This window comes from Myodes glareolus, chromosome 7 (assembly GCF_982192425.1).
Source record: "Myodes glareolus chromosome 7, mMyoGla1.1, whole genome shotgun sequence".
Lineage (NCBI taxonomy): Eukaryota > Metazoa > Chordata > Mammalia > Rodentia > Cricetidae > Myodes > Myodes glareolus.
Window position 1 is genome coordinate 2,996,296 of NC_142032.1, and position 144,179 is coordinate 3,140,474.

General features: G+C 39.7%; 1 protein-coding gene and 1 non-coding gene across 2 annotated transcripts; one reads left to right on the forward strand and one right to left on the reverse strand.

The window, feature by feature from the left end:
* Positions 1-41,834: 41,834 nt before the first annotated feature.
* Ccdc172 (coiled-coil domain containing 172) lies at positions 41,835-113,648 on the reverse strand. Its single transcript, XM_048423855.3, has 9 exons — positions 113,401-113,648; positions 113,128-113,271; positions 112,848-112,933; positions 95,905-96,021; positions 94,426-94,591; positions 63,066-63,167; positions 62,468-62,570; positions 44,100-44,187; positions 41,835-43,341 (listed from the first exon to the last, which is right to left on the reverse strand). Exons 2-9 carry the CDS (start codon positions 113,204-113,206, stop codon positions 43,309-43,311), a joined length of 774 nt encoding a protein of 257 aa, XP_048279812.1. The 5' UTR covers positions 113,207-113,271; positions 113,401-113,648; the 3' UTR covers positions 41,835-43,308.
* An 18,493-nt stretch (positions 113,649-132,141) lies between these two features.
* Positions 132,142-132,249, forward strand: LOC125393806 (U6 spliceosomal RNA). Its single transcript, XR_015003381.2, has one exon. It is a non-coding gene; the product is annotated as a U6 spliceosomal RNA (small nuclear RNA).
* The last annotated feature ends 11,930 nt before the right edge of the window (positions 132,250-144,179 follow it).

Consider the following 144,179-nt stretch of genomic DNA (forward strand, 5'->3'; position numbering starts at 1 on the left):
AGTGGTGAGGCCTAGCAAGCTGATTTAGCTGCCCAAAGTGACAAGAGGCTGCTATGGGGACGAGTATGTAAATATAACAATGTGTAAAGAAAATAAATCACCGCTGAAGAAACAAGACAGTCTGCAGACTGCTAGTGGTGGACGGTCCCTTAGTCAGATCAGCAGCATGTCTGCTCCCTGGTGACCACTGTCCCACTGAAGACAGCTGGCTGAATGGAAGTCATAATCTGCTAACAACAGGAAACGTGATGCAGCGGTGCCCACGGTGACGATATCACTAGCACTGCCTGGGCACATTTTCACCGCTCTGGCAGATTTCTGCTCTTTGGACTCGCTGTTTACAAACATGACAACACAGATTATTCTCTTAAGGATATTCTTTCATACCATACGAGAGAGAGAGAGCATCATACAGACACTGAGGTCATGATCAAGGTTATTCATCCAAATGGCTACAAATTTGGACAAAGTTATAAAGCCTATGTGATATAATATATAATTAAAATTCTTCATTCATAACTTACATTCATCTCTGCATGCCAGAGGATGCCTCGTCACCTCTAAGCAGAGTATAAACCCACATAATTAATTTCCTGTGGGTCAGCCTATCATTAGCTTCTTTATCTTTGCCTCACACAGCCAATGCCAGCACTCTCAGAAGTGATCTACTCTAATAAATAGAATAGATTAGATGTTAGTCTAGTCAAGAAGAGAAAAACAGCCTAACTTATGTCCTGAAGGATAATAAAACATGTAACAAGATGCCAGGTAGGAATATATAGCATTAGGAATATTTGAAATTTCAAAGTAAAGAAACAAAATTAAGAAAAAAGAAATATTTTGTGTATTTCTTATATTTTGATGTTGTGATAATATTCTCCCTTAGACACACAGAGACAGGAGGGAAGGAGTGAGGGAGGGAAAGAGGGGGAAGGACAGAGAAAGAAAGAGAGCCTCCAGTGGTGTACTTCCTCCAGCGAGGCTCCACCTCTGAAATGCTCCATTGCCTCCCCAAACAGTGCCTCCAACCAGGACCAAGTATTCAAATACCTGAGCCTTTGGAGACATTTTTCTTTCCAACCACACTTCATTATTGAAGTTTTCTTTCATAATTTGTTGCTACGTGGCTTGTCACTGTGAGTTACTGTAAGATACTAAGATATTATTATCAAGTCATAAAAACGAGACTCTAAGTTCGTCAGCTAGGAGCAGTAACCCATTTCACTCAGCTTCCTATTCCGAGCTCAATGTCCAAGCACTGGTGCGCTTTGGTTTGAGCTGACTCCGCATACAACAGCGACCACCTAGGGTGATGTGATGAGTCAGCATTCCAACACCACTGGCGATGATTTGCTTGTAGTTACTGACAACTTGCAGTGTAAAAACTCCAATTTGTAACTCTTCCTATTATCAGTATTAAACTAGAAAGGCAAGTATGGGCAATATTGGTTTATTTTCATGAAGTTTAAAAGTTTTATATATATATATGACTCTACTAGGGGGCAGTTCACGCTGTGACTAAAATTTTGGGAGAATGGTTATAGTATACTCCAATGGGCCAGGTTATTCCTTGCCAAATTAGTTTCTCAAAGACAATGTCACTAAGTCTGAGCAAATCAAGTCAGACATATGTTGCTGTTTAAGAATGTTTTCAAAGCCACCAGCTCTGATATCACCATGTGGCCTTTTCTCCTGAATGACAGGTCCAGAACTAGCTCTGAGTGCTTCTATATGAGTCCCCAGTACTACACACAGGCTACCACCCATTTAGGTCATTAAAAGAAGCTCTGGAGTGTTTGGATTTCAGCCACAGGGTTTTATCTGGTTTGTGGTAGCAATTGTTAAACAACTGTGGCAAATATTTAAATATTTAAAAATTCTTTGACACAAATTCTTAGAAAATCACATAATTAGAAAATATAAATTCTTTTCCCTCGAAAGCTGTTCCTCCCTTGCAGGAGGTCAGTCAGCCTGACTTATGCTGACCAATCATGCCACATTTTACAAACGTTCTTTACTAAGTTTCAATCTGGTGTCTCATCTCCAGACTTGAAGTTCTTGTCAGTATTACCAATTAAGTCTCCATAATCAGGTGGCTTACTTACATCCCTGTTGTCATATCTGCAACAGTCACTCTATGACCAATGTATCTGTGTTTACACTCTGTTGGAGCACTCAGGCAGAGCCTGGTCAGCAGGATTCCCAGAAAAGGCTGCCTTTGCAAACGCTGTCTCAGTGTGAGACAGTTCCGCTGCTCTCTATCAGCTCTTTGACAAATCTCACTTCTGAAAAAGCTTTTGGTGTCTGGGCAACTTTTTTACTGAACATGTAACCTCCTTTATAACAGCATTGGATATCTTATTCATACTCAAAAATAACTGCTCGTCGGAAGTTCATACTTTCTCCGAGTTTAAATTCTCCATCCTCATCTTCTCCATACACAGAGCTCTGACCTCCTAAATTGGAGCCTTTCAATAGTCCTCTTTTATTTACGTATTATTTGTGGGGAGATGTTCTTCATTTTATAAAGATGATCTCTTTCATTGTGTGCAAATCAAACTTAATTTCCCTATATTCAGTAGCTCAGTGGGCATTCAGAGGCAGTCATCTACTCTCCCTGGCAGAAACAAAGACTCTGATGGCTGAAATCAGCCCTAGTGCTGGACAACAAGGAGTAATGGTGCTTATGACTAACAAGCAAAGGCTCCCAGCTATAGCAGTGGTTCTCAACCTGTGGGTCGTGACCCTTGGGGTAGGACCCTTTCTTTTTGAAATTTTATTTAATTAACATTTTTATTTATTTTACATACTGACTTTTTAAAATTTATTTTACATACTGACCACAGTTTCCCCTCCCTTCTCTCTTCCTGTTCCCTCCCCTGCCTCCCACCTCCCATCTTTCCCCCTCCCCCTCCACTCCTCCAAAGCCAGGCCTCCCATAGGCTTGAACAAAGCATGGCACATCAAGTTGAGGCAGGACCGAGCTCCTGCCTCCGCATCAAGACTCGGGAGACAATCCAGCATGTCCAACAGGTTCCAAAAAGCCAGTAAAGTGCCAGGGACAGGTTGTGTGTGATCTCACTGCTAGGAGCCTTACAAACAGACCAAGTTACACAACTGTCACGCACATGCAGAGGGCCTAGGTTGGTCCCATGCAGGCTGTCTAACTGTTGGTCCGAGTCCATGAGCTCCCAGGAGCTCAGGTCAGCTGTCTCTGTGGGTTCCCCCATCATGACCTTGATCCCCCGACACTTTCACAGGGGTCACCTAAGACCATCAGAAAATGCAGACGATTTGCGTTATGATTCTAGCAAAACTACAGTTATGAAGCAGCAGGAAAAATGACTTTATGGTTGCAGGGTCACCACAGCAGGGAAAACTGTAGTAAAGCGGAGGAGCGTGAGGAAGGTTGGGAACCACTGATCTACAGGAAACGCTACTGCCTCTGAGATATCACGGTACGGATGTAGGTCCAATACCGTCAGAAGAGCTGGGCTCTCGGGCTTCTGTGAAGCAGTGCTGGACACTACCTGTGGTGGTTGGAATCACCTGGAGGAGAGGCTTCTGACCATGTCCTGGGGGTGGATCGTCTAGACCAGGTTAACTGGGATAGAAATACCTGCTCACTGTGGGTAGAACCATTCCCTGGGCTGGAGTCTAGAGTGTCTAAAAAGTAGACAGCGAGCTGAGCACAAACATTCGCCACTCTCTGTTTCATGACTATGGATGCACTGTGACCTACAGTCCTGCAGCCATGGCGTCTCTATGCTATGGACTCTACCTGGAACTGTGACCCAAAAGACCCTGCTCCACTTGCTTTTGTCAGAGCACTTGATCAGCAGCAGAAAGGTAACACACCACCTTAAAGGATGACGAGATCGAGAACTGCTTCTGATCAATATTGCTTCCATGCAGGGAAAGTCTGCTTCCAAATGACACAGAGGAAAGACAGAAGAGCCCAAACCAAAGAAAAACACTGACTGGTTATGAGACCAAGAGGGACTCCAGCCACCGATGAAGCCAGGATTGTCTCCAATTTTAATTCTGTAAACCAGTATGTATTCCTTTGGTTGAAAACAAATCATTCAGTATATATGTAGACACTAATGCTCCCACCATGTCTATCATGTTCAGTATATACACAGACACTACCCACCATGTCTATCATGTTTGACAGATTACGTGTTTCCATACAATACTGAATTTTGCCCTTTGCAATTTATGTAATCTTGGTCTCTTCTTTTATCTGGATTTCACCCGCCAGATTTGAACATCTTCTTGGCAAATGACCATATAGTAAATGTTTTAGACTTCATGGGCCAGACAGATTCTCATGCCACTAACCCAGCTCTGCCACTCTAGCATGGACTCAGACAGACACACAAAATGTAAGCAGAGAGACATGGCCACTAATATAACATGCTATATTAGTGTTCCTGAAATTTGAATTTCATACGGTTTTCACATCATGAAGTATTTATTTTTTTTAATTAAAGAGAATTCTTAGCTGGTGAGTCATATTTGAAGGGTGAGCTGTAGTTTAATGACACCACTGTGAACTATCATAAAAGAAAAACTGTGGAAGGCTATATTTAATCACAAATGCTGTGTGAAGGATGTGCCGTGCAAAACTGAGAACCTGAGTTAGGTTCAGTGAGAGACCCTGCCTCCAGAAGTGAGGTGGGGAGTGACTGAAAAGATCGTCAGTGATCTCTAGCTTGTGAGCACACACACACACACACACACACACACACATAGACCCTTGACTTGAAACACCTGCTATCAGACCATCAGGTGGCTATTTATGATTTCCTGGAAATTTTACCCCAGGAAATCCAGAAAGAGCAAATTCTCTTTGTGGATGCCCCTCCTAGCCCAAAGCTGGCTAGGAGTGGATGCCCCAACTTTATGTGATCCTACTCCTAATATCTGTAGTTAGTGTAGGATCAATGTAATCAATGTATGTTTCCCTTTGTGAATTTGTACTCTACAAGTGGTCTTGACTCCTAGGACCTCAGGCATATTCCCATGGGTATTGAGTCTACTGCTGGTAGCTGTAAAACTTCCCACTTTGTCCTTTTCTTATTTGTATCTGTAATGACTCAACAACACTCTTACCCCAGAAAGCACTTGCTTGCAGAAGAGTTCATATAAGAATTATAACTCCCATAAGGAAAAGGAGGAGTCTCATTTGCAGTAAGAAGGAACAATAGATTATTTGCGGCAATTTGTAACTAACTGCATGATCAGTTATTGGAGGGACAGAAAAGTACTCAAGGAAAATCAAGACTGTGGAAAAATGCAAGTTTCACAAAATATATCCATCATTTACCAATCATGGTGGAAGTCTGATGGAATGCATCAAAGTTTTAAAGCCTGAGACAGGGCGGCCGATCTTCCTGATGCTTGCTGTCCTTGTTGCCCCCTTTCTCACTCCAGCTTTCTCCCAGAATTGTCCCAGGGATTCCTGCTAGCCTTAGTTTGCAGATCATCTTCTCTGTAACTTCTGTCCTCAGACTCCTCCCAGAACCCACCCAAGAGTAGGGCTGCACATCCCCGCAGGGCAGGCAGGCAGCTCCCAAGGCTGTTACTGACATTCTCTAGGCCACTCACACTGCTTGTTTTGCTTTATCCATACATAAAATGGAGAAAATAGCCACTGAAACAACATCACATTTTTAAAAGCAGTATCCTGTGTAACACTGGCTATAAAGAGGACACAGCTCTTAAAATTATTTTTGAAATTAAATATTATGAATGAAGACTTCAGTTGTTAAAATGATCAGAATGTATATCAAATTTGATGCAGTCTGTTTTACGAAAAAAGACAAGTGTGGTCAATATAATGGAATTTTTCATTTTAAAATAAAAATTAATCAGCTCAAAAGATTCTAGAATAATTTTCACATTGTTTTTCATAAGTGATAATTTCATATTGAACTAATAAAACTATACATCATTTTAATTGTGTGAAACAAAAGAATTCAGCCTATTTAAACTGAGAAATGTGAAAACTTACACTTTTAGGATATTTTACTTTAGAGAAACACAGATTTTTTAAACATCCTTTTAAATTATATTTTATTCCAACAGAATCCCTTTGTTTCTCACAGACCTAGAGGATAAATAGGGCCTTTAGTAAAAGCCAGTACCGAAAGAATAAAACAGCACGTTTTATTGAGACCTAACACAGCAATCTTAAAAACAGCACTCCTTAGAAAGTCTCTTGTCCAACAATGAACTTGTCTCTTTCCACAAAATCAATATGCTTGCTAATGTGTTGCCTAGCGACTGTTGCTAAGCTATTTTAAATTTTATTTTTCTTGAAAAAGAATATCATGTCATATAATCTGTGGGCTCACCTTTTCTTGCTTTAACTTCGATATAAAACTAAAAATCTACAAGACATGGCTTTGTTTTAAATTATTATGCATAGACTTGGTTAGAATTTAAATTGTTTTAAATGCTTGCATTATGCTTCAAACTGTAAAGTCTCTCAAATGTGAAGTTTGGGGTTTCTGGCAGCCAGCCAGCTACTCCATCCATTTTCACATGAATGTCTATATAGGAACTATTTCTGTAAGAAATGAATTGTGAAATTATAAGCAAAGGTCACTATTTCTTGGGAAACAGGAGGAAAATATTCCACTGTTTAAGACATATGAAGAGATAATAATTCCCAGTCATTTCTTTCTGGTTATATAAAATCAAGGATGGTCTTAAAATTGAACATTCTTTTCTATTTTTGTTGGAGTTTGGAGAATAGCAGCCAGAGGTGTGGTGCTAAGATAGTAAGAACCAGAGGGTCTGTCTGTCCTCTGTCCTCCCTCTTCCATTTCTTCTCACCCTTGATTCGTTTCCTCTTCTCCCTAGCTCTTTCTCCCTTTCCCCTCTTCCCATCTCCTCCCTTTTCTCCTCCCCCCACCACCCAAAGACCAGAGAGAGGAGCCTCTCCCCCAGGATTCCTTCCTAGGACTCCAGGTATGAAATCTCATGGAGCTAGAGGGACTAATGAGCAATAAGTAGTCTAACGGTTAGATGCCACGTGGCATGCCTAGAGTCATACAGCACGCTCTTCTCAGTACTCTTAAAGAGCCTTCACTGCCCACAGAAGTACTCACAGCTCTTGACTCTTCCTTACGAAGAGGATGTTTAACCTTGGGCACTGGTCCAGCTTTGGCATTACTGTTTATATATAGCTGCTGTACACATATACATGTTGGTAAACTGGTACCTTGATCTGCTGTGCATCCGTCCATTCCTAGACTTCACCAGCCTTGGAGGGAGGGGGAAGACTTTCTCCATGGCCTCTACACTCTAGAACTCAGGGTTTTCTGCAACTGATTTCATAAATCCCTAGGGTGTCTTTGTGACCTCCCTTCAGACATGAAACAACATCTCATTAGCCAGATGGGAGGGTAACCGTGAGGAAAAGATAAGACGAATGACCACTTTAACTATGACAAATCAATGAAGCCGCCCTCTAGTTGTTATCCATCTACCAACACCTGAAATACTAGATTAAATGTGAGATTAGGAATCAATAAAAACACTTTCATGTCAAGGACTATTTAGGTCACTTGACTGTGCAGCAAAGCAAAACTACTCCATGACTGAGAAGTCAGACCAAGACCGAAGGAGGTCCCACAATTTCCCAGGGACCCCGACTTGCCACTGGACTTCACAATAGCCCCATCTCCTCTCATTAATGCCTCCCTGATGAGCACACCTTTCCCACAAAGATCTCTGAAACCACTTAGAAGTCAAGGTGCAGAACCAATAAAACTTCCCAACTTGAATTCAGTCAACATAATATCAACAGCCGGTGGAATCACAACCAAGCCTCACAATCATGAAACATTATATGGATACATGCATATGCTACTGTCACTCAATATTATAGTACTGGAAACTTGTTGCCCACCATTAGCAGGATACCAGAAATGCTTGCCTCAGAAACACGGGAAGCAAACCTGGCTCCAACTGCTGTCATGTAAAGCTGTATCTACACTTCAAAGACAGTGACTACATTGCCATGGGAAACGCTACCTTGAAAGGACCCTGCCTTTAGAATGAAGACTTAGTAAGACTTTAACATACACAACTGGATATGAATATCCATTGGGCCTTGGTTATGAGAGTGTCTTCCTTAGACATGGGCCTCAGGCCAGAGGAACATGGTGGTAGCTTTCCAAGACCAAGCAGTAGCTGTGTTAGTCCATGGGCACAAGTCAACATTAGATTCTTTCTCTTCACACCCAAGACAGCTAGGGATTGTTCAGAGAAGTATAACAGCAAACCAGGAAGAAGTGGAGGGGGCAGCTTGGTAACTTACCTTATTAAATAAATCATTTTAATCATTAATAATCTAGGTTGCAGTTGGAGAGATGGCTCAGTGATTAAAAGCATTTACTGCTCTTGCAGAGGACCTAGGTTTGGTTCACAACCATCTGTAACTCTAGCTTCAGGGGATCTTGGAGATCCAATGGACTCTGCAAACACCTGAACTTATGTGGTACACATAAACTCACAGGTATACACACACACACACACACACACACACACACACAATAAACTCATAAATAGTATCCAACTTAAATAAACTGATAAGATGACCTTAGAAAGTTGTTAATGATTTCCTAAAGTGTAATATGAGAAACACATTAGCATATATTAAGGGGTTAGTACATAGAAAACACTCTAACTCTACCTGGACATAGATAACAAGCCATTGTTTTCAAAGTAAAAGTGTGTCCTTTGTTATAAAGTGGAGAAGCCAACGATGAATAGACAAAGCAGGCACCTAAGAGACGGCTCCAATGGGCTGTGCTTCTGAAAGGTCTCATTCTGTGAGGTCAACAATGGCCATGAATGAGAACACGAGCACACACATTTAGTACTTACAAGCTTCTTGGGTTCAAAATATTGTTTCCAGTAAATGTGGACTACTGCTGAATTATTTCATGGTCCACTAGAATGATGTGCTTGCTCCATGATACTAAATTCATCAGCACAGAGTGCTGCTTAGAATTTCAAGCAGACGCTGAATTCCGAATCTGCGGCAGCACATTATAAGGACACATTCTCCTGCTTCACCGTCAGCTGCAGCTGGTGCAGAGGCAGTAAATAAACACCATCCCTAAAGGACAGTGTTTGTCCACAGAAAGAGCCAGAGTCAAGCAGCTCTAGAAGTAGATCTACATTACAACGATGGCGCATGTGCATTTTAAGCTGCATTTTGGCCAACTGGAAGGTTATGTACACTTTTGACTTCTGTGCAGGAAGAGGGAATAGTGAGCTTTAGTGAGAACAGATGTGGTTGGATAAACAGGACTAGGCAAAGGAACTCAGCCTTAATTCACACAGAGTCAGATGTCAGGGTCTTAGAAATCAAGGTTACAGAGGGTAATGATCAGTATAGGACAATGTTCAGGGCTCCCCCCAATTGAAAAGGGAGAACCAAGCACTTGAGAGTTAAAAAAAGATAAGCTGATAAAGCCCCCAGCATCCATGCACACATACCTGATTTTCACAATGACAATCCAAAGATGTAGAAAATAAAACAACTGCCTTTGGCCCTGAGCTACCAAGATAAGACTTTTATGGAACAATCACACTTGTAGTTACTTACAACTGGCAGATTGCTGGGTAAACTAACTTCGGAACTGAGCCCAAGAGAACAAATAGCTTGTGTTGGTTCATACTGGGCAGTCTATGATGTCAGAGGCCATGTGAGCCACCCCCTCAATAGTCCCCAGCATATAGTCAGCCAAGGTCATCACACTGAAGGTCACTGCCAATGTCCTCAGCATCCCTGTCAAACCTATCGTAAGAGTTTGTCCAGTGAAGACAAGTGACTCTGCTCTGCACTGTAGTGACATTCCATTGTATTTTAATAAACAAAGCTTGCCTGAAGATCAGAGAGTAAAACAGGCCCCCTGATCAGCCTCACAGACCAGGCAGTAGTGGTGCACACCTTTAATCCCAGCCCTAGAGAGGAATATAAGACGGGAGAAGACAGCTCTCAGTCACAGTCTCATTCTGAGATTCCTGGAGGCAGGATCGCCATTTTTGGACTGAGATTGAGGTGAGAACCAGTAACTGGCTGTTTTGCTTTCTGGATCTTCAGGTTGAACCTCAAAACCTTTCTGAGTTTTTATGAATCATGCTTCACTGGACTGATCAACTGAAAATGTTTGCCCCAGCAAACTCAGTGGTACTAAAGCCACTAAGTGTTTACCTAAATATTAGAATTACTGGAGAGTGTGAAGGCTTTGGCACCTGGTTTTTCTATTGTCATATTGCTGGTTTATAGTGTGGGTTTGTTGTGTTAAAAACTAACATGAATGTCTGGTCTACTACATTCATTCCACCCTCAATGTCCCCTGGGCCTTAGAAGGTAAGCAGGGTAGATTCTGGTTTCTATTTGGGAGAACCTAGAGTCTTGCTGGCCACCTTCTAGGTGTTTGCTCTCACATTTACTCATTATTTGCATTAGACAGTGTACAATAAGACTAGAAGAAAAAAGCCATCTAAATTGAGAAAAATATTTATGGATGCTAGGAGGTGAAAAATTCTACAGACTCTAAATTTAGTAGAACTAAGATGTAAACTCAGCAAGATACACAAACAATATTACAAATTAATTACATTTATACTAGCAATAAATAATTACATAATTAAGTTTGAAGTAATACCAAGTTAAAAGGCATAAGAACATAAAGTACTTTAAAGATATCCTACATGTATACAAGAAAAGTCTGCGCAGAAGGGCCTGAATGCTATTCAGTCCTAAAGGACATAAGTAAACAGGAAGCCATTGTATCCATGGGTCAAAGAGACACCACTGTTTAGGGATCAGTAGTCTCCAGCTCACAGTGAAATCCTTATTAAGATGCTATCAGGTTTTATGAACAAATGCATGAATGATTTTAGATTTTAAATGGAACTGCAAAGATCAAGAAAAGCTAAAACAATCCTAACAAACAGGTCGAATTGGTAGAATCCCACTGCCTAATTTCAAGACTTACTACCTACCTTTTCCATAGTCAGGATACTGGAGAGATGCACAGCAGATAAGATCATGTACTGCTCTGACAGAGGACCTGAGTTCAATTCCAAGCACCGACACTATACATCCAGACCCAAGGGGACAGTGAGGCCACCAGCCTCCATAGACACCTATACTCATGTGCATGTGCACACACTATACATCCAGACCCTAGGGGATGATGATGTCACCAGCCTCCATGGACACCTGCACTCATATGCGTGAACACACATAATTAAAAATAAACCTTAAAAGAATAAAGATTCTGTGATATACCACAAAGATGATATGGAACAAAACAGCAGTTGAGAAAGAGACCCAAGCCTTGGTGCTGGAAGATCAGAAACTGCCTGGCCGGGCAGAAGGGGGAATGCAGACACCAGGGAACTTTCCTATTGTGCAGGTTGTTTATGCACATTGTGAGCAGATGATTATATTTGTCACAACTTACTGAGCACAACTGGGACGTCTGTTTACAGACACAGAAATGGCAAGTGCTGGAGAAGTATAAAATGTTGGTAAGAACGAAGCTGGTGCTCTTGCTGTGGATATCAGTGTAATCTTCATAAAAATAACTAAACACAGAATTGCCATCTAATTTGGTATTCACTTACCAAATTGCTCCTTACCAAATACAGCTACATGACAATGAAAATATACTGTACTTAAAAATGGTTAAAAATGTTCAATTTAAAATCATTTAACTTGTTTTATTTTTGTTGGAATGACCTGTCAATCAGTGGAAGTGAGATATTACAAGTACTGTGCTAGACCTAACTGTGAGTTCATCTTCAGGAGTACTTTCCAACAAATTGGATATACTTGTGTTGGAGGCATCTGTTTGGAACATTAGTGTCCACTTGATGGTTGTTCCTTGAGTCAGTGTGAAGCGACATCTTCATCTTTTCTCAGCAGTCCCTTTGTATAATCTTTTTGTCTGATAGAACTTGTGTGCTCCTGATCCATTAGCTTAGAAAACCCTTTTCCGTCTTTCACCATAGTAGCTGTCTTTCTTGGTGGGGTTCATTTCTTTTTTGTTTGTTTTTGTTTTTTGAGACAGGGTTTCTCTTTAGCTTTTGGAGCCTGTCTTGGAACTAGCTAGCTCTTGTAGAACAGGCTGACCTCAAACTCAGAGATCTGCCTGCTGTTGCCTCCTGAGTGATGGGATTAAAGGCGTGCACCACCACCACCCAGCTGGGGTTCATTTCTTAAAAGGCTCCTGTCTTATGAGTCAATCTATTAGTCTGTGTATTTTGATGGAAAAATTGATACCATTAATAGTCAAGAGTTATTATTGAAAGGTGTGAAATGACTCCTGCCATGGCTTTGACTTTCTAGTGTTGGGTTGGTTTTCTTCTTCCTCTTATTTAGTGTTATTCTGTCATGGTTGACACTTTTGTTTGCCCTGCCTCATGGATAGATTTGTTTTTCTCTCTAGTCTGTAAGGAATCAATCCTTCAAATACCTTCCATAGAACTGGCTTAGTGGTTATAAATTCCCTTAACCTAATTTAATTCAATGAAAACAAAACTACATTATTCTCCTCTCCTTCTCTGCCCTCCAGTCCCTCTTATGCACCACTACTCCAAACTCCTCAGATTCATGGCCTCCTTTTTCTTTATTATTACATATGTATGTGAATGAATATATACATACAACCTGCTAAGTCTAGCGTTGCTTATATGTATATGACTTCAGGGTTGATCACTTGCTATTTAGGGGCTCATCCCTGCAGAAGATCAGTTCTCTATCAATATTGTTAATTTCCTGAAGTCTTCATCTAGGGGTGAGGTCCTCTGAGATTTACCCCATCCAAGTATGTCAACAGGTATTGTCAGGTGTAGTCCAAGCCTTATTTAGACAGCCATATTTCTGAGATTTCATGGTTGCCGTTTCCTTATCATAGACAGACAACATAACCTTTGCTAGATACCACTGCTGTACTTTCAAATTTTTGAAGCAGTTACATTGTCTTGGATTTTCATTTTTTCTCATACTAATCTTGTGTTATTTCTTTGCTTGGCTTAATTTTGATTTTTGTTTATTTGTTTTTCTTTGCAGGGTTTCTCTGTATAATAGTTCTAGCTGTCCTGGAAATAGCTCTTGTAGACGGGGCTGACCTCGGACTCACAGAGATCCACCTGCTTCTGCCTCCTGAGTGCTGGGATTAAAGGTGTGCTTCACCACCGCCTGGCTGCTTGGCTTAATTTTAATAAGCTGTATTTTTTTTTCAGTTCAAGTATTTCCAATGTTCAGGCAGGACTTGTAAATAGTAGTGTTGAATCTGTAGAAAATAACTCCTCACACCAAGAGCTCTGGGTGTGTGGTATAAGCTCCAAATTATCTTCTCTGTAGGACACTAAGTAGGAGAATGAACACATCGTCTAGTGTTACCACTGTGCAGCTGCCATGTTAGCTCATCAACAGCCACAGCTCCTTAGACTTCAAAAGCTGTTGGAGAGTCAAAAGCAAGGACAGCATGGAGTGGACTTGGATTTCAATTGGGGAAAAGATAAAGGTAAGTAGTAGTTTGGTTTCGAAGGGAGGCTATGAAGCCAAAATTGGGAGACTGTGGAGGCCTACAGATTTTAGAGTTCATTAAGGTGTGGAATGTTATAATTACAAGGTAAAAGGAGGAAGAGAGAGGTAAGGATGAGAGAAGTGAGAAAAGACGTAGGGAAAAGAGGAGGAGTATATGAGATGTGTCGGGGTGAACAGTAAAGAATGCCTTTGGATAAACGGGGTGAATAGTAAATAACGCCTCTGGATAAACAGGGTGGGGAAAAAGGCAACAGTCATGGCCTAAGTGAACAACACTTACAACAACAAAGAAAAGAAAAACTACTGTGAGACATGTAAGTAGAAGGTAAGTAATGAAAAGTAACCAGCAAAAGAGATACTTAGTAATGAGTGGCCAGAAAGCTGTGCTGGATTTTCAGGTGCCTCCAGTTGTACCAGACTCCATGTGGCAGCATTTTGCAGAGGGAACATGGGAGCCATGGATCTCTGCAGCCTCTGGTATTCTCTGCTCCCAAAGCATTCTCTAGACTTGTAGCATTCTCTAGTCCCAAACGTTCAATTTTAAATAAGCAAACCAAAAATGATGCCCAAATCATTAAAACTCCATGACTAATTCTAATGTTTGGCTAATTCTAGGAAGTCCTTGCTGTTCTCATTGACTTCTAACATGGGATAGAAGATGATGATGTGATGCAAGCATACAGCAGATAATGCTCACACAGTGGGAACTGACATTTTCCCTCCATCGTTTGCCTTTTGGTGTGTTGGGAACCTTCGGACTCCTCTCTTTTCACTCTTTATATGTAAGTTGTGAACTAAAGCCACCTACTTAGGACCATAGAATGGTATCATCTATGTAACTGCCTTGGCACCTCTTAATTCTTTCCCCCTCCACATTATAATACTTCTGTATTTATGTTTTTTTTCATTTTTACTTATGAAGTATGTGAGTTAGTTTGTGTGTATGTAAGCACATATGTGTGCAGGTGCTCATGGAAGCCAGAAGAGAGCACCAGGTGCTCCAGAGTTTGTGTTAAGAGGTAATTGTCAGCCACCTGACATAGGTGCAAAGAGCCAAACTCCAGTCCTCTGGACCCAAGCACTCTAAGCTGTGGAGCCATCTGTCTGGCTGCTGTGCTTCCTAACTTTCACTGAGCAGCTAGACTCCTCTTTGAAATCAACTTTTCTAGTTTCTAGATAGGAGCAGGAATGTGTAGGGTTTATACTTCTGAGTGTGGCTGATTTCACATGATTTAACTGTTTCCATCCATTCTGCCATTGCAGACTATTTCAGTAAACCAAGGAGTACCGGTGATCCTTGGTTGCACTTATTTTATTTCCTGTGGATATCTACCTATTTGGTAGAATTGCTGACTCTTGTGGCAGCTTTAACTTTGCCTTTGTGCTAAAAAGTGGTATGTGAATGTTTCTGGGTTTATGAGTTTCCCATTCTCTGCACATTCACCCCACCCCAGAAACCGGGAAGTTTCTGCTTGCTTTCTACAGCCACTGTAATGGGTAAGGCAGCACCTTCATTTCTTGGGTTACTACTCTTATTGATCACTTTTTCTCGTAGACTTCTTGATCCCTTGTACATTTTCCTTTGATAAATGTCTACCTAGATCATTAGCCTGGCTTCAGATGGATTACTGTTATTATTTTTGCTGTTGAGTATTATATATTCTGGATATGAGCGCCTTGTTGAATGAGTTTTCTCCCACTATTCTAGTTGCTCAGTCTTTATTGTAATGATCCCATTGTCTTCTGTGTTTGTCTGTGATTTGGGGGTATTAAAAGAAATAACTGTCTACAGTGACATCTTTCTGCTGCATTTTTTCTATTAGTTTAATGATTGTAGGTCTCACAGCTAGGTTTTTTATAATCCATTTTGAGTCTATTTTTGTATATGATGAGAGCTAGGGATGTGTTTTCCTTCTGCTGTGGATATCCAGTCTTGCTGAGGCTGCTGGTCCTTGCTGAGGACAATAGACTATTGTCCCTATTCGTTCTGATAGGAAAAGCATCCTCCTCAGGAAAAGGATGTCTCAGTTGACCCGTCTGGCGCTGTTTCTTATATCTACCTTGTACTGTGAATTTCAGAGTTATCCTCTATATCTGTTCCAGCATAAAAAATTGTAAAAATATTATTTTCTTCAAAGACCAACTTGTTAAACTGAGTGAAATGCAGGCAGGTTCTGCCTGATACTGTTAGTTCTGAGGATGGAGAAATAGGGTCACAAGTTAATAAATGAAAAGAGCATCTAGAGACAGGAAAGGTGAGAAAATGGACTCTCACCCAGAAGGAACACAGACTTGTTACACTAAATGTGAATCAAGCAAGATCCATTTCTTTCTTTTCTTCTTTGGAGACGGTTGTGTCTCACTATGTATCTCTTTCTGGCCTTGAACTCTCTGAGATCCACTTGTATCCTGAGCACTGAAATTAAAGATGTGTGCCACCATGTCCAGCTTGAGATCCAAATCTTCCCCTTTTGAAGATGGAGTCTCTCTTACAGAGCCCAGGTCTACACAGATGCCTCATGAGTGCTTGGATTACAGGTGAAAGCCACCACACCTGGCTTCATTTCTTCTGACTTCTAGGATTGTAGTATGTCTATCTAACCTTCAAGTCATTGAATCTGCGACAATCTGTCACAATAGTAACAGCAAACTAGCAAAATATATCATCATGTATGCATGTACATAACACACATGTCTACATGTAAGCTACACATCCAGATTTTAAGATGTCACTGTTATCTACAATGTTAATATAGTTTCTAAGTTGTTTTCTCAGAATATATCATGAACACGTCATTAAGCTGAAAAGAGTCATTCCTCAACTGTAAAAGGCTATACAAGGAGACACTGGCTCTACAATACGGCCAGCTCGTTCTGTGACGTTCTGTGCACAAACATTCAAATGCCATGCTGGCACCTAACAGTACCTGCTAGGGTATAGATTATAAATTTTAAATGTTGGCTGATATGGCATGCACTTTTTTGGCATAATGTTCTTACTTAATTTTTTGCCAACTTTTTGGAAAATATTCAGTTGATTTTACTTGCATTTTTAAATTATAAATGAGTTTGAGCATCTTTTCATATGAATATTAGCGTCTATGTCTTTTCTCTTAATTATTAATATCCCATGACCATTTTGTATATCTCCTTTTTATTAATATTTTATATCCTCTATATTAATATTGTACTTAATTTATCACTTATTACAAATATATTTTCCCAACTTTGTACGTACCTGTTGGATTTCTTTTTTGTATTAAATTCAGATAATGGCTATAGTGTCTGACAGATGGCACCCAGGGTAGTATTCAACACAGCGATCTGCTCTGTTCATTCTGTCCTCAGATGATGGTGATGCATCTGATCATGGAGGATGCTGAGAGTGCTCTTCTGTCAACACACCTGGAGTTCTTTAGGAAAGAGAATGCTCCCCTTTTCAGGAGACCCCACAACCACCCACCCCCCTACCCTGGAAAACCATTTCTTTCTTCTGTGTGCTGTTAACAAGACACTTAGATCAAACCTTTTTAATGAAGCTGACTTTTAATAAATCTGAAGTAATTCATAGTAAAACATGATGCTGTTTTCCAATAGACAACTCATCCTTGGGAGCACAACACCCTTCCTGGAACTCAGATGTAGCAGATTCTGGTCAAGAGGCAGTGAGCTCTGTGGCATCTGCCCTGTGAACTTCTGCCACAATGAAAAGCATTGGCTTCACAGCAACAGACTTCATCTGAGGTGTTACCTACCATTTGGCAATCATTTCCTACTTCTCTTTACCTCAAGCATTGTCACCTCAAGTTTTAACAAAAGCAATTTACTCAATTGTTCAGCAACTACCAAGCACTTACTACTAGGTTGTTTTCTTCCCTCAGAGATACTTGTTCATCTAACACACTTATTCACAATAGCTGAGACACAGAGAGAATGCCCATCACCAGAGGATTGAATAAGGACAACCAGTATAAACACACAATGGAGTTGTACTGAGTCTTAATGAGGTGTAGGATGAAGAGTTAGAGATCACCCTCAGCTACATATAGCTTTGTGGCCAGCCTGGGTTATGTCTGTCTGTCCATCTCCCCCACCCCTTCTCTGAGTTTAACTAATTATTCTTTATCAATAAAAAAAATCATGAGTCAGATATTGGGGTAAAAACCTGAATCATCCAAGATGTTGTGGAGAAGCTACCAGTGACCTTCTACCTCTTCCATTCCCTCCTCCAAAAAGGACTGAGACCCTCTCTTGTCGGAGCTGCTCCGAGTAACCCTGAGTACCTGGAGGGGGGGGGGTGCAAGGCTAAGGAAATGTCAGATAAAAGAAACTTGAGACAGAAACACAGGAGAGATTCAGGACTGCCAGTCAATACCACACAGCAACAAATTTATTTCTCAGCCAGTTATATACTAATTACAGGAATAAAGCAGATCATAGAATAGCATAATCAACCACCTCCCTGCACTATCCTTGAGAGAAAAAAGGAAGTAGTCTCAGTACCTATCCCACGAGTACTGCTAGTAACAAACAGTTTTAATATTTTAACTGGATGTGCCTTTGGCTAGCATTCAACAGTCTTTGTCTTAATAGATAATGCGTTCTTTCTCGTGGGCAAAATGTTCTTTTTCCATGGGCTTAATCAAAACATTTTCACAGTTTCTCAAAAATACTAAAGCAGGCAGAGCAGGCAAATGACTTTTAAGTCAGAATGGACTCCAGATGGAAACCGAGTCACTTATGGGCTACCACACTCTTTAAGGCCCACCTTACTACTTCCTCAGTCCTCCAAAACCTCTATGGTTAATTTTGGTCAGTTACTAGATAGTTCTTCTCTCTTATTCAAAACAAACTTTACTGTCAGAATTCTATCAAAATATCATACAACATTTACCCCTTTCTGTCTAAATAAAAGAAAGGTTATAACTGTAACATAGTAAAACTATATACAATAAATACAATATCTGTATACAAATATGTACAGGTAAGAATTACAATAACAATGGTAGCCCATTTGCATTTGGCAAATTCAGAGAAAATACTCCATTATCTGTCCTATCTTGATGAGTCCTAAGTGTTGTATCTAATTCACTTTCCATCCTAATTTGTATCACCAAACCAAAACAATCTTTTAATGACTCTGTTCCTTATACACTTTACACCTCTTTTGCTATTTTTTTTCTGAATTTGTAACAAGGAAACCTATAACTATGTAGTCTTCAACTTCACCAGAGACCTGAGAGAGATAAAGCACTACTTGAGTAAAGGGGAAGTGCAGAGCAAACAACTTCCAAAACAGAAATGACAAAACACCTGGCTGCCTAAACAGTTAACCAAGGTTCCTCCGTAATGCTGGGACATTAATCTTTGGCCAAAGGCCTAGAACATATGATAGACCTTTCCATGAAGAAGAAATTTTGAAGGACTACCTTGCCATGTCTTGGCAAATTCTAGCAGTTGCTTTCTTTTGTGTCATACTTGTCCAACCTGGATCACACAGTGTCAGCCGTCAGGGCAAGGGCGGCTTCTTGCCCAGTGACTAACTTCTGTCACAAAGAAAGAAAACTTTCTTGTCTTGTGTATGGTGTTTCTTTAATACCCATCATCTTCTCTGAAGTCGATGGGTACTGCCAACAGACATGTCTCATTGCCACAAAAATATATCATTAAAACATGTTAAATGTCATATTCTATAGATCTCTGAAGCATTTGAAGACCACCTATCTATATATATCTCTCTGACCTTGAAAACATACCAAGTGTGACTACAAGTTTGATTGTAATAGGTGACCAACTACTAGCCTGAATTTCTTTATTATCCTAAATAGTTTGTAACAATAACTTTCAAGGGCTAGAAATTTATATTGCATTGTTAAATGAGTTGCATAGGGTATAATACCTTAAACAAGAGTAGAAATGTATATATGGTATGTTCCAACAAAAATGATCTTAAATTTCTATCAATATACAAAAAAACTTTAAAAAGAAACATACATAAAGTATAACAAAAATAACCTCAAATTTGTATCAATATACAAAAAGCTGTACCAATGTAAAATACTTAAGGCTAGTAGTTACTTTTTTGGCTTAAAAGTAGATTCAATAATCTACCCTTTTATCCTATCATTTCTATATCCCCCTTTTTTTCTTTTCAGAATGAGATCCCTGAATCTAATCTCCTGTCTTTAGCTTTCCCTCTGTTTCCATAACAATTTGTAACCAATCTCCCTAAATGACAAATACCCATAACCCATGGAACAACCAAACACCATCCATCCTACCTCGTAAGAATGTGGAGGTAGAGTTCTTAAAATACCTTTGGTTGTCTGCAGGTAATGGCATCTTTAGGGGATCCCGAGAAAACTGAAATAATGGTGAAGTCCTGGGGGAAGTAGCTGTAGCACTTGTTGCCAGTCTCTGTGTAATGGGTAAGTATAGGGCTTATCTGAGGTCCTGGCAGAAGTAGTCAGGAAGACTGAACCACCTCATCTAGTCACCGTGAAATTGTCCTGAGGAGTTTGTAGTCCAAAGCTGATCTTTGGATAGCGTTTGTAAGCTTAGTGGCATTACTATAGTACAGGTGAAATTGTTGTCGTGGGGCCTTTGAAAGATCAGCAGCTTTTGTGCCTTGTTTATGTATAAGCTGAGTGGCTGGTTACTTTTTTTAAAAATAATACCTTAATATTTTCCCCCAAACCAACATTAGTTTATGTTTTGTTTCTGAGATTAGAGAGATGTCAATCTAGGTATTCTATTGCTGGACAAATCATGTCCCCATAAATTCACTACTATGTTAGTCACATATGGCTTTAATTTTCCTTTCTGTTCTATAAGCCCTATACATTTGACCCATCTCAAATTTTGTTTTATTTGAGATAAAGTTCCAATACCTAAAACTTGAACATTTACCTCCTGAAGAGGACATTTTTTTGGTGCAATTATTGCTACATCTGCACCTTTTCTTCCCAACCCTCAATTACAATGTATTTATTCATATTTTTAACTTTGGAATTTGGTCATTTATAGAAGTTTGTCAAAATACTTGTTTCATAGTTTCTTCTGAAATTTTTACTTTGGGTTTTAAATCTGCTCTGTCATCCAGAGCATTATTGTTTTCCATAATATGCATTAAGTCTTTTAATTGCTCTATGGGGCTTTTTCCAATGTTGACAAGAAGTAATTGAACCAAATTTGATATGGGGGACTGGGAAAGGCCCCCATGATCTGCATTCATGAGTCCAATGTGTGCCTTTGTCACACCTCTGTATATTTCAGAAGGCTGGGGCCTTCTATTTGAATTCTCTCTAGCAAAAACATTGTTCCTAGGAACACATCCCTTTTTAGATGACCTAGTTTACCACAACTAAAATATATGACCTTTTGATATTTTCTAAAATTTTTAGAAGTCACTTCTATCTGACTATCATAAACATGAGACTCAATATCAGCTGTATTTTTAATCCATTCATCTATGGGTGCTGATCTTGCCTTTAAAGGCCTGATCACCCCTTTGCATTGTGAATTAGCATTTTCAAAAGCCAAAGATTCAATTAATATTTGTCTAACTTTTGCATCTGTTATCATTCTATTTACAGCTGAAGTCAATCTTTGCAAGAAATCAGTGAAAGCTTCTTTTGTGCCTTGTATAATTTTTAGTAATGGCTCAGTCCTCTTTCCTGACTCTTCAATCTTTTCCCAAGCATTAAAAGTTGCAATATGACATAGTGCCAAGGTGTAATCATCAAATGTAATCTGTCTTTCCATATCATTATAATGGCCCTCACTGAGCATCTGATCTTAGTAACTCTCATGCCCTCTGACCCTGCCTTAAAGTTAATGACCCTAGCTGTGTCTCTCTAATCAGGTTCTCTATTATAACTGAGGAACAACCTCCTGTACCACTGTAACTAAATCTTCCCAGTCTTGTGGAATAATTTTGCTCTGAGTGCCTCACGAGTTTATCGTCTCTCTCACAAAAGATGAATGTACAACATATCAATATCTTCAAATCTAACATTTCTGTAGGATCCCAGTTCACTTATGGATAGCCTTGGGGTGCCTGTCATCTGGTGGTCATTCTTGAATGGTAACTAGATAAATTAAGGCTGGTTTTCGAATAATCTTGAGGCATTTCTCTTCAGTTTCATAGTGCAGTGTTGTTGGAGTTGATGCTCTAAACTCCTCTGCCAGTGTGTGAATGCTTTTCTTAGTTGCATTAGTAGATCTTTTTAAGGACTGCTTCTTACCAGTCAATTTTTATATCTGGCTCCAATAGCAAACAACTTTTTTAGTTATAAAACATGAATTAGCAAACTGATAGTGGTTATAATTAGCATTATGTAAATTCCCTCTAGGATAATTATCCCTTCACTTAGTTGTTGTATTTTCACAGTATCTATTGTGGAATCATACAGAACCCTAACTTCTTCCATTGTAATATGGTTTCCCATTTTTAAAGTGGGGGAAAACCTTTTTGAAAATACTAATTCCACCCTTTAAGAATGCTGAGTTGTCTTGCCAAACCTTCTGTCAATGACAGGGAAGTGTGAGCTTAGCTATCACTGTGTAGCACAGCTGGGTAGAGAACACAGGGGATGCACAGACAGGCTGAGGACAGCTATGCATGTCACTGTGAGTTGGGAGTATGTGCTGGTTGCAACAACAGTATGTAACATGAACGGGCCTACTTGTTTGGGTTTTCTGTCCTGCCCTGTAACCCCACGGCTGTTTAGCCACAAAGAAAATCACAGAGATCTCTATAAGTTATAAAGCTGATTGGCCCATTAGTTAAGGCTTCTTATTAGTTCTTGTAACTTATATTAACCCATTATTCTGATCTATTTTAGCCACCTGGCTCAGTACCTTTTCCAGCAGGCAGATCGCATCCTGCTTCTTCAGTGATCTGGGAAGGAGTGGGAGAAATCAACTTCCTCCTTCCCAGAATTCTCCTGTTCTCATTGCATCATCTCTACTTCCTGTCTGGTTTTCCCACCTATACTTCCTGCCTGGTCAATCAGTGTTTATTTAAAACATGATTGACAGAATACAGACAATTCTCCCGTACCACTTACCCCTCTTTTTTTCTTTTTTTTTTTAAAAGAAAAAAACAAAGGAAAATATCCATAGTCCATTTTTGGGGAATGTGGCCGTAGTATTCCAGGCTACTTCCAGCTGGTTGGGGGCACTGATAATCTTATGGGGTCCTAAAGAAAATTTAGAGTTATGATAAAGTCCTGACTGAAGTATCCTGTGAGTCTTGATCATCTCAGGTAGCAGTCTTGAACCTGTTCTGGATGAAGAACTCAGACATCTGGGCCACCTATTCCTACCGGAAATTTCTCAGGTGGTCTTCCTTAATCAAACTGGATTTTTCTTAACTCTGAATAAATCCAGAGCCTCTCGTTTTCTGTGGAAACAAAAGCAAAATCTCTTCTCCAAAGTAACATACCATTTGACTTCAATTTTGAAGCCAAGATATTTTCAAAATACCTATCTTAGATTAATTCAGCAGCATTTATAAGCAAATATCTTTTAGCAGCTGTTGCTCCTTCCTCATCATTCACACAATTTAAAGAGAGCATAATAATATACAATATCAAGATTCTCTGTGTATTTTCCATCTTTATGTGACTTTATTTTAACCTCATTGATTTTATTTTTACTTTTACTTTTTGAGACAGGTTCTCTGTATATCTTTGTCCTGGAATAACTCTGTAGATCAGGCTGTCCTTGAACTCACAGAGATCCATCTGTCTCTGCCTCCCAGGCAAATCCTACCTGCCTGCACCACCACAACCGGCTACTCTCTTTCTTTCTTTTTCTTTTTCTTTTTTTTTACTTTGAGAACGTTAACCTTTAGCCTGTATATACTTTTAACACAATGTAAACCATTTAGAAGTTTTCTTACTTTTTGAATCTCTCTTTACTGTATATCTCTCTTTTCTGACCAAATGGGTCTTTAATTTGCTAAGGAATATGGAGAAGACAACACTCAAAAGCTCCTATGGCGTTTCAAGGTCCTTGCCAGGAAGCAAGCTGCAACAGTGTGTCCATGACCACCTGCTTGAAAGAGTCAGAGTTTTCCCTGGCAGGATGGCCCAGAAAGCTGGCATTTTAAAACAGCCCAGCTTTTTTCCTGCTACGGCTGAAAACTGAAATGCTTTACTCGAGTCTTTCCCAAGCTGTCTCAGGCTTTCTGTGGATGCAGTTATCCATGTGGGTGCCATTTGTAACATGAAGGGGGGCCTGTTTGTTGGATTTCTGTACCACCCAGTACCCCACAACCGGCAAGCCCCAAATAAAATCACACAGAGGTCTCTATTAGTTATAAAGCTGATTGGACCATTAGGTCAGGCTACTTATTAGCTCTTGTAGCTTATATTAACCCATTATTCTGATCTATGTTAGCCATGTGGCTCAGTACCTTTTTCAGTGGGGCAGATCACATCCTGCTGCTTTGGTGATCTGGGAGGGAGTGGGAGGAATCAGTTTCCTCCTTCCCAGAATTCTCTTGTTCTCATTGCATCATCTCTACTTCCTGTCTGGTTTTCCCACCTATACTTCCTGCCTGGTCAATCAGTGTTTATTTAAAACATGATTGACAGAATACAGACAATTCTCCCATAACAGTAGAATACTGAGCAGGTATAGAGGCAGTTATCCTAGTGTGGCAGCAGTCAAGGAGGGGGTTCCAGAGGGAGCCTGCAACCAATGGGGAAAAAGAGTCAAGTGTCTGAGAAACAGACACAGAGGATCATGTAGAAGCATATGTGGTAGGAGCTTCCTAAAGGCAGAGGGTAACTCCAGTGTTTGGAGCCCAGGTACCTGTGGAGTTTGGATCCTGTGGTATTTGGGCAGCAGTCAGAGACGATTAGGCTGTGGAGAGGATAATCACAGACTCACTCAGAGGGCTTGGGGCAGGCAAGGAAAAGCCAGCTGGCAGCACAGTAGTTCAAGTGGTCATGGCTCTAGCCAGTGTAGCTCCAGTGGCTGCAAAGTCAAGGGTGACCTGCTATCTTGCACTTTTGTGCCCCACATTGGGTACAGGAGAAGGGTTTAACTAATTATTCTTTATCAGTAAAAAATAAGAAGTCAGATATTGGGGTAAGATCCTGAATAATCCAAGAAGCCCCCATTGACCTCCTACCTCTTTATTTCCTTCCTCCAAAAAGGGCTGAGATCCTCTCTAAGCCCCACCTTATTACTTTTTCAGTTCTCCAAAATTCTATGGTTAATTCTGATCAGCTACTGGCTAGCTCTGCCTCTAATTCAAAACAAATTTTATTGTCAGAATGCAATCAAACTATTACACAACTCTCTCTCTCTCTCAAAAAAAAGCAAAATAAAATTATGTTATTTGCAAGAAAATTGATAAAAACTCAAAAATAAAAAGCAAAATAAAATTATGTTATTTGCAAGAAAATGGATAAAACCAGAGATCATGTTAAGTGAAAAAGTAGGACTCAGAAAGACGAATACCACATTTTTGTCTCATGGATAATCTGGATTTAAAATGTTTAAAGTATGTGTATAATATGTGTGTGATATGAAAGCAGAAAGGGAACTATTTAGGGGAGGAGGGCAGTGACAGAACATGTACAGTGAATGATGTGTGTGCATGAAAATGTCACACAAAGGAAATGCAGAACCTTGTATGCTAACTACTGGAGTGATATTCTTCTTAGTCTTTTTTACACTTAATTTTTATTAGTTCTTTTTGAATTTTATACAATGGATTTTGTTCTAGATAATCCCTCCCACAGCTCCTCTGAGATCCAAACCTTTCCTGATTACTCAACTTTGTGTCTTTTTTTTAAATCTCCCATAAAGTCCAAAGTGTGCGGCCCAATGTTCTTGAATATGTGACCTTCCACTGGAGTATGGTCAACCTACCACAGGCTACATTCTTAACCTGGAGAGAGGTGGGGCTTTCTCTCTACCTCTCCTCTCCATGTCTGGATTTGATCTGGCTTGAACTTGCATGAGGTTTGTGCATGATTTCATAACTACCATGAAGCTGCCCTAATGTGGCCTATGAACACTATTTCCTGTATTCATTCTTCTCCTCTGGGAGAGTTAGAGTGAGAGAAGGAGGTCTGTGTAGCTTTCTACCTCTGGTTTTTCTCCGATTTTCTCCTTCTCTTTTTGCCTATAACTTCCTTGCCTCAACTCCTTCAGATGTTGAGGTTACCAGAATGAGTCCTTCAAGTGTTGGGTTTCTCTCTACTTTTTCTAAAGTCATTATTTTCAATTTGTTTACAAAAAACCAGGTTTTCCCTAAGGTCTGAGGCAAACTGGCCATTTCCCACAGGAAGTGGCATACTGGTAAAACCTAAAAACATTTCTCTTAATAACTAGCCATATATTGTTTGGCACATTCTTAGTTTTTAGAGAAATACAAAATTCCATGCAATTTTGAAACATTACATTTAGTTAAATTTATGTACTTCTAGATAACAGAAGGACACAATACAAAAACTATGATAGTTAAAAAAGATATGAGGAAATGCAAGATAAAATATGACCGCATACTGTTTGCATCCCTACTTCTGGTAGTAATCCAAAATATTAAGTGTGTTCTCTATACTTACAACAAAAAACAACATTAATTTCTAGAAGTAAATAGTAGCATACAACTCAGTGTTCATAGAAATTAGAAGATCATGTCAGGATCCAAAGTTTTTAATGTTAAATTAATCAGAGTCTCAGTCAAGTACAGCTGTTATAAAATGATGTAGGAGGGTCATCTGTCTATGTGTTACTTTCATTGGTTAATAAAGAAACTGCCTTGGTTTTTGATAGGACAGCAGCTTAGATAGGTGGAGTAGACAGAACAGAATGCTGGGAAGAAGGCAATGAGGCAGATGCCATGATTCCCCTTTCCAAGATGGACGTTGGCTAGACTCATGCCAGTAAGCCAGGACCTCGTGGTGACATACAGATTATTAGAAATGGGTTAGTCAAGATGTGAGAGTTAGCCAATAAGAGGCCGGAGATAATGGGCCAGGCAGTGTTTAAATGAATACAGTTTCCATGTAATTATTTTGGGAAAAGCTAGCCGTGAGCCGGGCACCAAGAACGCGGCCCGGTGCACCTATCATTACAATAAAAAAGAAACTTATCATTGACCTGTTGGCTTAAATAACATACTTTATTCCTAACAGTTCTGGAAAGACAGGTTTGAGATCAATATGCTGGCAATAGTCTATTGAGGACTCGTGTACTGATTGCAGATGGTTTCTTTCCAATGCAGTCTCACAAGGCAAAGAGCACAGGGAGGGCAATTTAACATTTATTTGCCTCTAATGCCATTCATTGAAGCTTCAAGTTCATGAGGTACTTATCACCTTAATCCCCACATCCTAATGTCCTTGAGGATAGAGGATTTCAACTGTGAACCATGGGATGACACTCCAGTATCACAGAGAATGTTGTCTCCTTTTTTGTCCCAACTGGAAGGAGTTTCCCAATAATATCTGTATTTGGTCAGAGGACAGAAATATTGCTGTGTAGCTATGTACAGGGCCATGTTTTATACTCCTGGCCTTGAATTTTGAGAGATATAAAAATATTGCTATTCAGACACTATAATATTTCTATACTAACTAGTCAGTAGGGGAAACCTGGCCATCAGCCTACTGCTAGAGCAGCAGGGGGTCTGGGGTGCCAGAAGAGCTGAGAACAACTGACACTGGAATATTAAGTTCAGAGCTGGATAATGCACACACTATTTTGAAGTATTTAAGTTTCCTCTGTGCATATACAGATATGGCTGGTGAATGTGAAGACTACTAATTAGAAAGTGGTATAAAATGGTGGGTGAAGACAGGATAAAGAAACAATTCTGTCAGTGTTTTCTTCTTCTGTCAAATTAAGATAAGGTTGCTTCTCCACAATGAAACTTGAAGGTGATGGTTCTGAAATGTTCCTGTGAAAAATATCACTAGAGTAATACTGTAACCCTATGATGTTTATTAAAACCATGCTAAGAGTTTTATAAATTTTATCTAAGTTATTATGAAAATATGAATGATTGAGATGCTATAGTCAAGCTATATAGGGTCAAAACAAATCCTAAAAGCAATCTTGTAAATGAATGTGGTTGTTTGAATGTAATGGCCCCATAAGCTCATAGTGAGTGGCATTATTAATAGGTGTAACCTTGTGGAGGAAGTGTATCATTCTTATCTTTTTCTAATCCTTAAAAGAGATACCATGAGTACAGCAACTCTTATAAAGGAAAAGCATTTAATTGGGGTGGCTTACGTTTTCATAGATTTAGTCCATTATCATCCTGGTGAAACATGATGGCATGAAGACAGAAATGGTGTTGTAAAATATTCTTTTTGTAAACTGTGAAGATGTGTCTTTGCTAAGGGGCCTTCTGATTAGTTTAATAAAGAGTTGAACGGCCAATAGCTATGCATGAAGTAGTTAGGCAGGACTTCCAGGCAGAGAGCGAGGAAGAGGAGATGAATCTAGCTTTGGAAGAGTTGTGAGGGAACATAAGGGGAAACAGTAAGTACAACATGGAAGAGAGATGAAAAGTCATGAGGCAAAATGTAGATTAATATAAATGAATTAATTTAAGCTATAAGAACTAGTGGGACAAGCCTAAGCTATAGGTTGAGGTTTCATGATAATAAGCCTCCATGTCATTTTTTTGTGAGCTGGTGGTCCAAAGAAAAATTAATCTACAGACATGGTGCTGGAGAAGGAGCTAAGAGTCCAACATTTTGACCCACAGGCAGCAGGAAGTGCTCTGAGACACTGAACATAAAAGACCTCAAAGTCTACCCCCACAGTGACCTACATCATTCCAAAAAAGTAAATCTCTTTATCCTCGGTTTCTTGAATGTCTGTTATAGTGACAGAAGCTGGTAAAGAGCCACAGACAGTATAAGGGATGCTGTGTCTGGCTCAGGGAGACACTGTGTCTTAATCAGAACTGGACTGGACTTGAGCACGATGGAGATCATTGTCACGTCATTTCAATCTATTATAGCCCTTGAACCAACAGTTCTTGATGTCATTCCTAACAAGCACCACAAAGCAATCCTATCCTTAATTTGTACTAAAGGATTTGTATAATATGTATGGTATTTAAACATCACATGTAGTGATACTTCATTTGTATTTTAATAAAACTTGCCTGAAGATCAGAGAGTAAAACAGCCACACTGGTCAGCATTAGAGAGCAGGCAGTAGTGACACACATCTTTAATCCCAGTAGCCACGCTAGTTTACCATAGAAACCAGGCAGTAGTGGTGCACACCTTTAATTCCAGCCCTAGAGAGGAATATAAGACAGGAGGAGACAGTGCTCAGTCAGTCTCATTCTGAGGATTTCTGGAGGTAGGATTGCCATTTTGGACTGAGGTAGAGGTAAGAGTCAGTATCTGTTGTGCTTTTCTGACCTTTAGGTTGAATCCAATATCTGCCTCTGGGTTTTTTATTAATCGTGCTACAATCACATATTATGTCACAGTCCCACCAACTCAACTGACCTCAAAGTATCTGCATCATCAAGTCGCACATACCTGTTGCATCCCGTTTTCTCAGTGGGTCTCATATGTCTGCTGTTGTGCACTGTCTACAGACAAAAGTCCTCTGTCTGCTTCTGAGTTCAACCCACATAAGTTTCTCTGTCAGACAGTCTCATTCTTCCAGCAACCTTTCTCTAATAAGCAGACATTTTGGGTAGCTATAGAGGCTGAGCTCTGAGATGAGAACTGGTTCTTGCTTATCTTCTTATGCATAAGAACTCAAATGTCACAGTCTTCATTCTTGCAGGCAAATGATACCTAAATCAGCCCCTTGTGATATTCCATTTCAAATTTTTATTTAAAACGTTTTGTTGGAGACCAGCTTCAACAAGTGTACTACTCCCCAATGTAGGGGCATGGGAATGAAAGAGAGAGAGAGAGACAGAGACAGAGACACAGAGAGAGAGACAGAGAGGGAGGGAGGAGGAAGAGAGAGAGAGAGAGAGAGAGAGAGAGAGAGAGAGAGAGAGAGAGAGAGAATGAAGAGGCAAATGAAAGTAATAAAGCAGAAACACAGGATAGAACCAGGAGGACATTCCAACAAATACTGAAATCTGCCCGCATTTAATTTTCTATACAGTTTTATACCCCAATATAAAAAGGAGAAGACAAAAGACTGCTTTAACACAATACAAATGACAAATGTAACAGTTACCTGTTTCAATACTTTAGACATTGATTAATTATTGAGAAAAGCATTCTGTTGTTTGGGCAGTGAACTCACTCAAGACCTAGTATCCTGAAGGTAGCCACTCCCTAGGTCAGTAAAACTTCTGAATTTAAAAGAATGAGCAGAAGTATGATTGAATTTTCTGACCTTTGATCAGGGTGGTGAGGAGCTATCTGTATGGGCCATCTTAATGTTCAAAACACCAAATAACTACACACCAGGTCAGGGTGTGTAGCCAAACTTGCTAACAACTTTGAGCAAGCTGAAACTCTCTGACCTTCAGACAAGGTGGAAATAGGCTCGCATCTTTCGGCCGCAACAATTACTTATGTGTGTAAATGCTTTGTCTGCATCTGTAAATGCATATTACATGCATGCTTGGTGCCCTAGATCAGGAGAGAGCACTGGATGCCCTGGATCTGAAGGTGTGGACAGCTGTGAGCCTTTTATCCTTCTAGAAGTGCATACGATCCACTTGGACACTGTGTCTGTGTGCTGCTTCCACTGGGCCCCAAATCTAAAAGCTTATGTTCTTTGTATCTTCAAAAATTTCCCTTCATTGCTCTTAGTCTGCTCTTTTTCTAAATTGCTATTATCTGGATGTTAAATAGAATGGTTAACCCTTTCTCCCATTTTCCCTTTGTCTTTTTACCTCTACTTTCAGGTTGATTTACTGTTTCCTTGTTTAACTCTTTTGTCGATTGAAAACTATATTAAAGTTCATTTATTCATAACACTTTAAAGTGGCAAGTATCTTACCTCACTTAAGGAACTGCTGGTTTTCTTTAGTATGAACCTCATCTGGGCACAGTGGTACATTCCTGTGTAATCCTAACACTTGACAAGCAGAGGTAGGATAGCCATGAGTTCAAGGCTAACCTGAATTACACAGACAGACCATCTCAAGAACAATGAATGTCTTAGTCTCTTGCCCTGTAAGTGTCCACCCTCCTCTTGGGATGTGGATGACTCTAGCCTCAGACTGCACTGTTGCTCTGAAGTCCCCTAGGAGGTCTTTTCTTTGGAGCTCGTAAAATTGACTAGAGAAGAACACTACAGTCCTCTGTTGGAGCTGTGGTTCTCAATCCTGCACATACATCATGGTCACCCAGAGGGCTTACAAAAAGAGACAGCTGAAAGAGTATACAGCTGAGTAAAAGTCTGGAGATTACAGCATCCAGAGAGTACACAGCCAGATGGGGAATCTTTGTCAGCCAATTATCTTTAAGAGGTTGGACTAAGTTAGGGCATGGCTTTCTGGTTACCTGGAGAAAAACACCACACAGCCCAGGTGCGCTCCCTCCCGCCCCCCCCCCCCCCCCCTCGTTGCCGCTCTACACATCTGAGCTTGGACTTCTTGTTCCTGTTTTGTGAGCTTTCCCTTATTATAAAAAAACATAACTGATCTATCTTTTAGCTAACCTGTTTTTTTCTTGACCCAACATAACTCAACAGTTGGTGCCCAATGTAGGACTTGAACCCATAACCCTGAGATTAAGAGTTTCATGTTCTACCGACTGAGTTAGCCAGATAATTTAGTGTAAACTCATTCACACTAATAATAATAGTAGGTAATAAAATAAATACTGGTAAGCTATTGTTTATGAATATTTACATTCATAAATTTTTGTATATTAATACAAGTTCAAATTATATTTGTTATTTCTGTTTACAGTATTTGTACACCTATGCAAAGTTATTTTGTCAAATTGTATATATGCATGTTTCTACCTCTGTTTAAGGTATTTTTATATTGATACAATTTTTAAGATGTATTTTCATATTGCATTATATATTATTCTTACCTCTGATCAGATACTTATACATAGTCTACATATTGAGGTCATTGTCCTCATTTGCTGCATATTTGTTTACAGATTATTTAATATTCTGATATGAAGTCTTAGTATTTAAATTATATAGGTATTAAGAATTATAAGTCAAAGTCATCCATGTTTGTCACACTTATAGTTAGACTAATCAGGTTCTTTAGATACATAGATATTGTATTCTTCCTAGATAGGTAATGTTCAACCACTTCAAAAATCTGTAGAACACAGTACCTAAAAAACCTAATGTTGACATGAGACACAATTGCTCCTGTGTCTCCAATCTATTCCTGCGAAAATATTGAACACCAAAGACACTCCACTTGAAGTTTGTTTTCTTCTTGACACAACTGGCTTTTAAGCATGAAACTGCTCATGCCTTAACAACTAACAAAGTATATGGTATCTGGACTAGATAAGCAGGACACACAGACACACAAAGACTGCCAAAGTTTGCCAAGATGGGGTAAGATGGTTTTAAATTTTTTCCTGCCTCTAAAAATGGTCTGTCAATTATGCTAGGCCTTAGCCAAAGTTGGTTGCTTCAACACTGCAAATGAGACTTTGGGTGATTGCTCAGGTAGCCAATTGTTTCTGTCATATACTACCCACTTTGGAAGCTGCTTGATTACACTTCCTGACTAATCAAGTAATATTATCTCCCTTCTCAGGCCTTTGATGGTGTTGAAGATTAGATAGTAATTTTATACTTGATATCTGCTCCAATTTATATAGTTTTGTATTGGATTTGGATAGCTCTTATTTAAACAAAAGGGGAGGTGGTGGGGAATCTTCATCAGCCAATTATCTTTAAAAGGTGGGATTAAGTTAGGGCATGGCTTTCTGGGTGCCCAGAGGAAAATGCCATGTGGCATAGGTGCTTTCTCTCTGGTTCCTGCTCTACACAGCTGAGCTTGGACTTCTCGTTCCTGTTTTGTGAGTTTGCCCCTTATAATAAAAAACATATGACTGATATTTTCTTGACCCAAGATAATTCAACCACAGCATTCAACCTCTATCTTCCACACATCACTTTATCCTCAGCACTGCCCTCTCTTCTGCATTTCCTGAGAAATAAAGTCAAAGTCAGTGGGACAGCTTTTGGGGAGAGGTGCTTGCCTTACAGTCTGAGAACCTGAGTTCAATCCCCATCACCTATGGTGGAGGTGCAATAAACAATCCTGAAAGGTATCCTCTGACCTCCAAGTGCATACTGTGGAATGCATATTAAATATAATAAACACAATTAAATAAACAGAATCAGAAATGTTTCCCAGGGTTGCAAGAAACCATTTCCAAGTAAGATGGAGGATGGGATCTCAGGATTTGTGCATGGCAGCAGGAGAAGGGTACAAATGAACACACTCATGTTGTGTGGAGGCCACAGGAGGATGTAAGGTATCCTTCTCTATAGTTCTCTGCCTTGTGTCCTTGAGACAGGGTCTCTCATTGAGCCTAGGACTTGATATTTTTCAACAAGGCTGGTTGGTAAGTAAGCCCCAGCTATCTTCCTGTCTGTCTCTGTAGCCTGCACTAGCACTGGGGATGCAGTGCAAGTCCATGCCATGCCTGGCTTTTATGTAAGCACTAGTGATCCAATCTCAGGTCCTCATGTTCACTGGGCATTTGGATTTCAGCATTTCCTAAGTGTGTACTCAGCATACTTCTCTGCTGGTGAGGGTCCCTTTTACAGTTTGATAAGTCAACTACTCCTCAGTCATATACTTGCCAGCTGTCAACTACAAAACATCATCTTCTCTTCTTCGGATAGGTTTTAAAATAATATACAGTCAGGATCTCACTATGTACAGGATGGCCTCAGATACCATCTTATGTCTTACTCTTTAGGTCTTTAAAATACTTTTCTCTCAGGATAGTGGACTTGAGGGAAGGAATAGAGGTAGGGTTTTAATTTGATATACACACTTGCAACTGACATTAGAGTAGTAATTAGTGTTCAAAACCCATTGTCCTTAGATTCCACATCCCAGAGTATAAAATGACTAGGATCCTCTAGAAAGAAAATCAACTCATTAACCAGGTGCCTGTGTTGGTCAATTCTGTTGTTTCAAACTTGGCAAAAGACACCAATTACATCTGCCCAGGGAAATTTCTTCATAGTTTTAATTTACCTCAGCCACGTGAGAAAGAAGTCACACACCTAAAATTCTGGTGGCTTGAAGCAAGAGTCAGCAGTCAATGAGCTTGTTTCATGTGCAAAGAATGTCAGTACCAGTCAGGCAGTGGTGGTGCAGGCCTTTAATCCCAGCACTTGGGAGGCAGAGGCAGGCGAATCTCTGAGTTCAAGGTCAGCCTGGTCCACAAGAGCTAGTTCCAGGACAGGCCGCAATGCTACAGAGAAACCCTGTCTCAAAAAAAACCAAAAAAGAATGTCAGTACCAGGCACAGCTCAGACCTCAGCACTCAAGATGCAGAGGCAGGCAGATCTTTGTGAGTTTGAGTCAGCCTGGGCTGACATAATGAGATCTGTCTTTAAAAAGAAAAAAAAAAAAGAATTCCATTAGCTTATTATCCTATCCACAGTATCCCATGCTGTTTTCTAACAAACAATAGCAAAAATAGGATATATTAAATAACCAAGCATGTACTATCAGGATTGTGTGTCAGGTTTTATGTATACTGTCCCTAGAATTGATATTATCCAAGAAAATGGATATTGTATTGTTCTTTCATTATCATTAGAAAATGAACTCAGGGGCTGGAGAGATGGCTCAGCCATTAAAGGCTAGGCTCACAATCAAAAAATATAAGAAAATAAACTCAGAGGAGTTATAGGCTAAGGCCAGAAGGAAAGGTAGAAGAAGAACAGTACTCAGGGTTGTCTCATTGGACTGCTACCACAAAATCAATTTGAATTAGATAAAGTAAATGTAAATGAATATATTGACCATGAGCTCAAAGTTCAAGTTGATTTTGTAATGTAATGCATCTTGATTTTAACTTTCTTATGAATTGTACAACTTAGTAACTCATACAGCATCTTCCAGAAAGGCTTCAACAAATATTATTATTATTAGAATATATTTAAAGGTTTCATGAATCTGTATAAGAAAAAGCTCATTCAAGATCATTATTGATACAAATAGTGAGTCATCAGATGAATTTATGGTCAAGGGCATTTACAGAAAATCTTTTGGAGACATAGAGACCTTACATACCCTTGCCTATATCTTCTAAAATAAAAGAAATCAACAGGTTGGTTTCCCAAAGATTCCTGGATCTGGGTTCTTGCCTTATGCTCTTGGCTTGGCATTCTTCTCTGATTGGACATAAATCTACTGAACGTTACCCTAAATGGCATTATCTGATAAATCAACAATTCATGAATAAATCCTAAAAGGATGTTGGCTAAAAGTATAGAAAAGTCATTAAGTAAGCTCTTTCTTTTAAGGTTAGTAAAAGTAGAAACAGTATGAAGCAATAAATAGAGTCAGACATATTAAAATTATGAAATCTTGAGAAAGTATAAGTTACATAGAGATATTTATTTTGGGAAAAATAGTAGAGAGAAGGAAAGAAGAAAAAAGAAAGATTTTTATTTCTTTGTTTGAGACAAGGTTTTGACTGTGCAGCCCCGGCTAACCCTGCATTCCCACTCCTCCTGCCACCACCTCCAGAGGGCCAGGTTCACAGGCACAAGCCATCATGTACTCCTGGGCCACTCTTTTACAAGGGTTTGTCTTGACAGAAATTGAGCATCAAAACCAATCCAATATATACATACATACATATATATATATATGCTCAGTGTGGTACGAGATAAAGTCTTGTTGACTCATCTTACTCCATGTGGTACTAGAGAAATCCAGCAGATGGCACTCACATATCTCTCTGAATATGGAGCTAACTTAAAAACAGAATTGCTTAAACTGTACTTCTGATCACAAGGACTGAACCAACCCACAGAAGCAAACACATTTTGAAAGTTCCTATTCACAGAGAAACAATACTCTAATGCACATTTCTAGCTGGTGACCAGCTTACAATGTTCACTTTCCACTCCAGCAGCTGGTAGAGAGCAGGCTTTCATCACCATTCTCTGTCAATCAACAGCTTGATAATGGAAAGCTGTAAGTGACCACTGAGAGACTTACAAACTTTTTCTATGATGGGATGAGGGATCATTAATTTCTTCTAGTTCATTTTATAGACTATTGTACACAGATAGGTTCCAGAATTAGCAACTACGCCCTTTTCAGTGAAGTAAATAGGTCCAGAAATAGCAAGAAATAAGAAGATAGAGCAACCCAACCAAAAAAACCAACAACAAATGAATTCAGCATAATTATAGAATCTATTTATTTCGACTCATTAAAATATATGGATGAAATAAAAAACTAATTCAAATAATATTGTAACACACATTCTGAATGTGTGTTAAACTGAATACTTCCTACATGTCAGACAGACACTGTTCTGTGTCCTGAGGGAAAAATAGTGTGTAGACAATGGCCCTCATAAAACTCAGGGTTTAATGATAATTACAGAAAAGAAAAATGAGAAAGACATTAATATTGGACACAAAGTATAAAAGTTAAATGAGGGTGCTGTGTTAAAACTTCTGACAGACTACTAAAAGCGCCCTTTATTCTAGCACATGGTTTCTGGAGTTCATGCCTGGCTCCATTACTTTAGTCAAATCTGAGGAAAGGTTGAATATCAGGGCATAAGCAGTGAGAAGAGAGATAGCAACAAAATTTGAACTTCAAAATCAATTCCCAAGAACTGATTTTCCCCAGCAAGGCCTCACACCCTACAGTCCGCCATCTTCCAAGCACTAAGCACACGGGTCTGTAGGAGGCATTTTATGATATTAACCATAGCAAATAGATAACAATCTGAGACTGCCTGAACGAAGGCATCTCTGGAGAGTAATAGTTATCTGACATTGACTGACAGAAGCAGATGACAAACAGGAATGAGGTAGGAGAAGTCCTCCATTCACAGAACAGCTCAGGAAGGGCACAAAAGGTTCATTGGAGGAGGGGCCACTTGTTGGTTTTCGGTTACTTAGCCCCAAATCAATCACACAGAAACTGTATTCATGAAATCACTCTTTGGCCCATTAGCTGTAGCTTCTTATTAGCTAGTTCCTACATATTAATTTAACCCATTTCTATTAATCTGTGTATCACCAAGAGACTGTGGCTTACTGGGTAAAATTCCTAGCATCTGTCTCTGGCGGCTCCATTGCTTCTCTCTGACTCAGCCCTTCTTTCTCCCAGTATACAATCTAGCTTTCCCCACCTAGTTCTGTTCTTCCCTGCCATAGGCGCAAAGCAGTTTTTTATCCATTAACTAAGCAACACAAAGACAGAAGGCTCTCCCACACCATTTCCCCTTTTCTGTTTAAACAAAAGGAAGGCTTTAATTTTAACATAGTAAAATTACATATAACAAAATAGTTATCAAGCAAGAATTACAGTTATAATATTTATATCTACATTCTATCTATTCTTCAACTCCATCAAAGATTGCAGAAGGATATAATATTACCTAAGTTAACAGGAAGCATATTGAAAGCAACTTCCAAAACTCTAGAAATGACAGAGACAGCTCGCTACCTGGACAGTCACCAAAAGTTCTGGATGGATGTAATACTGGGACATCCATCTTCAGCCTACTGGCCCATAGTACCCAGCCAACTTTACCACAAAGCAGAAAATTTTAAAGACAGTTCCACCTACACTGACAATTTGTCAGTCACTTTCTTCTGTGTCCTGCAGAATGTCTGGCAGTTTCTTTAATGAAGCAGGAACCCCAAAGGATCATCTCACCTTTAGGCAAGTTCAGCAGTCATTTCAAAGTGGTTCCTGCATGTCCAGTTCATCAAGAAGTCCAGGCAAGAGCAGTTTCTTGCTTAAATGGCTAACAAACTCCATAAGGAGCCTCTTCGATGCCCATCTTCCTCTTGAAATAATTGGTGCTGTCAGGAGCAGATGTGTCTCATGGTCATAAAAAGTCCTAAACTGTTAAAACATTTTAAATTCCATATTCTGAAGATCTCTGAAAGATTTGAAGAATACCTATCCATCTGAAATGCATCTCTGTACATCTAGAAAATCTAACTAACATGACTACAAGCTTGGTTATTATAGATGATTATCTATTAACCTATATTTCTTAATTATACATTGCATTTTTAATGAGCTGTACAAGCACAATACCTTAATCAAGACCAGAAATATGCATACAACAAAATTGATCTTAAATTTGCATCAATAAAGCAAGATCCATACCAATGCAAATCTCTACAGCATATCCCCCATTTAAATGTAAAGAAACATTTATATACAATATTTGGGAATATGGACATAGTTGTCTCCTTACTGCTTCCTGCTATTTATTGGGCAAAGTATTTTCTTTCTGGGTGTGGTCACAAAAACCTTTCTAGGGGTCTTGGTCCATCAAGCCATATTAGTCTTGAAAAAATCCACAGGTTCTCAACCTCTGTGGAAACCAAAGAAGAACTTCTTTTTCAAAGCAACATATCCTTAGATCCATATTTTGAAATCAAGATACCTTTAAGATATATAGATTGGTTAAGCTAAGCAGCCCATACAATGAAATGTCTCTCTGTACTTAGCTCCTTCACAGTCAAAAATATTCTAAGAAAACACAATAATATACATAATCCAGACTTTATGTGAGTTTTCCATCTTTATGTGGATTATTTTTCTTTACTCCTTTAATCTATGACTGGCTGTACTCTATTAAAGACTGGGTTTTTTTTTAAAAAAAACATTTACTTCTTTTTATAACTGTTTATATTTTTTTCTTTTCTCTCTCAAGCCTACGTACATTTATCCAACACTGTGACCCATTTAGAGATCTTTTATGTCTGAATCTGTCTGATTGTGAATCTGTAATTCTTTACTATCAAGGAACACTTCTTAAAATGCTAAGCACTTCTTAGAAACTTAAGCTGCAGCATTACTATAGTATATATAGTACTTCCTGCTTGCCCTGCCCAGTCAATCATGGTGGAGCTGCTCTGCCTCTGAGAGCCATGCACACAGTCCCATTATCAGGCACATAGCCAGTCCATGCTGCCATTAAGCAAACTGCAGCAGTCAGCTCACAATTCCCACAGAAAATGCTCTGTAGTCAGACCTCCTGCCTGAAAGAGTCAGAGTTTGCACTAGTAGCATGGCCCAGAAAGTCAGCATTTCAAAACAGCGTGGCTTTTTTTACTGCTACCACTGAATCAAAATAACCTCTCTTAAAGGAGCTGCAGTAAGCAGCCAGCTGAAAAACATGTGCTAAACTTTGTTTTTGTGTGGGTGTCTAGAATTCCTTTCCAAGCCCTCTCAGGTTTTAAATGGATTGAGCCCATCACGTTGGCCATTAATTTGTTGGAGGAGAGACTGCTTGTTGGTTCCTGCAGCCGAAATAGTCACACAGAAACTGTGTTCATTAAATCACTGCTTGGCCCATTAGCTGTAGCTTCTTATTAGCTAACTCCCACATATTAATTCAACGCATTTCTATTAATCTGTGTATCACCACGAGGCTGTGGCTTACTGGGTAAAATTCCCAGAGTCTGTCTCTGGTGGAGGCTCCATGGCTTCCCTCTCACTCTGCCCTTCTTTCTCCCAGCATTCAGCCTAGCTTTCCCCACCTAGTTCTGTTTTTCCCTACCGTAGCAGTTCTTTATTCATTAACCAATAAAAGCAACACATAGACAGAAGGATCTTCCACACCACAGGTTGGGCCAATTTGGAGAACACAGAGCAAACCCATATAGCTGAAAAGGAGTATGCAAGAAGGGAAGGACAGGAGGAGAGCCAGGAAAGGCAGCAGAAGAAAGAACAGACAGACAGAAGCAGAAATGGGGAGGTTGGAAATGAGGAAGAATGCTTGAGTAAGCAGTTGATTCCAGTTATTACCTTACATATCATCACCACAGGACAATACTAAACTACACATGTCCACAAAAAGTCTAGCAAAGACATATGGACAGGTATTATTTTCCAGAGACTCCTAGAGGGTCAGTTTCCAGGAAGGATTCAAGCCTGTTTTATGTGGAGGAATTGTTCTCATCAAAGACTGTAAGAAGACATTCTCAATTAACTGTATCTCCCATTTACTGATTGTGACTAATTCCATAATTTCTGTTAATCAGATGTTGATTTAAATAATTTTCAAATTTTTTTGATAATAGCTGTTGTGTAGATTTTTAATTCCAAGCAAATTTTCAAAAGCAATATTCTCTAAGATATATTATCACTGACTGGAGTCTGAACAATGAAAGTGTAGATGAAGAGCCACCCACTGCTCTTTGTGACCTCACACAAATCAGGTAACCAACCAAAACCCCAGTTCTGTCTGTAAGCCTGCCATAATGATTGTATCGACATGGCTCCCAACAGTGAGCTCTGACACCACTGGGTAAAGATGTTCTTGTGAATATTATCTCCGTGTTCTACAAGCCTGGTTGTCACTGGATTTAGAACTTCTGTGACACTGACCCTGTGTGAACCCCCCACCTCAGGTCATTCACACTTTAGGGGTTTCTTATCTAACACCCACAAAAACTGTTCCAACAATGACAATATAATGGTGACTTCAGCCACCACAAATCTGGATCCAGAAATAGTCATTAGTACTATATTTGCATATATTAGATGGAGAGTAATAGAGTTTTATTTTAACAAGGTTTTATTTACCAACTAATTAGAATAGTAATTTATTACAAGTATCAAAATAACAAACTAATAATTATTAGAGGTGTGGAGCTCTTCTGGCTATAAAGAGAAAACAAAAGCATTTCCTCTTGCTCCATGTCCTCAGAACAGATCCCTGTGTCAGTCATTGCTATTAATTTCACATTTCACTTGCACTTTGTTTTCCTAGACATATGAACTCTAGTGCTTCTGATTTTATAAAGGCTTTTAAAAGATAAATCTGCTCTGTATCAGAAGCAGTTGTTTAAATAAGCATTCGGTCCCAACAGCTTTGCTCTCGGCACTTTCTATGGCAGCAGCTGGGAGAGCCCTCTACTACCAAGCAGTCATTCTGTGCTGTGATTTCCTTGTTCCTCCTATCAAAGTAAGAGTGCTCTTGTAACACATGCTGCCTGCACAGTTCTTCCTTCTGTTTAATAAATGTGAGCCTCCACCAAGAAACAATAACAAAATCTTGCTTCTCCTGTATTGGGGAGGGGGAGGGGTTCTTAATACAATTTCTGTCACCAATTATTAGTCAGTGTTGTGTCAGTACTATTTATTCAAATCTTAGTGAATAAGAAAATAAAGCTTAATTCTAATATTAGATGAAGACAAAGCAGAACACAACAAAGCCATTTAACTTTAAAATACAATGTTCAGAAAGAACAGTCACCTAACTATGCATTGCCACCTCAAGTATTTTCAAAGAGAACTCTGCTATATTTTTGCATTAAAAAATAAAAAGTAAAATAAAATTTTCTGTCTTGAGATAAAAGGGTCACAAACCTCCAAAACTTAATCCTTGCTTCAGGTCAATGACATAAAAATATTTTTCATTTTTAGTTTGCATCCTAAAAAACAATTCTCTTGACATAAAATATTCTGAACTAGATTTTGAGAGGCAAATTTAAGTTTTCTCAAAAGACAAGGAGTGAAGAGAAGTAAACAAGACAGACGAGTAAAGAGATGCAAACAAAACAAACAAACAAAAACATCAAAGACCACCTAAAATAGATCAACTCCAAATGCCGAAAGCCTTTCTAGAATGTGCAGCAACTTCAAACTTCAAATTGATCCTACAACAGCTGAATAAAGAATACCTTATCCTGGTGACTCACGACTAAAACTGTCTTCTTTATCTCTCGTCATGTCGCTTAACTGCTACTGGCTTCTGGACTGCAAATAAACGATTTATTCATCACAATGTGACAGAGTTATTTGTGATTGATTGGTGCAAAATAGAAAGAGACTTTGTCCTCAGCCAAAGCTGACAACAGAGCTTGTCCAATGTGGGCTGTCTGTCCATCTGCGGCCATCTAGGGTGCCCATGTGCTAAAGGACTCAATAGACTGTTCACAGCAGAGCTCCCACTGCACAGTGAGGAAACAACTCCAGCTTGCTGTGTTTCCTGTGTTCTAATTCATCAGAATACAATGACCTCAACCTTCTTCTATGCTTTTAAAATCTCATCATGGTTTTACAAGTTCAAGAAAAGACAGGCAGGCAGGCAAATGCTAAACGCTCTTTAATCCTTGTTTCTTTTACAGAAGAAGACATGCTGTGGACAAAACAACACTAAGGCAGCCATGTCTGGCTGTACAGCTCTCAACGCTTTCCCTTTTTCTGTACCTCCCTCCCTGTCGACAGTGAGGTCAGAGAAGAGAGAAAGGAATCTTCACTAGGATCATGCCCATAGCCTATGATTTTATTGCTATTTTTCCTCTAGCCAAATGGCCCCATAAATTAACAGGAGGATATGAAGCAACCTATACATTCTAAAACAGTCCCCAGTGGAGAGGCAAGATTTAGAAAAAGTGTGCTGAACTATATACATTCTAACACAGCCCCCAGTGGGGAGGTGAGATTTAAAAATTGCTTCTTGAAGGACATAGGGTAGCATTAAAGAAGCACAGTGGCGTGCCAGGTCGCGAGTGCAGTGTGTGGACTGTTTGGGCTAGTGGTACTTTGCTCATAACTAAATGCACAGCCATGCTAATGAATTGACTTAACAAACACACACTCATGTACAAACTACCTTTCTCTGCAGCCACTGTCTTACTCCAGAGTAATCAAATTCAGTCCTAGACATATTTATATACTGACAATTTCAGCTAATTTTCCTTCCAAGAGTTATACGACTACAAATATGTAAAAGGAGAAGAGATCAACAACTGGAGAACTAAGTTCAGCTTTAACAGAGCAGCTGCCAGCTGCCGTTTCCTCTGCTTCGCAGAACCTGCTCCTAACACACAGCCCCAGGCAGGTCACACGGCCACTTTCAGACACTTCCTTCTCCCACCTAGCCTAGCCCAGGCTCTGACTGCACAGCTTTGACACACATTCTAACACTGGTGAAAATATCCTCTCTAGGAGTCAAGGTCGATAACTGTGGAGAGTACACGATGCTGCCTATCCCGTCCTCCCCAAGTGGAAAACTTGCTCCCAACCAACACTGTCATCAGAAGTGGTAGGTAGGGGTCACTGCCATGTGTCTGCAGATGTCCTGGCTTTAAAGCTCTGGAGACACACGGAGGAATGGAAAGCCCCAGATAATCACTGTCGACACTTTATAATTGAAAAAAAAATGGAAAAAAGATTAAAATCAAAGTAAGAACTTTGGCCTGGCAGAAATGGCATGAACAAAACTGAGTCGATAACCTGAACACTTATCTCCCTGTGTGTTGATAGGACCCAGGGTAAGCTACAAGAAAGAAGAACACATCCTGATCAGAAAAGACAGATTGGTATGAAGAATCCTGGAATATGGTATTTTCTCCTTTCTCTTCCTTTAGAAAGCACACAAGTACCTCTTAAGTAACAAGATAAAACTTATTTTGTAGATATACATAAACCCTCTCTTGACATAAGCACTTGGACTATTCTGAACCTTTTGTTTACATGGAGATCTGCCACACAGGTGTCACTTGGGGTTGACTCTAAGATGCCATGGTCAAGTGCAGGGCGGCTCATCAACTCCGAGAAGTCACTTGTCCTGAAGACCCTTCTGCGCCAATGTCTGGAAGACAATATGCAGTGCATAGTCATAAGGGAAAGTGAATTCTTATGTGTGGTGATCAAGCCCAGAGCCTTGCACACGCTAGGTGAAGGTGCAACAATCCAGCTACACATCCAGTTCAAACTCATTTCTTAAAGGGAACTCATGGAATTTACTTAAATTTAACACAGCAATAATTCTTAGGAGTTCTGACTCAGGTTTTCCAAAGTTCTTATCAGAAATATGAATCAAAATATAATTGTAACAGTTTGCAGAAAATAAACATACTTCAAAGCGCAGTGCATTCAAATTAAAATTGTATTTAGCATTCCCTTTGCATGTCTGTATTTAGATAAATTATAGCAAATACTGTGCTCATTTGTAAGTTAGTTACACAGTGCTTGCACACAACCTGAAAATGTCTAAAAGGTCTGCAATCATGGGAGTCTATGGTATAAAGGGCAGGGTTAGATGTCGTAAGGGCTAGACAGATTTCAGCGCAGCTGTCCTATAGCAGGACTGTCTCTGTCAAAGGATGGAGGTCTGGATGTGTTAGCACTTAGCGAGAAGCTGTCCTGCTCTCTGGTGACAAGCTTACGGAGCTGTCTGTCCAAGAGCTCAGAACACCTCACGGTTTATACCCCAACTTGACTTTCACTTGCTTGTTCTGGGGTTTGTGGAGGTCAAAGCCCTAGTTCCAGGGTACGCATGTAAGTAAATCCTGCTTCACAGCAGGTAGGACAAGGCTGGAGAGGAGGAGAATGAGCAGTGTGGCTTACCGACTCCAGAAACTCTATTTCTGTCTGGAGCGCTTTGCACATGCTTTCCATCTCATCTTCGCTGTAGAGATCCAGCTCCTGTTTCAGTCTGTTTGAAAGGAGAATCGCTCTCTTAGTTGGATACTACGCTTTTACAATAATCCTATTACATACAGAGTGGCAGGTTTGTAGCCTCAGAAATATCAGAGTATCAGAGTCAGGTTAAAACAGGAATATTTAGAAAATTTAACCCTCTCAGATTCTATACAAACTATATAAAAATTTTAGAGGAAACCTCTCATAAAGAAAGGTAGGCAATAAAGCAGAGATAAATCTCAGTAATGTAGAAAGTCAGCATGGGTTAATGACAAGTGCAGAACCAAGACGCTGAATGCACAGTGAGTCATTCGACTTCTCTGATTCTGACTCAAAACTTAAGTTAAAAATAATACTTGTGACAGCTGCTTTTACTTTAAAATTAAAGATAACATACAATACTTATATAATTAAATTTATCAGACTGAGAATTAAATATCAGTGTTTATTTTACCAACCATGTATTTAAATCTTGGAATAATTTATTGAATAAAAAGGTTACTTTTGGTCTGAATTCAGTGTGGAATGTAGGGAAGAAGTTCTCTTTCATCTTGAGTATAATGGCTAATATCATATCCCCCACACACAAGAAAAACATAACCAAACCCCTGAGCTGTGAGAGGTAGGACTCCAGAGCCTGACCATGGCTGGCTCTGTGTGAAGCAGCCCTGAGGGCAAACACTACAAGCAAAGATGTTCTCATAAAGCTAAGCAACTCGGCAGCAAGAGGACACCCTCAAAGAGAAGGGACTTAGATCAGAGCCTCAGAAACTCTCTTTGAGGGGAGCTTAACATATTTAGACCCATTGACCTTTGCTGGTGGAGATTACATAACAAGCTTGCAGAAAAAAAAATCACCAAGCATACTAGTAAGACAATCCAGTACATGACTTATCTTGTTATCTTGACTCTAGAGACAAGAAGCCGATTATACCCACAACCTTGGAAGACCTACACATTTACAAGGAAAACACACGCAAAATGGCACAAAATAAGCATAAAAAAACATTTGACTCTAACAGGCTATTTATAAAAGCTATCCAGTGTGTAATAAGATATGGAATAGGGTCAACCGTGTCAATGAGTAGGGACACCAAGGAAAACACAAGGGGCAGTCAGAAAAGAAGGCTATAGGCCATGGTACACAGGAGGCAGAGGCAGGCAGAGCTCTGTGCCTGGCCACCAGAGCTACACAGTAAGTAAGATCAATAAGGAGAGGGAAGGAGAGGAGGAGAGGAGATGGGGGAAAGAAACTGGAACTTCAGTGCCCTAGTACAAAATAGTTCATTCCTTTTTTGTGTGTGTGCTTTTAACCCACATCTTTATACTTAAGGTTTTTTAGGTTTGGGGTAGGAAACATATATACCCATATTACCCTTAATATGAAAATCTCTTATTTTTTTTAGCTCACATTATAGCTATTTATATTTAATGTAGTAGCTTATATGCAGATTTAAATGCAGATTTTTTCTCGTTTTCTGTTTGTACTGTAGGTTCCTCATTCCCTCCCCTTCCTTTCAGTCTACAACAGAGTTGCTTATTATCTCCTATATAGACATTTTCTTATTAGACCTACTTTAAGAAATTTATACAGCTTACATTTATATTTATAACATATATTCAACACTGTCTTATCAAATAATACAATACAACTGTACTTACAGGAAAGAATGTTACAGCAATATATTTTCAATTTTCCCCTCAAATTTTTTATTCTATTATCATCACAATTTCACATTTATTATAAATCTAAAATATAGTGCTAATATTTTTCTTTGCTATTTATCTTGTAAAGTGACTTACAATCACAAGGGAGATTTGTATTTACCTTTGCCCAACTGTTTCTGCAGTAACTCTATCCTCCCATTTGAAATCACACTCTTCTTCCTGAAATATATGCCATCATCTTGGTTTTCAGTGTGGTTTGTAACAGCAAGGAGCCAATCAGCTCATGTTCACCTAAAACTATACTTATACTTTAAGTGTGAGATGTCATTACTGTCTTCTGGTTACATCATTTCAGATAAGAGGTCTCATTCCTTTCTTCTCTCCTTTCAGCTAATGTGTCTTTTTGTCTTTGCTTCCTCTGCTTTCCTACATGTTTTCTCTTTATGTCTGTGTCTCAGACTTTTAAGTATCTGTACAGAAGTTGAATTTCTTGGTGCTGTCTGAGCTTTTTGTATTATATTTTAAAGTATGTTTGCAAAATGTTCTGCTATGACTCTCAAATATGCAACACTATGGGTGGATCTCAAGTATATAAGGCTTAATTGTTAAAATGGACTCCAGAGGCTGTGTGATGTATCATCCTGTTTACACATGTGTGGGAAACAATAACCGGGGTCATTCAGAGGTTCATCAGTTTGACCAAAGAAATTTTCTTAAACAACAGGAGTCTCTCCCACCTTTTCTTTCCTCAGTAGCTTCCTCAGAGCACAACCCAGATCTAGGACCCACCAGAGTCCAGGCCCTTCGAAGAACTCCTTCTGAGTTTCTTAGCAAATGCCTGATATCTCTCGCTGGGACTCTCCAAACACTCAACTTGGCAATTCAAGTTGTGAAAATCCTTCTGATTTCTCAGCTCTGTTATGCACACTAAGTGTTGAAACCCTGTTGATAGGCATCCAGGTGCTGGGCCTTTCTGAGCTCTTTGGATCCCAGTTTTCACCAGGATGCCCTCAGGATTTCAAGGCAGATCAGAATTCCCCAGTGGCTGTCTGAATTTCCAATTAACCAGAGGGCTGTGCGATGTCGCGTTTTGCCCTGACAGGGGTGCTTAGATTTTGCCAAATCCTTCACATTCCCAGATTGGAATCCCAAATAAATAGACTTTATTATAATCAATAATGATAAAGATGACTTTTTCTCAGATAGGAAGTCATAAAATGTTAATAATTCTGAGTTAAATCCACTAAATGTGATCACAATAAAAACAAACATGTTTTATCCCTCTTGGTATGAGGCAGATTGATCTTTAGGTTCATTTAAAAAACATATAAAAAATTCAAAAACCTCTTAAATTTAGAAAAACAAATGCCAGCTAATAAATCCTACTGTTAACCTTTGATAGCTAAACAGTGCAGTATTGCAAACCAATGGGGTAGGGGAACAACAGACACACAGGTACTAAAAGCAAATGGACAGCTCATGCGTGATGAAGGCAGCACCTCAGTTCCCTGGGGGAAGAAGATAGCTTTTCGATAAATCATGTTGGTACAACAGGACAACAAGCTGCAAATGGATGCAAAGCTAAATGGATCTCAAAGGCAAAACTGGATCTATATTTTACAGCATAGCCACTCTAGATGGATCAAATATTTATATGTTAAAAAGCATACAAGGCAAAGGCACAGGTAAACTGCTGCATCTGATAGGTGTGAGTAGAGCTTTAACTACAGTTCAAATACAAATGTGATTTAATTTAAAAGAAAAAAATTACACTGTGTTAAAATTTTTCTATAGACCACATGTATAAAAATTAACAGGAAATGATAGTCTAGAAGAAGTATCTACTGTAGACCTCACAAATAAAGGCCAAATCTCTCTACAGAAAAAGACATTTTCCAAAGAAGGTAAGATCAGCACTCAACAGAAAGTGGGGGTGGCGCTAAAGAGGCAGTTCATAGAATGACACACAGGTGGTTCTCAGAGGTATAAAGTGTTCTGCTTCACTAGTGATAGAACCTGCAGATGTTTGACCCAAGGACCCTGGCCCTCTTCTATTGGATGGAGCTTCACTACTTGACTGCAAGTACTTTTCATGAGGCAATGAAGAAATAAATGTGCTTAACTGTTAGCTAAGATAGATTCAAAACATTGCAACCTCAATTGGAGAGAATGAAACACAAATAATTTGTCTATTTCCTTGAGCCCTGCCTTTTTACATCTAGTGATATAAAATACAAGACAACATAAACACAAACATGATATGTAAATCAAAGGATTAAAAATAATCTTCCTGTCCATTCATATGGAATTGGTTAAAGAAACTATAACATATTCATTACAATTATTATTCAACCATAAGAATGAAGATGATCTCTTTCAAAAAATGAGTTGATTCTAGCATGTACTATTAAATGATAGGCAGTACAATGCAAAAGATTACATAAATTATGTTATGTTTGTTTATCTATTTAATTCTTCAAAAGAAACACAGAAGGATAAGCTGGAAGTTAACGAAAATGGTTAAGCGCTTCAGTGAGCAAATAACTAAGAAATGGAGGGAAAGATGGGGATGAAGGAGAGAGACCCCTCTATCTGTCTCTCTTCACATTAACTTTCCAATCATCCTGATGGTTTCAATCCATCTGGTAAAGTTCAACCAACATAGCTAAGGGGGTGAGCTGTTAGTGCTTGACATAAAATAACACTTGAATTAGAGGCTGAGGATGTGATTTGGTAGTAGAACACTTGCTTGGTACAAACAGGACCCTGTTTCTACCCTAAGCAATCCTGGGAACATAAACAAGACCCAAAACAGATTAATAAAGATAAAAAACTAATTCAAGACATGAATAGAAGTTCAGTAGAGAGAAAGATTCTGAAGAAAATATATGGAAGAGAAAACCTCAACAAATCAAACAAAATATTCAAAGGTGGTGTATACCTTTAATCCCATCACTTGAGAGCAGAGGCAGGTGGATCTCCAGGCATTTGAGGTCAGTCTACTCTTCATATAAGTTCCTGGCCAGCCAGACCTACATGCTGAGTGCAGTCTGTTCTCAGGGCAGATGGTCCTGGGCTGTACAAGGAGGCTAGCTGAGCATGAGCCCGAGGAAGCCAGCACGCAGTGTTCCTTCACATTTTCTGTTTCAAGTTCCTGCCCTAACTTCTATCAGTGATAAACTGGGACCCAGAAGTGTAAGCCAGATAACTCTGTTCCTCCCTAAGTCACTTTTGGTCAGTGTTTATCACAGCAGTAGAGATGAAAACAGAACAGTGTGTTTCTCTGTTAATTCCCACATTATTTTCTGAAACTGGGCCCCTTCTGGCATTAGTCAGTGCAACGCTAGGATTATAGGTGTCTGTCACCATGACCAGCATCCTATACCCCAGCAATTAATGACTGAGTCATCTTCCAGCTCCCTGGGCTATCTTTTCTACTTTCTATGATTTTTTTTGTAGTTTTATTTTCTAAATATATTTCTCTGTATTAATTTATATGGACACTACCCAAAAACTATTTTACCTTTACTGCTAAAGGAGAAATTCTTCTTTCATACATAATGACGTAGGAACTCCTTTAGCCAGTAGCCTTTAACATATCAGCCCACTTGGGCAAGGCCTCTTATACTATAAATGCCGACATAAGGCATGTGTTTGCTCTCTCTTCTGGCTGCTTGTTTCAGTTCTTGCTCCCCATTCATGCAGAGGACTATGATCTGTGAGTCTACCCCTAAATAAATAACCCTTTATTATACTCAATTCTGAGCTAATGTAGGATCATGTTTTACTGTCCATCTTCATCTGATGCCCAATGTGAATCCCAACTCCATGCCTACCAGGTGGACCAGCCTGAAAGGCCCAAAAGGTCTGCAGACCAGCAAGTTACCCACCCCTGCCTGGCTGGCTTGATTTTACCTACTAAGTGCTTTTATTTATTTATTTATTTATTTAGCAAAAACTCCACCATAGTGGAGCTAAGCACAGCGAATTAGAAATTCCCCAGGCTCATGCATGCTTCCTCCTGTCTCTCACCCCACAACTGTCCCTGCTGTACAGAGACTTGTGTGGTGCTTACACAGCTCCCAGTTTGTATTCCCTGCTTTCAAGCTCTGGGATCCTGGACCCAAAAGAACTCTCCATGTACAGAACTGATTTAATTGCTTGTAAGCAAAAAGCAAAGTGTATTTGTCAGTATTTAGCCAGGCAAAACATGTTGAACCAAAGCAGAGCCAGGCTGTTCATGCTGCTGCTGATTGAGTTTCACTACCATGTGGTTGTGACCACAACACCTGCTAGCCAATAAAGATTATTACACCTACAATAATTTACCAAAATCTCATAAAACGGTAACTATTTGATTAATAAATCAATAAACTTGAAAGTTATATAATTGCAGACATTACCATACAGGAATTTAATAACCTTTTTGCTTTTACTATGAATAATATTCTGCAAGGCTTATATGGTTTTTCTGATACATCAAATTAATTGGCTATTAAGACTTAGCTTTTTTTTCATATCATATGCTTAAAAATAGTTTGCTAACAGAGCCAAAAATCAGGCACTTTAATAAATGATACAGTCTTTAAAGACTAATAATGAACAGCTAGCTGGCAGGATTAATACCACCAAAAATCAAAAATTCAACGAAAAAAATAATACTATTGAAATGGTAATATTAATTTTGTTGTAAGGAGGTAAAGGGCTGCATCCCGCCACCTGGCTGGCTTACATCTGAAATAACCACACAGAAATTGTATTAATTAAATTACTGCCTGGTCCATTATCTCTAGCCTATTATTGGCTAACTCTCACATCTTGACTTAACCCATTACTAATAATCTGTAAAACACCACAAGATCGTGGCTTGCTGGGAAAGATTCTAACCAGTGTGAGTCTCAGGCAGGACCTTCATGGCATCTCAACTCTGCCCTTCTTCCTCCAAGCATTCAGTTCTATCTCCCTGCCTACCTAAGAGCTGTCCTATCAAAAGGCCAAGGCAGTTTCTTTATTCAACCAATGAAAGCAACACACAAACAGAAGGACCTTCTATACCATAACTTCCCAGACAAAATTCAATCTGTGTCAAAGGGTACTGAGAAATTACCTAAATAAACTCAGACTGTTAAATTTGATAATCAAAATCTGTTTAAAAGTTCTGATGGTTGGAGTATCTCTCCAGAAAGGCAATCTGCATGCTGTCCAAATAATGTTCAAGGATGAGATGTTATCTTTAAAGAAAAAGCTTCATACCATGGAGTCACATGTGCAGAATGAGGACCAGAGGCTAAGTGCATCAATGAGATCACTAGTAATATCCACAGGCCCTGAGATTCAGGCTTTAAAAAAGGACAGTAGTAAAAATATTTGGAACAATAGAGGAAATTATAAGATCTGATGAGTAGGGAGAGAAGGTAAAAGGACAGGATTTAGTATCACCAGTACGTGTCAGAGTCAGAGATGGCTTATCCAGGGCTTTAGTTTCCTATCCTATAATTACCTCTGAAAAAGCATTTAGTTCTAAAGGCCCAAAAGGAATCAAAGAATGTAAATGGATACCAATAGGTATGGATGATCTAAAAGAAATTAATTAAGCAGTAGTATATTATGGCTTGCATTAGCCATTTGTTAGGGAGATGGTAAAGACATGGGCTTCCAGCAATAACACCACCCCACACAATTGGCTTGATTTAGTTTCAGCAATCTTGGAAGATGGGCCACAACTACTATGGAAATGTTAGGACAAAAGGCAAAATTTTACAACAGCATGGAAGAGCAAAAGGACTTGAGACTTCCCAAGATTAAATTCTTGGTGAGGGCACTTATGCTGACCCACAGGATCAAGCTCTTTATGATGAACAAATCTTGTCCCTATGCCACAAAGCAGCCTTAAATAATTTGGACAGGATTCAAGAACCAGGAAAACAAATTAAATTATATACCAGGGTTAAACAGGGCCAGAGAGAACCCTTTAGTGACTTTTTACAAAGATTAACTAAGGCTATATAAATAGGAGTAACAGATCCAGACGCTATATGAGTATTTATTGAATCTCTCACTTTAGAAAATGTCAACTTAGAATGCAAAAAGTCACTTGGGCCTTTAAAGGTTAGATCAGCACCAATGGATGAATGGATCCTGCATACAATGAACATTGAGACATTTGACTATAATACTGAATCTTGGGTAGGAGACGCAATTTCCAAAGGAATGAAGAAACATCAAAATACCAAATATCTTAATTGTAGTAGAATAGGACATCTGAGAGGGTATTGCAGACAAGAAATTCTTAGAAATAATGTCTCCTTTGGGAATGGTAAAAATAGAAGATCTCAGCCTTCTGGTTTATATAGATGATGTGGTAAAGGCTGACATTAGACTAATGAATGTAGATCAACAAAAGACAGACAAGGCAACCTGATACCATCAGAAAACTCCTTGGGGGATCTCTTGCAGGCCCCCAAGTCAAACATAGTCCAGTCATTACCAATCACTGTAGAGGACATGTCTCACCAGGAAAATTTTTTAAAAATTCATCACCTGTTGTAAAAAAAAACATACTGTTCCAGATGATAGAATAAACATGAAGGATGAATCAAAATTTCCAATAGGAAATAGGAAGCATATATTTTGGCAGACTTCTATAAATGATCAAAGACTAAACCTAACAGTGCATATAAATAACATTGTAATTGAGGGATTGCTAGACATAGGTGTGGACATAAGAATCATTACTCCAGAATATTAGTATGCAAATCGGCCTTTTTAAGAAGCAGATGTTTAATTCCTAGGAATCAGAACCCTGTCTCAAGATGGGTTGATGCATAGGGCCAGAAGAATAGAGAGGAAGGCTAAAGCCATATCTGACTAATATTGCAGTGAATTTATGGAATCATGACCTGATGTAGCAATAAAATACCCAGATTAACATTCCTACAGTCCTGGAAACTGATGTGTCTGGGAAAGATATTATAAGATATCATAAACAAAGATCACCAGCCATTCAGGATGTACAAAAACACATAGTAACTAGCAATCCTTTAGACTGTGACAGCAATCTGAACCAACAACCCTACCTTTAAAATGGTTAACTGAGAAACCAATATGGGTTAAACAATGGCCTTTAGCAGAAGAGAAATTGTAGGCTTTAGAACAGCTGGTACCGGAGCATGCTCACCATATTAAAGAATCAGTCAGCCTTTGGAATTCTCCTGTATTTGTTGTTAAAAAGAAACCTGGAAAAAGGAGATTGATGACAGATTTAAGAGCTATCAACAAGGTAATTCAACCTATGTGCCCTCTATAATCTGGAATTCCTCTGCCTTCTCTATAACCAAAAGGGTGGCCTCTTATAGTTACTGATTTAAAAGATTGCTGAATAGCCCCACTCTGTGCGAATACTTTGTAAATCAACCATTGGAAATTATATATAAGTAGTTCCCTAAGTCTGTAATTTACCATTACATGGATGACATTTTGCTACATGATTCAAATGCAGATAACTTAGAAAAAAATGTTTGAAGAAGTAAAGAAAGTTTTGCCATATGGGGATTACAAATTGTTCCTGAAAAAATACAGAAAGGAAATTCAGTCAATTACTTAGGTTATAAAATAGGTTTACAAAAGATTAAAACACACAAAAGGCACGAACTAGGAAAGACTGATTGTGGACTCTTAATGACTTTCAAAGATTGTTAGGAGACATTTCCAGTCTATGACTGACTACTGGGATAACACCTGATCTAACAGATCATTTAAACAAAACCTTAGATGATAACAAAGACTTAAATAGACCCAGAGAATTAACAGCTGAAGCAGAAAAGGAATTGGCAGTTGTTGAAGAGAAATTACAGGACGTTCATGTTACTAGGATGGATCTGAATCTTAATTACATTCTAGTCATATTGCCATCCAGAATTTCTCCTACAGGAATTTTAATGCAGAGTGGAGATGTTATCTTAGAATAGATTTTTTTTTACCAAATAAACCAAGTAAAAATTTAAAAATGTGTGTGGAAAAGGTCTCTAAATTATTTATAAAAGGAAAATTGAGACTTCATCAACCAGCAAGTGTAGACTCAGCAGAGATTACTACTGATGAAATTTTATAAATTATGGAAAGACAATGAACCCTGGCAAAGAGCTTGTGCTATTTTTTAGGAGAGATTAACAGCAATTATGACAAAAATGACAGAATTAAACTTATAAAGAGAACTACTTGAATTCTTCCCCGCACTGTACAGGGCACACAATAACTGGAGACTGTACATTTTATACTGATTGAAATAAATTAAGAAAGGCAGGTTACAAATTAGAAGATTTAAGTAAGGTGGAACAAAGCTCTTATAATGATGTCCAAAGGCAGAATTATATGCTATTTTCATGGTCAAAAGGGATTTTAAAGAACCTCTCACTATTGTTACTGATTTGCAATATCCAGAAAGAGTAGTCTTGCATATTGAAACCACTGAATTTATATCATATGAAACAGAATTGACTTCATTACTCATACATGTTGAACATATAATCAGGAATAGGCTTTGTTCCATATACATAACAAATATATTATCCCATACATGTTTGCCAGGTCCTCTAGCACAAAGTAAGGCAGAAATTGATCAATAACTGATTGGAAATGTGCTGAAGACCTTAGAATGTCGTTGAAAAAAATCATGTCAATAGCAAAAGTTCAAAGAAAAAGTTTCCTATTACATGGCAACAAGCTAAGAAGATTATAAAAAGATGTTCTACTTGCTCTTTCTAAAACCAAACACCACTGCCTGCAGGGAATAATCCAAAGGGTACTCAAAGGCATGAAATCTGATAGATGAATGAATGTGTTCTACTTTGAAGATTTTGAAAAATTAATACATGTGCACCACACCATTTACACTTACTCATGTTTTCAATAGGCAAATGCTTTGAGCTCAGAAAATGCTAATTCAGTAATCATGTATTTATTAGAAGTTATAGCCATCATGGGTGTACTTGCACAAATAGACAGTTAATGGTCCAGCATATGTCTCTAGGAAATGAAATAGATTTTTTGCTTATTATAATATAAAGCATATTACAGGTATGCCACATAATCCTACATGTCAGGCAGTTATAGAAAGATCAAATTGAACTATAAAGAATATGTTAAACAAACAAAAAGGGATGGAAAATACCCCCAGAACTACATTGCCTAGTGCTTTATTAACCTTGAATTTTCTTATTGCTAATGAGAAAGGAACAACAGCAGCAGAAAGACATTGGATAATAGAAAAACGTTCTGAATTAAATCAGACAGTTTATTTCAAGAATGTGTTGACCTCACAATGGAAATCAGGAGATGTGCTACATTAAGGAAGGGGTTTATCTCTTGTTTCCACAGGAGAAGAAAAGCTATGGATACCATCAAACTTAATAAAGATTTGGTATGAAAAAGAGAAACATCTTGAGAAAGAGAAATGACAGCTCATCCACAAAACTGACAACTATACAGGTGGTAAGGAAACCTCCTAGGAATTGGAGCAGGGTTCTGTTCTTGTCTTTGCAGGAAAATATTCATCTTCAAATAGTTACGAGACCCTGGACATCTAGATGACTAAAGAGGAAATCACCAAGCAAAAAGAATTATGACTTCTGAGGATAAGAATCACTGTATATATGTATGGGGGGTGTGCACATGTGCGCACATGTATACGCTGCCCAGTAGAATAATAATCTGGTGTAGGAGGTCCTGCTGTGTGTGTGTTTCTTTTATTGGTTCATGAATAAAGAACTGATTTTGAGTCTATGGCAGAAAAGAACAGAACTATGTGGGGAAAGGTAGGCTGTATGCTGGCAGAAAGAAGGGTAGAGTCAGAGAGACACCATGGAGCCACCAGAGTCAGATATGCCTAATCAATCATTGCTGGTAAGGCACTGCCATGTGGCAATATTACAGATTAATAGATATGGGTTAAATTAAGATATAAGAGTTAGCCAATAAAAAGCTAGAGCTAATGGTACAAGCAGTGTTTTAATTAATACAGTTTCTGTGTGGTTATTTTGGTTCTGGGTAGTCAGGACGAACAAGCGGCCCAATCCTCCTATAATAGCCATGACTCACTTAAAAATCAAAACTCACTTTGGAGTTGGACAATTCTTCTCTGAATCCAAGCACGTTGTTATAAGAAAAATTCAGAGTTTCTTTCTCATGTCAGGAGTCATTTGGTATAGGACAGAAAGAAGAATTTAGAAAAAAGTTTACTTTTCTTCATACCTATTTTTGTCTTTGTCATATCTTTCGTTTCATATATGTCTGTAGGCCCGTATTTCTACACGGTGTGACCTAAAAGAGCTGTGGAAGTCATTCTAGATTAAAATAAAGTTAGGCATGGTTTCTTAATAACAACATTTTCCATGTGGGCTCTGCTTGCTAGAGGCAAGCGCTCTCCGTTCCAGAGGGGCTTGGGCTTTGTTTGCTAGAGGCAAGCACTCTCTGTTCCAGAGGGCTTCCTTACTCAGCTTTAGCTGCAAAACCTCACAGCTCTTTTAAGAGGTCCTAACACAAAACACTTAAATGGTGTTAATAAAAAGCTGACCGTATGCTTTTTGGTGGTGGCAGGGACCTTAAAACACCATAGAGTTATGGCAATGAACATGGTCATGGCTGGTACCTCCACTATGAGGCTGAAATTTCCAAAAGCTAAGAAATAGGCTGGATCCAGCTGTCAAAGCCACGGCTTTAATCCTAGCCATATCGCTTAACAAATTAAAAACTCACCTGGAGAAAAAAAAGAGATATATACAATAAAGATAGATTCTGATGAAAAAAAAAACCTCTAAATGGTTTATGGTCTAATTAAAAATATACGCAGGCTTGAGAAAAAATGCATAAAGTCCTTAAAAGAAAGAGAGTAGTTTGGTGTGGTGGCACACACCTTTAATCCCAACATTTGGGAGGCAGAGCCAGACAGACTTCTGTGAGTTCAAGGTGTGGTGGCACACACCTTTAATCCCAACACTTGGAAGGCATAGGCAGGTGGATCTCTGCTGAGTTCAAGGACAGCCTGGTCTACATAGTGAGTTCCAGGACAAAGATACACATAGAAACCCTGTCTCAAAAAGCCAAAAATTAAAAATAAAAAGAAATAGAGTTTAAAATAAAGCCATGTAAAGATGGAAAACACACAGAGAATCTGGGTACTATATGTTATTATATTCTCTTTGAATTGTTTGAATGCTGAGGAAGGAGCAACAGCTGCTAAAATGTATTCGTTTATAAATCTTGCTGAATTAATCCAAGATAGGTATTTTGAAAATACCTTGACTTCAAAACTGAAGTCAAAAGATATGTTACTTTGAAGAAGAGGTTTTGCTTTTGTTTCCACAGGAAATGAGAGGCTGTGGATTCATTCTGGGTTAAGAAAAAAATCAGGTTCAATCAAGGAAGACCCCTTGAGAAATCTCCATTAGGAGCAGATGGCCCAGATGTCTGCGTTCTACATCTAGAACAGATTCAAGACTGCTGCCTGAGATGATCAAGCCTCACAGAATTTTCCAGTCAGGACTTGATCATAATTCTAAATTTTCTTTAGGTCCCCGTAAGATTATCAGCACCCCCAATCAGCAGGAAGTATTCTGAAAAACTACACTCACATTCCCCCCCAAAATGGACTATGGATATTTTCCTGTTTAGAGTGTTGGTTACAAGTTGTTATAGATAATGGTCAGGAGAAAAGCTTAAGTAAAGGATATTAGATTCAGAATCCTTGGCTTTTATTTTTTTTTAAAAAAGGGAGGGGTGCTGTGGGACAATGGTCTTTTATCATGTCACTTGTATTATTTTAATAAAATGCTGATTGGCCAGTAACCAGGCGGGGTGACCAGGCAGAAAGTAGAGGCAGGGCAACCAGAATTCTGTGAAGAGGGAAGTAGCAGTCTGCAGTTGTGACCTAGCCACAGAGGAAGCAAAATGTGACTGCCTCACCAAAAAAGGTACCAAGCCACGTGGCTAACATAGACAAGAATTATGGGCTAATGTAAGTTATAAAAATTAATAAGAAGCCTGAACTAATGGCCCAATCCGTTTATAACTAATGTAGACCTCTGTGTGATTCTTTGGGACTTAACAGCTGCAGAACTGGGCAGGACAGAAAATCTCAGCCAACAGATTTGGGGATGGGTGAAATTTATATAGGCTCAGGAAAATCTTTGAAAAAAAAGGAAAAAAAAGAAATTGGATAGGATAATAGGTAGATTAGTGTGAGCTTATGCATACTATTACTATTATTAGTAGTATGTCTCTGTCATTTGTTATACATTTTGGAAGTTGCCTGATTGCACTTCCTGTTTATTCAATTAATATTATCTCCCTTCTCAGGCCTTCTATGGGGTTGAAGACTAGATAGTTGTAGTTACTTTCCTCTCATGACCTGGACAAGCTATATCTAATACAAGACTTAGACTCCTTAGGATAGGATAATTATTCAAATATTCAGCATGTTTCTTCCTTGATATTGTTTATATTTGATATCTGTTCTTATTTTATATAGTTCTATATAGGGTTTGAAACTCTTTTATTTAAACAGAAGGAGGGTGCTGTAAAAACTCCTTCGGCTAGTAGCCTTTAAGATACCAGTCCACTTGGGCATGGCCTCTTATTCTATAAATGCCAATGTAAAGTGCATACTTGCTCTCTCTTCCGGCTGCTGGATTTGGTTCCTGTTCCCCATTCTTGCAGAGGACTGTGATCTGTGAGTCTACCCCTAAATAAATAACCCTTTATTATACTCAATTCTGAGTTAGTGTGGGATCATTTTTGAGCATCCATCTTCAATATAATTTATTTATGAAAATGAATATGAAAAGTGAATTATGAAAGAGGCACGGTCAGTTGTCCCTGTTTCCCTTAGTCCAGGTTCTGCCATCAACTCAGGCCTATGGAAGCCCTCAGAGAAGGAGTGAGTGAGGATAAGGCAGGCTGGTGTGGCTGGCTTCCACATTGTCTTTCCCATCTTTTATGAAACAGCATCTCACTATATAGCTTTTGCTGGCCTGAAACTCACTAAGTAGACTGAGTAGGCCTTGAACGCAGAGACCCTTTTGCCTCTGCCACCTGAGCACAGGGGTTAAAGTATTTAAACACAAACAGATCATTGCAATGTTACATATTATTTGTAAATACTATTTTTTAATTTCAGAGGTAAATGGGTACATTCATAACAGAATATAACTTTGAAATTAATTGAATCTAACACCAAACTTCCTCTGTATTTATGTACAATCTTTAGTAACTGGAGCATGTGCCAAGACTTGACAAAACAGGATCTCTCCCAGCTTGAAGCTACATACTCAATGCTGGGGAGACACTTCTGTTAGTGAAGAAATAATGAAGTTCTACCAAGAAAGCTGCAGAGTTAACAGAAGTCTTCAACAAAAAGAAAGTCACAAATGATCTTGAAACTAAATGAGAATTTTCATCTACTATAAATGTTTTTAAAAGAGAAAGACAATATGGATTGGCTTCAGATACAATTATTAGACTATAATTTTGCAGAAACTTCTGAGAAAAGACCTCTTTATACCTGTAAACTTTGCACTGATTCTTATAAGAAGGAACAAGTGAATGTGCAATATTCTGTAAATGAAGACTGACCTGTTTGTTAGGGTTACTACTGCTATGATGAAACACCATGACCTAAAAAGCAACTTGGAGAGAAAGGGTTCCATGTACAGTTCAATATGAACAGCAGTGAGGGCAGGAACTCGAGGACAAGAACCTGGAGGCAGATCCAATGCACAGGCCATGGACAGGTGCTGCTTACTGGCTTGTTCTTCATGCCTCGCTCAGCCTGCTTTCTTATGGAACCCAGGACCACCAGCCCAGGAATGACAGCACCCACAATGGGCTGCACCTTCCCACATTAATCATTAATTAAGAAAATGTTCTACAGGCTTGCGTACAGCCTGATCTTATGGAGGCATTTTCTCAGTCAGTGTTTCCTCCTCTCAAATGATTATAGCCTTGTCAAGTTGACATAAAATTAATCAGTACAGCAAGATAACATTTCCCATTACTCTGCTACTTATTCTAAATAATGTCAGGAATATTCCTGCAAGCAGTTAAGGACATGTTTATAAAAATATACATAGTCATGGCTGTTTAAAAACAGACAATATCGTTTAAATCATGAAGCTCACCAATTCAAACTAGTGTGGAGAATGTCTATAACACCTAGTCAAATAATGAAACAAACTATCAAGCAGTACATGTGACACCATGACCTAACTGTTATAAATACATGTGAACACATATGCATCCAAATGCTTACACACATGGACACAGAAAGAAAAATGCATATAATCCAAATAGGATGTTCATAAAACTTTAAAAAATTGTCATGCTTCATGCAACAGAGTGATCTTTTACATTACTATTTGTTTAAATGTTTTTCTTCAAACAAAATATCATACTTCCATGTTTTAAATATGCATACATATTTGTGGACATGTATATAAAATGCATATTTATCAGCACATCTGCTACACAGTTTGAGAGTATTTCAACCCCACAGTGTGTTTGTGTATCTTATGAATCTAGGACCACCACTGGGTCTTCTCTGAGCAGCTGAACTGGATGACCACGGAAGGGGCTCTGAAGGGCTTTACTTCCACCTAGAAATGTGCTCAGAGTTTCTCAGTAGCAGAAACAAATTAATTTTGTGCATTTTTCATTGCAAAAGCTCTTCATAAACCCACATTATCTTTTATGTATTCAAAAATGAATAATCTCATGTTGACTTTTAGATTTCTTTCTAGCGCAAGCTTCTTGTTGTACCAAACACATACAAATACTGGTTATACAAGATGTAAAATCACTCAGAAAAGAAGTTTTATTGGCTTTTTTTTTCAAAAATGCAGAAACACTTAACGTGGTCTGTTTTGTTATTTGTGCTATTTAGAGTGAAGAAGAAAACCCAAAATACTGCCACGGGGCACATACAAATCATTCCAGCACGTGGGAGGAGGAGGCAGGAGAATAATGAGTTTCGCAGTCAGCTGTGGGTATATAATGAGACAAGTGTGTGTCAGGCCCCACATACCTGGGCAGTGCTACAAAGAAACACAAGGGGTCCCTAGACTGCTGAAACAGAAGAACACATCACTACAGCACAGGATATAACAAGGTCTAAGCACTGAGAACAAAAGAAAGTTCTTTTGTTATGGAGGAAACTTCCATAATTCATTAATTCACTCACTTCTCTCTATTTATTGAACACTAGCATCTCCCACAGTATTAAACTGTAAGTAGCACTAGTGCCCAGAGTAAACAAGGTATTTCTTAGTCGGTACACAGTTTAACTGGACATTGACGAAATCATGCATGCAATTAAAAGACAGAATGCACTATAAAGGAAAACTGCAGGACATTACTGGCAAAAATAACAGTTGACATGATTTAAAAATAGAAAGGAGGATTATCTAAAAATATATTTCAACTGATACCTAGGCAGGGTTACTTCTCACCAAGGACAGGTAAGCAGGCAACCTAAAAACTTGCAGAGGTGAGACAAAGAGTAGGTTACAAAGGTCTTTAGATGGAGGAGAGCTTGGCAGGTTTGAAGTAGCAGAGAAAAAAGGGGCCATATTGAGGTCATTTAGGCCACAAGGACTTTAGGTTTTATTATGTTTGTTAGGAAGTCAGTGAATAGTGTTAGCAAAAGAGGAATGAAGGGATTCAATTTACCATAGACCGGGGGCTACCAGAGTGTAGGCAAGGCAAGCAGGAAAAGGATTGTGACTGAGATCCAGTGAGAGAGACAAAGTGGTTGCTTGAACTTGGGTAAAAGCAATGGAAACAGAAGTGGAAAATTTCAAGAAACATCCCATAAGGAATAGTAGCAAACTGTGGGGGTGGATTGGGTGGGTGAAGGCTTGACAGGTTTGAAGCAGCAGAGAAAAAAAGAGCCATAATCCTCATAAAAGAATTTTACACACACACGCATGTGTGCGCACCCCTTCGCCACAAGTCTCTCTACCTCGAGTTTCAGTTAACTAGAGTCTGATCTTCTCATTCAACTTAATCTGAAAATATTAACTGGAAAATCCCAGAAATAAACAATTCATATAATTTAAATAACTTATTGTATAATATTATAACTATTCTATTTATTATTGGTTGTTATCACTTACTGTACCTAATTTATGGATTAAAAACTCATAGGAATGTATGTCTCTAAAACAACAGTATATACCAGGTTTAGTCAAAATCTAGAAAGTAAGACTGAATTCCTCGCTATGTCCTGTGTATTGTGAACTGACATGTAGCATGTTCTGGCCAAGGGAGGGTTTGTCTATCAGTAAGTTTCAGGATACACATTGATGAAAATGATATCTTTATCCAGGGCTTTAAAAACACACTCCCAGCTTTACAGTGAAATCTATTTACCTTAAAAAATACTGTCAGTCATGTGGTGGTAGCACATGCCTTTAATCCCAGCACTCGGGAAGCAAAGGCAGACTGACCTCTTTGAGTTTGAGGTTAGTCTGGTTACAGAGTGAGTTCCAGGACAGGCTCCAAAAACTACAGAGAAACCCTGTCTCAAAAACCAAAACATTTAAATTTTATGTATAAACATAATAACAGATGCTTACCTCAAGCATTCAGCATCATGTTGAGGTTTTTCTTTGACTTTTAATTTTTCTGCCTCTAAGTATTTGGTGGTATAAATGACTTCAGTCTCTTCATCTTTAAGAACTAAACAATTAAAAAAAATTCTATAATCATTTAAGAATTGAACAAAAAGTTATCTTTAGTCATTCATGAAAAACTTTATTTTTGTATATATCAAATACAAATTAAAAGAAAATTTATTTTCTAATTAGAAATTTATATTTCTAATTCAGATAATGACTATCGGCGCTCACCAGGCCTGGTGGTACAGGGCTATACTCTCAGCTATTCCAGAAGCTAAGGCAGAAGAGCTGAAAGTTCAAGACAAGATGGGAGTCAAGGTTACAGCTCAGGGGTAGAGTGTGTGTGTGGCTTGTGTCAGGTCTACACTCAATACCCATGACTCAGACAAATTACAGCTGTAACGCTAACTAATTCATTTGTGTGTTCTATCCACTACATATGTAGAACAGCAAAAGCACCAACCACTAGGACAAGGAGTCTTTAAATACCAACCCATCACAGTCCTATGCATAACACTATTTGCTAGCAGGATAAATGGGCTCATGCAGCTTTTACCTTTAAGTTTTTTCTGGACAGTAAATAATTCTTGTAACAGTTGACGCTTTTGTTTTTGAAGTTCCTGTAACTGATCACTGTTACATTCCATTGACTTCATTTCTATAAACAAATAGAGTTGTCATCAAAAAGTTACCCAGGAATAAATTTAATCAAAGAGGCTAACAATCTATACACTAAAAATCATCACTGATGAGAGACAATGAAGACACGACTAAACAAAAACAGCCCTGTTCATGATTCAGAATCAATACTTTTAAACTACCCAAATTCCCCTGGGCAATACACATGTGCTATGCCATCCCAACAAAATCTCTAGCAGCATTATTCCCTGAAATAGAAATACAAAACTGGAAAATAAGAAACAAGTGGAAGAAAGCATTCAGGTTTTGGTATTAATTAAATATGGCATCAATGATTAACCTTTTGTCATTCAGTAAAATTCTAGGTAGCGTTGGTCAATTTAAAGTACCAACTGGATTCTCTTGATCACCTAAGGAACTGTCTTTAGTAAACAGCATACATTAATGAGCAGTATGATAGGTTAGTTAGGCTAACAAAAGGGGATACAGAAATATTCCATTACCATCAAATAGAAGAAAAACTTCACAACTTCCCCAAATAGTAAGAAAGCCCATTTTGTAACAACCAATTCAGGATGACCTCCACACAATGCCAGGACATGACTGCAGCTCCCCAGTGCCACTCACGTTTCCTCTACCTAAAGCCTCTACCTACCAACTTTAACTTTCCCAAACAACACCAAATGTCCTGAAGACATGTCTCCTAGTATTTTAAGTATTTTACTCTTCTGCAATAGATTTTGGACTCCAATCCCATATTCTGTAGGTCTCTGAGCTTTTTTTTAAAGTCTTATTACCCCGCTATGTATCTGAACTCTTTGGTTGGCTGTTTGTAGCCCAAATAATAAAAAAACAAAGACAGATATTGGGGTTCAACCTGAATATCAGAAAAAGCAAAGCAGTCACTAGAGAGCTCTTTCCTTTTTGAAATCTTCAGACTGAAAGAGAGCGAGTTCCTGTCTCATTTTGCCTTATATTCTTCTCTAGTGCTGGGATAAAAGGCATGCATCACTGCCTGGCCTCTATGACTAACTAGTGTGGCTGCTGGGATTAAAGGTGTGTGCCACCACTGCCTGGCCCACATGACTGATTAGTGTGGCTATTTTGCCTTCTAATATTCAAGTAAGCTTTATTAAAATACAAAGGAAATACCACTACAGCTGTTAATACCTTTTAGGGAATTATCATCAGATACTGTATTTTCAACTCCCTAGTATTCTTGTTTCCATAAAACATCTTTATTTAAATATAACTCAACTACGGTATAAGTAGCCCTTTTGCTGTGGGAGTACCTTCCGCTCCTTCAGCCAATAGTCGTTGAAGTACGAGCCCACAGTGCTGCAGGAGCGCCTTGTGCTCCTTCAGCCAATAGCCGCTGAAATACCAGCCCACTGAGGCGTGGTATATTTCTCTTTAAAAAAGAGCAGCAAGCCTCGGCTTGGCCTCTTGGTTCTGGCGCTTGATGCCGGCTCCTGCTCCAGCGACTAGGCTCATTTCCTGACGGTTTGTGTGTATGTAAGTTTTACCCCCCAAAATAAATACCTCTTTAAAACCTAACTGGTGTGGGATTGATTCACCATTACCCTTTAAAGCACACAATTCAGCAGGTTTATCATACTAACAGATCCACATCTGTTACCATTATGTTGGACCACTCCACTTCTGTTAGCATACACTGCCTAGTTTCCCCAGATCCTCCTTCTCCTAGGCAATGACTGTTGCACTTTCTGTTTGTACAGACTTGTTTATCTGTACAAATAAAGAAGAATAACAATATGCATAATTCTGTGTCTGGGTTATTTCACACAAAGCAAAAATTTTAAGGTCTATGTTGTACCATGTACCTGTGTTTTGCAGAATATGTGTGTACTGTGTGAAGATGTGTTTCTGTGATTGGTGTAATAAAAAAACTAAACGACTAACAGCTAGGCAGGAGGTACAGATGAGACTTCCAGGCAAAGAAGTAAGTAAGAGGGATAAATGTAGGCTCATGGGAGAAGCAAAGAGATACAGAACAAGCTGGATGTGCAGAAAGAGAGGTAACAGCTGCCATACAGATGAATAAAAATGGGTTAAGTTTTAAGAGCTAGTTAAAAACAAGCCTAAGCTAAGGCCAAGCTTTCACAATTAATAATAAGTTTTCATGTCATTACTGGGGAGGGACAGGAAAAGACTCATTACATTTGGCGTTCCAAAACAAGGCACAACCACATGAACAGAGAAGTCATGCCAGCCGGCACTGCCACTGTGCAACCTGGGCCTCTCAACATGGGAAGAGCTACGAGACTGGATGAGACAGGATAAGTCATGATGGCTACAGAGTCCTCATGATTTATTATTACATGTCATCCTTTCACATGGATGGATAAATATTTGTACTACAGTTTGGTTATGCAGTACAAATGGACTTATAAAGTTGAAAGATGCCTTTCACCTGCTCAAACATAGGGCAAAAACAGTCATCTTTAACTGATTTGTGCACAGTGCACATTCCATACTTGTGTTAGTGCAGATATATGTAAATTAAAAGCTTGTGTGTTTTCAGGAAAAAAAAGACCAAAAACCAATGACGATGAGCAGCCCAGGTGATCCACCTCTCAGAATGCCTCTGTTGCAGTTTACTCAAAATTCTGCATACAAAACAACTTCAAAGCTGCTAGCTGAGATGGTCCAGCCTCACAGACTACCTGAGACTTCAGATAAGCTCTATACTTTTTCATCATACAGAGATTAAACAAAAATAATAAAGCTAGCTCTCCAAGGACTTGACCATTATCCCAATTTTCTCAGGGACCACTAAAGATGCTGTCAGCCACAGAGAATAGGAAGCAGCCTAGAAACAAGACAAGAGGTGAGGCAGGGGGCTTTTGGTCATTAAACGGTTTATAGATGTTTATCATCATTTAGGGAGGGTTGGTTGCAAGTTGTTGGTGGTCATGGTCAGGAAAAAAACTGAACAATGAAAATTAGATTCAGGGATCTCTTTCTAAAGGTAAAAATGATGGGAAAAATGCATAGATTATTGAGTCTACTTTTGAACTAAAAACAACTACCAGTTTCAAAAAATAAACATTGGTATAATTTTTATATAATGACAAAAATTGAAGGTAATTTTTATTAGAAAATATTCCATACATGTTTCTACTCTTTCTAAAGATATTTTTGTAAATTGATACAAATTTAAGGTTATATACATATATACATATATGTGTGTGTATATGAATACACAAACAAATACATATATATATATATATATTTATATTTACATATACATATATGCTTCTATTTTGTTTAAGGTACTGTACCTTTGCAGCTCATTTAACAATGTAATGTAAATTTCTAGTCCTTGAAAGTTATTATTACAAACTACTTTGGATAATTAATAAATACAGATTAGTACTTAGTCATATAATAATCAAATTTGTGGCCATGTTAGGTATGTTTTCAAGGTCAAGCAGAGTTATATTTTAAATAAACAGATGATCGTCAAACATTTCAGAGACTTACACAATATGGTATTTAAGATATTTTAATAACACAAGGCTTTTCATGAGAGTAAGACATGTCTGTTCCTGGTAGTACCAATTTACTTCAAAAAAGAATGATGGGAACTGAAGAAAATTCCATATGCAGTTTCCTTTTATTGTGGCAAAGTCATCTATTTGGGCAAGTAACAGCTCTCGCCTCAACTGCTGACTATATGCTGTCCAAATTGGACAAGCAGGGCATAAAAGAAGGCAATGGCTGAACTTTGCCAAGACAAGGTAGGACAGTCCTTCAAAATTCCTGTTTCACTAAGTCTGTCAGATATTCTAAGCCTGTAGGTCAAATATGGATGCCCCAACATAACAGAGGAACCTTGGACGACTGTCCAGACAGCCAGATATCTTTGTCATTTCTATAGTTTTGAAAGTCACTTGCTTTGTACTTTCTGTTTACTCAGGTAATATATCTTTCTCAGGTCTTTGATAGGTGTTGAAGACTAGACCAATTTTCTTGCTACCAAATTCAAAACAAAATTTACAAAAGACATGTAAAATTTATAAAGGCTGAGAGATGTAAAATCCTAAGCAGGTCATCTAAGAAAGTATTCTGATGTCTAAAATGGTCATTTTAGGTTGGTAATTTAAATTATGATAACAAATGGTTTACATATAAAACTGTGGGCTCATTAAAATAGAATAGATAATACAGTCTGTCTCTGAATTTTCAAAATACATATGGACTATACATTATAATTGTAAAACTTGCTTGATAATTGTTCTTAATGTATATAATTTTACTATGCTAGAGTTAAAAACTTCCATTTTATTTAGACAGAAAGGAAGAAATATTACAGAATGTTTGTACACTGTGTGTAGATGAGTTTCTAATTGGTCTAATAAAAAGCTAGATGGCAAATAACTAGGCAGGAGGTGTAGGTGAGACTTCTGGGCAGAGAGCGGGGAAGTCAGAGGAATGAATCTAGGCTTGGAGTAGATGTGAGGAAAAACAGAACAAGCAGGGTGTGCAGGAGGAGAGGCAACAGCCACAAGCCACATGGCAGAATGTAGATTAATATAAATTGGTTACATAATAAGAGCTGGTTAATAACAAGCCTAAGTTAAGGCCAAGATTTCATAATAAATCTCCATGTCATTATTTTGAGAGCTGTCAGGTGGGACAGAGAAAGTTATGCCTATGCTTTATTCTTTTTTTTTTAAAGGAGCCCTCCAGATTCTATTACATAGATACACATTTGGCATTCAGTATCTAATATACTTTGGGGTTGCTTATACTTATCTTTGTATTCCTTTCAAGCTCTACCACTGGTTCTTTACAGCCACACTTGTGCTATTTTGTTGCAGTTTTGATTTGATCTTCCCTGATGTAGAGCTTCATTTGGCCATTCCTCTATATTGTGTGGTATACTTGCATACTTTGCCCATTTATAATTGGGTTATCTTTTCCATATTTGTTAAGAGTTGTTATATTCTGACCACCACACTTATCAGACATATGATTTGTAAATAATTTCTCCCATTTTGTAGGTCTTTCCCCTTTGAAGACAAAAAATCTTTAAAGAAGTCTAAATTATCTATACTTTGTGTGCATATCATAACAATGCCTTTACGCAATGTCATGGGATTACACCTGTATTGTTTTAAACGCTCTGTGTCTCTGTCTCCCATGTTTAGACTTTTCATGTATCATAAGTGACTTTAATGCAGTATCACAGTTTACTAGTATTAATATTGCAATAAACTATTCTTTTCCAATGAATTATGATGATATTCCTGTCACAAGTCAGCTGACTACAAAGGAAGCTATTTCTTGGTTTTAATTACATTTAATTGATCTACATGGCCATCTCTTACCAATGCCACGTTCTTTATTACTTTGCTTCTTTGGAAGTTTATAACTGGAAAGTTGGAGTCTTTTCTCATTGATATCAGTTTTAGTTTGCTGGTTATTTCTCAGGTATCTAGCTAATTTTAATGGGAGTGTGTTGATTCTTCCAGTTTCATTTGGTACTTTGACTATCTCAAAATTACTGTGTTCCTAAAACAGGCTTTAAAAAAATCATTTAGTTCTATGATTTCCATCACTTTTTAACATATGTATCTTGAACTTACATTGAATACATTCCTAAACATTTTAGTTTTTCAGTATTATTGTAATAGATTTTTCTTTTAAACTTATTCATTGTGTATATGAGTGTTGGCATTAATGTGTGTATTTGTATGCCTGCAGAGGTCAGCGGAGGTCTTCTGATCCCCTGAAACTGAAGTTACAGATGGCTGTGAACCACCTACAGGTATTGGGAACAACCTGGATCCTCCACAGGAGTAACAAGTGTCTTAACCACTGGGCTATCACTCCAGCCCGATACATAGCATTTTCTTGAATGCACTTGAAATGTTTATATCTTGCACGTTGTCCTTGCACCCTGCAGCTCTGCTGAGCTTGCTGGCTCCAGGAGCTTTCCTTAGCTTCCTTGGGATTCATAGGAGAGAGGTTTGACTGTCAGCTGAGGTGTGCACCTCGGAGAAGCAGTTTTACAGAGGATAGGTTTGTTCTGGCTCTCAACTTCAGAGATTTAGTCCAAAGTCTTCTGGTATACTTCTTTGGTCCCACCATGAGACAAAATATTGAGGTGAGGGTGTGTGGTAGAGCAGAGTTCTTCATGGAAGCTAGAAAGTAGAGAAAGTAGATAGGAACAAACAGCCCCCCCAACACACACACACACACACACACACACACACACACACACACACACACGGCCGGCTTCCTCTGAGATCCTAACTCCCACTAGCCCAGCCAGCTATGACTTCATGATCTAATCATCTCTCAGTAGCAGCAGGAGCTGGGGACCAGGCCTTGAGCACATTTCATACTGGAACCACACCACAAGCTCTTGTTTTCTCCACGAATTCAATCTTTACGTCGTCCTTTCTCATCCACATGCCTTCTGTCTGCTTTCTTGCTGCTAAAATCCCCAGCACTGTGTTAAGTAGACATGACTAATGTAGATATACTTACTTTGTGCTTAGGTGGGAAACGTTCCTTCTTTTACCATTAAGAATAACATCAACTTTGGGTTTTTCATAACTATCCTTTAGGCTGAGTAAAGTCCCACCTAGCTTTAGCTGAGTAGATGTTTTATCAGTAAAGGACACAAGATTTTGCCAATTATTTTTCTATGTTTGCTCATTTTTAAATACTGCCCATTTAGTTCCACATTATACTCATGTCCCTGAATACACTTACATGTATTGGAGCAGTTTTGTTTTTCCTTCTAATTGCATCATTTCTATCATTTCTGTCTACACGTTTGCTCATCCAAAGATTGCCTTACTGCCTTAAACTATATTCAGTCGCTTGGTAACATGTCTAGTGATTTTCTCACTGTGTGTCAGACATTATGTTTGCAATATGGCTGAACATTTGAGTTTTGCTTTCTTCTAAGGCTTGTTGATGCTCATATTAATGGACAGATAAGTTGTTTGGGGTCAGATTCAAACACTGTTTACAACATTTTTATAGAGTGAGTCTATGAGAACATTTAGTCTTAGGCTATTTTAAAAATTTTTTCAAATTTACTTTATACTTATTATGTAAAAGTGTTTGCACACATGTATATATGTGCACTATATATGTTTCTGGTGCCTTCCATGGTCAAAGTAGGGCACTGAATCTTCTGGAACTGGAGTTATAGATGATTGTGAGCCACCATGTAGGTATTAGGAACTAAACTAAGTACTCTGCAAGAGCAAGAAGTGCTCAGCTCCTCATCCTAGCCTAACTCAATCTAACTTTATTAAGCAGGGCTTTTCTAGTTAATAGAAATTTTCTGCTGTGACTTCGTGGCATACCAGCACCTCCTTATTCCATGTCACTTCTCAAAACTGCTGACTTTAACATTTTCTGGAACTCTCTTTGTCCTGCTTGGAGGCTTTACTCCAGGTAAGTACCAGTTAAGAATTCTCCTTGAGTACTGGTTAAATCTGCTCCCGATTTCAGTATGAATTTCACCTTTTCATGGACCCATCCTCTAAGTTCTAGCCAACGTAGCCTCCATGAGGGCTGATCTTGACATCTTCAATTCAACCAAACACTCTGCGTTATGTAAGTCCTTCCATCCAAGGTAACTAAAACTGCATCCTGACTGAGAACTGAGCAAGAATGAGGTGGTGCTAAAGTGTTTCTCTTCTCTGTTGGACCAAAACCATGTATTTCTTGTTCTGAATATCTAAAATCATGTTTTCACATTATTTTTTCCAGTCATTCAATTTTTGGGGGGCAGGAGGGAAATTCTATAAAATTGTTCTGTTGTGATCATGAGTGGAAGCTCACACAGCACTCCAATCACCCTTTCACCAATCTCTCTTCTATGCTACACTGCAAGCTCCTGAAAACATGACTTGGGCCTCAGCCATCTTTAAACTTCAGTTCTTATTCCTAGCATAGTATATGTAGAGAATATAACAGGTCGATAAGAAAGTGTATGGAACTTAATTTACTGGATCATATAGCTGCTTTAACCATGTGTTTCTAGCCAGAATAGATGGCTCAGAGGTTACAAGCACTTGCTCTTGCAGAGAACTCAGGTTTGGCACCCAGCATCCACATGGCAGCTCATGACCATCTGTAACTCCAGTTCCGGGAGTCTAACTCACTTCTCACTCCTCTGGCTCCTGGATGCATGTGGTACAGAGACACTCTGGCATAAACACACAAAATAAAAGCACTATACTTTTAAAATATTTGTTTCTGTTCATTTATTAAGCAAAATTTTTGTGAAAAGAAAGTCAGCCTCACAGCTATAGTGCTCCTTTCATAAATGGAAACAAAGGAAGACGCTAATGGTTACAAGATGACTCTAGGACATCACACGACTCTTAAGACAGAAGTCACAGCGTCTTATTCAGCATTATCAGAGAAAACAGCTTTGCTACACTTAGACAGGCATAATGGAGAAATTTTGGATTTAAATATTCCCAAGACAGAGGATGTATTGTTTTCAGTCTTCAATCTCTAGGCTACATAATTTAAAGAATTATCTATTTTATTTGCCAGTAAAAACTGGGTATGAGGAAATATACACAACAAGGCACACAGAAAGAAAGTTCTGATACAATGCGAGGACCTTAGGAGACTGAAACCCAGTCTCTCCTTGATAGGGATTTATGATGATGATGATGATGATGATGATGATGATGATGTCTTGTTTTTCATGACCCGGTTTCTCTGTAAAACAGTTCTGGTTACCCTGGAATTCACTTTGTAGACTAGGCTGGTCTTAAACTCACAGAAATCTGCCTGACTCTACCTCCCAAGTGTTGAAACTAAAATCATGTGCTACAATCACCCAGCAATTGATAGGGGTTTTACAGGTCCTTGGAGGGTTTTCCTCCTCCCGCTCCCATCTAGGGTTGGTTAGATTAAAAATAGACAGGGTGGCTGATGGGTCCACAACTTTGGGGTGTCCTCCTAGTCTGCCTCCAACAAAGACACAGAACTGACATGTACTCACTGCCTCCAACAAAGACATAGAACTGACATGTACTCACTGCCTCCAACAAAGACAGAGAACTGAAGAAATTAAACCCTGGGCTTTAGGGTAAATGGTTCTCTCCATTCTTCTACTGCCTCCTTTTTATTTTATATTTTAATTTACAGATTTATTGAAGTATAACTGATGGAGTAATCACTTTTAGTTTCTTCCTCAGCCTGAAAGTCCCAGGCTTCAATCAACAATTATGTTGATTTTGTTTTTCTGTGGTTTTGTTGCTGTTGTTGTTGTTGGATTTTGAAACAGGGTCTCACTATGTAGCACTGGCTACCCTGAAACTTGCTGTGTAGACCAGGCTGGTCTCAAGCTCACAAACTTCTAGCTACCTCGGTCTATTTAGTACACAGATTAAAAGAGTATGCTGCTAGGTTTTATGGCTATAAATACTAAACCAAACTAAGATAAGCAAAATTTATTCCCATCTTTTAACAAGAGTGTTTTCCCATATGTATACTGCAAATCATTAATAATAAATTAATAATTAGGCAAAGTCCAAATGAAATACGTATCTTTTTTCCTATGTAGGAAGACTGATTCACCAACTGAGAGAAGTAAGCACGAGAAATACTTCGATAAAAATGTTATGACAATCACAAATGTTATTATTCTGTATCAAATGATGAATCATCAACCCGTAAATTCTCAAATGTTTAAAATAAATATACTTTCACAAATATATATCAAATACCAATTATTCCACATTCCTAATTCCTCAGGCCCCAAATGCTGGCCTTGGCATCCTCATCTCTAGCACATGGATCTTCACAGCAACCCAGAATCAATACTGTGGTTGCTCTGTTGTGACAATCTTGTCCAAGCGTAACATTTCTTGCCTAGATCCCTCCTGCTTTTTCCTGTTCACTCTTCTGTTGTGGGATGATAATACTCTTGTACCCTGTAAAGATTATAATCATATTGATATAATAAAATACTGATAGACTAGTAATCAGGCAGGAAGTATAGGTGAGGTAACCAGACTAGAGGAATTCTGGGAAGAGGAAAAAATAGACAGTTGCCAGCCAGATGCAGAGAAAGCAAGAAGAGAATGCCTCACTGAGAAAAGATACCAAGCCACATGACTAAATACAGTCAAGAATTATGGGTTAATTTAATTGTAAGAGCCAGTTAATAATAAGTCTGAGCTAATAGACCAAATCATTTATAATTAATATAATCATCTGTGTTTTTATTTGGGATTGAACGTCTGCAGGACTGGGTGGAACAGTAACTTCCACCTACACTCTACATCTTCCTGTTTGGGCTTTTACTTCTCTTATGAATGCTCTCCTATTAGCTCAGGTAAACTGTTTTAGTAGGTGAACTCATCATGGTCTTGACCTCTTTGCTCATATTCTCATCACTCCCACTCTTCAACTGGACTTTGGGAGCTCAGTCCAGTGCTCTGGTGTGGGTCTCTGCCTCTGTTTCCATCTATTGTTGGATGAAGGTTCTAAGGTAATATTTAAGATCCAACTCCAGCCATACTTGGAAGGAACAAGCATAGGACCAAACTAGTCCCTCTGAATGTGGTTGACATTTATATGGCTGGGACAGACTGAGGAGCCACTGACAGTGGCACCAGTATCCCTACTGCATGTACTGGCTTTTTGGGATCCTATTCTCTTTGGATGTATACCTTGCTCAGCCTAGATATAGTAGGTAGGGCCTTGGACCTTCCACAAAGCAATATGCCTTACCCTCTCTGAGGATTGGATGGAGTGGGGTGGAAGGGTGCATGGAGAAAATGAGAGGAGGGGAGGAAGAACTTGGGTTAGTAATTTTTTAAAAATCTAATAAAAAAGAATGCTCTCAATAGTTATCAGACTTGTCTGTCCATCAGTCTATCTACCTATCTACCTTATGTGTATGTGTATGCTCCATGTGTAAACATGCATGCCCTCAGAGGCCGAAGTTGATGGGCCATTAGAACTGGAATTACAGGTGGTTATGTTCTGTTGAGTTCTGAACAGATTCAAGAGAGATGTTTCTAGGCCCTGTGTGCAGTAGTGGAAGTAGAGGAAGAAACTGTTTGACTCTGAGCAGACAGCGCAGACACCGAGGCAGTTTCCACTTCCATTTGTCTTAGGGCTTGTCAGGGTTTGCTCTTCCATTCCTGCTTTTAATTTGTGCCACCACATTTGTTTCCCTGACACTTGCCACCCCCACTCTTCTATTTACTCTTGGCTGCCTCCACGTTTATCTTCCTTTATCCTCTAACAGTGATGGGCCAGACAAGGGCAAGAGTTTCAAATAATCCCCCATTTTTACTATTATTATTATATCCTGCTACCCAAGTGTCTCCTTTCTCTGTTAGACATTTTCTTTGGTTTATTATTATTTGTGAGTGTTCATGTATATGTGTGTGCACATGGGTGTATGGTTGTCAAGACCAGCAAACAACCAGATAAAGTACTGTCCACAATATTTGGTGAAATCAGTATAGTATTCACAGGCAAAAACAAATATTAATCTCACTTATAATGACTCATTTTTTTCATTTTTTCCAGATTTTATTTTCTGTTAATTTGACAAAAGCAATAAGCTTTAATTGTAGAGACTTTATCAGTGGGGTTGGATTTTGATAGTCCAGTTAACACAGAGAAACCCTGTCTGGAAAACATAAATTAAAACAAAATAAATGAAGAAAACAAAATGTTATATAACAAAGCCAAATTTAAACAGTATCTATCCACAAATCCAGTCTTACAGAAGTGCTAGAAGGAAAATGGCAACCTAAGGAGACTACACTCATGAAAACACAGCAAATAATCTCTCATTACCAAAATCAAAAGAAAAAAAAACACACACACACGCATGCACACACACACTATCACCAACAACAACAAAATAGCAGGAATTAACAATCATTGGTCATTAATCTCTGTCAATGTCAATGGATTCAATTCATCAATAAAAAGACACAGGCTAACACAATGGATGTAAAAACAGGATCCATCCTTTTGGTGCATACAAGAAACATACCTTGACATCAAAGGCAGACATTATCTCAGAGTAAAGGGTTAGAAAAATATTTTTCAAGCAAATGAACCCAAGATCAAGCTGGTGTAGTAATTCTAATATCTAACAAAATAGACTTCTGATCAAAACTAATAATGGAGAAGGAACATTACTGAATTCATTTTATGAGGCCACAGTCACCCTGATACCCAAACCACACAAAGACTCCAACAAAAAAAAGAATTATAGACCAGTCTCACTCATTAACACTGATGCAAAAATACTCAATAAAATACTCGCAAAACAAATCCAGGAACATATCAAAAAGATCATCCACCATAATCAAGTAGGCTTCATTCTAGAGATGCAGGGATAGTTCAACATATGAAAATCTGTCAATGTAATTCACCATATAAACAATTGAAAGCAAAAAACCAAAAACAAGATAATCTCACTAGATGCCAGAAAAGTTTTTTTTTATAAAATCCAACACCCTTTCATGATAAAAAGTATTGGAGAGATTGGGATACAGGGAAATACCTAAACATAATAAAGGCAGTTTACAGCAAGTCAATAGCCAACATCAAATTAAATGGAGAAAAACTCAAAGCAATTTCACTAAAATCAGGAACAAGACAAGGCTGTCCTGGTGTGGGAGAACTGTCTGTATTCTGTCAATAATATTTTAATAAAACGCTGATTGGCCAGGCAGGCAGTATAGGCGGGAAAGTCAGACAGGAAGTAGGGGTGGAGCAAAGAGACTGGGAGTATTCTGGGACACAGGAAGCTCCCTCCGTCCTGCGCAGACCACCGGAGAGGAAAGATGTAAGCTGGCCCGCTGGAAAAGGTACTGAGCCATGTGCTAATGTAGATAAGGATAATGAGGTAACATAAGTTACAAGAGCTAATAAGTAGCCTGACCTAATGGGCCAATCAGTTTATAATCTTATGGAGTCCTGTGTGTGATTTTCCTTGGGTGTTGCCGGTTGTGGGGTACTGGGTGGGACAGAACCCCAATAAGCTGGCCCCTCATGCTACACTGTCCACTCTCCCCAAATCTATTCAATACAGTACTTGATGTTCTAACTACAGCAATAAGACAACTCAAGGAGATCAAGGGTATACAAATTGAAAAGGAAGAATTCAAACTTTCACGATTTGTAGATGATGTGATAGTATACATAGGTGACCCCAAAAGTTCTACCAGGGAACTCCTACAGCTGATAAACAGATTTATCAAAATGGTTGTATACAAGATTAACTAAAAAAATTAGTAGCCTTCCTATGTACAAACAATAAACTGGCTGAGAAAGAAATCATGGAAATAACATCCTCCACAATAGCCACAAATATTACAAAGTATCTTGGAGTAACTCTAACCAAGCAAGAGAAAGACCTATATGACAAGAACTTCAAGTCTTTGAAGAAACAAATTGGAGAAAATATTAGAAGATGGAAAGATATCCCATGCTCAAGGATTTGTAGAATTAACATAGTAAAAATGGCCATCTTACCAAAGATTCAATACAATCTCCATCAAAATATCAACACAATTCTTTACAGACCTTAAAAGAAAAATACTCAACTTCACCTAGAAAAACAACAACAAAAAACCCCACGATAAGTAAAACATTTTTCTACAATATAAGAACTTCTGAAGGAATCACCGTCCCTGATTTCAAGCTCTACTATAGAGCTTGAAATTATATAGTAATAAAAACAGCTTGGTATTGGCATAAAAAACTGACACATCGATCAACAGAATTAAATTGAAGACCCAGACATAAATCCACACAACTGTGGACATCAAATAATAAGCCATAATTATACAATCGAAAAAGAAAGCAACTTCAACAAACTAACTGGATGTCTGCATGTAGAAGAATACAAATAGATCCATACCTATCACCCTGCACAAACTTCAAGTCCAAGTGATCAAAAACCTCAATGTAAACACAGATTCACTGAACCTGACAGAAGAGAAAATAAAAAATAGCCCTTAATGCGTTGGCACAGGGAAATCTTCCTGAACAGAACATCAATAGTACTGACACTAAGATTGACAATTTCAAAATTAAACGGGACTTCATGAAACTGAAAAGCTTCTATAAAGCAAAGTACACCATCAATAGGACAAAATGGCAACCTACAGAATGGGAAAGGGTCTTCACTAACCCCACATCTGATAGGTGGCTGATTTCCAAAATAAATAAAGAACTCAAGAAATTAGACATCAAAAAACAAACAATCCAATTAAAAATGGGGTACAGATCTAAACAGAGAATTCTCAACAGAAGAATCTCAAATGGCAAGGAAACAAAGTTCAAGATCCTTAGTCATCAGAGAAATGCTGAGATTCCATCTTAAACCTATCAGAATGGCTAGCATCAACAACACAAGTGACAACTCATGCTTGCAAGGATGTATAGTAAGGGGTACACTCCTACATTACTGGTGGGAATTTAAACTTGTACAGCTACTTTGGAAATCAATATGATGGTTTCTCAGAAAATCTGGAATCAGTCTACCCCAAGACCCAGCTATATACCCAAAGGATGCACACTCATACCATAAGAATATTTGCTCAACTATGTTCAAAGTACCTTTATTTGTAATAGCCAGAATCTGGAAACAACCTAGATCCCCTCAAATGAAAAATGAATCAAGAAAATAAATCAAGAAAATGGAACATTTACATTGTATTACTCAGCTGCTAAAAATAATGACATCGTGAAATTTGCAGGCAAATGCATAGAACTAGAAAAAAAATATCCTGAGTGAGGTAATCCAGATCCAGAAAGACAAACATGGTATGTACTCACACTAAAAGTAGACATTAACTGTAAAGTACAGGATAACCATGTTGCAATTCACAGACCCAGAGAGGTTAGGTAACAAGGAGTAACACCTGGATCTCTTTGGTGGTCTGGGAAAGGTAGGGATGGGAACATGAAAGATCATGTGGGGGAGTGCAGAGTGAGAGTACTGAAAAGAGAAGACTAGAAAGGGGGCATTTGGTGTGACGTAGAAACCTAGAGCTAGAGAGACTCCCAGGAACCTACAAGGATGACCCCAGCTAAGACTCCCAGGAATATAGTGTCTGTAGCCTCATTGGCCATCACCCGTGACCAGGCAATGTAAACAGCGGCTCTGCTTTTGCTTCCCATCTACCCAGACCTAAGTAATCACACCAGAAACTATATTAATTTACAATACTGTTTGGCCAATGACTCAGGCATATTCCTAGATAGTTCCCACATCTTAAATTAATCCCTTTCTAATAATCTATGTATTGCCACAAGGCTGTGTCTTACCAGTCATGTTCTGGCACTTCAATTCTTCAGCAGCCCCATGGCATCTCCTCAACTCTGCCTACTTTCTCTACATATCTCTGTTCTGACTTCCCACCTGGTTTTACGCTGCTAATCCATTGGCCAAAACAGCTTTACTCATAAACTAATAAAAGCAAAACATATATAGAAGGACATCCCACATCAAGGCAAGACTTTCAGTGGAGGGGGTGGGATACCAACCCAGCCACATAACCTTCAACCTACACTGTCATGCCTATGAGATATGCTGGGGTAATAGTGGCAGAGATTGTGGGAGTAACAACCAATGACTGGTCCAGCTTGAGACCCAGGCCATGAGAGTAAGCCCACCCCTGACACTGTCTGTAGCATCAGGACCCAGAGGCAGAATGGCTCAGAGACCAAACATGAATGACAAAAAAAGACAATGTAATGATGCCTCATGATATTCTGTTATACTCATAGATTGGTGTCTAGCCTAATTGTCATCAGAGAGGCATCATCTAGCCACTGATGGAAAAGAGATGCATAGATCCACAACCAAACATTAGGTGGAGCTTAAGGAATCCTACAGAAGGAGGGGAAGGATTGTAGGAGACAAAGGGGTCAAGGATACCATAAGAAAATCTGCAAAAATCAACTAAGCAGGACTCATAGGGGCTCACAGAGAGCTGCTTAAGCATTGCACTGCAAGGGGGATTTAAAAACCATTCAGAAAAGAGCAAAACAGGCAGGCAGCCGAGCAGATGGGGGTTCTAAAACCAAATGCTGGGCACCAGATGAAAGAGTAAGTCACAAAACAATCCCACAACAGTTTGGAATTATGGTTAATAAAAGGGTTATTTATCTAAAGGGAAAACCATCCTAGACAATAGCCCTCTATGTGATCAAGAATGAAGTCTAGTATCCGGAAAAGGAGTCCGAAGCAACAGAAAGAGAGAGAGAGAGAGCAAGGCTACTGCTGCATTTTAAAGTGAAAGAGACCACACCCAAGTGGGCTGGTATCTTAAAGGCTATTGGCTGAAGGAGTGGAAGGAGCTCCTGCAGCAACTGATTATGATGCCACACAGACAATGTGTGCTCTATCTCCCTTTCCTTCCATGCTCCCACTTTCATTCACCTTCGCTTTCTTTAATGACTATGTATTTCCTCTCTGAATTCTTTCATTCATTTATATAACCTGATCACAGTTTTCTCTCCCTACTCTCCTCCCAGTTTCTCCCCACACATCCCCTCTGCAGCTTCCCTCAACCACTCCTCCTCCCTTTCTACTCAGAAAAGGACAGGTCTCCCATGGATATCAACAAAACATGGCATATCAACTTGCAGTAAATCTAAGCTAAACAGTTCCTATTAAGGCTGGTCAGGGGAACCTAGTATGAGGAATAGGGTACCAGAAGCCAGCAAAAGAGTCAGAGGTAGCCGGGCAGTGGTTGCACATGCTTTTAATCCCAGAACTGGGGAGGCAGAGGCAGGTGGATCTTTGTGAGTTCGAGGTCAGCCTGGTCTACAAGAGCTAGTTCCAGGACAGGCTCCAAAGCTACAAAGAAATCCTGTCTCAAAAATTAAAAAAAAAAGAAAAGAGTCAGAGGTAGTTTCTGTTCCCAGTGTTAGGAATCCCATAAGAAGATCAAGCTACACAACTGTAACACATATGTAGAGAACCTAGGTCAGTCCCATACAGGCTCCCTGGTTGTCAGTTCAGTCTCTGTGAGCCCCTATGAGCCCTGCTTAGTTGATTTTGCTGCAACCCCTCGGGGGCAACTCTTTGTCATGTAGAGGCATGCACAGCTTCCAGGTTACTGTTCTCTACCCCTGGATTCTGGGTTTCTGGTTCCATGTGTGGAATTGATTTAATTACATTTACTTTGTTGAGCAACTCATATTTCCCAGTCTTTAACAAATACCAAGGCAGACACTGAAACGTCACCTTTGCATTGGTTCTAGTCATGGGTCAGCAACAGCGCCACCTGTTAGATAACAGGTAATATGGCAGTTTTCATTTTCATTGCAACTTTTACTGTTTTCTTTATTAATACATTGGATTATATCATGTGAGGTTTATATGACTATGGGGGTACCTCAATTTACTGGTTACTAGGTTTCAGTTTTCTTCTTCATATTCTATCATTAAGGAAGAATATGGCACTCCTAGGAATGATACAATCTTTACAGAATAATAATGAACGGCCAGTTGAAAAGATTAAAATAATTGAAAATCAGAGGTTATCTGAACAAGTGGATACTATGACAGGCAAAACTGACTCCATAACCAAGGTTACTAAGAAGTTACCTGAAAGGGTTCATATTGTTGAACTTGATGTTCAGAAGTTATCACAAAGTTTTGACTAGGTAACAGACAGAATGTACCTCCAGAATAGCAATCCACATGATATCCAAGAAAAGTTCAAAAAGGAGATGTTATCTTTGAAGGGAAACATTAAAACCTTGGAATCACAGATGCAGAATGGGGACCAGAAAATTGATACCTTATTAAAGAATTACAGATTTACAATAGGACAGATTCAGACATAAAAGACCTCTAAATGGGTCACAGTGTTGGATAAATGTACGTAGGCTTGGGAGAGAAAAGATTATAGAGATTCATAAAATAAAATTAATGCTTTAAAAAAGGGTAATGTCTTTAAAGAGACAGAATACAGAAGATCATAGATTAAAGTAAGTAAAAAAAATAAGCCACGTAAAAATTGGAAAATCACAGAGAGTCTGATTCTGTATATTATTGTGTTTTCTTTAAATTTTTTGACCATGAAGGAGCTAAATACAGAGACGTTTCATTGTGTGTGTGCTGCTAAGCTAAATCTGCTGTATATTATACAAGTATCTTGACTTCAGAATTTAGGTCTAAGGATATGATACTTTGGAAAAGTGGTTCTTCTTTTGTATTCACAGAAGATGAGACCCTGTGGATTGCTTCTAAACCAATATGGTATGATAGACAATGCCCTCCTGAAAGGTTGCCATAAACACCCTCAAAAAATTACTTCACTCAATTGTTGACTAAGATCAACCTATCACACAGGATATACCCTGAAGGACCTGATTAACAGTGCCCCCATACAGCAGGAAGCAGTTTGAAGAGAAATAACTACGTCCATATTTCCAAATATTGTTTATAAATCTTTTTTTTTACATTTAAAGGGGATATGATATATATATGAATAATTTGCATTGGTATGAATCTTGCTTTATTGATATAAATTTAAGGTAAATCTTGTTATATGTGTATTTCTGATCTTGATTAAGGTATTGTGATTGTGTAGCTCATTTAAAAATATAATGTCTAAGAAATATAGGTTAATAGGTAATCATCTATAATAGTCAAGTTTGCAATCATGCTAGATTTTCTATATATACATAGATATATTTCACATAGGTATTCTTCATATCTTTCAAAGACTATAGAATATGGCATTTAAAATGTTTTGATAACATAGGACTTTTCATGACAATGAGATGCATCTACTCCTGGCAGCACCAGCTACTTCAAGAGGAAGATGGGCATCAAAGAGGCTCCTTAGCCATTTGGGCAAGAAACTGCTCTTGCCTGGACTGCTTCACTGGACATGAAGAACCTAGAGAGATGACTGCTAAACTTGCCTAAAGGTGTGAAGATCCTTCAGGGGTTCATGCTTCATGACAGAGTCTGCGAGACATTCTGCAGGACACAGAAGAAAGTGACTGAACTGTCTTTGAAATTTCCAGCTTCATGGAAAAGCCTGCTGGATACTATGGGCCTATAGACTGAAGATGGATGCCCCAACGGTACAGAAGAACTTTGGGTGACCTGTTTAGGCAGCAAGACGTCTCTGTCAATTCTAGAGTTTTGAAAGTTGCTTACAATGTACTTCCTGTTTACTTGGGTAATATTATATCCTTCTGGAGTCTTTGATGGAGTTGAAGAATTTATAGTTATATAGTTTTCCTTAGTTATGATAAAAGATAAAGTAGATGTAAATATTGTAACCGCAATTCTTGCTTGATAACTGTTTCCTTATATGTCATTTTACTATGTTAAAGTTTAAGCCTTCCTTTCCTTTTTAAATGGAAAAGAAGAAATAGTGTAGGAGGTCCTTCTGTTTGTGTGTTGCTTTCATTGGTTAACTAATAACCAATGAAACTGCTTGACCTGATAGGGCAGAACTTAAGTAGGCAGAGAAGACAGAACTGAATTCTGGGAGAAAGAAAGGACAGTGAGAGAGAGAGAGAGAGAGAGAGAGAGAGAGAGAGAGAGAGAGAGAGAGGAGGAGAAGAGAAGAGAAGAGAAGAGAAGAGAAGAGAAGAGAAGAGAAGAGAAGAGAAGAGAAGAGAAGAGAAGAGAAGAGAGCCACCATGAAGCTCCCAGGTCAGACATGCTGAATCTTTCACGGTAAGCCATGATCTCGTGGTGATATACAGATTATTAGAAATGGGTTAAATCAAGATGTGAAAATTAGCCAATAAGAGGCTAGAGATAATGGACCAGGCAGTGATTTAATTAATATAATTTCTGTTTGGTTATTTTGGGTATAAGCTATCCAGGCAGTCAAGATGACAAGCAGCTCACTCCTCCTGTTACAATCAGTAACAAAGCCCTAAAAGAAAGAACGGGCATCATCTAATATCATTTCTGGTATTCGTTAGCATTCTAAAAGCACCCACCAATAAAACTACTTTTTGAAGTTAGAATGAATATTGGAAAACCAAGAGAGTTATTATTAGGTGATGCACACATGGTTATGCACTGGGAACAGCAAAATCAAGTCTGTGTTAGGAAATCTGAATGTAAAAGAAGGTTCTTTACTTGTAGACAAACCATAATCATGAGACTACCCAATGGGAAATCCCCACTTAAAATATAGTGATACTTAGAGAAAGAGTGACAATGAAAGTCAAGACAATCAAAATGCTTTTTACATTCTGTGTATGTGTGTGTGTGTGTGCATGCATGTGTGCACATGGTTGTTAGAAGACAATTTGTAGGAGTTGGTTCTTTACTTCTACCATGTAGGTCCCACAGATTAAAGTCAGAACCTCAGATTTGGCAATAAGTACCTGGAGCTGCTGAACCATCTGCTGCCCCATGTTTAGTTTTCTGACAGGAAGATAAGAGATTGGAAAGATAGAAGTTCTTCCTAAATTCATTAATAAACTTAGTGATGTAGGAGGGTCATCTGTCTATGTGTTACTTTCATTGGTTAATAAACTGCTTGGCCTGATAGGTCAGAACATAGGGGGTGGAGTAGACAGAACAGGATGCTGGGAAGAAGGCAGAGTCAGGCAGCCGCCATGGAGCCAGCCGCCAGGTCAGACATGCTGAATCTTTCCCAGTAAGCCACGAGCTCGTGGTGACATACAGATTATTAGAAATGGGTTGAATCAATATGTAAGAGTTAGTCAATAAGAGGCTAGATATAATGGGCCAGGCAGTGTTTAAAAGAATACGGTTTCTGTGTAATTATTTTGGGTAAAGCTAGCCAGGTGGCCAGGAGCCGGGCGGGTTGAAAAACAGCCCACCGTTCCTTCCACAACTTAGCACATCTCAAATTAAAATGCAATATAACCATTGAACTTTATAAAAATTAACTTTTACCTAAGAAAACATGTACATAATAATCAGCATGAAAAGCAAGAAGAGAGGAATTTGCCACTGGCTATCAAATCCTTTATCTCTACTTGCATGTATTGGCTTTTGGGGATCCTATTCTCTTTGGATGTATACTTTGTTCAGCCTACATGTAGTAGGGAGGACCTTGGACTTTCCACAAAGCAAAATGCCTTACCCTCTCTTAGGATTAGAGGGGGGTGGGGTGAGGTGGGGTGGGAGGATGTATGGAGGGAATGAGAGAGGAAGGGAGGGAATGGGAATTTGGATTGGTATTTTTTTAAAAAAATAATAAAAAAGAAAGCAACTAAAATAAAACAAAATAGGAAAAGAGACATACACAAACGTATATGTAAAATTAAAATATAACAAACATAGACATTGAAAATGTCTGGAAACAGGTGCACCATGCAATAGCATTACACAGATAACCAGCCATTTAGAAAAGGCTAAAGTTGAATTCCTAACTTCTTGTAGCAAAATAAATCCTAGATAGATGAGAACTACAAATAGTAAAAGTGAAGCAGGGGGGCCAGGAGGAAGTCACGGCAGGGAAAGACTCCTGACTTTGATCTGGGGAGAACACACTGGAAAGAAACCAATTCCTGCACATTGTCCTTTGATCTCCTCACATGCCCTGCTCTACACATGCCCATTTGCAGACACACTTCACATACAGACATTAAATAAAGTGTAATTATAACTTTTAAAATGAAAAATGAACAGGAAAATAGCATAAGCGATTATGGAAGAGCTAGTTTAAACTTTGTGTCAGAGAAAATTTAAGTTGAATATAGAGAAGCAAAGACATATAGAAAAGGACAGGATAGTAAGTTATGTTGTTTTATACTCCAGCACAGTTGCCCCTGAATCCACTGCTGTTTCAGCAGTAATTGTGGATCTGCAGTTACTGTTCTGCTTCTCAGGCAGTGGCCCTGCTGGGTCCACCCACCTCCTGTCACTGCCACCAAAGGTAGTTTGTAACTAAATCTCTATTGTTGTATTTACTAATAACGACTTAGGAGTCAGAGGCTGGGGTGAAAACATGCTACCTCAGAGACGTTGAGCAGCAACTAGCTGACATTCCCTCTTTGCCGGTGTCACAGAAAGAGTGTGTCCTTCCTCCCTGTCAAACCAAAAAGACCACCACACTCAAAGTCCCTCTCTACTAGTTTCTGTGTGTCTCTCTATCATCTTCCAGACTCCCTCTGACTGTCTATGATTACTTTCTGTCAACTAATTGCAGGCTCTGCCTCCTAACCCAAGTTTGATTTTTATTTAATTAATGTAAACGTAAACATGGGGTAATCATATATCCTGCAACATAGTGATAGATAAAGTCAAAAGTTAAACAAGAAAGTTAAAAAACAAGGAAATGGAGCTAGTCCTGTTGCCCTGCTGAGCAGTTCTTCCCAGAGAGGTGAGTGGGTGCTAGCCTGGGCAGCCTGTCTGCCTGTCCTGTCCGGGAAGGGAGCACAGCCCTGCCCCCCTCAGCTTCTGGGCAGGGTCTTGGTGTTCCAAGGGACCCCTCCCCTCCCCCCACTGCTGCGGGCCCTTTGTCTCCTGAGTCCTGGGAAGACCAGCTAGCCCTGTTGCCCTGCTGAGCAGTTCTTCCCAGAGAGGTGAGTGGGTGCTCACCACTGCCCAGGAAGAGAGCACAGCCCCCCCCCCCCCAGCATCTGCAGCAGGGTCTTCGGTGTTCCAAGGGACCCCTCCCCTCCCCCCACTGCTGCAGGCCCTTTGTCTCCTGAGTCCTGGGAAGACCAGCTAGCCCTGTTGCCCTGCTGAGCAGTTCTTCCCAGAGAGGGCTGAGGAGCTCTATCCAGAGAGTGCTGTGAAGTCCTACCCAGAGAGTGCTGAGGACTTCTATCCAGAAAGTGCTGAGGAGTTTCATCCAGAGTGGAGGAGATGGGCAGGCGCCAATGCAAGAATTCCTCCAACAACCTGAAAGGCAACATGACATCGCCAGAATCCAGGGAGCTCGAAACTAGAAGAATTGAACACCCTATGCCAGAAGAAATAGAAGAAATCGACTCTAAGCGCTTCTTTATGAAAATAATAGAGGAACTTAAACAGGAGGTGAAAATCTGCCGTAAAGAAATGGAAGATAAGTATAACAAAAAAATTGAGGAAATGAGTAAAGAAATGGAAGAGAAATATACCAAAAAGTTTGAAGAAATGAGTAAATCCGTAAATGAAATTCTGGGAAACCAAGAAAAAACAATCAAACAGGTAATAGAAACAGTTCAAGATTTGAAAACTGAAATGGAGTCAATGAAGAAATCACAAACCGAGGGCCGGCTGGCTATGGAAAATCTGGGTAAACGAACAGAGACTTCAGAAACAAGCTTAACCAATAGAATACAAGAGATAGAAGAAAGAATCTCAGACTCTGAGGACACCATAGAGAAATTAAACACTCTGTCCAAAGAAAACAGCAAATCCAACAAATTCTCATCACAAAACATTCAGGAACTGTGGGACACAATAAAAAAAACCAAATCTAAGAATAATAGGAGTAGAAGAAGGAGAAGAATTGCATTTCAAAGGTCCAGAAAATATACTCAACAAAATTATAGAAGAAAACTTTCCCATCCTAAAGAACGATATTCCTATGAAGGTTCAAGAAGCATACAGAACACCGAATAGACTGGATCAGAAAAAAACATCCCGTCGTCATATAATAATTAAAACACAAAGCATTCAGACTAAAGAAAGGATATTGAAAGCTGCAAAGGAAAAAGGTCAAGTAACTTATAAAGGTAAACCTATCAGACTTACACCAGACTTCTCTATGGAAACCATGAAAGCCAGAAGGTCCTGGATAGAGGTACTGCAGAAACTAAGAGACAATGTATGCAAACCCAGACTACTTTACCCAGCCAAGCTATTGTTCACTATCAACGGAGAAAACAAAATATTCCAGGATAAAAACAAATTTAAACAATACGTAGCTACTAATCCAGCCTTACAGAGAATACTAGAAGGAAAATCACAACCCAAGGAATCCAACATTCCCAACACTGCCTACATTAACTCAGACATCTAGCGACCCTCCACAAGCACAACTCAAAGAAGGAAAACACATACACGCTACTACCCAAAAAAATAACCGGAGTCATCGATCACTGGTCATTAATATCACTTAATATCAATGGTCTCAACTCACCTATAAAGAGGCACAGACTTAGAGATTGGATACGAAAACAGGATCCAACATTCTGCTGTCTACAAGAAACACACCTCAACCACAAAGACAGACACCTACTCAGAGTAAAGGGTTGGGAAAAGGTTTTCCAAGCAAATGGACCTAAGAAACAAGCGGGTGTGGCCATTCTAATATCTAACAAAATCGACTTCAAACTAAAATCAATCAGAAGAGATGGAGATGGACATTTCATACTCATAACAGGAACAATTCATCAGGAAGAAGTCTCAATCTTGAATATCTATGCCCCTAATATAAAGGCACCCACATATGTAAAAGAAACTCTTCTAGAACTCAAGGCAGTCATCAAACCACACACACTAATAGTAGGAGACTTCAACACTCCTCTCTCACCAATGGACAGGTCAATCAGACAGAAACCTAACAGAGAAATAAGAGATTTACTGGAGGTACTGAATCAAATGGACTTAACAGACATCTATAGAACACTCCACCCAAATAGGAAAGAGTATACCTTCTTCTCTGCAGCTCATGGAACCTTCTCGAAAATTGACCACATACTTGGTAACAAAGCAAACTTCCACAGATACAAAAAAATATTAGTGACCACCTGTGTCTTGTCAGATCACCATGGATTAAAATTAGAATTCAACAACAATGGTACCCCCAGGAAACCAACAAACTCATGGAAGTTGAACAGTCAACTACTAAATCACCCCTGGGTCAAGGAAGAAATAAAGAAAGAAATTAAAGTCTTCCTTGAATATAATGAAAACAAAGACACAACGTATTCAAACCTATGGGACACAATGAAAGCAGTGCTAAGAGGAAAGTTCATAGCACTAAGTGCCCACCTAAAGAAAACAGAGAAAGCACACATTGGAGACTTAACAACACACTTGAAAGCTCTAGAAAAAAAAGAAGCTGATTTACCCAGGAGGAGTAGAAGACTGGAAATAATCAAACTGAGGGCTGAAATCAACAAAATAGAAACACAGAAAACAATTCAAAGAATCAATGAAGCAAAAAGCTGGTTCTTGGAGAAAATTAACAAGATTGACAAACCCCTATCCAAACTAATCAAACGGCAGAGAGAGAACTTGCAAATTAATAGAATCAGAAATGAAAAGGGGGACATAACCACAGACACAGAGGAAATACAGAGAATCATTAGATCTTACTACGAAAGTTTATATGCCACAAAGTTGGAAAATGTAAAAGAAATGGACATTTTTTTAGATAAGTACCATATACCAAAGTTGAACCAAGACCAGGTGAACAATCTAAATAGACCTGTTAGTCGTGAAGAACTAGAAGCTGTTATCAAAAATCTCCCTACCAAAAAAAGCCCAGGACCAGATGGTTTCAATGGAGAATTCTACCAGAACTTCCAGGAAGAGCTAATACCTATACTCCTTAATGTATTCCACAATATAGAAAAAGAAAAGTCACTGCCAAACTCCTTTTATGAAGCTACAGTCACCCTAATACCAAAACCACACAAAGACACAACCAAGAAAGAGAATTACAGGCCAATCTCACTCATGAACATCGATGCGAAAATTCTCAATAAAATACTGGCAAACCGAATCCAAGAACACATTAGAAAAATCATCCATTATGATCAAGTAGGCTTCATCCCAGAGATGCAGGGATGGTTCAACATACGCAAATCTATCAATGTAATCCATCATATAAATAAACGGAAAGAAAAAATCATATGATCATTTCACTGGATGCTGAAAAAGCGTTTGACAAAATTCAACACCCTTTTATGATAAAGGTGTTGGAGAGACTGGGGATACAAGGATCATATCTAAATATAATAAAAGCAATATACAGCAAGCCGACAGCTAACATCAAATTGAATGGAGAGAAACTCAAAGCCTTTCCACTAAAATCAGGAACACGACAAGGCTGTCCACTCTCTCCATACCTCTTCAATATAGTGCTTGAAGTTCTAGCAATAGCAATAAGACAACATAAGGGGATCAAGGGGATTCGAATTGGAAATGATGAAGTGAAACTTTCGTTATTTGCAGATGATATGATAGTGTACATAAGCGACCCCAAAAACTCTACCAAAGAACTCCTACAGCTGATAAACACCTTTAGTAACGTGGCAGGATACAAGATCAACTCCAAAAAATCAGTGGCACTCCTATACACAAAGGATAAAGAAACGGAGAGGGAAATCAGAGAAACATCACCTTTCACGATAGCCACAAACACCATAAAATATCTTGGGGTTACTCTAACCAAGGATGTGAAAGACCTATTTGACAAGAACTTTAAGCCTTTGAAAAGAGAAATTGAGGAGGACACCAGAAAATGGAAAGACCTCCCCTGCTCTTGGATTGGGAGAATCAACATAGTAAAAATGGCAATTCTACCAAAAGCAATCTACAGATTCAATGCAATCCCCATCAAAATCCCATCAAACTTCTTCACAGACCTTGAGAGAACAATAATCAAGTTTATATGGAAAAACAAAAAACCCAGGATAGCCAAAACAATCTTATACAATAAAGGAACTTCTGGAGGCATTACTATCCCTGACTTCAAACTCTATTAAAGAGCTACAGTATTGAAAACAGCTTGGTATTGGCATAAGAACAGAGAAGTCGACCTATGGAATCGAATAGAAGACCCAGATACTAACCCTCAAACCTACGAACACCTAATTTTTGACAAGGGAGCTAAAGGTATACAATGGAAGAAGGAAAGCGTCTTTAACAAATGGTGCTGGCATAACTGGATGTCAACCTGTAGAAGAATGAAAATAGATCCATATCTATCACCATGCACAAAACTCAAGTCCAAATGGATTAAAGACATCAACATCAATCTGTCCACTTTGAACCTGATAGAAGAGAAAGTGGGAAGTAGTCTATAAGATATAGGCACAGGAGGCCACTTCCTAAGTAGGACCCCAGTAGCACAGACAATAAGAGAAACAATGAATAAATGGGACCTGCTGAAACTGAGAAGCTTCTGTAAAGCAAAGGACACTGTCAGTAAGACAAAAAGGCTGCCTTCTGACTGGGAGAAGATCTTCACCAACCCCTCATCAGACAAAGGTCTGATCTCCAGAATATACAAAGAACTCAAGAAACTAGACACTAAAACTCTAATTAACCCAATTAAAAAAGGGGGTACTGATCTGAACAGAAAATTCACAACAGATGAACTTCGAATGGCCAGAAGACACTTAAGGTCATGCTCAACCTCCTTAGCGATCAGGGAAATGCAAATCAAAACCACTTTGAGATACCATCTTACACCTGTCAGAATAGCTAAAGTTAAAAACACCAATGATAGCCTATGCTGGAGAGGATGTGGAATGAGGGGAACACTCATCCATTGTTGGTGGGAATGCAAACTCGTGCAGCCACTTTGGAAATCAGTGTGGTGGTTTCTCAGGAAACTGGGAGTCAACCTCCCTCAGGACCCAGCAATTCCTCTCTTGGGAATATACCCTAGAGATGCCCAAACATACTACAAAAGCGTTTGTTCAACTATGTTCATAGCAGCACTATTTGTAATAGCCAGAACCTGGAAACAGCCTAGGTGCCCCTCAATAGAAGAATGGTTAAAAAAGGTGTGGAACATATACACATTAGAGTTTTACTCAGCGGTAAAAAATAATGACATCTTGAATTTTGCATGCAAATGGATGGACATAGAAAACGCTTTACTGAGTGAGGTAAGCCAGACCCAAAAAGAGGAACACGGTATGTATTCACTCATAAGTGGATTCTAACCATAATTAAAGGTCTTTGAGCCTATTATTCGTGATCCTAGAGAAGCTAAATAAGAAGACGAACCTGATGAAGATTATTTACCTATCCGCCAGGAGGTAGGAAAGAGTCAAGAGTCCCAGGTAACCTTGGGTGCATGGGGGGGGGGGTGGGAGGGTTGTTGGAAGGGGAGAGGGTTAGAGAGAAGGGAGTAGGGGAGGAATGGAGAAAGCTCGGTTGACCGGGATGGGGGGAAGGGAGGAAGGATGAATGTGGGATCAGGGAAGAATATATTTCAACTAAGGGAGTCATATTAGAGTTTACAGGAAACTTGATTATATATGGGATCCCAGGTCCAAGGAGAGATCCCCAGATTGTTCTCTGGACAGAGGAGGGGGTGCCTGAACCGGCCTTGGCCCGTGACCATACTGATGAATATTTTGCTTATCACCATAGATCCCTCATCTGGCGTTGGATGACGATACAGATGGAGGCCCGCGTTGGAGCACCGAACTGAGCCCCCCAAGATCCAAATGAGGAGCAGAAGGAGGAAGAAAATGACGAAGGACTGCGAGGGATACTATCACCCACTGATACAAGGGGTCGGATCTAATGAGAGTTTACCAAGGCCAGATGGACCGTGACTGAACGAGCATGTGATCCAACCAGATTCTCTGAATGTGGCCGGATTTTCTGAATGTGGCTGGCCTGCAGTCTTTCTGAGAAGCCATTGACAATGACACTGGGACTGGTTTCCTCTGCATATACTGGATTTTTGGGATCCAGTCTGTTTGGATGCTCACCTTCCTGGACCTGGAGTGAGGGGGGAGGAACTTGGACTTCCCACAGGGCAGGAAACCCTGACTTCCCTTGGGGACAAAGAGGGAGGAGGAGAGGGAGGGGGGGAGTGGGAGGGCGTTGGGAGGAGGGGCGTAAATGGAAACTTTTTATAATTTAATAAAATTACTTAAAAAAAAACAAAAAAAAAAAACAAGGAAATGCATGACAGAGCTCCCTAACTTCAAAAAGGCTGGGAATCCTGCAGGCAATTGGGCAGTGATTCAAAGTTCCTGCTGCTATAGAGATGATATTCCATATAAAACTGTCATAAAACACAGAAGAGGTTGAGAGCAGAAGCAAGAGTATCAGGTACCATAGAGGCACGCCTATCATGTCTGTACTTCTGAGAGAAGAACGACACAATGTAAATGATTCTGATAGGATTTGTGATACCAGAAACATTTTTTCCCCATTTCAATTTTAAAGAGAGTACCACACAACTCCATGAATTTGACAGTCATTAACCCTGTGAAGCCATCCCCAGAAATAAGAACACACATTTCCATCAACACCAAAAGATCCCTTGTGACTCCTGTTATCCATTTCCTCTAGGTTTACAGTGAGGAGTATAAACAGCTCTGGTTTCCTGAGATCTCTCCGTCATGGATACTGAAGTTTCATCATTTTATTATTGTTGAACATTCTGTTGCACAGATATATTACCTCCTAGTTGACACGTAAATCATGTGCAGTCTTCAGCTACTAGGAGTTAAACTTCCAAAACATGTGTTTCAGATGAAGAGTTAATTTTCTGGAGCATCTAGTTGTGGTGAATTGCATGATAAATGTGTATTTAACTTTTCAGAAATTGCCAAGCAATTCTTTAAAGATTTTTTAAAGCAAATCTTATAATTTATTTTCTATTTTATTACAACTACATGGGTTTCAGATGTTGTTCATTTTTGTCAACTGACTTGGTCAATCTGTTTAACTAAATGAATGCACAATGACAGCTTACTGTATTTTAATTTGTATCTTCCTCATGAATAAAAATATTGAGTACCTTTCCTATGTGTCCACTGGTCATCAGTACTCTACTGTAAAGTTCAAATCTTCCCCTGCTATCCACTGGTCTTGTTGTTGTCCCATTTTGAAGTTGTAAGAGTTCATTATTATTCTGAGTAACAACCCATGTACATACATCACAAATGTTCTCTCCAACCCCATAGTCTGTCTTCACTTTCTTAAGGTTTCTCCAATTTAGTTTATTCCCAGTATGTATTTTTCCTTTTATGGTTCACATTTCTTGTTTTCCATAAAAGGGAAGAAACAATTAATACTATTTCTTAGTGTTTTAGCAGAAGTCAAAACAAAGATTGATCTCTCAGAAAAAAATTGTAGTTACAGCTTCTTTTTCTAGTGGAATTAACCTCAATAAGATTCATCTGTGTGACAAAGTCTTTAAGAGAACTATTTCCATAATCCCAGTGATGCTAAAAATATCAAAGAAGCCCTTAATGCCTGTAGAGCAGAAACAAGCTTGTAAAGGAGGAGCTGCAACCACAAGACACCTTTTGCCTTTCGAAAGGACTGCTGCAGAAGAACACAGGAGGAGCCAACAAGAGCATAGTGATCACAATGGGACCACAAAAGGACTACCGCAGGAGGATGACCAAGTCCTAACCAGGGGGTACCCAGCATCTCTGTTGCTGTACTTCAGAACTACAGTGGGGCAATGGCATCCACGATTTTTCTCTTTCTGATCTCATCACAACGCACTGACCAACTGAGAAATTATTATTTGTAAATAATTATAATTTGTTTTACTGTGAGGCTTTCAGATTAAGAGGAAATATACTCAAGATGAGTGGTAATCTGGGAGCCTCAACTAACTGTGCCTAATTCCAAGTAAGAGAAACCAAACGTCATGCTGGAATAAAGCCAATGGGGCCCGGGACAGGTGTGTTTTCAACATCCCGTTTCTGTGTGTATTACAGTCCTGTTATTTTCCTAAACAGCTCCTTTACTTCCCACCAACAACTGCTTTAATTCATTATCTTACCACAGACTCCAATAACATGCATACAGATATTCCTGGGATGACCCTCTGTACCCTTACTTCCTACTTCATCCAGAATTGATGAGAAAATGTGATTCACAGCAGTTCTAATTCATCACATGGCGTATACACTTCTTTCTTACACCTTTAAATTATATATCCCTGGGATCTAGAACAGTGTCTAACTGTCACATGACATAGTAAAGAGACATTCACATCAGACAGATGATCAAATATTCAGTTCACAATGTACTTCTGAAGAATTTGAAATATATATTGACCATGGCCGTATACATTCACAAATTAAAAGAGTTAACTATGCAATAATGTAATTTACCTTAATACAGAGCTGACCTTCTGAAAAACACATTCATTCAAAATGACTTATTGTAAAAGGCATGGTGGGGCACACTTGTAAACCTCAGCACTTGGAGACCTGTGACAGGATCACACCGAGTCTGAGGTCAGCCTGGGCTACACATTAAGTTCTAAGCCAGTTTGTGTTGTATTGTGGGACCTTGTCTCACTAACAGACAAGGGAACAAGCAAACAACACTGCACATTCATGACAACAAACAAGGGAGGTGCCTGTATCCATACCTCCTCTCAAAACATTTGCCTGATTTTCCAAGTCAGCAATTTCCATCTTGATATTTTCTTTCATCAAAATATCTTTTTTCTTGGTTATTTCATATTCATCATTGAAGTCTGTAATTTCCTTAATAAAATTTTCCTCTTCTTCTGTTGCTTTTTTCTTTGTGGCCTCCTGAAAAGCAGAAATAAGTTACCAAATATACACACTGGTTGCACTATTCTTCAGTGATTTAAAATACAACAATTTGGAGTTATTAGCCAAGGTATCATCATCAACTCTGTTTTCTGCATCACCAAACACAGGCTGTGATGACCAAGTATATGTGTTTAAAGAAGGGGGCTGTCATACAATATCTTTCAGTGGAGGTTTTATCCTTACAGATTTGGGAGAATTAGTGAAGTAGGAATGCTGACATTTATCATTATGCTTGTATCTGTGAATTTACTTTACAATCATACATGCTACTTTGTCAATATAATGTACAATCAGGTGGAGGAGTAATAGTGAAATGTGAAAATTACAACCTTTGCTCAAAGGAGCAATGCTGCTTTATAGGAAAACGAAAAACTGATTATCTGAAGGCAAATTATGCAATCATCTCAAAGTTAGTTCAAAATAAGCTTTTATGCTACAAATCAAACATCCACAGGGCACAAAAATATGAATTTAAGCCTTTGGACAGTACAAAAATCTAATTTTCTAATAGGATTAGAAATATTAGTCTGTTGTATTTTTATTTTTTTGACTGAAGCATCAACTATGTGGAATAACTTTTAGAAGCTGGTCATGTCATGAACTGTATTTTTGTTCTTACATATATCTTATGCAATTTTTACTTATCTATTCATTGTGTGTACATACATATGTGTATGAGTGTGGGCATGCATATTCTGTGGCACACATGTGGAGGGCAGAGCATAACTTGCAGGGGTCAGGTTTCTCCTTCCACCATGCTGGTTACAGGGATTAAAGGGTCATCAGACTTGGTGGAAAGCCCCCTTGCCCACTGAACCCTCTTGCTGTCCCAATTATATTTCTCTGAAAGGTCAGCTTATGACTAGTCACATCTCCAAACTGGCCTATACTCATGATTACTGCTCAGCATGTTGGCTTTGACTTAAGATAAAAAGATAAACAATATTTTTCACTCATACCCATAAATATGCCTAAAAGTATAAACCTCTCTATTTTTCAAGATCATGAAAATTGAGCCTCAACACCAGAGTAATTCAGAGAGGTGGTATTCTTTCTTTTAGGCTCATTACAACTGTAAAAAATTCCTGAGTTATATCGTTGCCAGTACAACTCTTTCAAACTGTGCTACTCTCCCAGTCAATTTTAAACAGCACTTGATATTTTTATTTGAACACAAGTACTGTCAGCTGATATGCATACAGATAATTTCCTCAAAGGAAAGATGTATATGTTTAGATGCCTTTGACACAGTTATTGACTTCGATGTTTCTAGGTGGCTAGAGACTTACGAAGGCTTGGAGCAGGGTATCCCTTTGGTTCATAATTTCACTGTGCTGTCTCTCTAATGCATTTTCATGGGTTTTCAAAAGCTCTAAGAGAAATGATTTTTCAGAAAACTGCTGAACCTTCAAAAGGAAAATACAGAAATCAGAATAAAGCAAATGAATGCAAATTTTAGGGGCTCAGTTAACTGAACAGGTCTGCAAATGTAACATTTTCTGAAATATCTTTAAGAAGCAAAATTAAATTTCCGTTCAAAGCCTTCCTGTATACACTGTTAAAGGTGACTCATAGCAGCGAGTTTACAGTGTCCTTCCCCAACAGGACCACGGGCTCCCTGTGGGCATGGCTCCTTTATTTTTCCTCACCACATTCAGCAGAACTCACAGATGAGTACTGAGGTCATCTGACCGTACACACTGAAATTTGCTTCTGGACAGCTTGCTCCCAGGAACAGGCTTCTTATCTCACGATTTATATTTTTGGTTGTGAGCCTAGCCTTTAATGGCTGAGCCATCTAAGCAGCCCTGTCTCACAACTTATAATGAATCAATCACTTATTATTATCACTAAAAGATGGGATAAAATCTACAGTTCGAATCCAGTCTTGTCACTACAGCTATATGAAATAAGACATGTTTGGTTTAATATTTCAAATGTACTTTCAGAATTCAGTCTTCTAATTTTACTTATTTACTCTGGGGGGGTCTAATTTTTAGAGACTGCAGCAGGTGGACAGCAGTGTTTGCACTGGCAGGTTGCTGAGAGAGATCCTTCCCAGCCTCCTCTAGGCATTTAGCCAAAAGATTATTCTCCTCTCCACCCCTCCCCTCCTCTCCCCTCCCCTCTACTCTCCTCCCCTCCCCTCCCCCCGCTCTGTGTTTTTTATTGTTTGTTTGAGACAAGATTTCTCTGCAAACAGCCCTGACTGTCCTGGAACTCATTTTGTACACCAAGCAAGCACAGAAATCTTCCTGCCTCTGCCTCCCAAGGTCTGGGATTAAAGGCATGTGCCACCACTGCCTGGCCAAGAGATTTCTTCAAACAGGATCAGAGACCAACATTTCCCCCTTCTTCCCCACAATAACTCACTTTTAAATTTTCATGCCCCATTTTATTTCAAAGATTAAATGATTTCATAAGCACTGATATTAGGTAGAAACTATTGTTTCATTTGCACTTTTAAAACACCACTTTCTGAGACATGAATTGAATATAAGAATGAAAATCAGAGAAACAAATGCTGAAAACAATTTTTCTACAGTGTTTGGTACTGGCCCTCATGAGAATGTATCACCTTCAGTTTGGGGCTGTTCGCATCTCTACAGAGAAAAGAAAAATGATACAAATTCAACTGAAATTGCAGAAAGCAAGATTTATATTAGTTATAAGAACTTCCTCAAGGTGAGAGACAGGTTGTGAAATCTCTGTCGTGAAATCTCTGTCCCAGAAGATATTGAATAGTAAAGAGCCTGGAACAGTCTCTTCCAGAGGCAAAGGGTTGGCTTCAAAGACATTTTGAAATATTACAGCCACTAAGTCCTAGGAATACTGGCATTTTGAAAAAAATAGCTGCAGTGAAATAGAAATGATCTTCCATTTATAGAAGACCATAACACAGCTGCCCCAACCCACAGTCCTAGGTGCAGTTTCCATCATCCATATTTTAAGAAAGATGCCAACAGAGAAAGATGGAGACATAATTTGCATGACTGGAGGTATGAAGGTCACAATGAGAAGGCATCTTGTGTCTGCAATGCAGAACGGAAAACGTGTTTCCCAGACTTTAGGATCACATACAGCTCAACAGGGAAGACAAGGGTAGGATCATGATTTCTCCATTTGTTTAGTGTAAGAACATGACACTTCAGGGCTACTTCATGATTATTATACAGATGACAATAAAATAAGGTCAACAAGTTTAAGATTTATAAGGGATATATAATTAATTAGGGGCAAATGAGGGGCTAAAATTCAGGTCTTCCTACATCCTTTGTGTAAAATCATGACATTAAAATGGAAATGCTAAAGCTATTTCAAGGTAATTCTGATAATAAGAAGGATGTCAGCAACCCAGCAGTAAAAGTTAATGTACGGAAGTTCTAGAGACAATTAGGAAAATTACCAAATACTAAGTTCCCCTGTGTCCAGGACACAGAACCTCACTGTGAATAGTAGCCAGGGCAACACAGAAATGCTTCAGACACACTATGACACTATAGTATCCCATACAGAAATCATGTTTGAACACTGTACAATTGAGTACAACTGAGTTACCAAAATAAATAAAAGTTGTGGCCAGGCAGTGGTGGTATACACCTTTAATCCCAGCACTGGGGAGGCAGAGACAGGCAGTTCTCTGTGAGTTCAAGGCCAACCTGGTCTACAAGGGCTAGTTCCAGGACAGGCTCCAAAGCTACAGGAAAACCCTATCTCAAAAAAACAAAAAACAAAACTAACTAAATAAATAAATATTGCAAATGAATCTCATGTTTTCACTAAGTACTCCAGAATGGAATGCATGCAGCCTGCAGGTCATGAACTGGTAAGCTCTGCTTTAATGTATGAAGGCACTTCAAATAGTATGTCTAGAATGGAGATTCTTGGCTTCTAATTTTGCTGCTGACAGAGATTCCCAGAACCCACACCAACTGCACCAAGTTGTCCTCTGATCTCCACAACCATCACCACAAGCTTTGTTTTCAAAGGCAATAGCTCTCATGGCCTCTCTCCAGGAAGCAGGGAATAATTCTTCCTGTTCTTTCCATTATCCAAATTACTTTCTTAAGTTGCCTTCCAAGACTGTGTGCTTAAACACCAGGCTACTGATGTGACAATTTTAGTGGCTCTTCTAATATAACCCTGACTACACAGGGCATCAAAATCAGAGGCCACTCGCAGAATCACTAACTGCTGTAAAATTTAAAAATGCCAGAGGAAAGGGAGACAGAGACAGAAAGACAGAGATGGGGAGGTGAGCAAGGCTCACCTTTTTAAAGGGAAAGTAGTGAATGTACACAGGAGGTGCTCTTAGTGGCTGCCCCAAGGGCAAGCAAGTACAGATGCCTGGATACTGAAGTTCCTCCTTTTTGTTTTTTATAAGAAGGTGAGGAGTTAGAAATTGTACCAGGTAAGGTGGGGATGAGGATGCCATGCTTTATACTGACCTGGGCGGTGTCACAATCTTTGGGGGAACCTGAGAAATCTGGGGTGCTGGCCAAGTCCTGGGATATCTGGCTGTTTCACTTCACTGTCCAGGTTCTGTGGAACTGTCAGGCACTACTTGGACTTCCTATCCTTTCCCATCACCACAGCATCACCTGAATATCCTTTTTCTATCCAGTTTACCAGGAAACACAGGTGGTGGATTACTGAGGGCAGTTATCATAGAGTTAGTACTTTCTAAGTAAAGGGATAGTTAAGAGTTACATTAAAATCTGCTCTGTGAGTCTCTTTTCTGAATCTAGGGGGACTTGAATACCTCTGGGGTGTTGTTGGTTTTCAGCACTTTGACATGTTTGGTAGTCTTGCACCTCCAGGTCTGTGGTTATCAGTTGGGAGTCCTGTAACAATAGCTGATTAGTTTTTGGATCATAGAATTTTGAATATTATCATTGGAGTTACATAGAAAAGACACTGATGAAGCAGCATATGGTTGTTAAAGACAAGAGAACAAGGAGAAGGAAGGGTCAGGAAGTAATACATTCGCTTCAATTGGGGCTCCCAATCTAGTATTGGGACCAGGACCAAAAACAAAAACAAAAACAAAACAAAACAAAACAAAACCCAAAAACCTCATTTAGAGATCTGTCTCTCCTTCACTGTAAATGGTGATGTTTGTAAGACCAGGGGTGGTGAACAATCTGTTCCATTTACTGATACCAGGACTTTTAAAACAAGAATTTCCAAGGTGTTCTGTTGCTGTTGAGAGCAGGATCTCAGCTGGAACCCGGATATCATCACCACACACAACCCATGCACAACGCAAGCACAAGACACCTTGATCTGACAGCCCTGATAGCAGATGAGGTTGGGGATGAGGATGCCATGTTCTTGAGAGTGCTTCATGCTGACCTGGGGTTGTTGTAATCTTTGGGGGGCCTAAGAAAGCTGGGGTGCTGGCCAAATCTTGGAGTATCTATCTATTTCACTTTACTGTCCAGGATCTGTGGAACCATCAGGCACCTCCTGGACCTGGCAAAATGCCGTTTGAGGTGGAGCCAAGTTGACTTCCTAAGGCTTAAAGCACCTGATCCTTTCCCATCACCACAGCATCACCTGGACATGTTTGGTAGTCTTGCGCCTCCAGATCTGCCAATACCTGGTAGTCCTGCAACAATATGTGATTAGGAATGGTCACTGGGTTCAAAACAACATCCTAAAGGGAGTAAGGAGCTATAAACAAATGACACAGTCCCCATGAGTGAGGCAGAGAAGACCCAAGGGTCTGCAATTCCTAACATCCCAGGAATTCAGAGAAGGTCAATTTGAGACAGCACAGACTACTCAGTGATTCAAACACAGAGCAGGGGCCAAGGGATCTGAGCACAAGAGAGACACAGTCACTTGGTGTGGGAGAATTGTCTGCAGTCTGTCAATCATGTTTTAAATAAATGCTGATTGGCCAGGCAGGAGGTGTAGGTGGGAAAACCAGACAGGGAGTGGAAATGATGCAAGGGAGCAGAAGAATTCTGGGAAGGAGGAAGCTGATTCCTCCCTCTCCTGCCCAGATCACCGAAGCAGCAGAATGTGAGCTGCCCCACTAAAAAAGGTATTGAGCCACATGGCTAACATAGATCAGAATAATTGGTTAAGATAAGCTACAAAAGCTAATAAGTAGCCTGACCTAATGGGCCAATCAGCTTATAACTTATAGAGATTTCTGTGTGATTTTATTTTGGGGCTAAACAGCTGTGGGGTACTGGGTGGGACAGAAAACACAAACAAGCAGGCCCCCTTTCATGTTACAGTCACCTAGTACCAGGACTTCAAGAAAAGCCAGAAGACAAAGAGAGGACTGGGCTGAAGAAATGAAACCTCACATCCAGGGCAATGGTCTGAGACAGGTAGCCTACCAGAGACCCAGTTGCCAATACAGAATGAAAGGCAAAGTCGCTAGTGAATGAGAAGGCAGATTTGCTGCAGGTGGAAGAGAACAGATCTGTTGAGGGCAGAGCAGGTGGGTAGGGTCCCAGCATGAAGTGATTACCTTTCAGTGGGCTCTGCCACTAAGCAAACATGCCGCATGCAACAGAGTTAGTGTCAGAGGTTTACTGGGGGAGGAGAAAGTGGAAGAGTGAAAGGGTGACACCTCCTCCTATCTATCAGGATTGCTGGCAGAATGCTGCAAAGGCTCTGTAAAGTATCAGGATATAAAGTGCCAGGAAGCAGATTTTTGTTAAGCTTATTCCCCATGAGTGAGGCAGAACAAGATCCAATGGCTTTTATCAGGCAGGGATACAGTGAGAAAGACACAAGCAGCTTGGTGATTTGTCAATCAAGGAGCAGGGGTCAAAGGGCAAAGCCCGGAAGACTTGAGGGTCCTAGAAACAAGACAGGCAGGGGCCTCCCAGTGAGTCCTCCTGCAAAGGGCAGGGGCCAAGTGCTCTGATGCCGAGAGAGCCATGGTTGTCTGTTCACGAGGCTTAACGAGGCCAAAAGGTAAGAAACCACACTGGAGAGACTAGTCTTCACTCGTGGGAAATAGCCAGAGGTGAGGAAGGCGGAGGGGCTCACCAATCATGCCAGTGTTGAATGGAGGGACCCAGTAATCCAGAGAAACAAAGCTGTCATACGTGGACCAGGTTCCAGGGTAGCAACGCACCTCAGACTGCTGGTGGGCAGGAGGAAGTGCCAGGGGAGCCTTTCCTGGTCAGGGAATCAATGTTGTAAAATAAAATAAAATAAAATAAAATAAAATAAAATAAAATAAAATAAAATAAAATAAAAAAACAGGAGCAAGAGAGGGAGAGAAAGACAGAGAGAAAAAGATGGGAGGTGAGCAAGGCCCACCTCTTCTAAGGGAAAGTGGCAATGGGCACAGGAGGTGCATAGGTGGAAACTGCTCATTTGTTTCCCGGCACCCAGGCCTGAAATAATCACACAGAAACTATATTAATTAAAATATTGCCTGGCCTATCATCTCAGGCTTCTTATTAACTAACTCTTAAATCTTAAAGTAACTCAATCCTATTATTTTATATTTTACCACAAGGCTCATGGTTTACCAATAAGTTTTTGGGGCAGGCATCTTTCTCCTTCAGCAGCTACATGGTGTCTCTCTGATTCTGCCTTCTTTTCTCATTTATCTCTGCTTGGAATTCCCTCCTTGCTCTATTCTGTGCTGCCATAGGCCCAAAGCAGTTCCTTTATTAACCAATGGTAACAAAACATATTCAAAGCACACAGAGGGGATGCCACATCAGAGGCGCACTTAGTGGCTGCAGCTGAGGATGTAGGCTGTCAGAACCTCTAAGGGCAGGCCAGTACAGATGCCTGAATACTAACACTAACTGCCTGGGAGACTCCTTAGCTCTGCTTTACTACAAGGTAACAGCTGGGGAAGGATCTGATGGGAAGACACCTTAAAATACAAATTGCGCTAAGAAATATTCCCAAACATAGCAAGTTTGAACTGAGGCACCAACATTCCCATGGCAGCTTGAGTCATTTAAAGTAAACAGAAATTATAACACTAAAGAAATGATTAACTCTGCTCAAGACTGCTTGCAAATACAAAGAAAGGAGTGAGAAGTTCCTAATGCCAGGAACACACGTTTCTCTTTCTCATCCCTGTCTGTCTTCTGACTGAAAATGAAAATAGCTGCATAAGCCTGAATGGTGCATTCTAGTTCTGGATTCAAACGGCCAAGCTCCGTCAGAAAATGTGTTGTCTTCGTGACACTGAACTTGGGGCAGTACCATCACCCTTGTTAATTCTGTTTCTTCCTCCCCTTCTATTCCCCTGGGCACTGAGGGGCTTGTCTGGTGACTGGGTCTGTGTTCAACAATGTGCCATCTGCTGCTTGTCACTGTCCTTGCTGCCTGCATGCCTCAGAAACTTCCCTCCACAACTCAGAAACTGAAGTGACAAGAGCATTTTAGATTACCATTTGATCCAAGTAATGAGAGCCACCCTTCCTGCAGCGGACACTGCTAAGAGCAGCTCAGCCTCGAGCATCCAGCACTGTGCTGGTCAGATGCTTTCCAAAAGCAAAAGAGGCAACTTTTCATAAGAGACACAAGGAAGACTTGCAGATCTCACATCCCTAAAATCACACAAGGACAGAGGGGAACCCTGGGGTCATGGCAGCCCCAACAGAAAACATTTCAAAGACCAGAATGCATCAATGAGCAGACTGTAGCAGACATTAAGGCTTTAGCTTTTCTCTTTTTTTTTCCTTTGAAACAGGTTTCACTATGAATCCTTGACTGGCCAGGATCTCCGTATGTACAGCAGGCTGGCCTCAAACTTCTAGAGATCCAAGGACTCTGCCTCCCTAGCACTGAGATTAAAGGCATTGGCCATCCTGCCTTTTTACAAAGCAGGTACTTTTGCATTTCTGAACCACAGCTGTCCCATCAGGACACAATAGCTCTAACGTGGCAAGAAAAAGAAGGACTAGTATAGAAACCCTTGTCAGGTCTGCACATCACACCCATCACTCTCCAACCTCCCACAATCTCTCTCTCATTCTCCCTTCTCTGACCTATTGTTTTTCCTGGCCATTCCTTAAACGTGCCAGACCACTTCCTCTACAGCTTTTGCATAAAATTGTCATTCATTCACCCTGGAAGTTTCTTCTCCAAGACCCTTTAGAGTACCAGAAAAAGACATTGTTTAAAATCCTGTAGAGTCACAGGCTTTCTTAAGACTGAAAAAAGTTCAGATGCAAATACATGAATAAATATTAAAGTAAGTAATATCAAAGATTCTAACAACATAAAAATTACAAACTCTAATGAGAAAACTATACCATAAGCCAAGCTTTAAATGGTAAAGGGTAATAGGTATAGCATTAAAAAATGGAATCTATAAGAAATTAAAAACGTTGTAAGTTAATAACATTCAAATTAAAACTTCAAAGGAGGCAATATTCTTAAGTTTTAACAACTTATTAATTTCAAGTATATAAATGATGTTTGGCAATTTTCACTGGAATAATTCTGGGAGAATGTCTTAAAGGCCTTAAAAATATGTCTTTGTTGATACAATTTGAGTTGTGTTCTCCTAAAAAAAATCAGAATATGCAGAGATGTAATGGCAGTAATTTATTAACACAGCAGTGAATACTATCAGTAGGAGATCAGCTAACTAAAATACGGCACAACGTTTATTGGAATACTATGCAGGTACAAAAATTGCTTTTGATCTATATTCATGGAGAGACCCTAAGTATAATAAAGAGAAAAATGCAAATTATTTGAGGAAAATAGGCTGGTATTAAGTAATGTAAATATATATATACATATACATACATACATACACACACACACACATACATACATACATACATACAGGGGGCTGGAGAGATGTTTCAGAAGCTTAAAGTTGTTGGAGGAGGGCACTGCTTGTTGGTTCCTGGCCGCTTAGCCCCGAAATAACCACTTAGAAAACAATATTGTTTGCAATACTGTTTGGCCAATAGCTTAAGCATATTTCTGGCTAAACTCAGATCCTAAACTAACTCATCTCTATTATTCTGTATATCGCCTCGTGTTTCCAGTGACTGTCTCTGGAGGATCCATGGCTTCTCTCTGACTCCGCCCTTCTTTCTCCCAGCATTCAGCCTAGCTTTCCCTGCCTACCTAAGTTCCGCCTTGCTAAAGGTCCAAAGCAGTTTCTTTATTCATTAATGGTAATCACAGCACACAGAGGGGACTACCACATGATAAAGTAAATACTGTTCTTGCAGTAGACCTGATTTCTATTCCCAGAACCCACACTCCTCTTGCCTGTTTCCAAGTTTTTGATAATTCTCATGACAAGCATGGTAAGTCTTTCTTTGAAGAATTATAGGAAAAACTAATTCTGTTCCATGAGAAGCTCAAAAGTCTTGAGTTTACAGTTAGCATTAGAGAAGTGAAGTCGTTATTAATAAAGGTGTCACAGGGCTGAAGAAATAGTTACATTCCCAGCACAGAAGCCAGGCTGCTCACGTCCACTTATAACTGCAGCTCCACTCCGGTGCCTTCTTCTGGTCTCCACAGCACGTACACACATGCACAGACAGATAGACAGACAGATGATGGTATCGTAATTTATTTACCAATCACAGCGTAACTTAGAGGTTGTACAGTGAATACTTTATGAATGACTGGAGATTTTCAGGAGATGTGAAAGTCATAATTTTTCTAAACTCATAGATCATAGGGTCTTCTTCAGGGCTGTAACTCATGGGGATACAAACAAAAATTGAGTATAACACTTTCTCAAATTGAGGCAAAACTTTAAAGTATTTTCCTCCTAGTTCAAGGAGATCATTTTTTTCTATTCAAACCAGGGCTGATGTTTCATGATATACAATTTATTTAGAATACTTCTTTTGAAAATAGGAATGGAAGCAGAATCCTGGATTTTACAATTAGGAACAGCTGAATGGATTTTCTACTCTATGGATACAAGCCACTAAGCATGCCACTTGGATGTTTACAATCTACTGCATCAGAAGAGCTAATGTGCGTGTTGTTATAGTCTGATCTGAACTGTTATTCTAAATATTCTTTGGATTTTTCCAAGTCATGAAGACAGCACTAAGAAGAAGTCCAATAAATGCCATATATAATATTTTCTTTAATTTGAAGGCAATCATTGTAATTCTTTGACCATGAAAAGGAGCTGTGACATTATAGAGGTCAGGTCTACTCACAGAAGAACCAGTCCCAAGTATTTATCAGGTACTACACACACACACACACACACACACACACACACACACACACACACACACACACATATATATATATATGGTATTTATCAGGAGCCCATACCAAGAATTAGTATGCCAAATACTTAACAAGCACCTAGAAGGGTCTTCGGTCAGTGTCAGTTAGGAATCAAAAATACAATCCACAGTAAAGCACCACACTACACATGCAGGAATACAGTTTTTTAAAAGCCCAGTGAAGTAGAAAGTAGAAAGTGTTGAGAAGAACAGAGACATGGAGCCTCACACACACTGGTATAAATGTAAAAGTGTGTAGTTGATGTGAAAACCATCCCACATTTCCTGAAGAAAAAAATATCAAATAGAAAACAGTCCAAAGGTCCCATGTGACCTAACAATTCCACTCCTAGATGGAGTACTCAAAAAGATTTGAAAATATATGTTCACTCAAATACTTGTAAACAAACATTCATGGCAATGTTAATCAAAACAACTAAATAATCTGAATGGTCATTAATAAACACACAAAATAGTGTGTGGACATAAGGAACATTATTAACCCACAAAAGGGAAATGAATACCATTTATCGTGCTTCAGCATGGATGAGTCTAGAAACACTGTAAGAGACACCTGTAAGTCACAAAATGTTACTACTGTGCACCTTCACCTGTACAGCATGTCCACAGGCAACAGAAGTGGATGGCCTAGGATGTGGGGCAGGTGAGCCTTGGGAGCGTAGGGACTATGTGGTGGCTGCTAACAGATGTAGTGCTTCTTTCTGGGGAGATGAAGATGTTCTAAAATCAATGACCACAGCACAACCTTGTGAAAAGATTATAAATCACTGCTTTCTAACTTCAAGGAATGTATTTTTTGTAAAGTGACCTAGCAGCTGTCTTCCCACCCTCATCTTAAGAAAAAAGGTCATCACAAAAGCTTAAGTGCTCTGTACACCCTTCCCTGATTACAGCTCTCTGCCACCCTAACAGGGACAATCACTGTCTTGATGTGCTATTTATCATCCCATGAATGTCATTATACCTTAACTATATTTACATACCCTCACAGGACAGACTTGTGCTCCATAGATTTGGTGCTTTTGCACTTACATAGCTTCTGTGGGGTGCTTTTTAGCATCTTATGTTTTGAAGATGAATTATTTTCAAATTATTGTGTTTTTTATTGTTTTTATTGAGCTATATATTTCTCCTCTGCTCCCCTCTCTTTCTTTCCCCTCCCCTTCTGTCTCCCATGCTCCCAATTTACTCAGGAGATCTTGTCTTTTTCAAAGTTCCATGTAGTTTGCATCCATGTATGGCTCTCTGAGGGTCCTCATTGTTGTCTAGGTTCTCTGGGATTATGAATTGTAGGCTGGCTTTTCTTTGCCTTATGTCTAAAAGTCACTTATGAGTGAGTACATATGATATTTGTCTTTCTGGGTCTGGGTTACCTCACTCAATATGATCCATCCATTTGCCTGCAAATTTCAAGATGTCACTGTGGTGTTTTTTTTTCTGCTATGTAGTAATCAATTGCATAAATGTACCATATTTTCCCTATCCATTCTTCGGCCGAGAGGCATTTAGGTTGTTTGCAGGTTCTGGCTATGACAAACAATGCTGCTATGAACATAGTTGAGCACATGTCCTTGTGGTACAATTGAACATCCTTTGAGTATATACTCAAAAGTGGTATTGCTAGATCTTGAAGAAGGTTGTTTCCTAATTTACTGAGAAATTGCTGTACTGATATCCAAAGGGGCTGTACCAGTTTGCACTCCCACCAGCAATGTTATACTAACACCTGACACTTGGGATTGAGAAGCTATACTCCTTGTAATAGGAACCTAGTTTGTCTTCGGCCCCATTTCAGAGCTTTCTCCAGGTATCCCAAACTACCACTAATCTTTATTCAAAAAAAAAAGTTCACTTTATATCCTGACAGGCTTTAAAAGTATTCGCATAGAGTAATTCCTCCTTAGCTAAAAGATCATTTGGGGCAAGAGGCTGAGGCAGTAAGAGGAGCCCACTTGATGGTTCCCGGCTGCCCAGCTAGCTTAGCCCCGAAATAACCATACAGAAACTGCATTCATTAAATCACTGCTTGGCCCATTAGCTCTAGCTTCTTATGGCTAACTCTTATATTAATTTAACCCATTTCTATTAATTTGTGTATGGCCATGTTGCAGTGGCTTATGGGCAAAGATTCTAACTGGCTTCTGTATCAGGCAGAGGATCCATGTCAGAGATAAGCCAATTTGTAACAGGAAGGCCGCTTGTTTGTCCTGGGTGTCCAGAACCAAAATAATCACATAGAAACTATATTTATTAAATCACTGCTTGGCCCATTAGCTCTAACTTCTTATTGGTTCTTACATATTAGTTTAACCCATTTCTATTAATCTGTATATCACCATGAGGTTGTGGCCTACCAGCAAAGTCTCAGCACGTCTATCTCTGGTGGTGGGTAAATGGCATCTCGCTGACTCAGCCCTTCTTCCTCCCAACATTCAGTTCTGTCTTCCCTGCCTACTTAAGTTCTGCCCTATCAACAGGCCAAGGCAATTTCTTTACTCATAAATGAAAGCAACACATGGACATAAGGACCTCCTACACCATGGATCATCAAGGGCTCAAGAACAGCCTAGGATAGATACGGATTCAAAGGCCAGCCCCAGGTATAGACTGAGATCCTGTCTATCAAACCAAACAAAACTCCAGACTCCCCTGCCAATGCTGAATACTAAATTCTGACCCTTGTACAACAGGTTGAAATGTTTGAGGACTTTCCTCCTAAAACTCTTAAACACTGGGCTGCACGGTAGAGCACCAATTACTGGTCTCTATTCTTCCAAGCTTCAGGAACACTGCCGAGGACCAGAACAGTGCTCAGGAAGGATGCATGGAACAGATGACAACACACGCAGAACAAGCTAATACTTGAGCTTTAACAAATGGTCTGTAACACCCTTTTGAACCTCTATCTCATGTGGAAACAACAACAACTAACTATTGTTCAGTGAGTCCACAAAGGCAAGGTATTTGCTATTGGTGACCTGACACAAGGACAGCTGAGAAAGTCATGAATCTCCAGTTACACGAGCCAGCAGCACCCTAATGTTCTTTCAGCAGAATCTCTGTTGTGCAATGAGCTAACAAGAGTCTTCTTTCATCTATGTCCTTAACTAAATTTATATCAATTAAAAAATTAAGTATAAGCAGTATAAAACATTTTCTTCAATACACAAATTTTAAAAGAAAACATCACCTCAACTAAAACCTTCTGTTTTAATATTATAAATTGATAATAACTTATAATATGTAATATATAATAATTTATGGTTTTATTCTTTCCTTGATTTAATAATTCAGTACCAAAAGATGACTTCTCAAGCTCTGAGAGACTGACTGACCTTACCAGATGGAAGAATGTCTACATTTATATAAAAAACACAACTGGAGCAATTTTATTACTTCATTCTAATATATTTTCTTTAGAATTCATAAAACATTATTTTATTGTTCTTAAGGTGTTTCTGCATACCTACAAGTAACATTCAGACCAAGCAGGTTACTTTTAGGAATACATACATACACACACATACACACAGGCATGCAGTAAAAGAGTAGGACATGATTTTGAAGGACAGTAGGGAGGCTTATGGAATGGTTCGGAGGGAGAAAGGAGAGGTCAAGATATTGTTTATACTAGAATCACAAAATTAAAAAAGAAAAAGATATTTATCCAGCAAAATATGTCAAATATGGTAATTAGCCTAATCTTTTCCTTCATTTACCCATCTCACAGGAGTATGGAGAAGTATTGGGTTTTATATGTTTACAAAAACGACCCAAACTATAATTACATGCCATTTTTTACATATAAGAAACTCAATGGGTTGCTTCCAAGAAACTACACTAGTTCTCTAAGCCTTAATTTTAGTTCCTCTTACATCCACACTACAAACCCTTCCATTGACAGCTTTAGGCAGACTAGTGAACATTAAGGCAACCACAGCATTCTCCTAGCTTCTGTTTTCACAGTACTAAGCTTAACTGGGCATACTGTAGCTGCCCAGCTCAAGACTCATACACTCTGAGACTTTTTGCAACCATATATTTTAAAAGACTCATCAGCCCTGAAACGCAAATGCTATCATTCAAGTTCTAATTACATGCTACCTAGGTTCTATAGATTAGAGGAAAAAAGAATACTATACTTCCAAGTATATTTTTGACCACATGCAACTTCCTAAATAAATGCTCAAATAGTTTTTGATATATGAATATACAATAGCTAACATATTGCTCTAGTGAGGTCATGTTCTAGCTTCTCTTCATGCTGCTTCTGCTTGATAAATGGGTCAATAAGCACCAAGTCAAATATTCAAGTAAATATATTTTCATTGTTATTGGCAGACATATAATTAACTCTGATTAAAAAAAACAGAGAATCAATTTATAATTACTACTTTAGCTCTTCCCATTATTCATTTACAATATAATCTTAATTCCACTTTAAAATCTTCATACATACACACCATCTTGACTCTAATTATAAATCAAATTACCTCAACTACAAGTTAATGTTGTATGAACTGTGACCCTCATATGCTAGTTTTATTAGTAAGATACAATTAGATTATTACCCATGTATATGAGCTGATTAAAAAGCAATGAACATTTATGAGCCTATATTAATTAGTAATTTCAATTAATGCTTTTAAACAATAGTAGAGATTTGCTGTATTTTCTCTGGCACAAACAATTAAATCAACATTTTCTTTAGTGTGTGTAGATGTCAACACCACATTTCTATTATCAGGTAAAACAGATAGCTAACAAAGAAAGTATTACAAAGAATAATAAATTATCTCACAAAAGAAAAAGCATTGAAAATAAAATTTTTACTATCTTCTGTCAGGACAATATCTTCACCAATCCCAGAAAAATGCACTTTATACAAAAACTTATAGAGGTGACCTTTAAAGAATATTGCCCCAGATGCAAAGCTTCAGACGCATTACTACATGTCATGAAAGAATGCTCAGGATGAGCTCACGAATCTGTTTTAATAGAGTTGTATTTTCCTTAATCAATTGTGTCTTTTATTGTGGTAGTTATTTTGGCTTTATATGTTACAGACAAGTCATTTCAACACTCAGCTTCTTCACCTGCAAAAGCGGAATGACGGCTCCTCCTCTCAGCATGACTACCAGAACTAAAGGAGTTAATGTGGCCTTTGGACAGTACTCAGGACATGAGCACTATTAGCTGCCAAGACAGGCAAGTGTCAAGGTGGTGATGTCTGTCTGTCTGTCTCTGTCTCTCTTTCTCTCTGTGACCCTTTTCTTCATTGCCTTCTATTTGCCAACTTTCAAATTATCTTAATTTTTCTTCAAGGAAAAGACAGCTACATCATGACACTGTCCAGGTTTTGCCCATCCCACCAGCTTTGGGCACTGTCACTGGGGGCTACTTTCTCTCTCATTATAGCAAAAGCAAAAGCTAAGGGCTCAATGAATAATAGCCCCAAATTATGTTTTCAAAGACAGTCTCTTCTAGTTGAAAGGAGAGGAAAGGACAGACTGATGGGTGGTGCAGTACTCAGAGTTAGGAGGAACGCATTCTGGCATTCTATGCACAGCAAGGTGACTATAGCTAATAACATACACTAAAAGATTCAAAGATAGGTAATATTTTCACCACAAAGACAAGATAAATGTTGGCACAGGCCCATTAACCTGGATTTGGGCATTATAAAATATATGTTAAGAACACATGGAACCCACAAACATGTACAAACTTTACTTGTCAAATTAAGATAGCTCTTTCCTTACTCTTACACTCTCAGTAATGAACACACTCACATACAATGTTTTCTAAGCAACAAACACAAGGAAAATAAAGGTGGATAAGAAAAATAAATTTAAGAATGTTCCTCTCAAAGACAGAAAACATGAGTCTGTGTTGATGCTTGGTAAAGGAATTTTACATAGCTATCCAGGGAGGGCTTTATGATGTATGAGCAAGATGGAGAAAGAAGAATGGACACTCACTGAGGGGATGAAGGCTCCAGAATTATATTATTCACAGAAAACTTAAAATTCTGCACAATTGTAAGCTAAATTAGAGTGATAATTTACAAATTTATATTTAATTTACATATACATTTATATTCAGTATGTAAGAAAATGAATATTTTATAGACAAAGTATAGTAACTAAGTAACCAGATTATGCACACTGCTTGTGTAGTTAATCTTTAGGTTTTGGAACACTATCTTGAATGTCTGTGTCCTCCTACCCATCTTCACTATCTGTCCCTATCTTTGTGATCAGGGTACAAAGAGCCCCCTAAAAGCACTTTTATTGCCCCTCTCTGTCAAATCCAGAAACGTTTTTCTCCCACTGTATGCACCAGCCCTCTGCTGGGGTATAGGGTCCTCCCTCAATGTTCCTGGGGCAGATCTGGCCCCTCCCTTTGCTACAAAAGGTTTCTCCTACTACATCTCTTCCCCGAAATTCTACCCATAGCTCAGAATCTTTCCTGAAGCTAGCAGACTCCCTTGGTTCTATTTTTTAAAACCCAGGACTTTACAAAGGCATCAGAAGGAGAAATGAGAGTGAGAAAAGGATACTTGTAGATGAGGCATGTGCAAAACTGTGGTAGTGAACTGAGAAGCAGAAAGCCAATACGCACTGAAATATACAAGCAATCCATTACATCCATAGAGCACACTTAAATTATTTAGCATTTAAAATTTATATGCTGCACTAACTACTTATTGAACAATTATTCTTTCAACGACATTGTGTTCTCTTATAAACATTAGCCATCGCACAAAATGGACAATGAATTCGTTATTTAAGGCTGGCTTCTTTGGGGCCACTTCCTATTAAAAACTAAAGATACCGCCGGATTCAGAACTTTAAATATTAGACAACGCAGAACTACAGTATTTAATTCTCGAGTTTGAAGGATAAGTAAACAGTGAAATTTTTCCCAAAGCCAAGATCAGATACATTCTCAAGCAAAAATTAGCATGTTCTAAGCATCCACACCTTGGATTCCAACTTGACTTTCTCTTCATTGAGATCCTCTGTCGCTTTCTTAATCCTCCCACGACATCTGGTAATTTCTGATCTCACTGCAACACACGCGAGCGCACAAAATCTTAACTCACATGCACCTTGAGTCTCAAGTCCCCATCTCAGAAGCAGTTGGCATGTGACTTTTCAACTGCCGTTCCCTCCAGATTGCAAACTCCCCTCCTAGACCTCCCCTCCCTCCTCTGCTCCTCACACCCAGCTCCAAAAGGCCCCACAGGCCAGGGCCCCTGACCTTCTCGCAGCGCCCTGCGGCTCTCCTCCGCCTGGTGCTCAGTGAAGATGATGTGCTCAAACAACGACTCCAGACTCATCTCGTTGGCGGCTCCTGTGGATCCTTCGTGCGCCTTTAAATATTTTATACCGGAGCCTGAGGATCCTGGAAAACACAAGCAAAAGGCTTCAAGGGCGGTGCCCAGCTGGGCTGCCGGCAGGGCTGCAGCCAGGGCCTTGGCCTTGCTCCTCCGGCCTCTCCTCTCTGCCATGCCCTCAGGGTGTCCAGCCTTGCCTGCTTCTGTGGTGGGCACAGCTGCCCCGGAGAAGCCAAGGGGGAGGACAGCAACCTCTGTAGGGCTAAGCTTCCCGCTCCTCTCCGGGAAGCTTCCCCTCGGGTGGGCCTCGTGCTGGCCTGGAGAGAACTGGACCCAGGAGAAGAAGGCCTTGTGCTGGTCTCGCGAGAACTGGACCCGGGAGGAGAAGCCTCGTGCTGGCCTCGTGTTGGCCTTGCGAGAACTAGACCCATTAGGAGACGACCTTGTGCTGGTCTCGTGAGAATTGGACCCAGGAGGAGAAGGCCTCGTGCTGGTCTCGCGAGAACTGGACTGGGGGGGGGGGGGGAGGGGAGAAGCCTCATGCTGGCCTCGTGAGAAGTGAACTACAGGAGACCGGCGAGGCCATCTTCAGCCTTTCTGCGCTCAGAGGCTTGGGCCTTTGGTAGATCTGGGAAGCCCAGTACCCAAGAAACAGACACCAGTGTTATAAAGTGCAAAGGACCCAGGGTTTTAAATAAAAACTTTTGCAATGTTTTACCCTCGGAGGCTAGCAAAGACTCCTACAAATGTACAATGTCTGACATTCCCCCTTAATCATCCTTTGTAATCAGGGCATCATCTTTTTTGTCTCCTCCAAAATTAATCGTTGCCTTTTGTAATCAAGCCTTGGTAATATTAACACTTCAATACCTGTACAATGTGTGTCAGAGACCAAAGTGGTTGCTAATTAAAGCTTAAATGTGAAAGACACCTTTGGGACTTTTGAGTGAGATTTTTTTTTTAATTAAAAAAAATTTCAGTTTTGGTAGGTCAAAATATTGACATTGTGATAAACTTTTGACTTTATTGTAAATGTAAAATTGACACTGGCTAGACTTTTTACAAGTAACTTCTAGTTTGAATTGCTTAAAATTAAGTAAAATGAGGTAAATGCAAATTTTGTCACATACAATAGGCTTAATTAATAGCCCACTAATACCATAATATAATCAGTTATAAATTTTAACCAATTCTGAATTTCTACCCTTAATTTTCATTAAGTTGTGTCTGCATGAAATTTAATGTTTAAACTAACAGAATACATATTGAAAACTGCAATGAAGTAGAAAAGAATTACTCAGCTATTCAGAACAAATAATGAAGAAAATTTACAAGTCTTTTGGGTAACCTTTCTTGCCAAGCATTTTTTTTAATTAACAACCTTGAAGTCTCAGGAATAAGGAGGAATAATCTTATTTCGTTACTTATGTAATACCCAATCACATAATTGTTATTATATAATTAGATTATATAATACTCAATATTATTTATCTTCAAAGTGCTCCATTTCTGAGCTCAGTCTATTTCAGATGACTTTTGTCATTCATTTTCTAGTATAGTTCAGGAGACAGACATAAAATATTTTAATAAAAAATGAATTTAATAAACGAGTTCAGTCACCAACTGATATCTTGATGTGTGTCGATTCTTTTAATCAAGACGCACATTCTGTTTTTGTTACTTAAACGACAGAGACCTAAGTGACTTGTCCATAGTCAGGTGTGATGCCTACAATAGAGACAATTCAGGATTCGGATCCTGTGCCTCACGAAGAGGCACACTTTGTACATGAAAGTAGACTGAAACCAAGAAATCAGGGATTGAGAGCCTTGAATTCAGTTTTGGATTCAGCTGTAATTTTCTTATTGCATCATAAGCATAGTTACACTCATACTCTGCCATTTAGTATGTTCTATCTGCACTGAAGGTTGGCAGAGTGACTTCTGGGAGGCCTTGGGAAGCCTGCCTGCCTCTCTCAGACTTGAGAACAAGAGAAGGCCCAGGCAGAGAAGCGCCATCCTCATGCTCCGCGGTCCTCCGGACACCCCAGAACATTCTAGTCTCTTAAATCTTAGTGGAATCTTCTCGGATGTATTACAGCTATAGATATTAGCTGGGTTTTAAATTTTAATTTTGTTTATTGAAACAGTCATAACTATGTAAGCCTGCAATTTAAATTTTACCATTTTCATAATAATGAATTGAAGCAACATTAAGATATTAAAATCTAACTTTATTCATACATTTTGTATAATGTTGAGACTATTTTCTCTTATAGCGATGCATGCTGATTGTACCCCATAATGTACAGAGCAAGGTTGGCATTATTTAAATTTATGTCAAATAAAAATGGTATACGACATGATAAAACTTTGTGGGCACACTATTTTCTGAAAATGTATCTTCTGAGTCTAAAAATGGAAAATGATTCATTCAACAACTGTTCAATGAGTTTCTGATTTTCATTCAACATTCATTCAACAAATATTATTGAACATCTCCTATGTGCTCTGTTAGAGAAACAACCACAAGATTTAATAAAAACGGAGCTACATGAAAAAAACACTTTTCTTCCCCTGGATAGTTCTAGCCTCACTGGAGAATTATTATATTTCTCAGCATTTTGGCATCAGGATAAACAACTGCTTTCAGATGCTTCGACAGATGTTCCTCAGAAGGAAAGTCAATTATTTGCATTATGACGCCCACATATGATTCCCAGACCTACTTTCCATCTGTGCACGTTTCGCCGAATTGCCTGCCTATGGAACGTGACTGAGGATCATTCCCTGTGTCACACCCTCAGCATTCACTTCTGATCACTTAGCACCTGGGCCATGCAGACATCAATAATTGTTTTTGCTAGAAGGCCTTATAGAAGGCTCTGTTGCTCTTGTGATTTAAAATGCATTTCTTCTCCTTTCTTAGATTGATGACTTTTCTAAGTTCTAACCCAGGCTTGCAAATACCCACTAGCCCAGGGCATGTATATTGCCATGAAAGAAAGAAAAGTAATTCATTCGTTTTATGTTTTTCTTAGGGCATTCACCATAAGGAAAAAAAATATTGTGGGTTCAGCTAAGTTTAACAACCTTTTATTGAGAATCTACTAAGTTTGGATCTCTCTTGTGGGTATTAAGAAGGCTACAAAGTTAGAAAGCTGCCAGCCCTGCCCTTCTGGAGGTCACAGTATACCCAGTGGGGCAGAGCTTACACTAATACCTTCAGAATAAATGTTATGTAATATTTTCATACCTGTGCTTTTCAAATTTGCTGGAGGAGAGAGAATGTGTCCGATGCAGACCATCTAGGAAGACGTGCCAGCAGAGGTAAATAGCAGTGAGACAGTTAATAGAAGAAGGGACAGCAACAGGAAGTCATATGCGACCAATATTAAGTATTTCACATTTTCACGTATACAATATAGATTCATTCAATGTTTCAGGAAGTGAGTGGAATGTCCATATTGGTCTGCAGAGTAAATTGACTGCCTGGGTTAGAAGTACTAAGAAAACAAGACTACCAGTTTGCATGTTGAATATTGAGTAGCATGCTGTCTTAGTTCATCTGGATTATAATTGCAAAGTAACATAAACTGGGCAGCTTATAAACATTGGAAATTTATTTCTATTTTGAAAGCACTAAAATTCAACATTCAGGTGTCTCTACATTCAGCGTGGGCCTGTTTCCTAGTTCATAGACACCTACTGGCTTCACTGTTACTGGGTAGGTCGGACTAGTTAGCACTGTGCCGCCTTTTCCAGAGAAACACAGACGTCAGCCCCTTGATCCCTGTCCTTGTCGTCTAGTTGGTTCTTCAGAGGGCCACGTCTGGTAGCAGCAGCTTCGGAGTGAGGATCAGACAATGGAGTGAGGAGGGAGACACAAAGGTTCACACTATAGCGCTCACTGTGTGCCACCCACCGTGGAAATCACTGACTGGAATGAATCATCACTACCAACTCAATAACCCAATGGGAACAGTCCGCTGTTGTGTTGACCACTGGCCAGAAAAAGCTGGATAACTCTTCCGTCATGCAGGAGCAGAAAGGAAGTAGCAGAGTCAGGATGTGTGTCTCCGTTATCTAGGAGCTTCTTCAGCCTCTGAAACCGCAAGGAAAAGATGTTTGGAGCATCTGTTTCATCAACGGCAGCCATCTCTAAGTTGCTTATTATCAATTAATACTCATGAAGACAATTTAAAACATATATCCTATATTTTAATAAGAATTAAGATAAAATGTGACTGAAGGAAATACAGTTTTGGTAGAAGCTGATGGCCCACACCTTTAACGTCAGCACTCGGGAGGCAGAGTCACACAAATCTGGGAGCTTGAGGTCAGACATGGTTACAGGGCAAGACTCTGTCTCAAAAAATAAAATGCTGGCAATGGACCTTGCCTTCAGAATTTTACCAGCTGGATATCCGATGTGTGCAGCTACAGAAAAAATCTCTGTGGAATGTTGCATTTGTTTCTCAGGGTTTATATTAGCTTCCCATGCATTCCGGAACAGCACCACACGAAAGGTCCTTAAAAAGAGAACTGTGTTCTACCGCAGCTCCGGGGGCTGCAGATCAGAGCAAGCTGGCAAGGGGCACCTGGGACATGGATCTCCCACGTCTTTCTCTGGTGTCATTTGAGATTCCCCCCGTGTGTGCCTTCGTGCTCCCTCTTTTCTCCTTTGAAGGGCACCAGTCATCTTAGGTAAGAGGATTCCAGCTCACCAAGATGACCTCATCTCAGCTCATCACACCTGCAAATGCCACAGTTTCAAGTGCAGTCATTCTGTAGTCTGGAGGCGATGACTTCAACACCTCTCTGGAGAGGGCACGCCACCAGAACAGACCTGAAAAACCAAGCCTTAGGAAACAGGCTTTTTACTTTATTTTACAACGAGTACAGTTTTTCAGTATTAGAGTAAAGGGCACTAGTGGCATAAAGGGGACTGAGAGGTGGCTCAGTGCTATCGCAGTGGACTCGGGTTCTGTCCCTAGCACCCACACTGGGTGGCTCAGAACCACCTACAACTCCAGCTGAGAGGGAATGCAGCAGCCCTGGTCTCCACAGGCACTCGGACTTGTGCACATACCCATGCATGTACGTACTCATAATTCATTAACAAATAGAAGGAAATCTTTAAAAATAACTTTAAAAGTCTTACACAATCTTTCCTCTTTCTACCATTTTTTGAAGGGTCTATTGCATAGTTCTAGCTGTCCTGGAACTCGCTATGTAGACCAGGCTGGACTTGAACTCAGAGATCTGTCTGCTGCTGACTCCCAAGTGCTGGGTTTAAAGGTGTGCGCCACCACTGCCTGGCACCAAAAAGTCAGCTCTTAATCACTGATTAAAAGTTTAATTAACAGAAAAGTTTGTTACTGGCTCTGAAACAGAGTGTGTGAAAAATTCCACCAACACTTTAAGGGTCATTAAAGATCAGTCCTTGGTGAAAAAAAAAAATGTGTAGCATGGCTTGAGAAAGGGATTTTTATATCACCAGAACCAGGACCCCCTTGCACAGAAGTGGTACCCGTTGCCACAAGGCAGCCTGTCAGGCCCAGAAAATAAAAACTAAATAACACTGGGAAATCATATTCTCTGCCACATGCAGTTCATTTGCTTATTTAACGAATACTTATTGGGTAGGTGCTATACATAAGGGAGTAAAAAATAAAGCAAGAAGTTTGCAACAAGTATTTATCAAGTCATAGTTTCCATGACAACAAAATTTAGTGGTTTGCAATTACATAAATGAGTAGAAGAAAAATTAAGAGGTTTTTTTCTTATTACTGATTCCTTGTTTAAATTATTAATCTAGGACTTAGGGAATGGCTCACAGGGTAAAGGCATCACCTCCAAGCCTAATGACCTGCGTTCTATCCCAGAACTCACACTCACATGATACAGGAGAAACTGACTCCTGCAACCTGTCCTCTGACTGTGGCCTGACCGTGTATGTGTATGCACACACACACACACACACACACACACACACACACACACAGAGAGAGAGACAGAGACAGAGACAGAAATAAAAATAATATATTTTTTAAAAGTATTAGTATTGCCTTTGCTTATCTAATACATCTTCACTAAAGAATTGACTATTTTAAAAGTTGTATATGTTGTTTTATCTTACTGGGCAATGCCTTGTCACTGCACACATGTGAATGCCCCTTTTAGCTGAACCATCTCTCTGGTTGTAAACAACTGAATCCAATTATTGAGTGAGTCTAAATTTATAGTACATATTGCACTCTTATCTAGGTTGTTATTGCAATTTTTATGAATGATTTTTTAATTAATTTAAGTGAACAGTGACTATTGGTGAAGTTGGGATAAATTTTAATGTTGTTATTACTTTCTCTGAATGTCTCAAAATGACACTGGATCATTTAAAAACTTAGTGTCCATATTTACCTATACATAAATAGATGGAATAAGCTCTAAACTCTATTTATTCTTAAACACTTTACTAAGTTGCTCATTTATCAGGATAAAATTACTTCATGCTCTCAATGCTTAAAATGACCTTATTGGCCTTAGTACAATAGTATTACATTATATAATCCAGACACTGCCATTATTTTCCCTCTACGATACTATAGACAGCTCAAAATGTTTTATCATAGTGTACATGGCTCATAAACCTCATCTTTTATTTGACATTGCAGTCCGTTGATAATGGAATATCAAAAACTCTCGGAGAGAGTGAAAGGAAATAATTAGCACACATTTAAATAAATGAGCACACACACACAACCAATCTAAATCTAAGAATATCACAAGAATCTCACAGTTAATTGAGTGAGATGAAAAAATAAATGAAGGGAACTTAATATCTGAGACAAGCATGGAAATATTGCAAAACATTAGGAGGACAGAGGAGATCCAGACACTCTCCACCTGGCGCTTGCACTTCTGTTTAGAAACTGTGTTTTCAAACCTGTTTGCTAATCTAATATTCAGCTTTACCGTCTCAAGGCAGTCTTCAGAGTAGAGCAGACACCAGCTGAGACCACACTCAGCTCCGTGGTTTAGGCCCCAGTGACTACATCCGAGGGCTGTGCTTACAGGATCCAAGTCCTCATAAAAGAGATTCATGATGATAATCTTAGACGAAATTAATAAAGCCTGAGAGAACTTGTCAGAAAAATGTCCTCAAGATGATTTTATTTCAGTAATTGTTGTATTTTAAATGCTTTCATTTTCTTTTGTGATGTCTTTTATCTTACTTACAGATGCTATTGCTCATAAAATACGATAGTCCGTCCATGAGGCTGTAACTGGAAATGAAACAGTACTCTCATCTAGGCGCTGATACGGAGATTTAAATCCTCTGCTTCAGTGTAAGCCGGTTACCACAGAGGTCACAAAACAGGTGTTCACTTCCTTTAAGCACTGCTGTGATATTTTATGTAACTGACCAAACGCCTGTTCTTTCTTTTATTCTGTCCCAGGTTTTGGTTGGCAGGCTATTTGGAAGGTTTATGAGATGGACTAGCATTTGTGAGCTTTGAGAAGTGGCATAGAGTCTTTGGGTGCATCAGTGGAGAGTGGCTGCAGGCATCGTACAGCAAATGTTTATTGGGGACCTTGTATGGCAACCTCTGTGGCACAAAAATGAGCGAAAACAGTGATCTTTCTATACTAGCCAGTTCCATGAGGACAACAATGAAGAGACTATGCATACCCATTCATTCTGCGCAAAGACAGTCAATGTGAGTTGAACACGTTAACGTGGGGGTAGGCACGCCAATGGCTCTTCAGGCTGGGCAGACTGCAGAATGGAGAAAACGTCAGTGGGGTTTGTGCACAGAAGGACTTGGCCAACGGCACTAGTTTCAATCATGCAGAGCCTCCAAAGGCACTGGTTTCCATTGTACAGAGCCTCCAAAGGCACTGGTTTCCATTGTACAGAGCCTCCAAAGTCAATGAAAGGGTTTTGGATGTTGTTCAAAATTTGGAGGCAGATTCTAAAGACTTATATGGATAAATGACTGCATTTTAAGATGGAAGAAAATAACAAAAACCTTCTGCTTCCTAGGTGGAGTAACAGTCTGTCAATGGGGACTAGTTGACTCCCATTGACCTAGGTTCAGGGTTCCCTTTGGCTGATAACCAGCTGTGCAGCCCTGAGAAGGTCACTGACTCTTTTCATCGTTTTCAAATGGGAATCAAAGATGTAGAGTAAATGAAAGGGAAGCAACAGGAGAGAGGAAGAGGAACTAGAGGCTCACTACTTAAATATGCAAATTTCAGATTGTGATGCACATGGACAAGAACTGTACAATTTATTAATGTCATTGTCTCTGCCACTGTGGTTAAAGGTCAAAATCAAGACCTCAGGGAAGAAAAACATCAAGATCCAAGCCAGGATTCTCTTTCATAGCCCATAAATTTAATTGTACTCAAGCATGTATATCACAGAAAGTCATCAAAATATTCACACAGGTATTGTAAATAATCACTGCCCGCTTCTTCCAGTGCCAACACCACTTCTGCTCTCCCACCTCCAGAGCAGATCTACTTACACCCAATCCTGTAACCAATTATCACCTGCTTAGCAAAACCCATAGGATCCTTCTTTGTGTCAGTTGAATGGCTCAGCACCTGCTACAGGGTGTTGACATTTTATTGGGACTATAACAAATCATCACACACTTCAGTGTCCTTACGAAGGACTGTGCTGTGTGCCACTGCAGTCCCTCAAGTCTCATAGGAAGTCTGATAGGAAGTCTGCCCCAGTGAGCTGTAGATGGAAGTTTCTATCCTGCCCAGTTCCACAGCCATACAGTCCAAAAGAAACCCACAGAGGCTTATATTAATTATACACTGTTTGGTCTATTGATCAGGCTTATTATTGACTAGCTCTTACAGCTTAAATTAACCCATAATTTGTATCTATGCTTAGCCATGTGGCTTGTTACCTTTTGACAGGAAGGCATTCTCATCCTGCTTCCTCTGTGTCTGGGTGGTGATTGACTCTCTGCCTTTCCTCTTCCCAGAATTCTCCTAGTCTGGTTTCCCTACCTATACTTCTTGCCTGGCTACTGGCCAATCAGCATTTTATTAAACTAATACAAGTAACAAATCTTTATGGTGTACAAGAGCATTATTCCACATCAGTGAGCAAAAGTGTTTATAGTACTTCTGGGGACTTTGGGAGACACTACGTTTTCTTGCTGTGCCCAATTTGTAAAAGCTGCCCACACTCATTGGTTTCTGGTTTCTTCTTTGGAGATAGCAAAGTAATATCCTTCAAGTTCTCTTCTATCCCACACCTCATGACTCCTTGCATGTGTCCTGTAATTCAGCACAATCTCCTCATCTGTAAAGCCTTAATCACATTCTCAAAATCCCTTTGGCCATGCAAAATGACATACGTGATGTTTGGGGATTGAGCTATAGAACGCTTTGGAGACATTGCACTCTTTCCATGGTAGTTATGTATTTAGCCATCACACTTTAGTACATGCAGTAAGATACTCAGAGTACTCATAAAAATGTTTTCACGATTACAAGGGGAGATATGTAATTAAAGACTATGAGCGACATGGAAAAACCTCAAAGTTGAACCATATCTCAAGACCTTTCTGGAGCACTGAAGACTTTGGGTTATCTCCTCTTGGTAAGTAGATATCAATACAAAACAATAAGGAAAAAAGAGAGATAAGAGTTGAGGAAAAATAGGGGAAGGGTGTCTATCTCACTGTCAAGGTCCAAACTCTTGTTAGTGTTCAGAAGGGGAGCAGGACAGAGGAGGGGCCCTGGTTGGCAGATCTCCACAAGGGAAAGCAGAGGCCCTTCAGGCATACCATACCGAAGGAGAGCAGTAAGGGAGAGATGGGCAGTGAGGGACAGGGACAGTCCGAATGCAGGCAGCAATTCAAAGCCCATGGGACTGGCTGAAGAGGTCTGGGGAAATGTTAAGATGTGTAAGGGATAGCTAATCTAGTGTACTTTATCTTCTCTTGGGAGGCAGGCGCCATATCTAATGGATCTTTGAGATCAGACAGTGACCTGTATAAACAATGTCCTGAAATAAAGCCAGGAACTGCAGTCCAGTGCTAGGCTGGATCCACGGATCTTAGGCACCCACTGACTGCATCTTCTAGAAGGGTCGGGCAAGCAAGCAGTAGGCTTTCAAGGTCAATGATTCGGTGTTGAATGAGTAAAGAGAAATGGATGTATGTAAACCTTGGTAGGGACAACAGCTTTTACTGAAATCAACAAACATTTGAATATTTGTTTGAATAATAAGATATGTCTGGAAATCAATACTATTTTTAGTATATTGGCATCTTGATACACCCTTTTAAAACCTAAGTGATAGAATAACTTTCAGGGCCCATTTTTAGACCTATAAATAGAGTTACAAGATATGTTAAGTAAAAATATACCATGTTCCATTAAACTTGAATGTCTGACAAACAACAAATAATTTTCAGTGTATATTCCAAATATAGCATGGCGATACATCTTTAAAGTTACCTAGTACTTCAGGTAAATTATGACTTTGTAAAGATATCCTATTTTTATAGATGGAATTACTTAGGAAAACAAGAGAGGTACTTTCCCGAAATAAGTATGCCCCAAAATGGAGTCAGGGAATGGTGGAGACCAACGTTTTTGTACAGGCTTCATTGAGTGCTCAGTTTTCTTTCTGGGTCCCAGGACCCACACAGAAGAGTGAAGTGTGTCTCCTTATGCTTTCTGTTTAGCTGTCCCCAAGCAGCCATCCGGAGGGACAGTCAGGGAGGTCGGCAAGAGTCGCCATATCCATCCATGCCACCCGACTCACAGTGGTGGAGTTGCTGTAGGTTCATTTGTGCCTGATCCCAAGAATCTTTACCGATGTCTCCCCCCAACCCCCAGCAGGCATTTACATGCTACCTGCCTGGTGGGCCTGAAAATACCAGATGGTGCTTGGGAACAAAGCAGACCCGTTGCCATAGAAACGAGATACTATCCCAGCTCCATGCAGCTGCCATCTTTTCTTTCCCCTGTCCTTTCACTGAGGTGTTCTGATAGGAACAAATCCGGATGAAGTACACAGATTCTCCCTACCCTCAACGTGCACCTACACTCTCACCAACCTTGGGGTACACCCGGTATGCTCAGGTTTCTAAAATGATGGGGAAATGACTTGATTTCCAGCTCCTCTGATCAGGATAGGAGTGATAAGGCCATGCTTTGGCATCATCTCTTCTCTTAAAGAGCGATGATGCATCCGTTCTGTCCCTGAGGTCGGCAGTCCTTTGTGGCAAGGAAGGCTCAGCTTTGACATTCCTGGAAGTGCAAAGTAAGAGAGCATGCCATCACTGGGATGTCTCTGCCTAGCTGGAGAGCAGGGAGTGATCACCTCTCTTCCCTCGGTGCCCCTTGGGAGCTAGCAGAATGCTGAACACTCAGGAGGAAGGCAATGAATTATTGTGGCTTATGGTATGATTTGGAAGAATGCAGTTATCAGCCACAAGCCTCACCTCTGCCTTACTCCTTCTGGCAGCTATATGATCCTCAAGGGAGTATGACTGTTGGGAGGTCCTCGAGGCAGATGGAAAGAGGGGGCCACAGCATCTATAAACCACTGAAACTAGATTAGGTCTTAGTGCCTTAAAGCCATGACTTAAATAGTTGTGTTTAGCAACAAAGGGGTGTTGGAGTTGAAGCATTGGGAGCAGTGGTTCCTGCTTCCACAAAGGCACAAATGCATTTTGACTTTGAGTAACATACACAATTCCTCTTGTCGTGCCAGAGGTCAGAAAACCAAGCTCAGTTTCCCTGGGTGGTTAGAAAGCTCAGGGGTTGAGGATGCAGCTCATAGGTAGAGTGCATGCAGAGCATGTGTGAGGTCCTGGATTTAATCTCCAGTGCATGAAGAAATAAAGGAAGATGGAGAAAGGGAGGGGGGAGGAGGAATGGAAAGAGAGAGATGGGGAGGGAGGGAAGAAGGGAGGGAGGGAGGACAAAGCTTTGTGGTCTGCCTGTTCCTTGGGGAACAGAATCTGTCTCTCCCCACTTCACAACCTCACCTATATTTTCTGGCTCCGTATTTCTAGCCAATAGGATGGTGTCTTTGCTTCCATTGTTTCTTTAGGTTCTCTTCCCTGTCTCCCTCTTATGAAAACACTTTGCTCACATTTAGGCTCCTCTAAGGTATTTCAGAACAATTTCCCCATCCCACAATGTAGTAGGATTTTCTTGTTGGCCTCTCTTTGCACCATCAGCCTCCAAATAATGACATGGAGACTTATTAACTATGAAACCTTGGCCTTGGCTTAGGCTTGTTTCCAACTAGTGCTTATAACTTAAACTAACCAGTTTCTATTAATCTGTGTTTTGTCACATGGCTCTTTCCCTCTTCTCAGTACCATGTAACCGACTTGCTCTCAATTTTGCTGACAAAATTTACACCTAGAGTCATCCTTTGAGTTCCCCTCTCTGCCAGAAGTCCCGCCTGACTTCCCATGCCTAGCTATTGGTCATTCAACTTTTTATTAAACCAATCACAGGGACACACCCTCACACAATGTAAACAAATATCTCACAACACCAGAATCTCTAATCATATCTGTAACTTCCTTTTTGCTGTATGGGCCACCCATGGATTCCTGGAATTAGAAGGATGTTATGGAAAGTCATTTTTCATCTTGCACTTCTTCCAAACCCTGGATTCCTATGATCTGTAACCCATTACAAGCAAGACGGTGACCAGGCATTGCACGGGATTTAACCTATCAGGATGTATGGGTGGTCCCTGTTTAGAAATCTGTTGAAACCCGCTCCCAAGGCTTGTGTAGCAAAGATCTGGTAGCATGGCCAAGATCAAAGTTAACATAGAGGTGGAAGGTTAAAGAATTTGTTCAGAAGCTTGCACCACGGTTGGAGAACCTCCACACTCCCACAGGAAAGGTTTGGCAATAACCATTGTCAGGAATTGGCCAAGCTTCCAGTTAATGGTGAAGATCCCCACGTAGATTGCTAATTCCTCCCAGCCCTTCAGTTGCGGAAATGTGTTTCTGTGTTTGCCTTCAGGCGAATGCTATTTCTCCTCACTAACTGCCTTAGAGTATCCCACGCCTTTGCAGATGCTTCTGAGCTGCTCCCACAGCTCTGGAAGCCGCCTATTTGCCGACTTCAAGAAAAATGGCTGTGGCAGAGGGAAAAACCCATACAGTATCTTTAGAAAAACTGTAAATATTTCATCATTTCTTACTAAGCATACATTATTAACTCTGTAATGTAAATATTTTATGGCCTGCAACTGGCAATTTTGGAATATATTGGTATGTTTGGAGAATTGTGGTTCAGTTAAAAACCCTACCCTGTACACCCAACTCATATTTAAGTTACACAACTCTTTAAAAAGCATTTAACTCTCAGAATTAAGGGAGTAATTGAATCTACTTTTTCAAAATAGCCTTAAGGACCAGATTCAAGGCCTGAGACAGCACATTTGTGTGAGAAGAGAAAGTTCAGGATTGCTGTAAGAGTTCAGAGCTTTGTCTTCAGATGGAGGGCAGAATGATATCGCTACCAACACTCAGGTGGCTCTTATTTCATCCAGGGCCCAGAAGGGGCAGATACACCCACGGTGGGCTCATAAGAATACCAGAATCTGCTTAGGAGTAGAATTCAGGTTTTATCACACCAAAAGGCAGAGAAAAAAATCTTTCCCACTTTAGGATAAGTATTTGGTATTGTGCTCTAGATAAGAAAAAACTTCCAAAAAAATAAATAAATAAAATGGTTCCATACCAGAACATTCTAACTAGGTTTTCAGATATAGACCTAAATTGTTTGGAGATTTTTTTTTTCTGTTTTAATTCCAGTGACTCTTCAATATAGAGGTCACAGAAGCTGCCATCGTTCTAAATTACAGCCCATTTCAGAGGTTGGCTGTAATCCAGGAGGTTGCATTATTCCAAATTGCCTGTCAAAAACTGTCAAAACACTGCCATTATCAAAAAGCAGTCCTTTAAATAATTTTCTCACTTTTTCCCTGAATCTTTACCGGCACTGAGCCGTGATAGCATCCCTCATAGGCACACTGAGTGAAAGCCTTTCAAAGGAGAAGTAGCAAGAAGGAAAAAAAATCTCACACAACAATATGTACAAAATCAGCACACAACAATAATGTACAAAATTCTAGGCAGAAAATTAAGTCCAATCTGTAGATTCTGTTTTTCCCTGGAGCAATAACCATTGCTAATCTACATGTGGACCAGCAGCCGAAGAATGAAGGAGCCGTGATTAGAAGCAGTAGGACCTCTCTGTGCTTAAAAACTCAGAAAGCACGCTGGGAAGGGTGGCTCGGTTGGCAGAGTGCTTGCCTAGCAAGCATAAGGACCTGAGTCAGGTCCCTAGCACTCATACTGGAAAAAGAGCCCCAGGTATGGGGGTTTGTGCCTGCAAACCCTGCACTGATGAGACAGACACAGGGAGGTTCCTGGGGTTCACTGGCTAGCCTGGTCTACTTGATGAGTTCCAGGATAGGCAGAGAAATGTGTCAAAAAAAGTGAGCAGCACCCGAGAAATGGTAGCTTGGTTGTCTTCTGATCTTGCTTGTGCCTGAGCGCACACACTGTAGTCACACATGTGTGAACATGTAGCAAAATGCACATGGATGTGGAAAGAATTCAACGGCTAGTGTCCTTCTTTATAGCTTCATTTCCCACTCTTGTTCCATATTCAATTTATAGTAAAAATTGTGTTTTATAAAATATTAGGGATCTCTTCCAAAGCTATTCATAATTGACAACTGTCTGATTTATCAAAGAGATAATCCTAAACCCAGAGTCCATAGCCCTAGCCGTATTAATGTTTATTTGACAAATACAAACAGCGTGTGTGTAATGGAAACAGCATGATGGTTTATGTGTGTACATATTATAAAGTGATTACCACAACGAGCTAATTAATAAAGCTATCATGCATGTTTCCCTTTCTTGTGTTAAGAAGACTTGGAACTACCTTCTCAACATGGAGGTACATGAAACGTAGCATTGTTACCTATAGTCAGAGAGCTACAAATCAGGCGTCCAGAACTTACACGTCCTGGATAACCGATGCTTCATACTCTGACCAGCAGTCCCCGTTTTCATGCTTCTTACCCCTCCAACCAACATTGTACTGTGCTTCCTGACTGTTCGGGAGTCTGCACATATGTGATGTAGTATGTGTCTCTTTGTGTCAGCCTTATTTCATTCATAATTGCCTCCAGGTTCTGTAGATTGACACAAATGACAATTTGTTTCTCTCTCACTGTGAACTGCGGCTCACAAAGCAGCCTGGGTTGGCCAGCCCGTGAGCCCGAGTGATCTTCCTTCTCTGCCTCTGCAGAGCTAAGGTTTAAAATGTGTGGCCGTGTCCAGTGTTTCCACGTGGCTTTGGTGGTTGAACCTGGATCTCTATGCTTGTGTGGCAAAGACTTCATCAGCAGAGCAGACTCTCCAGGCCCTGTTTCCGTATCTTAAATACTGTGAATAATGTTTCAATGAACATGTTGAAAACTGATGTAGCATTATGGCCATTCTTCAAGAAATTAAAAATGTAAGTACAGATGTTCAACACCTCTGGAACATCCAAAAGGGAGTATCCCCTTTAACAGTTGACCTCACTCCCTGTTCCCTTTCAAACACATGACCCTGCTCTTTAACTTGGAAACCCCTCCTTCAGCTTTCTCTTTCACTTAGGAGTCAACTCTGGAATTCTACTGCATTAGCAAAACATCCCCTGTAACACAGATGTCCCTGCTGCCAACATCCTTTCAGGTATAGAACCTGATGTTAAGACTTCCGTTCTAACAAGGAATTCCAGCAACCATCGCCCCGAAGGCCATTTATCTTTCAAACAGTGTGAGATGACAAAATATTTTAGAGAGGCTGTACTTATTTCGAGACATTACAATTCAAGCAACGAATTAGGAAATCAGGAGAGTAATTCAGTCCTACAATCGCTGTGACAGTCTTATTTGTCAACAACTCATTTTCAGAAGAAAATGGAACTCAAAATGTACGGCTTCCAAATTCAGACAAAGAGACACATAGAAATAGTTCTCCACACGATCTGTAGTCTATTACAGGAAAAACGTAATGTGCAGGTGGATTCCGTCAATAGACAGACAATGCTCTGAACAAACGTAGCATAAAGATATTTCCAAATGAATGTGCAGTTTCTGAAGACGCCAGTAATATATGTAACGGTGCTTGATCTCATTAGCAAGCAGCTCAAACTCTTCAGCTACCATCAAACACAAATCACAGTCAGCACATTCTCCAGAGCCATCTATCTGCCCGGCCCGACCTCTGCTCTGCAGTTAACAATCTCGATTTACTCCATCCAAAAGGAAAGAAAGAAAGAAAGGAAGGAAGGAAGGAAGGAAGGAAGGAAGGAAGGAAGAAAGGAAGGAAGGAAGGAAGTTCTCATCATCTCTAAATTATGCAAGAAGTGCTCCAAAAATTCACACTCTTGTCTAGTTCTCACGTCCCATGTTGTTGTATGTTCTACCTCTGTCTTTAGAGCTTGTGAAATGCCCTGACAAGCTATAATTAACTCAATATAGTGAAGATGCCCCAAGACCTTCCTGTGGAGAAAGCAGAATTCCAGGAAGCCTTCCCAGACAACACGGTGAGGGGGTGCATTTGGTGCTTTACCGTTCCGCAGTTTAAGACGTGTCAGCCTAAGGGATCTGAACTTTATAAACATTATGCCTTTAAGAAGTGTTTTTCGGGCTATGGCCTAAGAAAAACCTCATTCATCTTCCAGGTTTTCCCGTGGCTTCTTTGTAAACACAAGCATAACTCCACACAGAAATCGGGTGGGAAACGGCATCATCTCAGCACCTCTGGGAGGTGCGCGATGTGCATTGGCTTTATTAAAAGTTCTGAAATGTTGGAGCAACCACGACACCTGATTCATTTAGTTTAATACGATGCTCCCAGTTTATTAGGCCAATAAGCCCTTTCCGTTGGTGAGGTGTATTCAACTGTTAGAGTCATCAATGTTCAGTAGAATATAATTTGTGTCTTAAACCATAGTATGAATTTCTGTTCAGCCAGCTATTGAGTTCTTGGTAACAGACCACTCAGTTTCCCTCCAGCCAAGAGCACCAAAGGGTGTGATTCTGGTCTAGCTGAGCATTCTGCTAAATTGAGGGTCACTTTGGGGGATGGGGTATGAGTGTCCTGTTTATAGATCAACAAAGAAAACCCAAAACAATAAACTGAGGATTGGTGTGCAGAGTGGCAAAGCCGGAGCTGGTCTTAGACTCAAAAGTCCCTGATTTTGTTTTTATTTTTAATCTAATAAGAAACCATAAAGTTTCTTTGTTCATTGGGGAAAAATTATATGCTCAGGGTAGGCAGAGCCAAAGACCATAGGCAAATTTAACTCAAGAAATCAGTATTTAATTATGGAAGAAGCATGGATATTGTGCACAGGCTTGTTTGTTTAATCTCACAAAATCTAAAATCTAGTATGGTTTTCTGGGTTTTTTTTTAATATGATTCTCTCAATTTTCCTGATAGTGGAAATTATAGTATGGTCTGTGTTGTTGTTCCTGCTGAATACTGCTCTTTTTTTAGACTTCTGTACCTAAATGTTGTTCAGAATGTGATAAATAGAAGGACTGCATTTTGCTTAGCTCTCTCAGGAAACTGTAGTCGACATCCAGTAGGAGGCATACAGATACATCATCGTTTATGCTCCAGCAATGCTGAACCATGCACAGGCAGCCCGTCTATGATAGTTCTCCAGCTGATCCTACCCTGGGCAGTCCTAGATGCTTGTGTTACTGTCATTCCCAAGGATCCATAGTCTTCCTTGATGCTGTCTATCCAGCGTTTCTTGGACCTTCCTCTTTGCCTTATCCCATGCACTCCTCCAAGCAGTGTTATCTTTGGGCATCTGCCATCATTCATTCTCATAACATGGCAGAAGTATCTCAAGCGCCATTGCATATTCTGTAGTTTACTTCCTTCTGTAGTTGTTTCTTAATGTTGTTGAGCAGGCCATCTCTTCATGTGATGCCTAGGCTTCATACAGAAGCAGCTGAAAGTAAATTCAAATGACAGGAGACGATGACAACCCTGTGGATTGTCTCCCATATGACAGTGGGTGAGATTCTGCTTCCCAAACAATTGTTTTTAATTTTACACTTAAATTAAATTAATATTGAAATATTTAGCTATAAGAATAAGGTACAATAAAACTTAGTCACTATGCAGATGACCAGAAATTCTGTTCTGACTTCTGTTTCCACACAGACTCTTCTTTTGAAGAATATTTTAGCTCTTTTGTTAAAAAAAAATCAGTTTGAAAGTTCAGATTCCAACAGGCAGGAATATATTTTAAAGAGACACAATACTGGGCTTGGAGAACTGGCTCAGAGGTTAAGAGCACTGACTGCTCTTCCCGAGGTCCTGAGTTCAGTTCCTAGCAACCATATGGTGGCTCACAACCATGCATAATGAGATCTGGTACCCTCTTCTGGCCTGCAGGCAGACAAGCCAACAGAACACTGTAAACATAACAAATAAACAAATATTTTTTAAAAGATGCAATACTGAATTATGTATCTTCTTAAACCTGACCTAAAGGGAGCATTTATATTACTTTTTAGCCATCGCAACACAGAACACACAATTGGTTTTCTAATACCAAATTATCAACCCTGAAAACACATATACAAGTAACATTATACATATTGAATGTTTTTTATTATTATGTATTTAGGAAGTTGTGTGTGTGTACACATATAAAAATATAAGTATATACAGATGTACATTTATGTAACAACAATTAATGGAAAAAGAGATCATAAACTTGAAGGAGACCAATGAGGGGTATGTAGGCATGTCTGGAGGGAGGAAAGGGAAGAAGTAAATGACGTAATTATACTCTCGAGAACTAAAAATATAATTTTTTAAAGAAGTGTTCCCTTCAGCAGCACGTACACTGTAACCACAATGATACAGAGAAGATAAGCAGGAACTCTGCATGAAGATGACACGGGGTATTTGCAATGCATTTTAAGATACAGATATTCAGGAACAGGGGAACATTGATGCGGATTTCCCCTCTGTATGCTATGAATGCCATTGGTTAATGAATAAAGAATCTGTCTTGGCCTGTGAATAGGGTAGAACAGAGGTAGGCGGGGAAAACTAAACTGAATGCTGGGAGAAAGAACGCAGAGTCAGAGAGAAGCCATGTAGCCAGAACTTTGCCCGGTAAGCTACAGACTCATGGCAATACACAAGTTAATTGAAACGGGTTAATTTAAGAGTTAGCCAGAAATACACTTAAGCTATTGGCCAAACAGTATTGCAAACAATACGGTTTCTGTGTGATTATTTGGGTTCTGGGTAGCTGGGAAAAAACAAGAGGCCTCCTACAACAGAACATAGATCAGTTGTTAGGTTTCCCAGCATGCACACAGCCCTGGGCTCAAACCACAGAAGCTGGGTGTGGTGAGAATGTGTCTATAATCCACAGACACAGAAGGTAGAGGTGAAAGGGTCGCACTTTGTAGTAGGCAGTCCACTCATTAATTTCCAGCTGCCCAGACAACAAAATAATCTCTCAGAAACTGTATTAATTAAATCACTGCTTGGCCCATTAGCTCTAGCTTCTTAATGGCTAGCTCTTACATCTTAATTTAACCCATTTTCTATTAATCTGCATATCGCCACGTGGCTGTGGCTTACTGGCAAGGTTCCATCCGGCATCTTTCTAACATGGCTCCTCCTAACTCTGCCTTTTTTTCCCGCAGCATTCAGTTTAGTTTTCCCGACCTTGCTCTCTTCTGCCCTGCTATAGGCTCAAAGCAATTTCTTTACTCATTAACCAATACAAGCAACACGTATACAGAAGGACCTCCCACATCGAAACTTCAAGCTCATCTTTGCTCAACCATGGTGGTCTCAATGAGAAGGCCTCCCATAGGTTCATATATTTGAACACTCGATCAGCAATTAGGGCAACTGTTTGGGAAAGATTAGGAAGTGTGGCCTGGTTGGAGGAGATCTCGGCTACTGTTTTAATGCTGTACCTGCCATCCTGGTCTGCTCCCGCATTCTCTGCTATGATGGTCATGGACTCACCTCCTGAAAATGGAAGCAAAACCCCAACTAAATGCTTTCTTGCATAAGCTGCTTTGGTTATTGTGTTTCATCACAGCAATATTAACCCTAACTAAGACAGAAGTTGGTACCAGGGACTGAAATATTTCTGTGACAGGCCTGACCTTGGTGTTGTTTGGAGGAATGTGGGAGACATTAGGTCTTCGGACTAGAAAAGAAGTTAAATGTAGTAAATTGGACTTAACACGCCATCCAAGTAAGAACTTGGAAGAGAACAGTGTTGAGCACAATGTGGATTATGGGTGGCCCCACTCAAGAAATTTCAAAGAGGAACAATATTAGCAAGTGGCCTAGGGTCCATTCTTGTGATATTTCGGCAAAGAATGTGGTTGCTCTTTACCCTTTGCCTAAGAATCTGCCTGAAGCTATATTGAAGAGTTCTGGACTAATATCATTGACAGAAGAGATTTCAAGACAACCTAGTATTGACTGTGTTACATGGTTATTACTGATCAACCTTATATAAATCTATAATGAAAAGGAGCAGGCTGGGGAAAACAAACACAAAATGGAGTTTGAAGAAGAAAGGCACACCAGGAAATTTAATGGGAGAGACAAATCTTGTGCTCAAAGAGATGAGAAGTTTAAGGAGAAATGGGATAGAGAGAATGGTTCCCTAAGTGCAAGACCCTACCCAGTTAAACTTTCAACTTGTACAAAGCAAATCTTATTCAACAAAGGAAACCATCAACAAGTCAAATCTTATGAAATGTAACTCAAGGAGTATGGCAGATTTCATCCCAGGGAAGCAGAACTTGGCTAATTCACTCTTGTGGTTCTGGCTTTAATGTCAAGGATCCAGGACTAAAGGGGTTGTGAACAAGTCCTCTGTGGTTAAGGAAAACTGCTGAGGCCAGGCATGTGACGGAGCAGTCCCACGGGAGACTTGAGCACGTCATTGCCTGCATCGGAGACTCCACATTGAAGATGCTAGTACCTTGGGGGACCTGTCAAGGAGAACTGCAGACAGAGGGTGAAAATGGCCTGAGAGAGAAGTGTATTACAGTCAATAGAGTTGGAGTGAGAGATCCAAAGGGTTCTTTGACATCAGACATGGAGTGGCAGAATTTGGAGTGTGCCCTGTAGGGTTTTGGAATTGCTTTGGTCCAGTGTTTCTCATTCCTTTTGGAATGGAGATGTATATTCTGTGCCATATATGTTGGAAGCTAGTTTTTTTATTTTACTGGAGCAGTAGTTAAGAAATTGCCTTGAGCCTCAGAACAGACTTTGGACTTTGAAACAGTGTTGAGACTGTGGAAGACTATGGACATTTCTGAAGTTGAACTGAATTCAGTTTGCATTAAGATCTAGGCTCAAGCCATGGGGCCAGAGAGTAGAATGTTGTGATCTGAATGAGAATGGCCCCCATAGGCTCAAATATTTGAAGGTTTGGTTCCCAGGTGGTGGACTGTTTAGGAAGGGTTAGGAGGTGTGGCCATTTCGGAAGTGGTGTGTCACTGGGGGTGGGCTTTGGGATTTCAAAAACCCGTGGCAGGTCCAATTTAGATTTCTTTCTGCCTCCATCTTTTAGATCATATGTAAGCTCTCAGCTATTGTTCCAGTGCTATGCCTGCCTGCCTGTCACCACACTGCCTGCCACGATGACTGTGGGTGAACCCTCTGAAACTGTGAGTTCCCAAATAAATACTTTCTTTTATTAGTTGTCTTGGTCCAATAGAACAGTAAGTAAGACATACATAGCAAGTTTGGGCTCACCTGAGGATAAATGACACTCTATCTTTTTAAAGAAAGAAGTGGAGAAAAAAGGTAATAGATGAAAACCTACCCTTGAGTAAGAGAATGGTTGTGCCATGCGCTGGGCACAATGGTGACATCATACTATATCATTTTCCTTCATTCTTCTTTATAGTCAAACATTTGTGATGTTAGATGTTCAGGGTTTTATGAGAAGGGATTCCAATATTCTTTTTTTCATTCAGCAAATAATAGGAGGCTCAAAGCACTAAAAGTTATTCCTTTGGTGGTATCCAACATGATCAGTGTCATGACAGTACCTTTCAAATAGTATTAATGCCAACATCTTTGTGATGTTTTAAATGAGAAATGCCCCCCCATAAGTTAATGTATTTGAGCAAGAAGTCCCCAGTTAGTAGAGCTGTTTCAGGATGGGGGTTTCAGAACCTTTAGGAGATGGAACCTTGCTGGAGGAAGTCCTTCCCTGGGAGTGAGCTTGGAGGGTTTATAGTCTGGCCTCACTCTTTCTCTCTCTCTCTCTGTCTGTCTCTCTCTTTCTCTCGCTCTCTGTCTCTCTGCTTCCCGGTCCTTATTCCGTGCTATGACTTCCCCACCATGAAGGATTCTGTCCCTCTGGAGATGTAAGCTAGAAGAAAAACTTTCTCCTTTCAGCTGCCTTTGGTCAGACTGTTTATTATATCAGCAGAGAGGAACAACTACAATCACCTTGACAGGGAGGGGCAGGAACAGATGAGGTAGGTCCTACCCCATTACAGTTGTGGCAGTGTGTGCCTCATGACTGATACCAACACTGAGGGTTGTTCTGTTGCTTTTAAGGTAATATGGGCACTGTCAAGCTCGGTTTTTTTAGTTATTCCTTCAATGTATAACATACACACACACAACCTACACTGACTCCATCTTGTTTTTAAAACTTAAGTGTAGATGGAAGTTTCTGTCCCACTCGGTCCTGCAGCCATTCAGTCCCAAATTTAAACACACAGATGATTATATGAATTATAAATTGTTTGGCCTATTAGCTCAGGCTTATTATTGACTAGCTCTTACAACTTAAATTAACCCATAATTCTTGTCTATGTTTAACCACATGGCTTGGTACCTTTTCTCAGTGAGGCATGCTCATCTTGTCTCTTCTGCTTCTGGATTACAACTCCATCTCTGCCTTTCTTCTTCCCAGAATTCTCCTAGTTAGGTCACCCTGCCTATACTTCCTGCCTGGCCACTGGCCAATCAGTTTTTTATTAAACCCATATGAGTGACAAATCTTTACAGTGTACAAGAGCATTGTCCCACAGCAGCTAAGGACATGAAGAAACATTCTCAGAATTGAATAGGTCATAAATCATGGTGCTAAAACCCAAACTAAGGTCAACCTCATTTATGGTTCATTTGTGGTGTGTTTTGTGGGCTTCAGATGTCTACAAGCATCTCTACCCATCTGATTTTCACATAAGCTCATAATACCTTTCCTTGCAAGGCAAAATTTTAAAGCTATTTAATCTTAAAAGAAAGTGTTGAATGCTAAGAATTTATATAGACATTTGGGGAGAAAGCTTAATGGGAAAAGGGCAAGAGAGTCGGTTCCTGGAACTATACTTGATTCTGATTTTGGTATTAGTAAATTCTCAAAAAAATTACTTGAATAATTATCATGTCTTACTACAAGCATTTATTAAGCTCTCACAAGGCAGTAAATGCATCTGTACTCATCTGTCCTTACAGTTCTTAGTCAATAGACTGGCTTAAATAAAATTTCTCCCTCCCACTCAAAAAAACAAAGAGAGGGCATATGGGGGGGAGTGGTTTCCATGTGAGACAAGGATAAAAGGCAAGAGAAGAAAGATTTTCTATTTCCTTTCTTATAAAATCTGCTTTGTCCCAATTGAATTCAGGTGCTACGGTTTTTCTCTGTCCTGTCTAAAAAATAAATAAATAAATAGAATTTCCATCATTTAACCTTGTGTGGTCTCTGGAATCAAGACCCTCATCTCTGACAAAAATGTAGCAATGGCCAAATTTCCACAGCCAGGGAACAAGGAAAGATTGAGACAGTTTTCTCTCTAATTGCTTCAATCTTCCCTCTTGTGCTGGCCTTGGAAGCTTGGCCAGCAATTGTTAGAGCATTGTGCTGATTCCTCCTCCTCCTAATAAGGTTTCCCCAACCTGAAATGCTGTTCTTCCTGGTACTGCCCTCACTCTCTTCAGGTCAGATTCCATCCCCTGAAAAACCCATACCGAGGGCCCCTCCACTTCGCTTTCCTGAAGACTGCAGAAGCTCTGACTCCCCGTCCCCACCAAGTGAACTCCATGCTAGCAACGGATTTGTGGTGACAGGGAATTCCATGTCACTAGATGAAAAAAAGCAAACCCTCCTTTCCTTCACGCTAGCTCCCAGCAAGAGTTTCGGATTCTACGCAACTCAGCTGGCTTTGTGCCTCGTAGCTCAGTCAGAAATCTGGCTTCTCAGGAAACGGCAAGAATCGAGCAATCCTGATTTCACATAGTGTTTTCTGTGGCTGTGTGGTATCCGTTTTTTGTTCGCGTGTGGTAGAATACCTACTTTGGGGTACGCTTCCTTCATCCTGCTGTGTTCATGCTGCTAAACCAGATAAATCCAGTTCGCAGGAGACTGAGCATGTCCTGGGGACATCAGAAAACCCCACCTCTCTGGGTACTATGATTGGCCAAGACTGGGTCAATGAATATCAGCTTTGAGTTTGGTTGGATTGTGGGTAGCAGGTGCAGAAAGACAGGCAGAGGAACAGACAAAGATGGAGTGGAACCTTGTGAAGTCTCCTAAATGCAGAATCACAAAGGTGTATGAGCCTGGCTAATGAAGGAACAAGGTTGAGAGTAAGCATAGAGGGGGCCAAAGCAGGTGGACAGCACCTGTGACCATGCTGTGGGCATGAGTTCTCAAAAACCACTCTGAGTCTGAGCGTAGGCCTTAGGAAAAATCCAATCAATTGCAACGATGTTTGAATCAGTTTTTTCTTCCTGAAAATACCTGTGGAGGGGGAGCCTCCCCAGGCCTGCATCGTGACCATCAGGGGTCCTCCATATGGCTTCAGACAGCTTGGGAATAGATCCATCAGAGAAGATGTACGGTCGAGAGACAGAGAGAAGCAGACAGATTCCCAGTGACATCACCTGAACTCCTGCTTCCAGCCTGACTTGAACTTTCCAATAACCCAAGACAATAAATTATCTTTTTGGCTTGGGCTGGTTTGAATTTGGTTTATGTCACTAGCAACTGAAAGAGATCCAACTCAAGAGTTCTCTAACACATGTATATACTTTCCGTTTCCAAGTTAGAGAAAAAAAAATATTTCAAGTGTAAGACCACAGGCTCAGTTTTGAAGCTGTATGTGACCATCACTTTTGGGAAGATGTTACTGAGCAGTAATTTGGAAGGGGTGGCTCTGCCGTAAGAGCTCATACTCCATTAAAGCAAATGGCTCACTCTCAACTCTGAGGCTAAACCTTGATCTACATAAATGCATTCTGAGTCTTTCAGGAATGATCTCCGGGTCCTACTGGGATTTCCTACAAAGCATGTCACAGCCTATGGATTCTGCCCAAATATGCATTTCTAATGTAAGTTTAGAAGTGAGTCTGCATTCTGATTAAACATCCTGGTACGTTTCAAGCCATAATCAAGGTTCTGGAAAAGAAAAATGTGAAGTTAATGAGATTTCATTTTGTTTGTATTGTTTTATGTATATAACTTGAAGAAAAGTACCCCAAACCTTAATAATCTAAAACGATGACGCCCAGTCAAAGAGTCCCCACATTTTCAATTTTCCTGAGATCTATCTCCTCGCTATTGAAGTGAACTAATACAAGATGCCTAAAAAAGGATTGTTTGATGTCTGTAAGCCCAGTCAGCAATCAATAATTTGAAGTCTGCACCACTTGTACCTTTAAGTCCTGGCACATCATTTTCTGCTTACCGTTGAAGAAAGAGGATTTTGAACCTTTGCCACAAAGCACATTTATGTGTGAAACAAGGTTCGTTCATATGGTGAAAGTTTATCATCCTGACGTTTATCTGCAATATTAATTGTATATATTGATCCTGGTTTTTTTTTCAGAAATTGTAAATTTATTATAAATACTACCATGGATGACCTTAATTTTTGAGACTATTCTTCTACAAAACTTGAAAGATTTCAGAGGCAAGTCATAGATTTTTAAATTCAGAAAGGCACCGCATGCTGTAATATTAAATTAAAACTCCATAATCAGTTGTTAGTCCAAGGACAAAGTCGAGCAGGAAATACATTTTTAAAAAGTACACTCTTAGCTATTAGAACAAGATAGAATGGCCTTTCCTGAGGAGCCCCTCCAACTCGGCTTTGCAACACAGTGCTGGTGTTTGGCTCAGCCTGGTTATACGTGCAGCATGGAAAGTTACCATAATCATTTCTACGATCACTACTGTTCTTGGCTAAGCAACTTAAAAGTGGCTAGGATTGCTTCCGAAGCCTTCTCTTCCTTGCCTAAATGGTCTTCCACATGTGTAAACTCTCCAGCATAATTTTTTTTTCAAAAAAAATAACTCCTTCTCAGAGGGAGCAGGGATCAGGGAGGGACAGAGTGTAACTGTGCCTTCCGCATGTGGCGGAGCTGCTGGACCGTCGCTCCCATAGCCTCAAGGCTCCTGGGGTTGCCACACAGAGCTTGCATGAGAACAAGTCAATCAATAGTTTGGAATAAGGGTTCATGAGCCCCACCCCTAACTGAGTAGCTATGGGTCGTGGGTGGCCTCTGAGGGAAGAGAGTCAGTTTTCTTTACGGTGTGGTGTCTGGTAGGTAGGCTCTGCTCCAGGGTTTATGGAAAATTCTCCACATCCAGGATTGTATGGGCAACAGAACTTGGACTCTATGGGTCATGAGGGAAAAAAAGACATGAGTGTTGGATGGAGCTAAAGAAGTTGAGGGTGAATCTGGGAGGAGCTAAGAGGTGAATATGATTGAAATATAGTGTATGAAATTCTCAACATACAAAAAATGTTATTTTTTTATTTTAAAAAAAATCCTCTTCTTTATAGTCTGAGGATTTGAAATAGTTGCTTAATTTGAGAAATACTTCTTTATAAGACACCTCAGTCATGCCTTGGGGAAGAAGAAGACCAAAGGGTTGTTACCTGGGTGCTCCAGCAGGATCTTGGAAAGGAAGGAGAACTTCAGATTCTTCCTGAGTGGGAGTGGGATGCTCTGAGGCTGTTGATTTGGGCTTTAGGATGAGGCAAACCTGTCCCTGTAAGAAGGCTGCCTCTAAAAAAGGAATACTCTTCAACATGGGGACCTCATTCACTCAGAAGTGTGGGTCAATTACTTTATTTTGCAGACACTAAAAAAACAAACAAACAAACAAAACAAAATGGAGTCATTTAGGAGCTTGCCTTTCCTCAAGTTCTTTCTGTGATGGGAGGAGGCAGAGACAGAATTGTGGGGATAAAATCTGTGATCGCTTTGGAAGAAGAGGCCCTAATAAGGAAGAATAAAAGTGGGTGTATATAATACAGCCTGCTGTAGGAGACCTACGACCTGCAGACATATACAATGTGCTATAAATATTTACAAAAGGAAAAGGTGGTCTCCACTTTGGAAATCTGAGAATGCTTCATAAAGAAAGATGTCTGTGAGCTGGATCCTGAAAGATGGGCACAGACAGATGGGAAGGAAAGAACACTAAGTCAAGAGAACGGCATTGGAAAGGCAGGAAAACTCCGTGTGCTCAGAAAACGTGGCATGAGCAGGTAGCGCTGAGAAATGAAAGAGATGACTTGTAAGGCCAGACAGGCGTAGGAAAGCCACCAAGGACTCTTTTGTGGGAAAGCCAAGATGCTAAGTCTTGTCCAGAAAGTCTATCCCGGCAACTGGAACGGGGCAGACTGGAGGGAGACCTCCAGGAAAAAGGCAACAGGGGCTGATGGGAAGAGGTAATGGAATAGAAGGAGAGGAGCAGCCAGGAAGCATGGCTTGTGTAAAAATCGTCAGGTCTCTGCAAAGGCCTGCTTGCGTGAGACAAGAGACAGAAATTCGGGGTAGGGAGGATGGGGCCTGGGTGAGGTACGATGGCGGGAGGTGATGAATCTGACTGCGGACGTGTTGACGTCCAGCTTCCAGAGTGAGATAAAGAGCAGACAGCTGGGAATGCAGGTCTGGACCTGGGGAGAGAGGATAGGGCTTAAAGACTTGGGATCCAGCCACAGTGAGGTGAATGCAGAAGCCGTGAGAAAGGATGAGATCACCAAGGAACTGACATACGGAGGGAGAATGGAGGACAAGCGCGGAGGGGCTAAGGGCGGAAGGACGGAAAGTGAACGGAGCACCCTGAAAGCCTTCCAGAGTGCCAGGGAAATGCTGCGCAGTGACAAGGGCTCTCAGAATAAACTGTTATGACGTGGAGTTTAAAGTGCCTCAGCATCAGCTGGCTGAATCTTTCCACTTGACAGGAAGCAGGCGCTGAGAACGCTAACCGCCGTGGCGAACAGCTGTCTTCGGGGCTGTGCTCAGTCTCATCTGAGAGGTGGGCGGAGACATTCATTAGCGCCCCCACTTTTTCCCAGACTTGCCTGCCTCCTCCTATTATTTATAATTTTGTTAACAGGAGTGACGTTTATTGAGGCTTTTTCTGAGACTTGGCTTGGTGTCACAGATAAGGATTTTGGAACCAAGTTGCCTGAATTCCAATCCCGACCAGCTTGCCTGGAGGAGCCATGTTGGCAAAAGTTCTCTGCTTGGCTTTTCCAGGCTCAGTTTCCTCAACTGTAAAATGAAATAACGACCATAATTCCCCTGCGGTTAAAACACAGAACGGGGACAGAGAAGGGCTTCTTCAGCACTGAAGAACATTGTTGCTCTTGCAGAGGACCTGGGTTTGGGTCTCAGCTCCTGCAGCAGGTGGCTCACAACTGTAATTCCAGTTCCAGGGATTCTGATGCTGTCTTTGGCCTCCACAGGTATCAGGCATGAACATGGTTCCTGTATATATGAACAGGCATTTATACAAACACTTAAAAATAAATACAAATACAAAATCCTCCCTTAAAATATTTTTTTTATTATTGGGTTCTTTTGTACTCCTTAACCCTTTTCTTTCCACATTCTCCTATTGGGGTAATATGAGAAACTTTTAAAGATTAGGCTGGGACCACAGGTATGAGTTAGCACTTTATTGGACACCATGGGGCATACAATCCACCTATCAGTGTGGAACCTGCCCATGAAACTTTCCTCTATTTGAAAGTGTGTTTGTATGTGAGAGTGTGTATGAAAGTGTAAGGGTGTCTGTGTGGGAGAGAGAGTATGTGAGACTGTGTGTGTTTGTCTGTCTGTCTGATTGCTTTCTAATGTTGTATGTTCTACTTTTCCTAGGATATAGCCATGACTCCAGAACCACCTGGGAACCATAAGTGAAATCTAGGGTGTAGTCTACAAAAAGCAACTTGAGAATAGGATATGATCTTTTGCTCCAGCAAGACTGTTTTGCAGTGGAGTGTGCCCTTAGCCTTCATCCTTTATATTCCTGCTGACATGCCACGGGACCCAACGGAAAGCTGACCTCAGAAGATAAAAGTGACTAATGCCTTGATGTTTTATCATTTTCGGGAATAGCTTAACAATTTGAAGGCTAATGTTAGGGCCTATATCATAAGATTAAATGGAATGATGCAGAAGAGCTGCCCAGTGACTGGACATGACACGCATCAGTAAGTTGTGGTAACTATCTGTGTGGCAAACAATTATAAAATACCTAGACTGCTAGACAACGTTAGGAGTGGCATAGTTGAACTCTAAAAAGTTGTTAATAGTCAACAGTGTTTGATCTACAAAAATTGGTAGCCAAGCAGGAATTTGTTTGTATAAAGGAGCAATTGCAGCAAGAAAGGGAGCAGCAGCCAACATCTTCTGTGTTAGCCTCTGACTGGGAACTGTGGCAGTTTGAAATAAAATAGCCTCCAAAGGGAGGGGCACTATTGGGAGGTGTGACCTTGTTGGAGTAGGTGTGGTCTTTTTGGAGGAAGTGTGTCACTGTGGAGGTGGACTGTGTGGTCTCATATATGCTCAAGCTTCTCTCAGTGAGACAGTTCACTTCCTGTTGCCTTTGGGAAAAGGTGTAGAATTCTCTAGCACCCCATCTGCCTACACTACACCGTACTCCCTGCCATGATGACAATGGACTAAACCTCCAAAACTGTAAGCCGCCACCTCAATTAAATATATTCCTTTGTAAGAGTTGCCTTGGTCGTGGTATCTCTTGACAGCAATGAAACCCTAAGAAAGAGTGAGTAGATACACAAGAGGATGAGGTAGAGGTAGGGAAGCTGTAGAAGACTTCACTCACATTTAGTCTTTAGCAGAGAGAGAGAGGATCTGTGGTCCAGTATACAGCTGGGGGCTTTACCAATGGTCTAAGACACGATGCTAGGGCTTCTCTATCTGAAAATACGCAGTACTTGAATTGCTGGAATTACAGACTTTTAAACAAGCAACAAAAGAGCTTGTCAGAGCCTGGCTTGTGAGGCTGTGGGTCACAGGAGTGGATGTACTCAGCCTGAGACAGGAACACTGAGTGATATAACTTCCCATCCCTCCTAAAGGCCAAGGCTGCAAGACCTGAGACGTCATGTGAGGGATGTCAGCCCCTAGAGGACTTACGGAGCCATTAGGAACACTTGGTTATCTTCACCTAAAGTCCCCGTAAATATCAGGGGCTGGAATTAGAGAAAGAGGCAGATGCTATCAAGGGCACTAGGAATAAAAGGAGCTGTGTTTGATCCCCAGTTCACTGGGCCAGATAGAACCATGTTCACAGAGGAGTTAATGACCTTGAGGCCCATGTGGCCCTTTAGTGGCTTTGCTGAGCCCTTTGGTGGGACAAGATCTTTCTATAGTGGGAAGAGCTTTGAGTGACCTCAGTGACTTAGACCAGCATATAAAGTGCCTCTGTGAAGTGAAAGAGCAACCGAGAGGAGATATGGAAAAACAAAGCAGCGGGAGAGGTGAGTCTGGGTCACTGGAAGACAACTGTGACAAGACTTGCGTGGAGCTGGAGTTCCTAGGGGACAACTGATAGAAGCCCAGCTGTGCTCAGGGGCT

Bases quoted from the DNA above. Each gene is read 5' to 3' on its own strand.
- Ccdc172 (XM_048423855.3), bottom strand. From the start codon at position 113,206: ATGAGTCTGGAGTCGTTGTTTGAGCACATCATCTTCACTGAGCACCAG. The intron at 44,188-62,467 runs GTAAGCATCTGT...CCTTTCAAACAG, and splicing joins CATGATGCTGAATGCTTGAG to ACTGAAACAGGAGCTGGATC. The intron at 43,342-44,099 runs GTAAGCCACACT...ATTGTCTTCCAG, and splicing joins AAATAGAGTTTCTGGAGTCG to ACATTGGCGCAGAAGGGTCT.